At 40.2% G+C, this 110,128-nt stretch overlaps 3 protein-coding genes across 4 annotated transcripts; 2 read left to right on the top strand and 1 right to left on the bottom strand.

Moving 5' to 3' along the window:
* Positions 1-13,213: 13,213 nt before the first annotated feature.
* On the bottom strand, positions 13,214-29,504 carry MLC1 (modulator of VRAC current 1). Of its 2 annotated transcripts, none has more exons than XM_065741524.1 (11): positions 29,303-29,504; positions 27,530-27,619; positions 25,590-25,643; positions 25,388-25,489; positions 20,861-20,962; positions 19,873-19,944; positions 19,291-19,407; positions 18,344-18,400; positions 17,199-17,321; positions 16,944-17,111; positions 13,214-13,719 (listed from the first exon to the last, which is right to left on the bottom strand). In XM_065741524.1, the coding sequence occupies exons 1-11, from the start codon at positions 29,480-29,482 to the stop codon at positions 13,645-13,647; spliced, it is 1,140 nt and encodes a 379-aa protein (XP_065597596.1). In that variant the 5' UTR covers positions 29,483-29,504; the 3' UTR covers positions 13,214-13,644. The 2 variants fall into 2 exon arrangements, with proteins under 2 accessions (XP_065597596.1, XP_065597597.1); XM_065741525.1 differs by having other exon boundaries at positions 16,944-17,108.
* Positions 29,505-34,798: 5,294 nt separating this feature from the next.
* MOV10L1 (Mov10 like RNA helicase 1) lies at positions 34,799-67,303 on the top strand. Its single transcript, XM_065740926.1, has 25 exons — positions 34,799-34,886; positions 35,949-36,133; positions 40,362-40,518; positions 40,898-41,010; positions 41,815-42,005; positions 44,143-44,283; positions 44,730-44,971; positions 45,106-45,298; positions 48,025-48,219; positions 48,891-49,002; positions 49,841-50,018; positions 50,634-50,704; positions 51,063-51,154; positions 51,858-51,916; positions 56,255-56,433; positions 56,932-57,078; positions 57,437-57,558; positions 58,285-58,384; positions 58,816-58,980; positions 61,385-61,558; positions 62,339-62,488; positions 63,105-63,212; positions 66,076-66,213; positions 66,663-66,754; positions 67,234-67,303. The coding sequence occupies exons 1-25, from the start codon at positions 34,799-34,801 to the stop codon at positions 67,241-67,243; spliced, it is 3,402 nt and encodes a 1,133-aa protein (XP_065596998.1). The 3' UTR covers positions 67,244-67,303.
* Positions 67,304-85,420: 18,117 nt separating this feature from the next.
* On the top strand, positions 85,421-105,106 carry PANX2 (pannexin 2). The gene is made up of 3 exons (XM_065741523.1): positions 85,421-85,654; positions 100,088-101,539; positions 103,290-105,106. The coding sequence occupies exons 1-3, from the start codon at positions 85,429-85,431 to the stop codon at positions 103,646-103,648; spliced, it is 2,037 nt and encodes a 678-aa protein (XP_065597595.1). The 5' UTR covers positions 85,421-85,428; the 3' UTR covers positions 103,649-105,106.
* The last annotated feature ends 5,022 nt before the right edge of the window (positions 105,107-110,128 follow it).

Genomic DNA, 110,128 nt, shown 5'->3' with positions numbered 1-110,128 from the left:
CTTTCTGATACGAATACATTAACACACTTCCCTGCTGAGCACTTTCAGTGGTATGCACTGACCAGAACAGACTCATGCTTGACCAACTTGACAAGTTCATACGATGAGATGCCCAGCCCAGTGGATGAAGAGAGAGCAGAGGATGCTGACTGCCTGGAGTTTGGTTAGATCTATACTGCCCCCTTTGCCTGTGGCACCAACTGGTAAGCAGTACCTTTATCTCAACCCAAAAGCTTTCTTGTCAGAGAGTGAGTGAGCAGTTGGGTCCTCAGCCAAGGTTACCTATAGGTTGTAGGCAGAACCTATATGTATTTTTTTTCTGAAAGAGTGGTCAGGCACTGGAATGGCCTGCCTAGGGAGGTGGTTGAGGCACCATCCTTAGCACTGTTCAAGAAGCGTTTAGATGAGGTGCTAAGGGATTTGATTTAGTAGTTGGGTAGGGATAGTGATAGGAGGATGGTTGGACTAGATGATCTTGTAGGTCCTTTCCAACCTTATGAACCTATGAACCTATGAACCTATGTACCAGACAGGCACCATCTAAATTGGTGTGTTGACACCAACACTTGTCTACATAATTAAGCTTTTTATATTCCAAGCTATCACCAACTGGTGTGCTTTCTTCCCTTTCTGAGGAAATCTGGAACTGTATCAATTCTTTCCCACTCTGATCTGCATACAGATACTGCCTCTGGTATAAGCTATGTAAGATGAGCTGAGCAGTACTTGCTGAAGGGTGTGCACTGTTCTTCCTCTGCATGAACCCAGCAGTACTCATCTGACACCAGAACAATCACTGCAACTAACCCTGCAAAAAAAAAAGGACAAAAAAATGCATACAAATATGCATTAGCTACAAAGTACAGACTGATAGGCTGGTCAGCTTCTGTGACAGTCAGCAGTACCCCATTTTTGTAGTAATTATGGTGCTAAATATTTAAGGGTTTTGTTTATAATATTGCAAGTTAGTTGGTGATGACAGAACATCTTCAGCATCAATTTATTTAAGTCTTCATCACTCTACTTATGTAAACAAACAAAAAAATAAATAAAGACAAAAGAAAACTAAATGCAAATCCAACATTTTTTCAAAAACCAAAGTGCTCTGGGTGACTGCAGATGTATGGAGAGAAGACACTGCTCTCAGTTATAATTTTGACTGATTTCCAGAATTGGAGCAGGCATTCAGAAACAGATATGCATGTTTTTGCATAAGGAGCTGCAGCATTTGCACATTTCCTCTCACTTGAATGTGTTTTCAGAGACAAAGCATGCCATCTTCTGCTTATTATCCTGTGTGCTTTCAGAGAGGACAAAGAAGCCATGAAAACTAATTTCAGTTGAATCCTATAGCTTGAAAATACTTGATAGAGAGATGCAGAATTTCCTTTCCTCAGAAAGAATCTGAAGCTGAGTTAGACACCAGTCTTTCTTTGTAGTACATGAGGAATGTGTAGAGGTTGAGAAGAGTGCCTATAACTGCACGCATCTTGGCTAGAACTGCCTGGTGCTTGGCTATGGGCAAATGCTAAGAGAGTGAGCTTAAACCATATGCCACCTTAAGAGTTGATAACTGCAAAGATACACTTTGCTCCCATGGTTCTTCTCTTAAAAGGTAATGACATCTGTTCACACACTTAAATATTGAAAGAAAAAATAAAGCCAATCATTTTGCATTAATAAAGACTGGGTTAATCAAAATCACACACAGATAATAATGAAGACTGGAAACATGCACAGTCCATGGTGGCTTCCACTTGAAGATGGTTCAGCCATTCACTTATGAACTGACAGTTCAGGGACTAGAGACAGAAGTTTGAAAAACCTTCCAAGCTGAGAATCATGCCGGCTCCAAAGGTTCATCCTCTCAGATGAGTGCTCTCATCCCCAGACTTATACATAAAATGTGGACATTAGCACTTCATGTAAAGCAGCCACACATGCTTTTTAAACAGGACCTGATCAAAACAGTTCATTAAACATGTTCCTGTAACAAGGTTTTTCAGCTGAACACTGCCTACTTCTTCCTAGACTCTCGAGAAAGACTGACTTTCATTTGCATATATCTAAACCTTTGCAACATAGGCTGAATTACAGATGCTAAAATTATTTTTTATCTGGAGAAGTACAATATCTCAAGAGGGATATTTCCAGCAGGGGCATAAGCCTCTTATTTTAATCTAGCCCTGGTGAACAGGTACTTTCCTCATTTAACTTCTTTCCCCATGTGCCTCAGCTACATGCCTTAAACCCCTAAAATAACATATTTGCATATTTGCTATGCAAATAGTGCACATTTTGCATGTCATTCCAAAAGCCTCAAGAAGCACATTAATCCACTATGAGATTTTAGGTAGCAACAGTACGTCTCATTGCCTCCTGGCAAACCGTCTGAAAAAGACATTTTTATGCTATACTTGACATTATACTTTGAAGAAGATCTGTCCTGTAAATCCAAAGGAAACAATGGCAGCAACTCAAATTTAATGTGTGTATTCCAACAATTTAAACATATAAACACATTCAACATTTAAAAACAATCAGAACTTTTTTATATCTTTTTTTTCTTATAAAATTTTGCAATGTAAAGACCTATTCATTGTCCTAATCTAATTTTTAGCCATGGCTGGGATTTAAAGCAGTTAATTGCAGCAGCAGAAATGTAATGAACAATAGAATAGTAATGATAAAGTAATTCATTTATTTTCACTGAGTATGGCAGGACAGTCAGCTACTCTATCTTCAATACATAATAAAAAGGAAAAATTTTGCCAGAGGGCCTCTTTGTCCATTTCTGTGCAACTCTTGCACACATAAATGTGGCAAATGCTGCACAGGAATGTTGACACCATCTGCTCAAGGTGGTGTCACTCTCAAGACAAGCAATCTCTATTAGTATTCCAAGAATCTGTTTGACTTTCATCTCACTACAACATTCAGAACCTCAAAAAATTAAAAAAAAAAATTTAAAAAGTGGTATTCATGGCATCTCTCAACGCTTTGTCTAAGCACATATATAATTACAATAGAAAACATTCTGCAGCTTAAGGACTTTGCAACTGTAAAATATATCTGACAGCTGTATTGACACAGAAAAGGGAACTGGATTTTGGCTGGAGAATAGTTCCTTTGCTTAGATTGGGATGCTTTCTTTTGTAGAAAATAAATTGAGTTAAAAAAAAAAAAAAAAGACATCCAGTGGTGTTCATAATATCCATGCAGAGAAAGTCACATGGAGATTTGCATATACAAAGCAGAATCAACATCACATTTGAGAGAAAAGTCACATCCTTAGAATACACTCATACTCTCATCCTTCATCCTGGACAATGACACCAGCACGTGACAAAAGTTTACCATTCTTCACACACTGGATATCTTGAAGCATCAACTAGACTATGTCAAGTGAATGTAAAGACCTTTTGTAAATAGTGAGAAATCCATTCCACTCAATTCACTTCATTCACATTGAAGTATATTTAGATGAATTATACTCTGTGTACATTCCTAAGTCTGCTGGTGTAAGACAATATTCACAGTTGTCAAGTCTTTCCTGACCACCCACTGAAAGACAGGATTGCCTAGCGCTAACACAAGTGCTGACACAAATTTGCCCTTTACCCTGACAATTCTACAGTGAAGAGCTCAATATCATAGAATCATAGAATATCCTGAATTGGAATGGACTCATAAGGATCATCGAGCCCAATTCCTGGGTGCATGCAGGATCAATCAAAAATTATATCATATGTCTGAGAGTGTTGCCCAGGCCTTTCTTGAATTCCAGCAGTGTGATGCCATGACCACTGCCCCGGGTAGCCTATTGTAGTGTCCAAACATCTTCTAACGAATGACCTTCTTCAGATATTCAACCTGACTCTCCCCTGATCATGTGAAGATGTGCCTGATTATGTCAGGACTCAGGAGAAAGTATACTTTCTCCTGATAAATACCTCCTTAGATATACATGCTTTGTTCTGCCCTTCACTGGATCAGTATTTCTCTCTCCCGAGTGAATTTATGTTTTATTTCTGCAGTTCCCCACATACCCCCTCTATCAGCAACCTGCCACCAAAACCTGTTTCCTAGCAGATTTGAAAAATTCTTGAATGGCACAGTTTTATACTGGTTATATCCAAAATATATTTCACAGAACCCAGGCATGTGTAGTTGACTCATGTTGTGGGTCATAAACCAATACTGTGTACCATTGATTAAATACATAAACACTGAATTTCTGTACTTATTCAGCTCTGAAATATCCAGCCATCATCCCTGATCTAACTGTAATGGAGCTCATAGAAATGGTTTCTGCCAATTTGCCAATGGAGGCAAGCTTCATTTCTTAAGTTTTTTCCTAAATAATTCTTTATTAAATAGAAGTCTTTTTATATCCTTTATTAAATAGAAGTCTTTTCTTTTTTTAATCTTTTAAGAAAATAAAAGCCACAGAAAAGGAAAGAGCAGAATTAGGCCAACACATTGAACAAATTCAGGGACAGAGTCTCCACCACTTTTCTGGTCAGCCTGTTTCAGTGCCTGACCACTCCTTTCAGAAGCTTTTCCTAATATCCACCTTGAACATCCCCAGCACAACTTAAGGCCAATCTCTCTTGTCATATTGCTAGTTACTCAAGACAAGAGGTTGACCCCAACCTTGCCACAACCTCCCTTCAGGTAGTTGTAGAAAGCATTAAGGTCTCCCAGAGCCTCCAAACTAAACAATCCCAACTGCTTCCAATAAGACTTGTGCTCCAGACCCCTCACCAGCTTTGTTGCCCTTCTCTGGACATGCTCTAGGGCCTCAGTGTCTTTCTTGTAGTGAGTGGCCCAAAACTGAACACAGCAGTAGAGTTGCTGCTTCAACAGAACTGATTACAGGGGCATGATTATGTCCCTAGCCTGCTGACTACACTATTTCTGATACAAGCCAGCATGCCATTGGCCTTCTTAGCCACCTAGGCTCAATGGTGGCTTATGTTTAGATGGCTGTCAACTAATGCCCTCAGAATCTTTTCCTCCACATAGCTTTCCAGCCACTGTAATCTAGTAGGGTATGGTAACCCCAAGCATGAGGCTGCTGTGACTAAGTGCAGAACTAGGCACCTGATCTTGTTGAAACTCATACAACTGGTTTCAGTCCAACCATTTTACTTACATCAGTGGAAAAAAAAATAGAGCATTCATCCTTTAAAAATGTATTCATTGCAAGATATGCCTTTTAAAAACAAGATATGCTCCTTTTAAAAGCAATTTTCTTAAAAAACAATAATTAATAGCTTTATCTGTATATACATCTCTCTTTTTCCTTTTTTTCTTCAGTGTCCCGTGGTATTCCACTGCTGGCATTTAACACACTTGGAGAAGAATACAGAAGCTTCTGTATTTCAGAAATCTTCTAAAATAAATTACATAATTATAAGTTGTGTTTCACTAAATCTAATCAGTACCTCAATAACTCTAAAGGAATTCCACTGCCTATTTGCCCTCTGGAAATGAAACACTGGCGAATTGATCCTTTTACTAACCCTCGGCCTAGCATGGAAAAAAACCACTTTGTTCAGGCAATGGGTTGGCACTGGCCTCCTTACTCTGAGGGCAGATCTAAAATCAAAACCCTGCCAAGTTATTTTGCTCATATCATGAAACATTCAGTCATATGAAACAAATTTTAAGTGAGAGAATGATATTCACACGCCACTTAAAAATACTTAAACATCCACTTAAAAATTTCTGTAAGTGTGGGCTTGCATGCTTGGAAGTAAATCTGTCTGTACTTTCTGAACTGTTGCATAATCTTTGTTTTTGTACTTAACAACAATCCTCTTACTGAAAAGGAAGAAATCAGACTCTGGGGAAGTCCAGAGAAACAACCTATTATTCTGATTAGAAGTGTTTTTTGTTTTTGCATTTTTAAAAAAGTAACTTTTCTTTTTCTTTTTTTTTTTTAGAGGCCATATTTAACTCCTAAAATGATCATACATGCTGTGGATATCCAGTCAGCTGACTGATGGTGTATGTAACTTCAGAGAACCTCAGGCTGAGATATGTGCTCTGTAAATGGTAGATCCAGAGCCGTGCATTCCTTTTCAAATACTCTGACCTTTTAATTGTTCTGCGTATTTGTTATTCACAGTGAAGAATCACTGATCTTCCTTTGAATGTATCAGTAAGATAAGACTACTTTAAAATAGTTCTTCAATTACCAAACTAAAACATCTTTTTTTTTTTTTCCTGCAACAACAGTTATTTGCTGCGCTTGGAATATCTGCAAGCAATATCCACTGGCAGAGAACCTCATATTCTAAGCATGGAAAAAGGAAGGCCTTGACTTCAGAGGATGCAGTTATTGTCAGCTTTAATATACACTAGCAGCATAGCTTCCCGAAAAGTAATAACAAAAGTATGCAAGCACTTTTCAAATACAACATACGTTATAATTATGACCCGTTTGCCAATCCATCTCACAGGCATTGCGAAAGTTATAACAGCCATGGAAGCTGTGCAACTTTCTAAAGGAAGCTCACTTTTAAAAGCTATAAAATTTCATTCTCTTCTCGTGTAATAGAAAGGAATTCATCTTTAAGGGCAAAATTTATAGTTATGCAAACTATGCTCAAATGTTAGAGTTAGTTAAGTAGCTGAAGACTAATGAATCTACATCTTCCTGAAGAACCGTGGGGGTAAGAAAGGAAAATGTCTCTTCACTCTTGACCATAAGAGAGGACACTGTATCTTGCATTTATGACCAGATGTTTCATCACTGGGTGAAAACTGCCTCATTCATAGTTATAATAAGAAGGTTGCTGAAATCACACAGTTGCAGATAGTAATCTGACAAGGGTTCGGTTTTTTTGTAAATTTTATCAGCAGTGAGATAAGAAGTCAAAGTCTTAAAAATCCTACAAGAAATAACATAGTTCGCCTTACTATGCAAGGCTCTAGTAAGTAAACAGATATTTACATCAATATGGATCCTGTGCAGATCAAGTGTAAGTGGTTTAGAAGTAATCTGCAATGTTGTATAAGGAACTATTTATATAACAACAGTCAAAGAAGAAGGATGAGAGGAAGAGAGCAGTTTGAGAAAGTGGAACAGCAGGGGTTAGTTTTTGTTTTACTTTAATTAAATCCTTTCTTGGCTTAGGACACAGGTTTTTGAGAGAGCATGCTAACCTTCAGCCAACTTGTATTTGTGAAGTCCCTGAACTGATTCTCCCTCGCAATATCTGACAGTAAGATGGCAAGAAATTTCTCCAGAGCTGGGACCTGCTTCAGCACTGCAAGTGTCTCAAAGCAACAACATTTAATGAAATATTGGTGGGAACGTTCAACATCTACCGCCATACCACCAAAATCTGCCTCTGATGCTGTGGATCAAACTAATACAATAGGAGGCACAGATTTTAGAGCAGATCTTGTACTTATTTACTCACACCTTTTTATGCTAGCCACCAGGCAAATACCTGTTCTGTGTCACATATCTGACTCTCAGAGTTTGGCTCACTGTGACTGTACAACTGAAAAAGTAAGCAGAAACAGTTCCACCCTAAGATGCCACTGTAGCTGCTGTGCTGCTGTAGCACTGTAGATGCTGTAGCATCCCAATCCCTCAGTTGGGCTGAGGGTTGTGGGACCACACTGTAAACTACAAAAGAACACCAATGCAATTTTAAAACTTCAGAACATAGGGTGATATTGTGTGATTTGAGGTATTTAGGCAGTCAGATTGAAGCATCAGAAGTGTCTTTCTGGAACCAACACCACTGAAGCAGGCAGTATGGTGTAGGTTTATGTTTTTATGCTATAATTTTTCATTTCAATCTTAAACTTCAGGGTTTATATAACATGGATAAAATTCTGATTTTATGTAACTTTTTATATAAATCAGATGTTGGATAGAACACAAAATAAATACAGAGACTTAAAGATGAACCATATTGAATTAAACAAAGCCCTTTTCCATAGACTTCAATGGAACCGGGTAAAAGAGCATCAGAAGAACGTGAATAATTTAAACCAGGATTACTGGCAAAGAGTACATCTCCCCAGAACTGAGCCCCAGTGAATCAAGGTCTCTGTCTAGCAAAACAAATACCAAAGCTGTTGATACTAATCCTGGTTAATGGTTAAATGGTGAGCCTGAGGACACCCAAGATCAGTAATAACCCCTGCACTATCATTTAGAGGTGCAGTGGTCAAGCCAGGCTACACTCTTCTACAGAGATAATGGAGGACAGAGACAGGGAGTATGCCATCAGCATCCCCCCTCTGCTGAGACTCTGAAAGCAGCCGGTGCTGGGCAACTTTTTTTGCTGCTCAACCCCTGCAGGAGTCCTTGGCCTCTTGCAACTACTGGAAAGCAAAGCTCCTCATTCAGCAACACATTTCCAAGTTTGCTCACTATGCCCAAAGTCTGACAGCATAAAGCGCAACACAGCAAAACGAGCAAATCATCTTCTGTATGCACTATTTGAACACATTTATAAATTCTTAGTTCTGGGTGGTTCCTGATACCAGAATCCCTAAAAACACTGAATTTCTGGATCTAGATATCCAGTTCACAAGAAGTAGAACAGAAAAGTGCAGAGCCACTTTACACCTAAAATACCCATTAAAGAAATGGCTGCTTGCAAACATGTATATAATAAAGAGTTCTCAGATTAGGAGTTGTATCAGATTTTAAAATGAGTGAGCTTGGGGGAAAATCATTCACATTTTAAAAAAGAAAGTCTCCATTTTACAAGTTTTTTCTTCCTTTAACAGTTTAGCTTCACAGGACAGTAAGGAAAAATTATAACTTGTTCTCTGAAGAGGTGCAATTTTTGAAAGAACTAACACTGACCTGTAAATAATTCATTAAAAAAAGTTCAAAAATATATTCTGAGGAAATCTCCACTATGCATTACACCAGGATATTTTTTTACTGAGAGACCTCTCCTGTCTTGAAAAGGATGTATGAAAAACATTTTTTTATCATATTTGGTGTTCATAATTTGATATTAACAAAATATGGATTCTAAATTAATTGACCAATACAAATTGTTTACATCTTCATCACTTAAAGCTAGTATGGCTTTCCTTCTGCACAAATCTGATTCATCAGCTCTGGCATTATTACTTCACCCCTTGGATGTTTTCCCAGGGGCAGAAGAAGTCTATTGTAAAGTACCTCGTATCAGCATTACACAGATAACACAAGCTTAGGGAAAAAAATTATAATCCAAATTTTATTTTCTGAAAATAATTACCTAAGATGCAATCATTCATAAAATGAATGACAGTTGCATTTTCTTCAAGCTCTCAGCTTCTCCCTGAGGAACTTCCCACTCAGTAAAATCAAATGTTAGTAGTTCTGACTCTTGAAAAAACAGGAAAATATTATAAAACCAAACCAGCTGCCAAGGAAGCCTGACTAATCCAGTTTCTGAAACTAATTTACATTTTATTATTTTGATGTGATGGATACACTTCAGAAGCACAAAACACAGATCAGAAACCACGCCATTTCTTATTTGATGAGTACATTTAACTCTACTGATAGTGATCTCCCACCACAAATTGTACAGTCAGTTATAAGTTGCAGTTCCTCATATGAATCATGTACAAGTCTGACTTTTGGATTGGTGGAAGTGAGATGCTGCATGTGACTATGCAAACCATACGTAAGGAATGTGATGGGGAGAGAGAAAAGAGGCACTAAGACAAAACAAATATTCTGGTGATCTACCTCCACTGAAGTCATATCCAAAGTTTTAAAGAGGGCCACTGAGTTCTTCACTGTCCTAAGATGACTGACTACAACAGCAGAAAAGTATTCACTTTTTTTTGTTTGTTTGTTTTCCTTTAATTGATAAATTTCTGCAAGTTTAGTCAGATACCAGTCGCTGCTAGCGTGAGGGAGGAGGCCAGAGGAAACAGCCCATTTCAGTGCTGAGTTAAATCAGCTCAGGCATCTCATATAATTCTCCCTTTTCAGCTGCTGGAGATAAATGGTAGGAAAGATGTAAAAAGCTTCAATCAACTCAAAAATATCTATATTCCTATAAAAGCATGAACATTCTTACAAGGCAAGTTAAAATGATAAACACACACAGAGAGTCAGTTGTGCATTTTCACTCCTGGTGCGCTGCTACAAGTTTGCCTGCAGGAGCAAAGAGGATTAAAAAATGCTCAAACTGAAGATCAACATTCATCTGCTTTCCTAGCTGAGTGCTTCAGACATATTTAGTTATTTTAGTTAGTACCATTTCTTTTTTCCTTTTAAACCAGGACCCTAACTCCTGGTAAGCTAAGCAGCTGTACATAACGATCATTCCATTTATTTCCAGTTCCAGAAAGACTTCCCCAGCAGGACCCTTGCAACATGGCACAGTGTTGTGTCACCAAGAGGGGGCTATGACTTTTGTCCCTCAGACTTAAACCTGGGCAGAAACCTACAGTTGGATTTAAGTGTGCCAAAGCAGCAGCGTTGGTCTGCAGCTAGGAGTTGTTTGGGGCAAATACTAAGCCTCCCAAACACCCTGGCTATCTTCCTCCAATCCTCACTTCATCAGTCTTAAAAACTGCAGGTAGCTTTTAACTGTGGCGTGTTGCTTCACATCTGGAATATGCCCAGAAGACACTGCACCTCATTTCCACAGGAAGAACCAACCCTTTAGTTAAACCAGTGCCTTCTCCTTATTTTGAAGTCATCTCCTGAGCAGCTACTTCCTTCCTGCCAAGACTGAATCGATGTTCTTTAGGGATTTATACACAGAAAACTCAAACTTGCTTTGCAGAAGCTTCCCAAGGCAGACCCATGGCGGCTCAACTCATAGTCCTCACCTTACCTGCAGCTGGCAGGGCTGTGGGGTCACCACAGCTGGCACCTCCTGCACCCACCTGCTGCCACTGGGACCTCCACAGGCTGCTCCGTGGGCAGGTGTATCCACAGCTTACCTGCTGAGCTGTGGAAGCAATCACCTACCAGCACACTCTAATGAACGCTACAAGCCATTAGATTCACTACGGCAAATTCCAACATGCAAATCACTTGGCTGGAAGTAGCATGGGCCAGCACAGGCTGCTGCTTTGAATTAAAAATGCATTTAACCACAGAGTGAGATTTACAGTGAAGCCTGAAAAAGCCTTTTTGTGTCAACTGCCAGCCCTACACTGGTTATGGTTTAAAATCTTGCCTCCTGCTTCCATGATTTTATTCCTTGCATGGGATAAGAAAAGTCAACCTCCAGAGCAGGATCCAAAGTTTCCTTAGTTTTCCTCTTTATTTTAGATGAATGCTATTTTCCTTACCTCTCATTAGAATACTTCAGCTTCCCAAAAGAAAGGTAAACAAACTCTGTTACACTCTGGCATTAGGCTCCCCCGGTCACTCCTGAGAGTGCACCAAAAATAAGTAGTGGTTTAAAGGATTCTTACCATTCAGAAGGGCATCTCAAATCATTTGACTCAAGATTAAAGAAGCTCAGTGCCTCATCAGGAGGGCCTTCTGAGGAAAGGTGATGCTTAAGCATGTGTCACTAATTTCTTCTCCATCAGCACTCAATAACAGAAGATTTAATTAGATCTTACCTTCTGCATAAGCAAAGCCAACCACCATTTGATTAAAAAGATACCTCTTTTAGACACAGAGCATGGCCAGCAGATCAAAGGAGGTAATCCTCTCCCTCTACTCTGCCCTGGTGAGGCCTCACCTGAAGTAGTGTGTTCAGTTTTGGGCTCCTCTGTGCAAAAAAGAGGGATCTCCTTGAAAGAGTCCAGCAGAGGGCGACAAAAATGATAAACAATGTGCAACACCTCTGGTATGAGGAAAGGCTGAGAGACCTGGGTCTCTTCAGCCTTGAAAAAAGAAGGCTCAGGGGAACTGATCCACATCTAAGATGCAGGAGGCAAAGGGATGAGGTAGGACTTTTCTCAGCAGTATGTGGCGATAGGACGAGGGGAAGTGGCCACAAACTGAAGCACTGGAAGTTCTGCAACCTGGGCAAGGGAGCTGCTTTGGCAGGGGGTTGGACTCTATGTTCTCTGGTGGTCCCTTCCAACCCCTACAATTTTGTGATTCTGTTTAACAAAGGCAAGCATATCACCACATACAAACAAGTAAATGGTTGAGATATGAGATACATTCAAACTATTCTGCATACATTCTATACTTTCGCTTTATGGTGATTCATAAAGAACTTTCACATTTCTGTCTTCATCCAGTCTACAATATCTGAGATTTAAAAAGCTGTTCGAATGGTTATTTGTAGGTAGAATCATCACTACTTCTTTGTGACTTTCAATGAAATACTGTACAATCAAATAAATCATTTTAGTATTTACAATAATGGTAAGATTGTAGCAGTATTATTCATTTGCCTTGTTGAGAAAATGTTCCCTAAGTACCAGCAAACAGCAGATGCATCCTCTGGTTGATGATGTACTAGCATGAGCCAAAACAACCCTTTATTTTTTTTAGGTGAATTGAGAGGTTGCCATATGTGCATTATTAAGAAGCACTGCTCTAAACTTGAAAGAGTATTCTCTATTAAAATGCTTTAATTGTCATCAGCTGTCCTAAAATCAAACAAAAAACCCATACTAACACACCTGAAGGGCCCCATCCCTCATCCAGACATACCTTTTTCTCAATTCCCCTCTTCAAAAGCGGATAAGTTTCCACCATGTTCCAAAGTAAGTGATTTGAGTGCACATTCAAAGAGAAAGAATGAACTTTTGAAGTCTTTCTTTCAAAAAGAAACAGGAAAAAATATACAAAAAACACCACTATTTAGCAGCTAACCCAACATAAATTCAAATATCTGTCAACCTGGAAATTTATATTGTTCTAAATCGATTCAATCTTAATTCACATAGGAGAAAAAGGTAATCTGAACAGAGGATATTCATGCTGAAGAGCAACTACATCCTTCAAGTTTTAAAGATAGTTGGAAACTAAATAAATGAAAAATAACATGCCAAACATTTTAATGTAGGAAAAGAATCATATTAGTGCTATCTCAAGTTATTTGGCTGTTTCTGTTTGTTTTTTTCTTTGGCTTTAATTTTGGACACTCAGCAAAACTCCCTTCCTCCCTTAACAGAAGGAAGATGAAGCTTAATTTGAGAAATTATTCTATTTTCACCCCTACAGTAAGAATGTCAATTCTGATCCTTGAGCTTTCAGATAACAAAGACTTTTATTTATATAAAAGCAACGAAATGAAAAAGAACTTTACAACTCCTACAAAAGTGAAGTATAAGCAGAAATAACAATTACAATTTGTATTCATAACTTTACAAAACCATTTATCAGTTACACTGACTGCATAACTGCAGTTATTACAGTCTCTTGCAAACACATGAAGCCTACTGCATATTGTCATATTTTATTTCACTATCAGCATGTGAGTCATTACTTTTTTTTTCCCCAATGGTATCTTTGAAAGAAAGACTAAGATGCAGATACCAACCAAAAAGACATTTGTTAAAAATGTTATCAGCATATTTCAAAATGATACAAAAAGCAATATTTATTGTGTTATTCATTGGCTTCTACTGCTGTATCTATGTTGCTGTTTATAAACTGAAAATTTTTTAAGCCTTTATTCAAACAGTAGATTTACTGTATTGGATCGTACTGTAGTGGCTGAATCCAAACTACTGAGCCATCTGCACCACAACTGCTTTCCAGGCTTTGTCTTTGTCAAAATCCTTTAAGGTATTATTGGAAACCTAAAAGTAAACAAATTTCAAACAAATGGAAACACAAAACAACACTTTGGTTAAAAACAATTTTAAGCAAGTAAACATCTGAGACAATCTGGGAGAACATAAACATGATTAGTTACAGTTTGAATACTGTATATGTTGTAAATTGTACAGCTTTGTATACTGTATAGTACATATTTACAACAGACAATTGTAATAATGTAAACTGTAGTACTTAAAACATGTGGGCCAATGAAATTTGGTCAAATTCCCACTTAAAACACAACTTCAGGCATCTTGTCAATTTTTTTGTCAAAAAATTACTTGAAAGCTCTACCACCCAGATCTCTGAATCCAAATTAGTAGCTAGCAGTAGCCCTCACAATGAAACTGAAGCAAGATTCCTCTATATGCATGCAAGTAAATTAAGATCTTGCCCAAGAATACAGACTCCTTAAAAGCCAGAGACCAACACCTTCACCTATAACACTACTCGTGTTTAAACACTACAAGGTAAACAGTAAGATATTGCTTTCCTGGAAAAATTTTTAGCATCTAACTGATACCCGGATAACCCCCAGAAGAGAACTGTTTAGCCATACCATCACTTATGCTCAAAAAAATGTGACTTTTAGCCATGGAAATACTGCTGTGCTCTATTTTTTATAGAGAACATAACTCTCAGGTCACAGAACCAAATGATCAGTGACTTACACTGAAGGCCTTCAGCAACCTGAAGGGAACTTAAATCCACAGCTTCCATTTTCTTTTACCAGTTGTGTAACAGCTGTACTACTGCTGTGTACTGTGCACTTCCTGCACATTCTATCCAGTGCTGTTTCATTGTGGATGCTCCTTCTAGAGCAGGGACTGAATCCAGCACTCAACCTTTCCAGTGCTGGGCCATACAGTAACCATCCAGTTAGCAGGCTTAACTCTCCCCTGTTCTTCAATATAGCACTTCGCTCTGTTGAGAAGAAATGAGGAAAGCCTACAGGCTAAATGTGCTGTACTATGCTAGGAGATGCATGTAGTTGATCTGTGCATATCAACATGATCCACCAGCCCCTGGAAGAGCACTCAAGATACATTAAACGTGTTAACAACAATAGTGGCATTACCGTGCTCTAAGGAAGTACTTAGTATATGTCTAACTGAAAGAACTGAACACTTACTTGCAGGAAGGAAACAGAGGATACCAATTTTTAATCTTTGTTACCAACCTTAGTAGAATAGTTATAATGTGGAAAGTCCTGGGATTCTAGATACTCTCCTCTGTTCACTAGTTCAAACTGACCAGCACAGGTAGCCACTCACGCAGCTTGCCAAAGTGTTCATTCTATGCTCAATGAACCTAACATTTCCAGTTTAGGCAACTTAGAACTAACTCAGCTTAGCAAATTCACTCCCCTGGAATGGTCTGGGTTAAAAAGGACCTTAAAGATCATCTAGTTTCAACCCCACTGCCATGGGCAGTGTCATCAACTACTAGAGCAGGCTGCCCAGAGCCACATCCAGCCTTACCTGGAATGCCTCCAGGATAGGGCATCCACAACCTCCCTGGGCAACCTGTTCCAGTGCATCACCACCCTCAGTGAAAAAGTTCTTCCTAACATCTATCCTAAAGCTCCTGTGTTAGTTTAAAAACATTCCCCCTTGTCCTATAAATATCAACCCACGTAAACAGGCGTTCCCTCTCACTTCAAGTACTAGAAGGCCGCAGTGAGGTCTCCCTGGAGCCTTCTCCTCTCCAACCTCAACAAGCCCAGTTCCCTCAACCTTTCCTCATAGGAGAGGTGCTCCATCCCTCTGATCATTTTAGTGGCCCTCCTCTGGACCCATTCCAAGAGCTCTCCATCTTTCTTGTGCTGGGGGCCCCAGGCCTGGATGCAGTACTCCAGATGGGGCCTCATGAGAGCTGAGTAGAGGGGGGACAATCCCTTCCCTGTCCCTGCTGACCACCCCTTTTTAAATGCTGCACAGGATATAGTTGGCCCTCCTGCCTGCAAGTGCATGCTGCTGGCTCATGTCCAGCTTCTCATCCACCAAGACCCCCAAGTCCTTCTGCACAGGGCTACTCTCCAGGAGTTCTTCCCCTAGTCTGTATAAATATCTGGGATTGCTCCCGCCCAAGCTGAACACCTTGCACTTGGCTTTGTTGAACCTCATTAGGTTCACATGAGCCCATTTCTCCAGCCTGTCCAAGTCTCTCTGGATGGCTTCCCCTCCTTCCAATATACCGACTGCACCAGAGTGTACTCGATCTGGGGGACACCACTTGTGACCAGCCTCCACCCAGACACAGAACCATTGATCGCAACCCTTCGGCTGTGACCAGCCAACCAGCTCTTAATCCATCGAACAGTCCATCCTTCAAATCCATACCTCTCCGATTTAGAGAGAAGGATGTGATGAGGGAACATGTCAAAGGCCTTTTAGAAGTTCAGGTAGATGACATAGATCACCCTTCCCCTGTCCACCAATGCCATCACTCCACCATAGAAGGCCACCAGATTGGTCAGGCAAGATCTGCCCTTGGTGAAACCATGCTGGCTGTCTCAGACCACCTCTTTGTCTCATACATGCCTTAACATGGTAACCAGGAGGATCTGCTCCATGATCTTCCCAGGCACAGAGGTAAGGCTCACCAGCCTGTAGTTTCCCCATGTCATCCTTTCACCCTTTCTTAAAAATGGGAGCCATGTTTCCCTTTTTCCAGTCACTGGGGATTTCGCCTGACAGCCGTGATTTTTAATACGATGGAGAACAGCTCAGCAACACCATCAGTCATCTCTCTAAAAACCACTAGATGCATATCATCCAACCCCACAGACTTGCATACATTCAGTTTCATGAGGAGGTCCCATCTGTTACAGTGGGACAGAATCCACTCCTCTCACCCCGACCTAAAGGATCAGGGTCCTGGCAGACACAGTGAGCCTGGCCACAGTGAGCAGTTATTGAGCACCTCAGCTTTTTCCATGCCTGCATCCTCATTAATAAGAGGGAGAACACTCTCCTTTGTTTGTCTCTTCCTGCCTATGTACCTAGAGAACCCCTTCTTATTTTTCACAGCCATTGGAAAGACAACTATACTGACACTCATCCTATAGTTCAAAACTTATGCCTGCATATAAAACATTAATTTCATTAATTTCTCATTATCAGAACATGGTCATGCAAGGTCTATCGTATTTTCTATGAATCCATGGTAATTTTTTAAAAATTCATAGGTTACAAATACATACCTCTGTAGTTCTGTACTCCTGTTTTTTAACCTGTGACTCTGTCCAGGAGGAATCCTGCAGTTTCATTTTTGTCTTGTAATTTACACACTGTATTACAGTTCCAATAGTAAGGCATGCCTGAATTAGCAGCATCAACATCAGGAGCAACAGTAGTACATCATAAGACTGCTAAAAATAGAGACACAGATACCTTCATTCTTTTGTTGCTACTTTAATAGGTAGGTGTTAATTTTCCAGTTCCATAAAAATACATACTTTAACAGCAGGTGGATAATTTTTAAAGATGTCGACAACTTGCATGATACTGAAGGATAAGTATCCAGAAGCAGTGAACAACAATGGAGATGTGACACTGCTAATGGCAATGAGGACCTCAACCTAAATAAAAGAAGATTATAAACATTAAATGGGGATAAAAACAAGTAAAAATGTTGGTTTGTGAACTGTATCTCCTTGAAGCAAGCATAATAGAAGTGTATAAAAGTGTAAGACACATACAAGATAAAACTTAACAGCCACTTAACTCCCTATGGAGATACAGAAGCAAGCTTTGACTAAACTAAGTTTTCTAGCCAAAACACTCCTGTTTTCTAATTCATTCTCCTTTTAAGAAGCATGATGGATGTTTTGTATAATTTTAAAAGTGCTCTTCAGATGCAGATAGAGGAAACAACACTGAATTTAGAAAGCGAGTGAAGCAGTATCATTTCTTTTTCAGTTTGTATGAAATAAGAATTAACAGCAGATATTGTAGACTTAATCTACAACAACAGCCATTCAAATCAAGTTGAGTGCTTCGCAGCAAATTTATTACAATAAAATAGCAGCTTAGTTTTCATTCAAATATTGTCCTAAAGAATCAAATTCTGACTTCTGTTGTGGTCATGCATTATTACTGACTTAAGTATGGTTGAATGACTATAACTTAGAGCAGATGTTTTAAGGATACTAAACTACACATCTGGGACACTCTGGGAATAAATGTGTTTTATAGAACATTCTTCATTTTTCTTGCTACTCATATAGATCAGGAATTTGTTTATAACATGTTCCAGACCCTGTACGGACTGCACCCCTAATTTTCTTCCTTCAGGGAACACAGCACATAATGGAAGGGAAATGGAATGGAAAGGATCTAAGTTCAGGATCAAGAAAACACTTCTTCATGTACCAGAGGCATTTCTTTTTCATAAAGCAATATCCATTTCTAAGAAACTAGTAAAAACAAAACAAAATGAAGAAAAACAGTTCTTCGAATTCTATGGACTGGACTTCTTTTCAGAAACATCAACTTACACTCTTACTACACACTGCATTTGTTACATCTGTACCTGTAACAAGAGGAGAAATATGAATACTATTACACTAATGGCATAATTCAAGGATTTTTACACACTTACCAGACATTTACTTGGGTATTCAGCAGCCACGTGACTTGCAATAGCACTAGGAAAGCACTACATAAAGTAAAACACAAGAAAGTGTAACAAAACAAGGATTTACCTACTTTAAAAGCACCCAATTTACAACTGTGTAACAGCAATTCCCACTAGTCATAGATCATACCCTAAATTTAATACATAAAACCATGTATATTTTTATGACTGTACTGTGAATCAATTAAACAAAGATAAAACTAATCTGCATTTGAATGAGTATTGTGCATTAAACCTACACATACTGAAATATTTGCCATAAAACTTGATGCATCTGCCTGAAAACCTAATGACCACCACCAAACTCTGTGAGTTCTGCATGCTGAACTAGTTGTTTGCTGTCTTTTTCCATTTCCTCCAAGGGATTTTCCAGACATAGGGGCCATATATAAATCTAGTGTTCACTACCATCTTTCTGAACTTGTTTAGCTTGTGGCAAGTACAGCAACACAACCACTGTTCCTAGGTGCAGGCTGTTATTAGTGACAAGCAGTACCAAGCAGTCTCAGGCTTTTAATCCAGTTAACTATGATGAACTAGAAGTGATATCCTAAGGAATCTATCACACTGAAATTAAACTCAACTTTTTATTTTGCAGCCTGAAATACTATAAAATCTAGGAATTGTTTCACAAAACAGTTATAATTTAAAACCCTTGTCTTATTACTCATTTCCATGTTGCTGGGGACTGAAAACATATCATCATATGTTTTAAGGATCAAAAGCTTGTAAACTGAAATAAAACAATCATATTACATAATAGATTAGATGTACTGAGTATTTATTTATTTGGGATGCAACAATTCCCAAGTAAGATTAGGGTCAAAAAAATGTTCCAGTACAGTGAAAAAGAGAAAGAAAAATCAAATACACTGTTTTAAAACAGAGCACATTCACTCTGAACTACTTACAGCAACTAAGATCCAGAAGAATGTTACTGAAAGATATGGACCTGAGACAAGAACATCCATATTTAAAGCAATTATGCCACCAAATACTGATGAAATTCCAATAATCACCTCAATTACCTAAAACAAAGTAGAGCACAGAAGTTATTAATAGTGAATTTAAACTACAAATTTCCTATTTGCCTATGGAAAAGAATCCACTGGAAATAAAAAAAGCACTTATGCTATTAGATATGCAAACAGTTCTGCAGATGTAAAATATGGCAAAACTCCAGCTGGCTTAAATGAAAACAAGATAGCTTCATTATGCATATTTATACTCTCATTTATTAGTCCCACTCCACTAAATAGCAGTTCAGTTCACAGTATTTATCCTTATGTCATTAAGTAATCTTTTTCCCACTGTACATGGCAGTTATTTATCTTACAACATTCTAAAAGGAAGCATTTTAGGATGCATCTCATATTTCTGATTCTATTTTCTTCAGTGCTTACCTACACTAATCTGTTTCCGACTTTAAAGGAATTCAGCACTTAGAATGATGAACGAATAAATTGATTTAGTGACAGAAAAAAAGTACTTACTGAGTATGACTTCAGAATTCGAGTAGGAAAGCTGACATTACTCAAAACAACGGTACTATCATATGTGGGATTCTAGGGGAAAATAAAAATCATGACTAAAAAAATACACAAAGTAATAAATTTCTTCTTACATCCTATAGAACTTGTTAAGATCCTGTTACAGGTGGCACATAATGGCTGGTTGGCCCATCAGAACCAAAAGTGACACTTGGCAACACTTGACAGTGTCAGACTGCATCAATCACATTGAAAATAAACGAGGCAGTCCCAGATGAGCTGTTATACTACCACTGCTCAACAGTGAAATACAGCCGTCTCTTTTCTGCTTTCTTCCTTAGCTTTTCAAAGTCTGAAAGATTTTTGAAAATCTGAAGTAAATCCTTCAGACTTTGCTGACAAGGATTAACAGAAAATGAAGAAAGACAGTTTACAGTATGGCTTTGTCTAGCAAAAAATGCTTTCACCAGAACATGAAATGGCTTCATTAATAGGTAAAGGAAGGTAACACAGAAACAAGGGTGTAATTTGGGAAAGCACTTAAAAACCTGAAGCCAATATTCATTGTCCAGATATAACAAATGAGCTAAATGCTGAATGCTTTTTCCACCTCGCACATCAAAAGGTATCATATGCATACATTCAGTATTTTATGCTTCATTGAATGTTGTTCTACAAAACATAAACCAACTACTTGCCATGTCTGTTCATAAAATATTCACACAGCCCTGTGCTGCATAACTTTGCAGTTCATGTAAAAGAGGATCCACTGTACTCTTAAAAACAGAGCATATTAACGTCTAGTACATTATATTTATTTTTTAAACCTAGTTATATCTTCAAAACTCATTTTATCAGGAAATCTGGTAAGATACAATGGATTAATGTGCAATTTGTCAATACACTTAATACAGGAAAAATCTAATACTTTTTTCCAAGTTACTTAGAAAAACATCAAAAAACAATTAACTCATTCTTTCAGGGTACCTACTTTCTTTCTCATACAGCAGTCTTCAGTAGATCGAGCTGAAATGATCACAGTGGTTGCCATGAAGATTTCCAGCAGAATAAGCAGAATCAAGTTGAAATTTATCTGTCAGGAAAATTCCAAATATAAGTTGTATCTTTGACATTAAAAGTAACAGAGGGGGCAGAATCCAGCCATCTACACTCTGACATTTAGATGTATCTACTGATTAGGCACTTTTAAAACCTTTTTGTTTCTGATTAATTTCCAGAACACTTAATTGTCTATATAACAATGAGAATACCTAATCCGAGAAAGTTATTTATTTCAATTATGAAAGCAATCTGCTTGAAGAATAGTGTATCACTGTCTTCCAAAAAAAAGCAGTAAATGACAAGGGGGATGTACTGGGTACTGTTGCATTTTGCAGGACCTCCCGTATGAAACCAGAACACTGCAGCAAATAGTAAAAGACTCACAGGAACAGAAAGACAAACGCCTGGGGGGTGAGGGAAATCCACAGGGAGAGAAAGAAGGCCACAGGCTTCCAAACCCTACACTGCAATGCAAATTGTCTGATACAATGCCTACTGCTGAATGAAAACACATTCCAAAGAACTAGGACAAGAATCCTAGCTCTGTGATCTGCCTAGTACTAGTCTTTGTGACTTTGCTACTCTTGCAGGTCTAATAGACTACATTACCATGTAAAAATACATATGCTGCAACTCCTTCTGCCACTGAAGATTTTCAGGACAAGAATACATGAATGGAATATTACATATTTCTCTCTTATCTACCTCTTTTCATGAGACAATACCAACAGTATGTGGGTTTAATAGTCTTATAGAGGCATGCAATCTAGGCAGAGATCTCCCTTTGTAAGTCTTTAGAAGCACTGTGTTTTTCTAGTGGCAGCCCAAAACATATCTGGTGGCTAGGTGAGGCCATTGGGCAAAACACCAAAAGTTTAAGGAGAAGGAACTCCATTAAAAAAAATCTATACAACTATAACAAGTCCCAGTTCAATGAACATCAGTGCTTCTTCATGGTAGACCTATTTCTGGGACAATCAAATCTAAGTTTTCCTCCAACATTTGTATTTCAGAATATAAATATATATGTATATAAATATATATAAACAATATATATTCATATATAAATAATATATGAAAAAGATCATGGCAGATTTTAAGGGCTTTTTTGGGTATTGAATCCAGCCTGTAAACTACAATGTTTTGACACACAGCACTGATACTGACAAGGCCACACTGAACAGAGCAGTGTCAAATAGATATTCAAGTTTGTGTTCAGAAGCACCATAATTACAGGGACATACTAGCTTATTTAGTGCTAGCTATAAGAAGGAAACAACGGAAGTTAAAGAAAAGTAATAAATAGATCAGTTTTTTTCCAAATACCTTCCTGTATTTCTTCTGATGTGATATGCGTAGAATATCAGATAGGGCATTCCTCTTGCAAAAATTAATTCAGTGCTACTAGAACAAAGTAAAAATAACTACAGTTCTGGAGTTTGGGTGTTTTTCTTTAAATAAAAATACTGCTACAGTTGGAAGTAAACACATTTTAAAACTATTCCTAACAATGAGAATTCAACACTAGATTTCCAAGCACACAAGAAAATTCTCACTGTAACTACCAGTGGTTTAAGTCCAGATATAGAGAATCATGTAAACTGTGCCCTTAATCCTCTTCTATGGGTAGAAAATAGTGGATCATCACAACTTTAATCCCATTCACTCTGAACACACACCAGGCACTAAAAATGTAGTTTGTTAAAACCATATAAACAGAGAATTCAAAAATAAATCATTTAAAATTCAACACAGCTCTTTAAATTCATACATAGAATCACAGAATCTTAGAGAAGTTGCAAGCTGTCTCCACTGGTCTGACAGACTATGACAGAGAACCTAGAGGAGTCTGATGCCTTCCTGGATCAGCAACTAGAATGAAACAAAGTGAGCCAGTGTACACTGAGACACACACTTCTGACTGGGCAACCAAATCAAGCATCTACACTCCACTAACTCCATGCACCCACATCATCCAGGCTTCCAATACTGCTGGTGGTGATGTAGTCTATACAGACATCAGAGGAAGTCCCAGACAGTCACTAGGGCTGGGGCTCAACTCTACAGGCTGGTAGGATCAGTTGAAGTACAAACACACAGAACATGCACGAACGACAGTGGAGCAATATGAGTCCCTTGGACTCATTATCCTTCTGTGCAGACATAGAACTCCATTGTCTTGATGGGGTTGTTAAACTGTCTACAGACTAGTGGAAAAGAATGTAAAGGAACTCAACTAGTATCAAGTCATGCTTCTGTACCCTCTCAAAATACTCAGACTATCTTCCAATATTTGAACTCTCGATCAGGAAAGGAAGGTAAAAGGGATAAAAAGCAGTGTAGGGTAAATAATCCCCAAGGATGGTACTCAAAAATAGTATGGAAGATGGTATATTTCAGTAGGCCTTTATATATGGCACACAGATAACTAGCACTTTAGGATGATAGAGGCTTGCTGTGGACTCCACACAGGAGGGATCTCCAAGAAGAGACCCTTCCCTCCTGGTGGTCAGTCCTTAAATGGGGTTTGGGAGAAGTGGAGCCAGGCTCCACTCCTTCCAATCACACAGGTATATCACCTTCACCTGTGCCCCTGTGGCTGACTCGGTGCTCACCTCAGGTGACCAATCAGTGGTTCAGGCTGTGATTCAGCAGTTCCCATACAGGTAGTAACCCTGTGTTCTGTACTTGGAGAGAGGTGGGGGAATGCATGAGGTAACAGTTACACTAGCAATAACCTAGCAAAGGGTATAAAAAATTGACTGATGTAAACTGTCCTTAGATAGCACAGAACCCAGGGTAGGCATGATGTCCTCACATCAATCTAGGCACAAACTGCCTAGTATCTAAAGCCTCTTCCAGTTCAAGTGACCTGGCTGTGCAGAGTGTAAAATCCCCACAGCTCCTACTGAGCTCAGTATTTCATCTCTGAAAATCAGGCATAGAAATTTGAACCTGGAATTAGTTATATCATTAGAAAAGCGGGCTTTTTTTTTTTTTTCATAAATTGGCCCAATCCATACACTAAATTTTCTAATAAGCAAATACAATTAATTTACAAGTTCAACATCAGTGAAATCTGGAGCTAAACAGACATTACTGAGATAGCATAGCTAGCTCTTAAGCAAATAGCAACTGTACTGTTTTTCTGTTAAAGTCCTTTGTTACAACAATTCAGATCTCCTGTATTATTAAAGCAAACTATTATTACTGCTGAGCCATTAGCACCACAACAGCTGACATGACGGTGGAAGAAGAACAATAAATAGCACATGCTGGTAGTCATTAACCTTCATATAAAATGTATGATGTAGTTTGCATTGAGCTGTTCTGTGGCAGTCTGAGCATTTATCAACAGCAACAATAGTACTTATTACTGCAATATTACTCCATAGAATTATTCACGTACATCATATTCTTATATAGAGGTCTCAGAACATTTTACTATAACCAAAAAAACTCTCTAATTTTACTTTGTCTTAGACTACCAAAGACAATGTAAAGGCTGTGACTCAAAACTAGACAGCTGTTCCCTGCATGAAATAAGTGTATTTCAAATAAGTCCAACAGCTTGCTGCCTTTTCTCTGTTGATGATAGATGGGAGAAACTTTCATCAAAACTTTCTTTACTGGTGAACTGTACACTGTAGAAGATCCAAGAAAGAATTATACTTAATCTGGAGATGTAATAAAAGTACAACTGTTTGAGATACCCTCCCATTTCAGTTTAATTTAACCATGAAAATTAGCTAATCTATAGTCGAGGTACTAAACTGCTTTCAACTCTTCTGATCCTGCTCTTTCAGAAAAATGTAATTTAAAAAACATTTTTTAAGAAGTTACTACAATCAACAGAAAAATAAACAGCCAGTTGATAAAACTGGATCATCTTTCAACATGTAATTCATACTCTTGAACTTAAAATACAACAGGAAAGTCATTTTCATAGTTATCTCCAATAAGTTTGCTGTATCTTTTATTCGTATGAGGTTTTATCTCTGATTTCAATTTTTCAGGTCTTGTCTCACTCCAAAAAGTAGAGCTATTGGCAGATCACAGAATTACAGAATTGTAGGGGTTGGAAGTGACCTCCAGAGATCATTGAGTCCAACCCCCCTTCCACAACAGGCCCCTTAGACCAGGTTGCACAGGTAGGCGTCCAGTCAGGTCTTGAATGTCTCCAGTGAAGGAGACTCCACAAAGATGCTAAAGGACCTGGAGCCCCTCTCTTAGGAGGAAAGGCTGAGAGATCTCTCTTATGAGCGTAGTATTTTTATTAATAATCTGAAAGCAAATTAAAAACCTATATATCAATGCTTTAGGGTATTTTTTGTCACCTTTTTGCAGAGCTGAAAGCACAGTTGATCTCTCTAGGCTGAGAACAATGTTGTTACTTTTTTTTTTTTTTAAGCGATGATAAATATAGCACTAATTAACAATTATTTTATTAACTTACATTTATAGCTGATGGATTCAGGACAAGTTTGCATCCAAACCAAATTAAACATGTAGTTGTAACCGCAAATGTAGAGACAAACAGAATCTGAAAATTGGGTATCTGTAAAACAAGTTTCAGAATGGGTTTCTCTTTCATCTTACAACAGGGGAAAGAAAAAAAAATATAATTGATATAATTGCCAAAAAACATTTACACTTACCACATTAATTTTATTCCTTGCTATAGCAAAGCTCACAACTGCTGAAGGAATACACTGGGAAAATTAAGAGAGAAAACCAGTGGGATATTCTGCACAAAGAATATTAAATATATTTTTCTATATGTGTTTTTAATTGGGTCAGATTTAATATTACACATTACAGTTAATCACTGGACAAACAGAAAATAAAAACTTTGAGGAAAGATCATCTTCCTTCATAGGACTCATTAGTTACAACTGGTACTTGAGGATTACCAGGAGTTTTCATATCCCTCACCTTTGACTAGCTACCTAGCACAGTGTGATGAATAAGGAAATTCCATGCCTCTGTTAGACAAATTAACTCTAGAAGACATCAGAGCTTTAAGAAGGAAAAGCACAGCTACTCCTGCACTGGACCATATTCTTTTAAAAATACGTTGTTTAAATTAGGATTTCAACTAGAATTTGACCAATCTCAACCACACCCTTCTGAAGATCTTGGTAAAAATCAGTCTGCTGAGACATTACAATGTAATTGTTCAATATATTCATAATTAAATAAGAATATACTAAACTAAAATTATGGATAAGATTTTCACATTAATGATGAGTCATGTAACAAATGTTGCATTTCTTCACTAATTATTTTTTCACAAGTCTGAGCACTGACGGCTCAACAATGGAACTGCTATAATTAGATTAGTATGGAAGTTCAAAATTCATGGCAGCACTTCCTCAACACCCAAGTGACCTATCTTTAACATCATGAATACATACATTTATAACCTATATACCCTAGAACCTCTAGAACACAATCTGACTACATTTAGATGACTGAATTCTACTTCTAGTCAAGATAGTCAATACATTCTAGAGTAATTCTGCTCCTCCTAAGCTACACACTTAGAAGTCAGCAGAACATACAGCTCTGTAGACTCTTCCAACTACATTGCCTCCATTACCTGCAGGAGGAGCTGAAACAAGTTGCCCACATACAGACACTCAAACATACACGTCTTCAGAAACAGCAAACCGTTCAAACCCAACACGAAAGTGATTTGTCACCTAACCTTCTTTATCCATAAGATGTTTGAAAAGTCTCAATAAGAAATTTTATTGTCAAAGAGACAATATTTGAGACAGAAAAAGATAAATCTCAGTAGCTACATTAATGTTGCAGAGCATAATAGCTTAGGCAAAGACATTAGCTTCAAAAACTGCTTCAACATTATTCTAATTGCTCTAGCAGAAACATAAGCCACAGCTCATCCACAGAACAACTCCTGGTACTTGTTTAAAGCATTAGCCTTGCATCTAACTTAAAATCAATCCACATGTCAAGTTACCAAAATAGTAATGACAGAACAGAATCCTGTCACAAACAAAACAAGTACATCAGACTCATCTTATATGGAAAAATCCAGAGTGTGTTAATAATATATAATCACATAAGACAAATATGAGTGCCTAAATGCACAGTACAAATTAGTGGATTTTGAGAAACGTCAGATATGGTTGATTCAGAGTGTATTAATAAAACAATAATAAAACAGAGAACTTTCTCAGTCTGCCTGAGTACTTGGATATTATGGCAAAATACAATGAAAAATGTAATACTTTGAAATACATTCCAGCAGTATTTAGGCAAGAAGTTCTGCAAATATGCAACAGTGCAAACTTCCTTCAAGTAAGGCACAGAAAAAACATTCATGCAGATAATTAAGGGCTGCCCATGGTAAGCTAGTTAACAAAAACGGCTCCACAACACTATCTGTGAAAATGGCTATTCCCTTAATCATGAGCTGAGAAGTAATTTAATGAACTGTTAAATAAAATCTAATTTTCCATGAAGTAAATTAATATTAAAAAGACGGATAAAAAAAGAAAAAGAAAATAAATACACAAAATTTACTGGTTTTGCTGTCCAACAGCCACAGCAAATAATTAAGAATGCTTACTGAACCTGCTGCACAACGTAAATAATCCATTTCAGATGGAAAAATATTTCCCAGATACAGTGAAAACCCAGAAGTAATAAGGAGGCAAGTCTGTAAAGCAACAAATAACAAAGATTAATACAATAAAACAACTGTAAAGACAGAAATCAGTAATTCCTTTCAAATTGAGCTATTGATTGGCAATAATGAAGTCTTTGTGTGAATAATTTTGGAGCAAAATATCTAAGCATGCTTAGTTCTGAGGAATATGTTTCACTGGTTACCAAGACTTAATACCAAACAAGCAAGTCTGAATCAGGTACTGTGTCCTGACTTGGCAAACACCTAAGGAAATTACGAAAAGGCAATGGCAGAGGGTTCAACATTAAAAAAAAATGTTTCAGCAAACTTAAGTAAGCCTCTACTTCGCATTCTCTGCTTGGCTCTACCAAAATTCACAGTTCAAATGGACAGACAGGCAACTACCAAAAAAAAAAATAGGAAATATCTATAAAAGTTCTCCCACCTACACTCATTTCTCCAGAAAAACTCTCTTCCCATTTTGGTTCAGGGGCACAACCATAAATGCTCAACTCTTGCTGCTCCCTTCCTAATCACTCCATTCATTCCACAATCAGGGCTAAACTTTCAGCATCAAACTATTAGTGTCTTCTACTAACAATTTTTCTTTCTGCTCTGAGTAGACACTCCTTCAAATAGGTTGGGAAAGATGAGGGACAGAATAGCTGTTCTTTCTTATTTGGGCATTTTTTTCAAGCTGCAGATTTCTTGTGTCTTTAAAAAGTCTTCATCAAAAAACTCAATTGTTCCTGCACAAAACAGCCTTGCTAGACGCTCTGATGTCACTCTATAGTTTGCAACCACTCCAGCTCTGTTCACCATGGAACTTCTGTTGCTTAGCATACAGACGCTCAGAAAATGTAATGGAAAGAAAGCCAGCTCTTATTTTGTTCTTTTTGTGTAACCATACATCTGAAAGCCACCTTACACCAATTGTCAGAACAAAAAAGGTGTTATTTCCATGAAAGTAAGGCACTACTTTTATTCGCTGTGCAAAAATAGTCAATTACCCTAGTAAAACTGAAATATTTTAGTTCTTAGAAAAATTACTCTTCAAAACATACCAACTCGTAAGAAAAAAAAAAAAACTTAATTGAAATTGCTATAATGAGCTTTAATTAACTTGGCTCGGAGCATGGAGTAACATGATGCTTGTGCAAGATCACTGTCCAATGATTCTACTAGTAAAAGAAAAACTCGTATCAGTATGATGTTCATGAAACATAAGTATGAAAATTGTGTCAAATAACTCCATAACTTTATAAAGTAGAATTTGGCAGTTAAACATACCAAATATTTTTAATGCCAAAATGCTATCATGGCAAGTACTTTCAGTAGTTTAAACAAAAAATTTAAAGTAGGCATATGATTTGGATACATTACATACTTCACAGAGGCATTGCTAATACATACATGTTTATAACTACCACACTTAATCCATTCAATGTCAAATAAACAAAAATCAACCTTCATGAAGCATATTTAGTTACCGCAAAACAATCCAAAGAATATTATTAAACAATTGCATATTATTAAATAATTAAATATAATTAAATATTATATTCTAAGTTTGCTAAGTATGTTCCTTTCAGAGCAAATATTTATATTCAGTCCTATCAGTGGTGTAATTATGACTCCCCAAATGATCTGAAACAGGACAGATTAGAGAAACTTCCCCTAGAATTTTTCATTTTCTTTTTATAAAGTACTTACACCCATCAGCAAAGAAAAGATCCACGTCCTGTAAATAAAGCAAGGGTGCAGCCTCTTTGACAGCTGAAGGTCACTGGATTTGATATCCGGTATATAATTTCCATTCTCTTGCTTTCCCCGCTCCAAAGTTGGCATCCTATCATAGCTAAATTCTTCTCTGTAACCTTCTTCCCTGGTCATAACACTTTGTACAGACAACTAAATAATAATGACAATAGGAAGGACAAAGAAAGATCAAAAATGTAACTTAGTTTCTTCATATATTCAGTTCAGTGCTCAATTTTTTTTCTATTTAAGAAGAATAAACAAGTAGTAATTAGTAAAGAGCTATATTTATATTTTGAAGTATGCAAGCTTGCCAGGAACTAATTTCATTCAGGAACTAAATTACACTGTATAGCCATGGTTCATATAATACATCACAATAATACAGTGTAAATACCAAGAAAATGAAAGTTTGTGCATCTACACACTAACTCGAGAGAATTTTATTGTGACATCTAAAAAAACCATACAACTAAATAATTCCCCTTTAAAAAAAAAAAAAAAAAAAAAAAAACAACATGTGGGATAGAGACACATTTTAAAACATGTTTAGATGTTAAATTGTATTTCTTTTTAAAACATACCAGACATCTAAAATGACAGACTTTACCACAACAGCAATGAGCTCATAAAATCTCAGTAATTCAGCTACAGCAATTCTTTCTAACTTATCCAGTACCAACCATGTTGCCTGTTTGCTTAGCTCTGTTCTGTTCATCCCACTGCTTGCCAATCTGTTCAAATACCACGGATACTTTATATTAAAGTTACTGCACATTTTTCAACAGTTAAAAAACTTCACGCTTACCTTTGACTGAAAAGTTATCAGTCAGTTTAAAATAGTTTGGTGAACACAGATGCCTGTACACTTTGTGATCTTCTCACCGCTCACTGAGTCATACCGTCTTTGAAAAGTTCTCTCTTACACTTTGGCTTTCAACAACATCTATTCAGATATGGAACAAAAGCACAGCAAAAACTTGAGTTAAGCCAGGGAACAGGAAAATGCTTCCTGAATTTTAATTAACAGAATACACTAGAAAATGACTGCACTACACACATTTAGGAGCTGCTCCCAAATCACACCAATAAATTAAAAAAGTTTCAAGCATCTTTTTTTGTACTACTTTTTACTTGGCATATTAAATTAAAGCTTCCTTGTGGTTTAAAAGTTTTAGTTATTATCATAACCTGTGATAATAATACTCAACAATCCAGTTCTTGTTTCAAAAGAGCAAAAGTTACTTATAACACAGTATTCTCCTAGAATAACACAATTAAAAATTTAAGTATAACAGAAAGTCGGGAAGTTACGAGTTAAAAACTTAGACAGAACCTTATCTTCACTGTACAACTCACTCTCTTTTTCTACTAACCTTAGTTTTCTGAATGTTCAGATAAAACCTGCATACTGGAATCACACTGACATTCATACTTACACCATGATGACTACACAATGTATTTAAAATCTAATGGCAGCAGTGACATGGAACAGCCAGTGAACACTGGATCCAGACCTCCTGCTTATTAGGCAATTAAAAAAAAAGAAAAAGAAAGAATGCTTTTATCTTGAAGATGCTGGCACCTTGACAACTACAGCAATGACAGGGTCTTTTGTGTACACTTTAACGAAGTAATGAAGACACAATTAGATTTCCAGGCTTTAGTACAAGAGCATCACCTTCTAAAGCATGCTAAAAAAAACTTCAGAGCAGCCCTACTTTTCATTTGGGGATAACTGTGATTTTGTTCTTCTCAAAATGAAAGCTCATACTAAAAAAATATTAAAAGGTACAGTTTTAATAGACTGAAACTTGGAAATTTATCATGCATGATACACAGCTGTATACTGTGTTAGAAAAGGGGGTGAGAAACCCTGTAGCCTAGCAAAACTGTTTTGAGTAATTAAGCCTTTCTCTCTGCTCAAAGAGGACACACTATGCAAGCATTTCCACTCTTTGCATCCTTTCAATGCCGATGTTTTAATGCAAAATGGATAATGCTGACTTCACATCCTTTTCAAAGAATGCTAGGTACTAGTAGCAAGAGTTTACTCTAACAAATCATTACAGATATGAAATAGGATTATGGGTTTTTTTTCTCCTTTTGACCATTTAAGTCAATACAGGGATATATATATATATATATATGTATTAATTAAAAAAACTGGTGAACTATTCAGATATTTATTTAATATCTTTGAGAAAAAAAACCTGAATTTAAACATTCCTGTGTCACTGAACAGTGACTCAACAACACTAGAAATATTTGCTGATAATTCCACATATTCCAGTCTGAGTGGAACCTGAAGGCCACCTCACTCAAGTAGGGCACTACAGCATTTTTTCCAGTTATACATTCCTCCTTCACTTTTTCCTGTGCATTCCCTTGTATTTGTTGTTTTACTTACTGCACAGAGGTTCAGTATGTGATTTATGACACCTTCTAAATTTTTCATCTGTGTCAACAAAAACCACTAGAACTTCTTATTTCAGCTTCTGCTCAAAGTATTTTGGGGACCTTTATTTTAGTTCCCTTAATTTTGTTTTTCAGATTCTGTATGAAGTCCTGGACCATTCTTGTGTATACAGAAAAACACAAGGCACAATCTGGTAGTCAGAGCCCAAGTGACCTTACAACCCTAGGTGCTGTAGAAATGTGTTATATGAAAAGATTCCTACTAATTTTAAAAGGTGTAAAGACTGCAAAAAATCTAACAACTCCAGCAGGATATTACAGACTTATGAAAAGGATTTACAAATTAAGTATTTTTACTTCAGGTTATTTCAAATGATATAAAGAGACAACAACTGAATCAAATCGTAAAAAGCTGTGAAGAACAACTTAGTTTAACAGCTACTAATGACAACTGAAAGGGTTCAGACTCCTGAAGCAGTTGTAGCAGGTGCTAGGTCATTTGCCAATATGACTATCTCTATTACTTTGGTATTTTCAGCTCTTAAAATCAGCTCTTCGAAGTACTTTGTTTTTCTGGAACCAATTCCTCAAAGTCTTTGGTTTCCTAGCTTATGTCGTGGGGCATGTACAGAACTAAGTACAGGCCCAGTTGCTTCAAGACTACTCTCCCATTACAACACATATTTATTTGTATTTACTGTCTCTCACATTAATCATCACCTGAGGAGTTCAAGCCAATCTGATCAGTATATACACTATCCACTTCATGCTACTGAAATATTAAGTATTTCTAAATTTATGGATGTAATGAACAAAGCATAGCACATTCACATTTTAAAGGTCATCCAAATTAAATACTTGCCTTTTCCACCTTGCAGTAAGATTGCTGAGCAGCACAAAAAAACTGTGAAGATTTTCATAAATAATGTCAGGAACAGGATCTTCAGACAGGAATTTATCTCCTTCTAAATAAATCAGTGACTACAGGCACTCATACTCACCCGTCCCTCCTCCCAGTAAGCCTCACAACCCTCCAGTTACTGCAGAGCAAGACTTGGGAGCCTGTGCACAATTACTGCCAGCCAGAATTTCTTCTGGCCTAGAAACTGTACAGAACTCTATAAATAAAGTGTCGCACAGTCTGCAGTGCATTCCTAGCCCTCCCCTGCCCAAATAGAGCTGAGCGAACTGAACAAGTACAAAAGGTTGCCGAAGACAACGGCTACTGTAGCCTCAGAATCTGCTCACAGACCTCACTGCCTTTCCACGACAATCAGCCATACTGCAGTTTCCCATAGAGGCACAGGCTGCCCTGCCAAACCTCCTGATATCTCCTGCCCTTGCCTCATTCTGCTGCTCCCAACGATGCTACCAGGACACTGAGCTCACCGACTCAGAAACACACTTGTGAAATGCTCTCTGTTAAATAAAATTTAAAGGAGCTTACACCAAATACTGAAAGCACATTGCAAGAGGAGAGCTAGTAAATGCAATGTCTACTCACAGACCAGAAGGCCAACCATATCCTGCGCTGCATCAATAAGAGTGTGGCCAGGAGGCTGAGGGAGGTGATCCTGCCCCTCTACTCTGATCTGTGAGGCCTCACCTGGAGTACTGCATCTGCATGTGGAGTCCTTGACACAAGAGAGACATAGAGCTGTTAGAGCTTGTCCAGAGGGACACAGAAATGATTCAAGCGATGGAGCACCTTCTTGTACGAGGACAGGCTGAGAGAGCTGGGGCTGTGGAGGAGGCTGTGAGGAGACCTGAGAGCAGCCTTTTGAATCATGAGAACAGCTTCTCTATAGTAAAGACAACTGCAAATCATCTAGATGGTTGTTGCAGCATCTCAGTGTCTCTGTTTATGGTTGTAAAGATAAGCAGAAATTTGGGCAAGTAGTCTTTTTCGGGGTATGGCTTGAGGAAGATGACCACCGCGAAGGATGATAACACTTGTACGTGGCAACAAAGGTGCTACTCCCTGCTGATTTATCTGTCGGGCCAGATATGTTACACAGAGAACAAAACTTAGAAATGGGGGTGGGCATAAATCAAACTAATACAAGAACAAGGAGGCAGCTAAACTTGTCGATAAGAAAGCAGGACAGACATCCTGTTATCCCAACAATTTAACCAAACAGATGTCTCTGTTAAACAAAACACCCACAGGAATGGTGAGGAGTTCTCCCCCTTCAAGGTTTGAAAATTTACAGCAAATTTGACCTTTAGGTTTAATCCCCTCATAGATTCATAGATACATTAGGTTGGAAAGGACCTACAAGATCATCTAGTCCAACCATCCTCCTATCACCATCCCTACCCACTAAACTACTAAATCAAATCCCTTAGCACCTCATCTAAACGCTTCTTGAGCAGTGCTAGGGATGGTGCCTCAACCACCTCCCTAGGCAGGCCATTCCAGTGCCTGACCACTCTTTCAGAGAAAAGATTTTTTGATAACCAGAGTTTGGAATGTGATGAATATGCATGTGCTGTACCTTTAAATATGTGTTCATTTATCTCTTTGGTGTGCATGTTTGGCGGAGAGATCCCCCATGCACCCAGCGCTGTAATAAAGGGAATACCTGCTTGACATATTGCAATGGTGTGTCAAGTTACTTTGTCAGATTTCTTGGCATCACTTTCAGCATCTAAACAGGGGTTGTAAGAAGGAGACAAAATTACTTGGTTTTGCCATTCACCAAATTGATAACATTCTAGAGTTCTGCCTGTTGCTTTGAAACACGCTTGTACTGGCATTACAGCACCTCAACAACACACTTCACAGAATCACAGAGCCATCACACAATCCCCTGCACGCACGTACTCTCCCACGTACTCTGCTTTACTGACATCGGCGGACTCCACACCACGCTTAGAGCAACGAGAGCGCAGAAAACAGCCAAGACCCCAAAGCCGCGCCTCGCCACGCGTCACGTGACGCGGAGCCAGTGCCGTGATTGGTCGGCGCCGCGACAGGGCGGCTGCAGCGCGGTGGGAGCGGGCCCTGGGCTGGAGGTGGCTCGCAGCGCGATGCTCGGCCTTGTGTCCAGGGTGCTGTCCTACTTCTGGAGAGCTGCGGATGTCGGGGAGGAGGGAGGTGCGAGGTGGACGGACTCAGGTAGAAGTTCCAGTCCCATTGTGCTGCTGTGTGTGGAGCTCGCGCTAGGCCGTGGTCTCTAGAGGCTGTGGTGCCAGGCTCCAGAAATGTGTTGTTTTTTTCCCCCGTGCACTTCACCACTGTGTTTGGATTGTAAGATAGTGGTACGTGATTGAGGTTGGACCGAGTGTGCAGGGGGGCTTAACATGGCAGAGCACTCCAGATGTATTCAGTAATGGTTCTGTGTATTTGGTCAGCTCTGAGATAAGTGCCAACTGGTAAATGCAAAGGGATCTTAAAAATGGCACTTTACTGGAGTTAGTAAGAAGTGCATTTTTTGTATGTGTGAATGCAGAAAGCAAATTAAGAGTCCTGGTTGTTAGCATAGCTAATAATAAATTAGTAATAAACTAGCACACTTCAGTCCAGCTTTTTAAGCCTGAAAGTGTAGTGCAGTGCTGTTGTGTAGAAGTTTCTGTAATTAGTAGGTATATACTACTTCTAATTAAAGAGATTTGAAACTATGGATTTCCAGAGGAACAGTACATCTCAGTTTTTAGGCATATTAACTGTAATATAAACATCTGTGAATAATTGATTTATGTAACATTGTCTTTATTTAACTTCTCCTGCAGTATAGAAATCTCAGATGTGTTGGATCCTCCATGCATACAGAGTTAAGACCTGTCTCTTTTAGTATGGAAAATATTGAAAATAGTTGTTGGTTTAGAGCCTTTGAGAAAAGTTGTTTAGCTTGCAGTTTCCTTTTTTTGTTGTTGCTGCTGTTTTAATCACAAGTTTTTCATAATGCATTTCTTTCATACAGCTTCAAGACAAACATTATTTTCTACTTAACTAGCTTTTTTCATTAATTGAAACCATAACTCGCTGTAAGTCTTCAAGCTTGAAAAATATCAGCAGTTGCAAACTAAACGTTTTCATATTTAAGTTGGACAAGGGAAGGATTTTTTTTTTTAATTAAAGTGATGTCACTCTTCGTAGCATGCATTCATTCATTACTTGCTGAGTGGTTCTGTGAATGAGTGATCTGCTTTTACCCCAAATCTTTTCCTGTGGATGCAGGTGACAAAGAGCTAAGGACTGTTCGAGGAGTGGTGACAAGATTTTGCAGTGATTATGGAATGATAAATGACCTGATAGTCTTCACAGAGCATGCTGTTGTAAACAATATGCCACTGGCAATAGGACAGGAAGTTATTGCTACTGTTGAAGAAGACAAAATATCAAATGGCTTGAAGGCTATCAGGGTAAGAGATGAATGTGAACAGCAACTCTCTGTAAATTGTTTGAGACTTCAGAAGTCCCTTCATATGTAGTCTGCTGAGCAGTATGAAACTGCCAGCCCTTCATCTACTGGGAGTTTGTGGTTTTGGTCTTGTTTTATCTTATTTTATTTAGTTCTCATTCTCTGTCTGTAAGTCTACATGTAGTAAATACAAAACTATTGGTTGAAGTAACTGGTCAGTATTTAATTATATTCATGTCAAATTTCCATATTAACTTTTTCTAAACTTTGGGGCTATTTTTGTTACTTTAGCCTTATACACATGGATAGGGGAATAAAAACAGTGTAAACTTACTTTTTCTGGGGACAAGTGAATAGGAATACAAACGTTAGAGTTTCCTTAGTAAAGAAAAAAGAGTGACATTTCCATAAAGTGCTATGTCTTTTTCTTGACTCTTGATACGTAAACTCACTTAAGACTTGATTATCCATTCCTTCCAACTTTACTTTAGTTCTTTAATCAAATAGGCTTGACTCTGAGGTGCCTGTAGAAATCCAGTTCTCTTACACAGAGAAGCTGTGTCAAGTGGCCTTTCGTACATTAATGTGACTGGTGCTTGAAAGGCTGACAGGAGGAGCATTTTGTACCTGGATGGTACAGAGCCCATCTTCTTAGCTTGTATCTCCTCGGCTTAGCTGCACTGCACTATAAGTACAGCAGCAACGTCTTGGAAATTGTTATAGTTAAGGAACTTAAGAGCTTGTGTGTTATAAAGAATATAATCATCAGAGGGACTTCAGGCATTGTGTTTCAGTTAGGAGGAAGTGGTAATTTATTCACAAAAGTTATGAAATATGAATTTAATGAACAGTTACCAGATAGAAAACCTGTCCCAGACTGCCTTGCAATTGATTGCTTGAACAGTTCTGCGTGACATAGTTCCATGTAGTCTGCAAAGTTACTTTTACTTTATCTATTCTCTTTTTTGTTTCACCCTGAATTTAAAGATCTTCAAGATTTAAAGCTGACTTCATCAGTCACTGTAGATGGTAGTGTCATGGAAAGATCTGCATCTGCTTAACCTTGTGAATAGGAAACCAGTGCAAAAATGCTGGATGTTGGCTGGAAGCCTTTTTGTAATCATTATCAATAGTAAGCATAATTCGTCATCTGAATATATCAGTCCAAGAGGTAAACACCTGGTTAAACAGAGAAGCCAAATTTTCTGGCTGCTTTAATGAATTGCAAATGAATTCCTTTACAGAGACTTCATGGAAATAACCTAGAGGTTATTTTATTTATTAAAGTAAATGCCAGCCTTCAATAATTTTATTTTTAGTGACTGAATGGATGGTGGCTGTCCTGTCTGGTAAAATTGAGTATTCTATCTCTTCTAATTGAGTTACGTTTTACTCTGTATAATCTTGGGTTGTTAAATGCATTTGTATATACTTGTTAAGTCTATAGGCTGTCAGAGGAATTACAGACATACTTTTATAAACTTGAAGCTCTGTAGCTGTTTTGTTAATGACTAATGAGTTCAAACTATTTCTGAGATGCTAGAGTTGATAAGAATGAGCTTGGGTTGTGGTGTTGATTTTTTTTTTTTTTTTTTTTTTTGTAATCTGAATTTAAATCTTTTTAAAACTTGATTTCAGGAGGACTTCAAAGGTTGCATACTTCAATTTTTTCTGTTTTTTTTTTCCCCTCCTTTTACCCAGGATATACTTCAATAATTGTTCATGTTTCTAAAGTAAATAAAATCTTTTAAATTCAAGATTAGATCTGCATTGGATGAGACCAATTACTAAAATGATCTTCAGTTACATGCAGAATTTCAGGGCTTTTTGGAGTTTCATTGTTTAAATGAGATTAAGGAAAGAAAAGCAGTAGGGAGAGAGTTAGACTATAGTGTCTAAAATGAAACATGAAAGGTAATCTACTGAACAAAAAGTCTTGTTTCTAAAATATAAGTAGCTCTTGTGCAATCAAAAAGAAAAATTGCATCATGTAGGATAACCTCATGTCTCCTAATTTTATTCTTAGTAGAATCCAATAAGCAAGGAGACAAAGCCCATTTTCAAAGGGTGCAGTAGTCAGTGAGTTCTTGTGGATGAAGGAAAATGGTTTAACCCTTCTTTTCAGATTAGAGAAAAAAATGCATCTTGGATTACTTTCTAACATGAGTAATCGTGATTATAATGAGCTTTCTCCATTAGAAGTCATGGGTTTTCACTTTTGGTTTCAGGATTCTGTGTTAATCACTGATGTATAATATCTAATTGCAGTAGAACAACGCTGTTGTCCCTTACCCGAAGATATGTGCTAAGTACTTGAATAAAAGCAAACTGAATTTGTTCTGTGCTCTTGAATTAAATGTGGATTACTTTCACTTTCTGCATAGCAGCACAAAGTTGAGGTGCATTGAGAGCATTGCTTGAAGTAGTCAACAGTAGTTCAATCACAGCTTCTGAGCTCTTGATTTCTTAATCCCTTAGGTAGGAGAAAACAAATAACTTCTGACAAATGTAATCACGCAGACACAAAACTGCATGCAGTATTGCATATAGAGTCTTAGAAATAATGAATAAATGGGGGTAATTGCTTCCTTTGATGTACTGTCTTTTTATATCATAGTTTATTTTGTAAGCTTTGGGGAATGAACTGATTCAGACTTGCAGTCACTCTGGACTGGAACAGCTTTGTGACTGCTTCTCACTTGTGCAAACAGTATGGTGTTGTTTACAGTAAACAGTGTAACAGCTGCTGTATGTGAGATATGCTCAGTCACACTGTTAGCTCAACAGTTACCATACACGATAGCACCAGAGGTATGTGCAAGGTGTCCTTCTGGCCAAGGATAAGTCTTCCTGCAGACTCACTATGTAAATAACACATAGATAGTATATATTCTCTTCCACAGAATTCTTTTCCAATTCATTTGCCAAGCAAGGCTCCATTGTAAGAAGAGACAACTCAAATGCTAGTTCATAAGTTCATAAGTTCAGGGAGCTTTTGTTCTATTTTCCATTCACTTACTTTTATTGTTGTTTTAGTTGCTTGCATTATTCTAGTTTTCTGCTCAGCTTCTTTATTTTGGTTGTGAATTTGTAAACACTTACTTTCTGAATTAAGTTTTATGGGACACTGCCTTAAAAAGAGTAGAGCATTACTGACTGGGTTAATGCTCTGGCTTGTATGCTTGCACTATATGTGTATCATTCATAGGAAAAGTTATCTCCAGGCATTTCATTCAGTTTGTTCAATCACTGCAGACATGCCTCACATCGTTTTTTTATGCTTTCCTCCATCCTGATGCTCATTAGCCTCATAAAAGAATTTGAGATCTTTTCCCTTCTTTCTCTACGTACCATCTGTAGTCAGCTGTTCTAGCTAAACATTAGTAAGTGCTTCTATCCAGTGATATTGACATTGTTAATGGTTCCACCAGTCCTTGCAGAGAGCAAGGAAACTCTGAAAAATGAATGTTTGAACTGTAGACAGGGACTCCTGAAGCTCTGATGGTGCTGGCACTTTGGAACCAAGGAGGAGTGCTCGCTGTTCTAAGAATTGCTGGTGTGCTTCTGGAGTCACACCAGAGATGCTGTTATCCTTGTGCCAGAATAGCTGGGGGGAGAAAAGGGGCTGTATACATTGATAGGTTGTAGTCTGAGTTCTGTGAGGGCCTATTCAAGGAAATGGACTTAGCGTGAGGTGGTAGTAGGGAGAACACTTAAAATACAGGTGTTTGGATTTTTCTAATTTCAGTGATTAAAAAATGAGAGACAGTGAAATGCATACTGTATTCATAAGCAACATTTTGAAGATACATGTATTTCTTGCTTTCTGAAATAGTGATGTTCTAGTTCAGCTTGCATAAAATGGAGTTTCAGGTCTGAAGGTATAGTTTTTGTTGTCAATATTAAGAAAACTCTTTTTGTAGACTTATGCGAATCATCAGAAAGCTTTTGCAAATCACTTTGTTAATAATAGCCTTGGTAACTACTGAAGCAGGGTACAGCAGGCTTCTTAAAGGGGAAGTTACTTGCTGTTTACTACTTTTTTAATATACAAAAATGAACTACTACTTTGAGTGCAGAATTGTCTGATGAGGAGCATAACTTCCAGGAGCAGTTGGAATTCTGAGATTTCTAATAAGAGCTGTTTGACTGCTCACTTTATAAAATAAACATGTTTGTAAGTGTCAGCTCTGAATGTTCTGTTTTGTTTCTTTTTATGTTAAAAATAGGTAGATGCAGTCCAGAATACATGGGGAGTCTATGGTACTGCTTGTAACACGTCTGAACTACACACAAAAATGTTAGTTGGTAGTATCACCTCCCTCTGTAAGAATGGTGGCAGTATTAATCATAATACTCATTTTGCAATGGAAGATGTCTGTGAAGGTAAGTAGGAGCTTTCATGTTGTTCTTTTCTAATTTTTTGCCTATCTGGTAAGCAAGCAATTCACATCCTTGAGAAGTTCTGAGTGCATGTGTATGTACTGAAACATATAAAAGGGATTTCTGTGAAGGAAGATACATGTTCATTTTCATAGAGTATAGTTTACAAGCAGTCCTGGTGTACACAAGTGTATTTCCCATTGGCATCACTTAAGTAATTTGTCAGAACCTACTGGAGACAGGAAGAAAGCTGAACAACAGTGAATCTGTGTAACATGTTGTTCTGGCTGATCACATTATTTGACCTAACCTAGTTCTGTATGAGAATAATGCAGATGTAACAGATAGCAATTTAACTTGAGAAATGTTGTCTTTCACGTAGGTTTTAAACCTTGTGTGGGTGACTGTGTGCAAGCAAAGTATTTTATTAACCCAGAAACGTGGAGCAGTAAAGCAGTTGCTGTAAAGCCTTTGAGATACAAGCGAGTGGACAAGGTAAATATACTGTAAATTTATTTTGACAAGAGGAATCCTCTGTGAAGCGGTGGGTTTTGTGGGTGCTTCTGGAGTTGCTAGTATGGATAGATTTTAACACATTAAATGAAAGACATCAGCTCCACAGGTGATTATAATGATTATAGGTTATTTATAATGATGCTTTTTGAAAATGTGTACATGTTCTAGTTAGTACAGGGTGATTCATTCACTGGCTATCAATTCTGAATTTGGGTGCATACTGTTGGTCTAGTTATGTTGATGCATGGATTTTCAAACTCTTAATGAATTCCACAGTCATTGCTTCTTTTGGGGTTTAAATTGTCAGACTGTCTTTAAAATAGCAGTGATCTCTTATTTACTTTCCTGAAAATGTTTATACCTTCTAGGGAAACGTATATTGATTTTTATGGATTATTGTATCTTAGTTGAATTTCTGTATAGGATAATACTTGCTTGTCGAGTATGGGAAAAGGAATTTCCTTCTCTTTTGACTGCTAATATTGAGGTATAAATTAGGTAAGTTGCTAAGTTGCAAGACAGGTGGTGTAGTTCAGTCGTATATACACACAGCACTCTCATGTGGGACCTAATACTTAACTCAGTGCTTCTGCTTCCTATACTTTCAGAGGTAAAGACAAATAATGATTCTAGGTTGGAGCTGTAAATTTGCCTTCCATGCATTCTGGTACTCTGATTATTCTGTTCTCGTAAAACTATAATGACTAGTGCAGAGAAAACTAAGCACTGGTTCCTCTTAGCTTAAGCAGGTAATTGAAGTGACACTGTAACAAACTGTTGCAGGTTCGCATTTCCAGCATCTGCGGAAGAAGCGGTACAGTAGATGAGAGCATATTTTTCACTTTGAATTCACTGAGAATTCCTGATGGCTATTCACCATGTGTAAATGATCTAGTGAATGTGGTTGTGGTGGAGAGCAGTCAGTCATTTTATGTTTGGAGAGCTCTCTGCTTGGCTCCAGTCGACTGGAATGGGTAACGTTTATTCTTTTGTTCTCCTTCCACTTGCTAACAGCTAGGGATAAATACAACTAGGGATAAATTGCAGATTAAATTTTCTTGTGTCTATTTGGATGATGAGAGTGATATGTTTTAGCCCTGGCTTTTTCTCCTTCCCTTCCAGAATGGGGTGACGTCTGTACCTACTGAAGAAGTAAAATCACTTAAACTCAGAGATACAGCTAGGCAAGGGTTGGATTTTACTCAGATCAGTGAACGTCAAGCTCATGCTTTTATTTCATCTTCTCTAATCTGTGTTGCTCTTCTAGTGAAGACTGTTGTGTTTGAAACTTTAGTCAGACTGGTGTGAAATAAATATAGTTGAGTATGGGAAGATGCAAAATTTTATCAAGTAGTCTGCTACACAAATGCAGTGTCTAGTTAGCAGCAGTTCTGCACGAGAGATCTGGAACTCTGCTCGCAATTTCAAGCTAGCATTCTCAGTGCAAAGAAGGCTGATTCTGCATGCAGGAGATAAGCAGTGAACTGATTGGATAGTCCAGAGGAGAGCACAGTAGACCTTTGTACACCTGAAAAACATCACCTATGGGAGAATTTACTTTCTTCCGTCTCTGGGGAAGGTAGTAGAATCTTTTGAGTTTGAAAGGACCTTTGAAGACCACCTAGTTCAACTCCCCTGCAATGAACAGGGACATTTGCAGCTAGATAGGCTGCTCAGAGTCCCGTCTAGTCTGACCTTTAATGTTTCCAGGGACAGGACATCTCTCTGGGCAAGCTGTTCCAGTTCTTCACTACCCTTATTGTAAAAATAACTAAAAATTCCTTACATGCAGTCTAAATCTCCCTTCTTTTGGTTTTGAAACAGTTTCCCCCTGTCCTGTCACAACAGACCCTGCTAAAGAATCTGTTCCCTTCTTTCATAGAAACCCCTTCCCCCCATATTACTGAAAGGCTGCTATTGGGTCTCCTTGGAGTCTTCTCTAGGCTGAACAGCTGCAGCTCTCTCAACCTGTCATCATAGGTTTCATCCCTTGGACCATTTTTGTTGTTCTTTAGACGTGCTGCAACAGGTACATGTCTCTCCTGTGCTGAGGTCTCCACATCTGGATGCAGTACTCCAGTTGAGGTCTATGCCAGTGTGGAGTACAAGGGCAGTATTACCTCTGTGATACTGACCTCACCTGTGCTGGTCACACTTTGTTTGATGCAGTCCAGGGTATGTTGGGCTTTCTGGGCTGTGAGGATGCATTGCTGGCTCATGTCCAGCTTTCTGTCCACCAGTTCCCTCCAGTCTTCTTTAGCAGGGCTGTGCTTCATCCTTGCATTCCCCAGCTTGCAATGATAGTGGGGCTTGCCATGACACAGGTACAGGAGTGGGCTTTGAGAGTCAGCTCTGATGTAGCTAATAGAAAGCAGCTGTGTTAGGTAACTAAGGACTACCTAAATAACAGTATACAAATACTAGAGACATTATAAAACTTTTATGAAATGCCATTTTAATTAACTGAATAGTTGTTAGAGTTGTACAGTAGAAACAATTTTTAAGAAGTCTTACAGGTAGCCAAGGCTGATCATTGGGAGCTACAGGAAGTATGTGACTTTGGCCCTGTAGTACTTTTTTCAACAGTAGTGTAACTGTAGTGTTTAAGGTTGCTTTTTGGTTTCCAGCTTTTTTTAACTTCTTTTCCTTTAGTGTTCTTCTTTCAGATTGTTGCAGTAGGCAGAAGGTGTACCCTAAGCACTTACATGTCCGAAAATCTTTAAACAATCCGTTCATTTTCTCTTTCAAGCTCCAGTGCTGGGTAGAACTCTTGTTAAGGACCTGGTCTCTGATTCAACTCCTGAACTCCTGAAGCTTCTTAATCTTTTTAATCTTATATTCAAATTTTTATCCTGGTTTATTGTGGTGTTGATGAAAGGCTTATTATTCTTATTTTTTTTTTTGCTTAAACTAATAAAGGTAACCTACGGGCTCAGGAAATGTAAGTAGATGAGAAAGTCAGCTCTCTCACCTGCTTCTGTATAAACATTGTCACTGTTCTTCGGTATGGTAGTTCTTAATCCAATATATTTCCTGAGTGTACTGAGTTAACAAGTAGACTTCAAAAGTATTTTTTCAAGGTTACTATTATAAAATGCAGTCTTCTTACAGGCAGTCTCAGTCAAATGGACATGATACAGATGAACCTTACGAAGACTTAATGAGAGACAAAGGAGGGCTGGAAGTATCAAAAATAACTGACTTTGGAACCATGAAACAGGGAGAATCTAGGAGCATGATCGTTTGGATAGAGTAAGCCCTTCTGCTTGTTCTGATCTTTTTTCAATTCCACTACTCTGTAGTCTGTAAACCTGCCTTTCACACAGAAGCCTCTCATGGTTAAGTGTAATGGTTTGTAGTCTTCAAATAATACATGAATACAGGGAATTTGGAGAAGTTTTCTTTGTTAGGATAGTCTTTTTAAAGAGCCTGCAATTTTCACAGAGTGTGCTGAGACTTTCCAATCATAAGTCTCTTGTAATGTCTAATTTGTTGGGTATGGATACTCAAATGGAGTCAAACTGAACATTCTAGTCCTCATGAATCAGAAGAAGCAGAGCAATTTATTTCTGATAGTAGTTATGAAATAATGGTGAGTTAACCCCACAAACGATTATGATCTGGTGTACGATCAGGCTTTCTGTTATCAGTGCTAACAGTGAGTTTAATTATGTAACTAATCTCATGACTACTTCTAGGAACAAAGGGAGTGTACCACAGTCCTTAATCAGCTGCAGAATAGCCGGATGGGTGAAAAACAAGCAATTCAGTTTTCAGACTCCTCAAAAATATCAGAACAGTCCGGAAGCATATCTGTCATCTTTTCCAGTAAATCAAGACAACATTGCAAAAGCTGCAATGAATTACAATAATGACAGTGGACCAACAACATCTGAGTCATTGAATAATGCGTCTATTATGAAGAATGGAGTCATTTCAGGTACAGTGACATGGTATCTTTTTTAAATGTGAGTGCAAACTCCACAGATGACCCATACATTTGTTTGAAAAGGCTTGTCTATGCTAGCCATAACAATTCTGACAACATAATAAATTATAATCTCTTTTCTATAGAAGGAATAAATCCCCAGGAAATAAATGTACCAGAGACAGAAGAAAACTTTTCCCCTGTTAAAGATGAAAATCTGTATTGTGAAGAAGAGCAAAGAGAAGATGTGCAGCAACTACTACATTGCACTTATGTAACTGGAGAAATTGTCATACCACCAGGTGAAAAGGCGTTCATAGTGATCATATGCACAGCTGTGTAAGTATTTCTTTGTACTGATTGATATATGGTGAAAAGGCGTTCATAGTGATCATATGCACAGCTGTGTAAGTATTTCTTTGTACTGATTGATATAATGGAAACAAATCATAGTAGTAGTTGCCAATCTTAACGATTCTGAGATGATCCAGTCCAACCATCAGCTTATTGCCACCATGGCCACTAAACCATGTTGCTCAGTACACATCTACTCATTTCTTGAACTTCCAGGGGCGATGACTCTGCCACCTCCCTGGGCAACCTGTTCCAATGCCTAATTTCTCTTTCTGAGAAGAAATTCCTCCTAATATTCAACCCAAACCTCCTCTAGTACAACTTAAGGCCATTACCTCTCATTGCTAATTGACTGAGAGAAGAGGCCAACCTTCACCTTGCCACAGCCTCTTTTTAGGTAGCTATAGAGAGTGATAAGGACTCCCCTGAGCCTCCTGTTCTCCAGATTAAAGAATCCCAGTTCCCTCAGCTGCTCCTTGTGCTCCAGACCCTTCATCAGCTTCATTGCCTTTCTTTGGGCCTCACAGTCTTTCTTGTAGTAAGGGGTCCAAAACTGAACACAACTCAAGGTGCTGCCTCATCAGTTACAAGTACTGAGGAAAGTTCACCTTCCTGCTGTTGCTGACTACACTGTTTCTGATACAAGCCAGGGTGCCATTGGCCTTCTTGGCCACTTAGGTGCACTGCTGGCTCATGTTGAGCTGTATGTCAGGTAACACCCCAAATGCTCCCAAATCCTTTTCCTCCACGTTGTTTGTTAGCAACTCTGCTCCTAGCCTGGAGTGCCGAATGGGGCTGTTGTAACTAAGGTGTAGGACCCAGAACTTGGTCTTGTTGAAGGTTATAGAGTTGGTCTTAGCCTGCTGGTCTGGCCTTATTGCTCTGTAGGGCCTTCATAACCCCAGGCAGATCAACACTTTCACCCAGCTTGGTGTCATGTGCATGTTTACTGAAGGTGCACTCAATCCCGTCATCTAGGTTGTTAATAAAGATATTATACAGGGCTGGTCCTAATGCTGTTGCCATAGGAAACACCACTGTTGACCCTTTACCAGCTGAATTTAACTCCATTCGGCACCATTCTCTGGGCTCAGCAATCCAGACAGTTTTTTACCAAGCAGAGATTACAGCTGTACAAGTCATGGGCTGCCAGCTTTTCCAGGAGAATACTGTAAGACACAGTAAGGCCTTTTACTCTAAAGTCTTGGTAGATTATATCCACAGTCTTTCACTCATCCACTAGGAGAATCTCCTGGTCATAGAAAGATATCAGGTTAGTCAGGCAGGACCTGCCTTGCCTAAATGCGTGCTGGCTAGTCCTGATCCCCCTGGTTATCCCACAAAACGGTAAAAACTGACTTAATACTTCTGTTATACTCAGCACAGAGTGGTTTTGTTTTGGATTTTTTTTTTATGTAAAGTAAGATAGTATATATTAGCAAAGGATTTAGACATCTGTACTGGAGATTGAAAGAAGTTAGCATTCCAACACTTGGTTCTGATTTTTGTCAAATGAAAAGTTAATGATGAAATACAGATGGAATAGATATTTCACAGAGAAGGATAGTAAAGTTAAGGTAACATTTACAACTGGTTATGTTCTCATCTGGAAATCAGTTGTTCCACAAACACTTGAGCTAACATAGTTTTGTAGGGGATTTATACATTTTGTCTGATGTGTTGCCTACGGTTTAAGTACTCTGAAATCATATTCACATAGTTTTATATCCCGATCTCCTACTTTCCTATTTATTGATAATAAATGCAAGTTATCTGTGCTGGAGGAAAGGCCTGTCTTCCTTTAAGTTGTAATTCACAGGGGCTTGTAGACATCTTTGTCTCACTCCTTGAATTTATAATGCATTAATTTGCAGACTATTTATATTACCATTTTAAATGATGTGGAGCACTGTGTCTGCACCAGAGCAAAAACAGGCCCTGGCTTTAACCTGCATGGGTAGTGTTAGTTGGCATGAAAAAGTGGTGCTCCTGACAAAGCAGAGGTAATCTGGAATCCTAGGATGTTCCTGTTTCAGTCACACAGTAACCGTATTGAACTGTGTCATTAGTGCTAGTGAGAGAATCTGGCTGTGGATGGTGCTAGGAAGGTTCATTGAGGTGTGCAGGTGTTGTGTCCCAAAAGCTTTGGTTTTAAGTTGCTAAGAACTGGATCTGAAGAAACCATTCTCTCTGTTTTTGTTTTTTTTCGGTCAGTTATTGCCCAGCTCCACTTACACATGCAGTTTTCCAGAAGATAAAGGAACCTTCCTGCTTCTTCCATTTGATGTGTTTCCAGTTAAGACTCAGTTCTGAGTCACTTAAAGCAAAACAAAGCTGCTGCTGTATGCACAGAAGGGGTACTCTGTAGGTTCCATTAAGGGAAATGTTTGTCTCATCTTGTTCAGTACATCAGTACTCCTGTCAACTTCTTATTCTGTATCTAGTTAAGGGGAGGGAGTTTGCTCTTTAGCCGAGCTTTTGATGAAGTGGAGGTTTTAAAGTTCTTTATTTTTTCATTATACAAGGTGGGACTTGGACTGAGTTTAGGGAAGGAAGTGTAGTGGGGAATTACCCCAGGTGAGCAGCTCTCATACTGCTACTGAATTGGCATGAGAACTACATTTTCGTTGGAGAAAAAAAATAGTACTTATGAGTATGGAAAACAAAATGTGAACGTGATGATTTTAAGAACAACTTTTTATTATTTGAAGAAATCCTGGATACTGTAAAGAGCTCTTGTTGCTTGGATTTTCTGATTTTACTATTGGACGCTACATTGAAGCCACTGTAACAAATGAGGCAGAATTACTAATAGCACCTGTGGAACCATTTTCTGCAAGAAAGATTGACATTACTTCAGTACCTGATCAGAAGAAGACAGTAGTGATTGCCTCTAGATCCAGAAGGTATTGTGAATTGGAGAGGGGAAAAAATAACTCTTGTCTAATACTGTTGTATATCACATTGCTAAAGGTGAAACTGAGCATTTGTGTATTCTTTTATAAGTGTTGTAAGCGTGTTAATTTCAGACTTCACTGACAAGGGTTTTTCTAGTAGTGATCTGCTTCATCTCTTTGTAATCTGTTCATGCAGCAACGCTCTGCTATGTATGTACAAATATAATGTGCAGCTAAGATTACTATGCATCTGTGTCCTACAAGTAGCAGTTATGTTATTGCAGATTTTTCCATCTTTTTTCTTAATCGTGTTTTGAGTTGACTTATTCCTTGAACAACTTGGCATCTGTATCAGATAAATTTGTAGATGTTCATCTTCAATTTAGAACTTTTTATTTTGCAAATGCATTTCAAAGTATTAATTTACACTATTTGCTTAATTATAAAAATATGACAAAAGGGAAGAGGATAAAAGCTGGTGCATAATGTTTTTGTATGATCAGTAGCTAGAACACTAACCTTTCATGTCACTATAGCAAACTTCTGATTGACACTTTGAAACAATCACTGGATTTATTGCATGTATGTGTTTTTAATAGCCTCAGTGATGTGGCATATTAATTAGCTGCCCTTCACATTTTAAAAAAGAGTTAATGATACGCCATATCTGTGTGTTTTAGAAATAGCAGAAAGCTTCCAAGCTTTCTCCCACATTATACCATACCAAATGAGTTAAGAAGATGCGTGGAGCAGAAGTTAGACATCCTGAGTTTTCAGCCTCTTCTAGCAGAGGTATGCAAGTGTAGGTTTGTATAAGAAAATATATTTTAAGTTTGTCTTTTCAAGCTGGCCTTAATTTAGCAAAAATTTTAGCCCTTGCTGTAACTGAAGCTGATGTGATACTGTTACCAAGTAGGCTAACACTGCTGTCTGTAACCTCTAACTTGCATGGATTTTGGTGGATCATGGAATCCAAGCTTTGCAAAAATGAGAAATGGTAAACATGCAAGACTGAAGAAGTTGAAGTATGCTGGGGAGGGATATTACTAAAGGAGGGAAAAGATCAGCAGTGCTGGTTTGACTTACATTTAAGTGAGAACATATTCTGAGTGAAAGCATTCTTTGCTGTAGATCATTCTTTGGATTTGTGTTGCTGAAGAAACATCTTCAGAAAGATGTGTTAAGTTCTGAGACTGAAAGTTCAGGTTCCTTCAGCTTGCCATAAACCATGCAATAATCAGACAGTGCAGACTGATGTTACACTATGTGCAATGTACATAGATTTTTAATTTTTTTTATGCTTTCTGGGATTGGTGAGTAATAGAATTCTGCTTCTAAACTGCCCCTGAATTCAGGTGTTGAAACTGCCATTTTAATTAGGCAAGATGTAATTAGCCCTTTAGTTGGCTGGCTGCTGTATCTTAGCTTCCAGGACTATACAAATTCTGTGTTGTCTGTTATGGGAAGTTAAAGGCTTATTTTATTTAGGTGCTGTATGTATGCACCTTATTTGGCAACCTGATTGCTATGCAGTCTAATTTTAGAGATGTTTAGTATAATAAAGATTGATGGGATTAATGTGCTTCAGTGTGGAGATTACAACTGTAATGTATACTGTTTTTCTTTTCAGCATCTAAACCTAGAAAATTATAGAACAAAGTTTTCTACTCTGTTGTGGCTTGAAGAGATCCATCAGGAAATGGAAATAAAAAATTATGATATGTGTGGGGTTACTTTGAAAAGGTGTGGAGACGTGTTAGTGTTGGAAGTGCCAGGAGTGGAAGAAGGCAGACCTAATCTGTCTCCAGGTAGTGATTAATGTGAGATAAAGTTGAATGCCATGTGGGTATTTTCACTGCAATATGAACTCCTTTGCATTGTCATTTACTTAAGGAAATCTTTCACAAGTTGGAATACAAAATCATTAGTCTGGGCTACTAGACAGGTCAACTGCACTGCTTGTGTCTCACAGTCATGCCGTGGCTGCTCTCTGAAGTAGAGTTACCTGCGTCTGCTGTTACAAGTGGTCTGTTATTTTCAGGCTTCTCATGTACAAAAATGGATGAATTTTTCCACAAAAATAAACACTGCAATGTAATAAGCTCTAAAAAGCAATAGGTGTGTGAGAATAAAAATAACAATATAAAATACTATGATGTGCAAGATGCTGTTCAGAGGAGATGCTGAAAGTCTGATGGCATCAATACCGGATGCCTTTTTAAAATGTAATATACTATTTTATACAGCATTTCAGAACTTGTGCCTGATGAGATATTCATGGATGCAGCAAATTTGCTGGAGGATCTGTTATCGTGTTGATCTCTTATCTTAACCATGCAAAAGAGAAAGTTAAACTCTTACTGCAGCACTTCATTTCTATTTCTTATAACAGTATGTTGTCTTTTAACTTTATTTATGATTAGGTGATAAGGTGATACTGAAAAGCCAGGTCTACTCTGGGCATATAATAGAGTACATTGCTTATGTTACTGAGGTAAGTAAAGTGTGTCTTCTGTTGAAAATAGTATAATTTGCAAGATTCAAAGGGGAAGAAGCTGGCAATTACTGAGATTACAGACTAGCTTAACCCATTGTGAGGAAGCTAGATTTTTTTTTTATCGACTAAGTAATGTATTTTTATTATTAATTTAGTTTTCTGAGGACTTTCTTTTCTCTAGATTATAATCTTGCCCTGAAAGCACACGTAACGTAATGTGGAACTATAATATATTGTTAGTAAATCTGGGTGGCTGACATATTTTGTCTTCCAGTAATTTCAGATATGCTTCTGTGTGTAGATGGCTAAACTCTTCATCAGTAAACTGAGTCTTTGTATTTATTTTTTGCAACAGGTCTGTAATGAAGATGTTAGTCTTAAATGTAATGCTGATTTTGAACGGATTTACAACTCAGAACCCATGGATGTGGAATTTGTTCACTGCAGGTATTTTTATAGGCTTCCAGAAAGCTGCATTTCATGATTCCTGTAGTAAAGTAACTTTAAAACATGTGAGACTGTTGCTTGGTGGTTTTGGTAAACACAGGAGGGGCATGATTAAGACCTTAGGAGACAACTCTTTCACTTCTTTTCCGCCATCCTCCTTGGTAGAAGATTACCATGGTTAGTCACTATGTACAAAACATTCTTGTTTTCTGTCCCTGATCTTATGTGTAAGTGATTATTCCACCACCTGGCGCTGAAGCAGTTATTGGAGTTGCATGGAGTTCTTTTTTGTTGTATGAACTGTGTTTCTTTGTGAGGTTTTTTTTCTGAAGAAAAAATGGTACCATTATGACTGCTGCTTATAAATTGCTGCTGTTAACCACTCATGCTTTATTTGTGGCATATTTGGGTATAGGTGCTTAATCTTCCATCTAAGATCAGTTCTGCAGAAAACCTGCTTGAAAGACTATCTGACTCTGGAACACAAGGTGTATCAACGCTCACAGCAAAGCTGTTGACTGACATGTCTAACATGTCTACAGTGTATTTTCCAATAAATACACTGCAGTATTTCTGTGTGTAATTATTTTTATAAGCACTACTGCATAGGAATTGTACTGGTTACCTTAATGCTTCTGTAGGTTATGAAAATCTGGAGTTTTACTCTAATCCACAAAGTGTTGATCTGCTGTTCTGATAACAGGATTCCAAGCAGGCGGTGCCAGCTGGCAGTTGAGCAAGCTATGTGTCTGGGTGAAAAAGGTACACTTCAGTTGACTTAAGCTTGGGGAGTCTTCTGTTTTGTATTGCTTTTATATCAAGGCATGCTGAAATGGCTGCGTTATAGTCTGCTTTTACAGGTATTTTCTGTTTGTTTAATTGAAAAACAGCTCTCCTCTAGAGGGGATCTTGTTGGCCATCAAAAGGAACATGAATGGAAACTTGAACTTTTGTAAATAGTTTGAACAAATAAGAACTGTATAAGTCATACAGTTGTAACAGTGGTATATGAAATGGCAGTGTTTTGTTACCTCAGAACTTAAAAAGCACGGATACCCTGTTCTGTGGTTGAGCAGAACAATCCATGTGATCTCTGCACAAGCCTTCCCACTTCTGTGTTAGGAGTATGAACCAGTTTTAAAAACACAGAGCAGGATGATATATCAGCAACATGTGTTTGTGGCTTTCTAATTATTCTTTCTCTTTTAAACTTCAAGTGTTATTTCCGGAAAGGCTTCTCTTACAGTCACCACAAGCTGTTGAGACCCAGAATATCACTGAGTATTGTGGTGGTGATGATAGCCTTGAGCAGTGTTCCCAGCAAGAAAGTGAGGTAACTGTAAATGTTTGTTAGAACACTGAGCAGCATCCAAATTTGTAACAGATAAGTACTTCATGGCTGTTGTTAGCAAATATTTGTATAATAGAGCATCAAATAATTGAAGTCACATTCTGCTACTTTCCTATGACAGAAGTTTGTTTGCTACCCGGAAAGAGGGAATTTTATGACAAGTGATGCTATTAAGCTAACCCTCCCAACTAGAATGGAAAGTGCTAGTAACAACCTATATTATAACTATTTGAACCTTTAGATTTCCCTTAAAAAGTGTCTTTGAAAACTAGTTTAATATATGTGAAGTCCTCTCACTGTATCAGGAAACATCAATCATCCTGGTCTGCCCAAATTTACCTGGACTTCTTTACTGCTAGTTAAATTATAGGAGGAAATCATAAAAGTCTTAAACAACCTTCAGAATATTTAGTCCTCTTTCCTATTTAAGATTGTCACCAACACTGAATCAAGTCAGCTTTGGGGTTGTGTTCGTTTGGTTTTGTCCAGAGGTTCCACAACATCTGTATAATGGTTTTCAATGTTTTTCAGCATTTCCACTGAATGATTTTTCACGCCCATTCAGTATGAATTTTATATCTGCAACTTGTGGATGTGTCCCCTTGTTACATTATAAGCTACTACAAATAAGTGAGAAGTGTTGATCTCTTTTTTTCTTAGCTCTGATTTAAGCCATTATAGGTGTTAAGGTGCCTGTTCACCTCTTCCTCATCAAACTGAAGAAGCTGAGTTATTTTGACTTCTCCAGTTCATGGTAACTTGCTGTTTGTATACATCAAGCATTCACAGTAACTCAGTTACTGAACAGGGCCTGGGGATTACTGCTCAGTTAGTGTTTTCACAGCCTGTCCTGGTTCATACAGTTATTCAGTCCCAGGTGCAGAGCTTTCAGTTTAGATTTTCATGAGGTTCTTTTGATCCCAATGCAAAATTCCATTAAATAAAGATAAGTCTTAAAGCATTTCAGCTAAGGTTGTTGATGTTGTTCGCTAGTTTACTGAGGGTGTATTTGTTCTCGTCATAGTTGTTGAAGATATTTGCCCCAGCTACAACCCTGGGGTACTTTCTTTGTGACCTGTTTGCAGATGAGTATAGAACTATTGTTTAATGCTCTCTGAGCCCAGTAATCCAGCCAATTTTCTGCTCACCTAACCATCTGTTAATCTAGTTAATGATCTTGTTGCTCCAAAATAGGAATGCCACTGTAAATAGACCACTTCAGAAGCCTTACTGAAGCAAAAGAATATTACAGTGACTGCTTTTCTTCTCTCCTTATAATGGTCCCTTTATTATAGAATGAAGTCAGGTTGGCTGGTTCTTCTTATGCCAACTACCAATAAGTTCTCTTGTCATCTATTTCTGAACCTGCACAATGCTTATCTCTCTCCACCACAGCCATTTGCAGAATCTCTTCTTGTTACTCTGTTCTCACTGCATTTGGACATCAGTTTAAATGCACTTTAACCTTCCAGATTTTATCGAGCTGTCCAGGCAGTGTTTTTGTACTTTGCTTGTCCTTGCTTATGCTTCCAGCTTGCATTCTATGCATTCATCAGTAAACTACAAGCTTAGATAGCAGACTTTCTGCTGAAATTCTTGATAATCTAGTGGAGCAGAATGGTTTATGACATCACAGTGTGCAGCTTTTAGTTCTCTTGGGCACCTCATGTCACCTTTTTAGCCTTCTTCTGGATCCTGAGCCAGTTACCTTGCAATATTATCAATAAAAGTTGGTGTAGAAGCTGTTGACCGCTCTCTCTAGTAATTCTAGAAACTTCCTGAGTGAATTGCAATAGGTATGTGAATCATGGAAATCTCCTGAGAGCAGCGCATCTTGTGATCAGGAGACCAATGTCAGTTGTTTGTGGGAAGTCTTACCTGTGTTTATCAGTGTCCTCCTTCTGATGGCAGGGTGTTACAGACGCCACCAGACAATACTGCTGCTGTCCTGTCCTGCTGTGATAACAGCTCAGTCAGGTCTCTGGTTTTGCCATAATTTCCAGCCAAGATGCTCCATCACATGGGCGCAGAGTAGAAGGAGCCACAGCATAATTAGCTGTTGCAATATAGCTGCTTCTACTGGGCCAATTCTGGTTGACTAGAGGGGTGATAGAGAACATAACAAGGATCCTTCATCTTACCCCAGAGCAACACGATCCCCTAAAGTTCTGATCTTTCAGGTTGTCAGTGGTACCTATCTGGACAAGCAGCAAAGTGGCTAATCAGAAGGACTATGGAAGCCTTGCAATGTTTTCCTGGCTTCATGGCTCTAGGGAAGCAGCAATAATTCCAGGATAATGTGGCTAGGAAGCAAGTACCTCTGTCCTGTACAACAAGTAATCAACACTAACGCTTGTCATTACCATTAGAATCAGTATCGTTAAGAGAATTGCAGCATCTGATCCAAAATAATGCCAATGCCACTACAAGCAGTTTTCTCTTTTGCAGCAATCTGAGAGGTATCATCTAGCAGAAATTACGGATGGAAATAAGTTACACGACCGTGGCTTCAAAATCCTCATCTGAGGATGCAAAGCATTTGTGAAGTAGATGTTTAATGTTACAATAAGTGCAGACGTTGAGAAACCTTAAATTTAAGATGGGAACTCCCTGCGTCATTTCATACTCTTATTTCACTGATGAAGATGATTTAGTAAAATAATGCCACTTAATGGGGAGAAAAAGAAACAAATCAATTTCAAGTATTAGTGAAGATGGTTGCTTATTTCTGTGAAGTTATAAATGCATTTACCTTCATCTGATATTTCCAGGTCAAAAAACTGCAGAACGAACAGAAAAAATGCATGGCATCAGGGCTTGTAAACATAGCAGATGCAGTGACTGTTTCTGTGGAGACAAGCCAGTTTGGTATATTCTTACTACTTTCTTCAATAATCAAGTATAGCCAGTTCAAGATTGCAATCACTTGAGACAAATGCGGGTGGAGTGTGGAGTCTTTTGGATGTCCTCACGCTCTTTTGAGGAGAAACTATACAGCAGTACTGGCAGGAAATCTCGTTAATGAGAGTCCTGTGAATTACTTAAACGTCTTCAGTTAACCAGACATGCAGTGATACAGTTTGTACTCAGTGAGCTAAGTATTCCTAGTCACCAGCTGGCCATGTTCAGAATTTTCCAGTTTGTTGCCAGAATGTCTGCTTTGCAGAAAGTGCTGTTTTTAAAAGGTTTCAGAAAGGGCCTATGGTTACTGAGCTTATCTGGGAAGTGTGACTTCAGCAGTTAAGTGCACTGATATTGAAAGAGAGTGAATTTTATCTCTTTTTAGCAATAACATACCTGAATTGTGAAGTAGATTACCTAGATGTCAGTTCTGTTCAGGAGAGTTAGTAAGATTCTGTTGTGGAAAGCTGCAGCTAAACTGAATGGGCTGGGGGAGGGAAGTGCCAACGGTCGCATGGCTACCACTGATCATCTGGTACTGTCTCTAAAAGTTCACTGAAATTTTGCTGTTAAAGGGAGGAAAAAAAGAAAAAGCTTAACGTTAAAATTACTGAATAAAGTTTTACAGTTTTGGGTTTTTTTAAGTAGATAATGGTAATACTTTTCTTGTCTTTTTTTTTTTTTTTAGAAGATCCAGTATAGCTCTGAATTACTGATGGTTTCTTTTCTGTCTTGTTCTAGGAAAATGATAGAAAATAAGTTGAGGCATAATATGAATTGGAGTTCTTTTAATCTGTGTATGCTTTAAAATATTTTGGAATTTTAATATGTACTTATCTTGATGATAGCTGGAGAAACTGAGACAATTAAATGGAGAGCTGGTGAATTTTTCAATCCTATGCTTAACAAGCAACAGAAATTGGCAGTGAAAAGGATACTGAGTGGTGAATGTCGTCCAACACCTTATATTCTCTTTGGACCACCAGGAACAGGAAAAACAATAACAGTAGTTGAAGCTATTTTGCAGGTAATAGTGGATGATAAATGGATAATCTCTAATCTTTTCAGTTTTAGGGTGCTTAAAGTGATTGTGAGTGGCATCACTTTTTTTTTTCCTAAACAAAAGTTGGAAATATCTTTCTTAAGCTTTTTCACTGAGCTATTCAGAATGATGAAATTAATGAGTTTGAAAAAAAACAACTCTTCAGTGGTTTATTTTTATATCTTAAAGCTTTAGTGAATATTATTTAACTTGTGTTTCTAGTATTGCATAATAGATTCTTGAAGCACAGTATACATCCGTGTAATAACCATGCAGTAATTCTGCTCTTAGGGTACTCAGCTTGAGAACACTTAAGTCATGGATGTCAAGACTGGTGTTCTTGAACTGCAAAAGTATTAATGCTTATAATGTGTATTGAAAATGCATCTGGATTCTATATTCAGTGAAATAAAATGAACATGTTTAAGCTATTGCTGCTTCTCCAAATAATGTTTTTTCTGATGTCCATCTTTTTGAATGTAGATACATTTTACTTTACCAGATAGTCGAATCTTGGTGTGTGCACCATCAAATGCTGCAACAGATCTGATTTGCTTGCGGCTGCACCAAAGCAATCTATTAAAACCAGGAGCTATGGTCCGAGTCAATGCTACCTGCAGATCTGAAGAGGTAAATATTACAGATAACTGCCATTTAATATTTCCCTTTTAATATTTTAATCTTAAAATACTAATTTATTAATGTAGCTGTCAGTATGACTTGGCTAGGAAAGTAATAACTAATCTAGCTTTTCCAGAAGATGAACTGAAAAATGTTTGTGTATGAAACTAACTTACAGTCTTGATGGATGAGGAAAATGCAAATGTCTTCTTTAGGCACATTCAACAAAGAATTCATTTCGGTGCATGGGTCTAAATCTAAACATTTTGTTCCACTTCTGAAATAGTTTTGGGGGAGTTTTTTTTAACTATTCGAATAAAAACATCTGGAGTGGTATTTTGTTTAGCATACTGTTTTGTTTCTGCAGCAAATCGATGACATAGTGAAACCTTACTGTAAAGATGGTGATGATATCTGGAAAGCAGTGTGGTTCAGGATAATAATTACCACTTGCTGTAGTGCAGGAATGTTTTATCAAGCAGGAATAAGGTACAGTACTACATACAGGAGTATTGTTGAGATATCTGGTTTCCTGGCAAGCCTCTTGTTCTTAGTATTGTTTCAGCTGAGAATTTCATAACAGTAAGTTTAAGAAAGCATCTTGACACAGTTGTGTTTCCACTTCTACCCGTAGGAGTCTTAGCAGTGACATTGCTCTTTGCAGTCATGCTGTCTTGAAAGCATTTAGCAGTTCACACTAAAAATCATTTAGTTTTCTTATAAAATCTTTATTTGTTGTAAACAGTCACCGTGTGAAATGCTGTTAAGATTCCTCTGATTTTGCTTTTAGCTTTCTGAAAGGACACTTGTGTCTAACTGATTTAAGAGTTGTTTTATAGAAGTAGAAGCTAGCAATAGTCTTTGCTAAACCAAGTGTGGTATTCAAATGAAATAGCTGAAGCTGTTTGAGAACGAGGAAAGTTTTTCCATATGTCTTAACCTTGCTATAAATAAAGCTGTAATTGAGGTAAGCAGTGGTTGTGTATATGAGAGTATATAAAAGAACTCACAGATGAGGAATTAGAAGAAAAAACACAGTAGCTGCCTTCTGCTTTTTGTTATATTTCAGCCTTTGCTGTATATGTGGAGGTGCCTGGCATGCTTGCCAGGGATCTTTACAGAATTGCTCAGATCAGCCACAGGGTGGCAGAATTAACTTATCTGGGGGGGGGGAGTGGAAGTGCCCGCTTCTGAGTTCATGTTATTTAATTCTAGGTTTGGACACTTCACACATGTGATTTTGGATGAGGCTGGGCAAGCAAGTGAACCAGAAAGCCTGATTCCTATTGGATTAATTTCAGAAGCTAATGGGCAGGTATTTGTCTTAGCATCATCTTTTGAAAGGAAAAGAGATTATCATCAATGGGAATGATGCAGAACTCAAGCTGCTATTCCTGGTAATAAGTATGAAATTGTGATACGTGTCATAAACCTCAGAAATTTAGTAAAGTCAGTTTTAGATTATGAGCACATTTTTCACTTCCCACAATTGAACACGATTGTTTTGCCTGAAACTAGCCTTCATTAGAAGGACAGGGTTCAGAATGAAAAATATATAAAAATAAAAATATTTATTTTATGATAGCAGTTTACTTCTGTTCTGGGTCTGACCCTTTCCAAACAGATGAGGTGTTTGGGAAGGTAGCAGGGAACTTGATTTACATTCATCTTGGAATTCTGAAGTGTGCGTGTTATTGAAAGTATATTTAATAACAGTTTTAATAGATGTTTTTTCTAAATACACAGATAGTTCTTGTCGGAGATCCAAAGCAGTTAGGGCCTGTAATAAAATCTAGAATTGCAATGGCATTTGGATTAAATATATCCCTGCTGGAAAGAATGATATCAAGAGATATGTATCTGAGAGATGAGGATGCTTTTAGCGCTGATGGATCATATAATCCTTTGTTGGTGAGTAAAACTGAATTATTTTTTCAGATAAGGAATGATAAACTATAGTTGCTGATGTTTTCTTAACCTTTTGTCTTTTAATCCCCCATGCTTAGGTTTAGGTCTAGTTTGAACATTAATTTACTAGTAAGTCTTGATTATTTTGAGTACGTATTCCCAATAGCAAGGTTGCTGTAACATCTTAAAAACCGTTCTTTGCTTAAAGCCAGAAAATTTCTTCAGTGTTGGTCAAATACAATACATATAGCAAAATTCTCAATAACAGTTTCATTGTCCAAACTTAAAATAACTTTGTAGAAACATAAAAACATAGAGATACTAGGTTAGAAAGGACCTACAAGGTCATCTAGCCCAACCATACTACTATCACCATCCCTACCCACTAACATACTGCTATTACCATTCCTACCCACTAAGTTACTAATCATATCCCTTAGCAGCTCATCTAGACATTTCTTGAACAGCTATAGGGATGGTAACTCCATCACTTCCCTAGGCAAATACATGTAACTTAATTCTCCACAAATGAGCATGTGCAACTTCAGTGAGGAGGAAAAAAAAGTTCCTGTGAAGGTTAGCCACCTGGATTTTTCTCACCAGAAAACAATTTTTACAGGGTATTTCTCAGAATACCCTTTAATCTCCCTGAATCTCCCCTGTACCTCCTCCAGATAAACAGTCTCAGTTAGCCCAGCTGCTACTCGTAAGATTTGTGTTCCAGTCCCCTCACAAACTTCATTGCCTTTCTCTGTTCATGCTCCTGGGTCTGAATGTCTTTCTTCTAGTGAGAGGTCCAAAACTGAATGCAGTGCTAAAGATAATGCCTCACCAGAGCTGAGTACAGGGAGGTGATCACCTCCCTGTTCCTGCTGATGATACTATTTCTGATATGAGCCAGGATGCCATTGACATTGGTGACCTGGGCAGACTAGCTCATGTTTAGGTGAGCATCAGCCAATGCTCCCAGGCCCTTTTCCTCAACACAGTCTTATCAGCCATTCTTCTCCTATCCTGTAGCATTGCATGGGGTTGTTGTGACCAAAATATAGAATCCAGCACTTGGTATTGTTGAAGCTCATACAGTTGGCTTCATCCTTCTGGTCTATCTTATCCAGATCCCTCTGTAGGGCCTTCCTGCCCCTAAACAGATCAGAACTTCCTCCCAGCTTGGTGTTGTCTGCAAACTTATTGGTGGTGCACTCAATCCCCTCATCCAGATCATCTGTAAAGATACTGAACAGGAAGAGCCCAGTACCAACCCCTAGGGAGTACCTCATGACCAGACACCAGCTGGATGTGACTCCATTCACCACTACTTTCTGGGCCCAGCCCTCCAGACAGTTCTCTATCCTGTGTAGCCCTGTCATGCCCTGTGGTCCTGCATAGCTCTGTAGGTTGAAAGGAATAGAGTGAAAACACTGAGGCAAGAGCACTGTTCTGGGTAATCAGTTCTTGGATGAAAGCAGTTCTGCACATGCACATTGAAAATGTCTTCTTTTAGTTAGGTACAGAAAACAAACAAACTGAAAACAGTGTGGCTAGAGGAAGAAATCTGATGGCAAACTTAAGTTGCTCATGGGAGAGTGGGTGGCAGGTGATGCTTAATTCTATGCTTCAGGTTGTGTTCAGCTTCCTAAGAACGTTTTTCTGAAACTCCTAAAATCTGTTATAGCAAGCTTCTGTGCTTGTGTTGTTTTTTTTAACACCATGCTTAAGGCTTGCCATAGCAAGTCAGCAGAAAATGAGGGCTTGAAGTATCTCAGGTCTTCAGGTACTGTGTCAGTCTTCTTACAAGATACAGGGTTTTTTTGAACTAGTTACTAATGACTGGAATAACTTCTTTAAGGGCATTCTTTCATTTGAAGTCAGGCAGTTCTGATTTCCAAGGCCAGCTTCTGTCAGCTGTTACGATAACAAGCTTTTCTGATGCTCCCTCTCTGCCCTTCAAGTCTTTCCCCCAAAAAACAAGTTATATCCTGGAAACCCCATGGAAACAACCTGAATTGAATAATAAAGGAGATAAAACGTGCCTGTAGATCAAACTAGAGAATGCTTCCTTCATCTTCCATGTATATTATATTCCTTTTGACTGTGGTTTTGTTTTGTTTTTTTTCTCCCTCTCCCTTTAGAAGGGGAAGAGATGGTCCATTCCCTTCCCATTTAGAGGTGGAAAAGATTTATTGGGGTTTTTTTTAGTGTCTACTTATAGTTCACAGTTGCATTTTTTGCCTTTTGGTAGCTTTGGGAAAACTAAACATTGCAAATGGTAAATGGTCTTGGGAGATGCACACTTGGAAGTCTGATGAGTAATTGGACTCGATCATCTTTATGAATCCCTTCCAACATATTCTGTGATTCTAACTGCCTATTTCAGTTACAGATTTTTATTTTTTTGTCTCTGCAGATCACAAAACTCATTAAGAACTACAGGTCACATTCTGCATTGCTTACCTTACCATCTAAATTGTTTTATCATAAAGAGCTAGAAGTTTGTGCAGATCCTTCAGTAGTAACTTCTTTGTTACACTGGGAGAAATTGCCCAGGAAAGGGTTTCCATTAATTTTTCATGGAGTAAGGGTATGTAAAATGTTCGTGTCGTTTAAGTAAATATAAAGAGGCTTCAAATGAGTTTGCTCGTGTTGTAGACAAAAGTTTCATTCATTAGAATGAATTTCAGAAAGAATATGGAAAAAGAATAAGCTTTTTGCAAGAAGTGTTGCTTCTTGACCATCTGGTTTTCAAAACAACTACTGAAGACAAATAGCTTGCTAAAATCTTAAGCAATTGCAGATTGCAGGGTATTGTGGAGACATTTTAATAAAAATTTAAATTGGCAAATTTAGCAGTTTGCAGTTGCAGGCAGCTCCCTTAGATTTAGATTAATTCTGGTAAGAGGTCTGCTCCATTAGAATTGAATACAAGCCTCTAAAACTAAAAGCTTATTAAAGATTAAAAAGTCAAGGGAAAAACTTGTACTTCAGGAAGAAGTTTTTGTGGGTCTTCCAAGAAGTTAGTAAAGTAATAAGTGGTGCATCCACTGTTTGGAGATGCTTGTGGCTGTACTCTTCTGCCTTGCACAGAAGCAGGAGAACAGCTTGCAAACACCTGTTATTCTGAGCTGAGATTTATGTTCTTCGTCATACATATATAAAGTGCCATCATCATATAATACATGTGGTGGTTGCTTACTGAAATGGATTTATAGCAAAGAAGGGCATTTGTATATGATGTTATGTCACTGTTGTTCTTTAGATTTGTTTGTTTTGCATTTAAGATGCATAGGACTATGATCAGATAAATATGTAGGTAGCTTTTGCACACGTTCTTCATCTGCTCGTTTTGCTTCTGCTAATACAGGGCAAAGAAACTCGTGAAGGTCACAGTCCTTCGTGGTTTAATCCAACTGAAGCAGTTCAAGTAATGCAGTACTGTTGCCACCTGGCTAAAAGTGAAAGTACTGCAGTGACAGTGGCTGATGTTGGAGTGATTGCACCATATCGTAAGCAGGTATAACTAGTATTTAAAACTTCGAAGTTGCTGTTCTTAAAGGTATAGTTTTGTGTTGCTGCTCTGGTTTGATAAAGTGGGAAAGGTATATCTCAGAGCTTCACTGTATTTTGTTACGTAGTGTATTATAATTCACTAATGATGTTTCCATTAAAACTAGAATTCAGAGTGAAAAACCTCAGGTTGTTTTGCTCTGTATGGTGTAAGTAGTAAGGAAAGGTAGAATCTCTGCTCAGCCCTCTTGAGGGGCTGGGTGAGGCTGCTTGCCCTACTACACCTGTGGTAAGTTTTCAGCTGGCACACATTCCACAAAGGAAGAAGAGCTTACATGGATAAACTCCTAAGATCTAAGCTATTTGTGTCGTTAAAATCTATCAAAAGTACCTGTTAATTTATTTTAACATGTAGGTATCAAATATTCCCCCTGTTGAGTCATGTAAGAAGTGTCGTATACAGCAGTAAAGCTACTGTTGAAACCTTAGTAGTGATGACTAACCTTGGTGTAGGTATTTCCTATAACCTATCTGTGTTAAATTACTTCACGTGTCTCATGTCTTTGTTTTTGAAGTAATCCGCTCTAAAATGCAAAAATAAATTCCTTCAAAATTTTTTTTAGGTGGAAAAAATCAAATTTCTTCTGAGAAGCATTAATTTATCAGATATTAAAGTTGGCACAGTAGAAGAGTTTCAAGGACAAGAGTACATGGTTATCATCTTATCAACAGTATGTATGCTTGTTGTGGTGTTGTCTAGAATATTTGTGTGTTCTTAATTCTTTGTAGCTCCTTTGTGACATGGAACTTCGGGGAACAAAGATGAGAAAACCATGGGAACTGTAATTTTGTCACTACTCTGTCACAGTACTTGGGAAAAGTGCTTAACTGAAATACATGCAAACAAGATGGCATCTGTGCTTTTGAGGTAGACTTCAGACCTTTCCAGATGATTCAAAATGAGTTCAGAGTTCCATAAAGATAATATACCTTCACTTAGGTGTGCTGAGAGATGATGGAAACTGTATGCATTACAAATATTAGAGAGAGCTGTGTAAATCACAGTAATCCCGAGTCACTGTTGTTTGCCTTTTGTTTGTTGATGTAGGTTCTTACGTTCCTACTTGCACGTTCTTTTCATTTTCTGTTAGAGAATTGCCACGTAACTGCGTACAGCTGATGATTACCCAAACACCAATGCTGACTGTAGGAATCCAGTACCCTTTATTTACTGTTAAGAGAACACTTAACAGTCTTCCACAATTATTTTCATGATGCACTGTTGAAGTGTTCTGCTGGTTAAGTATTGAGATGTTGGTAAATGTGATTTCTAGCTGCTGCCTATTTGAATCTGAAGCTGTGAAATATCTTACCCTGCTGGCCACCCCACTTTTGATGCAGCCCAGGATACTGTTGGCCTTCCAGGCTGCAGATGCACTTTGCTGGTTCGTATCAAGCTACTTGTCCATCAGGACCCCCAAGTCCTACTCTGCCAGGCTGCTCTTAAGGAGCTCTCCAACTCTGTATGCATATCTGGGATTGCTCTGACCTGAGTGCAACACCTTGAATCTCATTTAAGTTCACCTGGGTCCACTTCTCAAGCTTGATAGAAGTGGATGTTGAGGAAATAGAAGACGGAAGCTTGGGAAGATATTTTGAACTGTATTCAGTCCAACCACTGCATTTGGTGAGGAGGCAAGAGAAGAAGAAGGCATTGCCAAGAATATTGGGAGTTTCTGTTGTTGTTTGGAAGACGTAGCCCTTGCCTTTCACCACTGCTTCACTAACTTTGCTGAAGCTGTCAGTCATAAATTTTTAATTTTTTTTTTTTTACCTCAGTGCATGTTAGCTGCAAGTGGTAGATAAAAGTGTAGCTGTAGATTTCCACACTCTAGTCAACAGCCTGAAAGCTGTCACAGCTGAATGAGAGGCCTCCAGAATGAGAGGGTAAGCTCCACTCATCAGTGTTTATTGCCCTTTGTTTTGATTAGATGCAGATATACGCTGGTTCCCTCTCTAAGTGCTGGATACTACTCCAGTGTGTATGCGCATATCCCTGGTATCTGGATTCAAGTGAAAACCCATTAGGGGAAAGTATACTTCAACTTCTTGCCCTTGTCTCCTCAGGCATGTGAAATTGTTGGGCAGGGCTCTTGAAAGCAGAGTTCTACTTTGTGCTTATAAGGAGAATTCACTGTGGAGTCAAGAAGCATAAACAGCTGCTCAGTCAGCCCATTGCTACTGACACATCCTGCAGATGGCTTCTTGATTGTGTGATGCTGATCCTTCACGTTCTGAGATAACATTTATCAGATACTCCCTGAAGATGTATTGCACATAGACACTGAGTTCCTGGTCAAGAGATGAAAAATAAAAAAACAATCCTGTGCTGAATCAATGGGAAAAACTTCAGATGAAGTTTTCCAACTCTTTTGAGAAAGATATGGGCCCCTATTCATCTTTACTTCTACTGTATGGAATTGAGTTCAGGATGTTAAATAAATCAATAAGAATATGTGCTTGCTTTCTTTCTAAATGGCGCACTAAGTCTCAAAGTAAATAGAAGAGATGTCTGGAATATGGAGTTCTTGCAGTGTTTGTGACCTGGGATCCTTCAGAGCTGTTCAGGAATACACATTACACGCTAAGCTCCTGTAAGTGTGGGTAATGGCATAGAGGGCAAACTGGTCAGAGGTGGAAAGAAAGACCAGAAATGTGGCTGAAGATAACACCAGTACTAGACTACTTTTAACAGACACACATGATTTCTGAGAGAAAGGAGGACAAAACAGCTGTGAAAACAGTCAAAGCCCAGGAGGCAGGATGACTTGGGTATGGTGAGGACAGAAGAAATGGGTTTGGGTGAGGTGGTGTTTTGTGGCTTGAAGGAACCTTTTGGGGATTTGCTTGCTTGTTTTTTCCTAATGGTAGTGGTACCGTGCTTAACTTGGTTATTCCTCATTGTATCATAGCTTTTGAATCCAGCATTGTAACTATATAGTTGTAGGTATATGATATGTTCCTGTTCCACTTTGTGATAGAAAATTGTTTTATCAAAGATGAATTCAAATACTTGTGAGATAAACATGAAAATTTAATGAAAAACTTAATTTGCTGTAACAGTGTTTCAGTGTCATTTTCTTCTAAGGCAAAATGTACTAATAGGACGCTGTGGAATATCACTGATATGAAGGACACTAAGAAAAAGAAAATTAAAAACAGCAACTCCAGCATTTCTTCTACTGAAAATATTACATCTTGAAAAACACTGATTTTATGTTGCTACCTTATGTTTCAGCTTACAGTGGATATTCCTGATGCTCAGAACTAATACACCGTTCTTTTTAAATTTGTTGCTGTTATATTAGTGGACTGTTGGAGAATAGGCCTTCTCTGGGAAAACCAGTGGTGGGAAGTAAGTCAGGTAGCTGAAATGTGGATTTTGAAGCCAACTTGTGTGTTGCTCACATTGAGCTGTGGTTTGCTGTAGTGAGCAAATTAAAGCTTTTTTGGTAGATGGAAAGTACACTGTGACAAAGTAAGTTGGTTTCTCATGATTCCTGTTTTGAGTCTGTATCCCAAATTAATTTTTAGGTGCGATCTTATGAAGACGCGTTTGCTGAAGAGGAATATCATTTGGGCTTTCTCTCTAACCCAAAGCGATTTAATGTAGCAATCACTAGAGCAAAAGCTTTGCTGATTGTCTTAGGAAATCCTCATGTTCTTGTGAAAGTAAGTTGTCTTTGTTTTCTGTTTATATCTTTGAATAATGTGTAGTATTTGTTGTGGTAAATGCCTAATTTGGAGGAGATTATCTGATGCATTTATTTTCATTTTTAAATGGAGAGGTAGAAGTGATTACTCCCAGTTAATGTCACCACCTGCCAAAGAGGGCTCCTTTTTGAGCTCATGCATGGTTCTTTCCAACCTCAATAGAAAGGGCACTATTCATGAAATGAACTGAACAGGAGGTGTCGTCTCCTCACAAGTACATGCAATACGTGTAACTTAATACAGCTAAAGGTATCTTCCTGCTATGTTACTCCATGCTTGCACTGTCTGTGCAGTTCCATTTATGGAAAAGGTCCTGTTAAATCTTCTGTGTCTGTGTGCCATGTTAATTTGTTGGCAAGTTCATTACACAGAGTAACACGTTTATATTAAATGTTCTTTTCTTGTAGGATCCCTGTTTTTGTGCTCTGTTAGAGTACAGTTTAACGAATAACGTTTATGTAGGTTGTGACCTTCCTTCTGAGCTCAAATGCCTGCAACAGTGAGTATCTAGTCGTTGCTTTAACCATGCTAAATACAGGCAACTTACGACGTTTTTCAAGCTTATGTTATTTGAAAGATAATAAATAGAAAAACGTGCTACAAAATTAAGATTTGATTTTGCAAATCTTAAAAGTCATAAATACTGTAAATATAACATGTAACCGTAATTCCTCCATCCTGTAAGAAGAGTCTTATCCTGTATTTAATGCTTAATGCTGTTTTGAACTTTGATATTTTGCATACCTTTAAACACTGCAGCATGTATTTGGGGAATATAAGGATTTGAGTTGGGGGCATGCTGAAGGAAGAAGGAGCTGTACTATACTGAAAGAATTTTCGTGATCGATTTTAACACATCCCTTCTAGGATCGTATAATGTGTTGATATATTCATGTTCTAGATGAAATTCACTATCAAAATGCTTGTTATTAAAAGGTAATAAAAGTCTATTTTTATCTTATTCTTTTTAATAGACAGGTGTGACTAATTTTTCAGTGTTCAAGACGCATTCAGTCCTCTTCTGTTTCTGAAGCTAAGAATGCTTAAGAGGAATCCAGCACCTTTTGGCCTCAGGGAAAGGCACGCATTCTGAAATTCTTTGAAGTTTATCCAGGAGACACTTTTCAGTGCTTCCTTTTAAGAGGTGAAAAAGTTGAAGTTTACCATTACAAAACAGTGCTGGTAACCAGTTTGCTTTTTTTTTTGTTTGTTTAGAAAATGTATAATTTTGCTTCTGCATAGCACAGATGTGTGCAAGTCCTACAAGCTTCAGAAGATATTGCTGAACTTGTATATTAATTTCTCTTTTTTTTTACATTTAAATTTTTCTGACTTCTGTAATGCCTCCTGAAACTCTTCTGTCCCAAGGATGTTTTTGTCTAGTAATATTGTTAGAGTGTGACAGTTACAACCCACACTAGATTGAACTGGAATGGTGCGTGAATATCTCCACTGGTCTGATGCTGAGTGTCTTAAGCCAACCAAACTTAAAGCCCTACTTCTTTGTTTGAAGCCTTTGTATATTTGTCTGAGACACACAGGGTTCTGTTTTTCAGCTGCAGTCCAACTGTCTGCTGCAGTACCTGTCAGAATGGCTCAAATGGTGGTTTTAAAAGGTGGGGGGAGCCAGTGAAAACTGTTACGCATTTCTGTTAAGCTCTGTACAATAGTGCTGTAGTTAACTTAGGCAGAATTAAAAACAGTGAGTGGGTTGGCTTAGCAGTATTCCTGCTAGCATCTTCATTGTGTGCTTTGCTGTTTATCTGAACTTGAATGTGTTGTCCTCTCCGAGTTGACTAATCTTGCTGTAGAGTGTTTCAGAAATAAGTTGGGCGATCAGCTATTGTCTTTCAGAAACTGCTGGTACAACCCAGTGGCTTTCTGCATCAGGGAAATATTTTAGGTAACCGAAAGAGAAACAAATAGAGGGGGAAGAAACAAGATCTGTTTTACAGTCAGTTTGTATTACTTCTGATGGGCTCTGTACTTCTTTCTGCATCACGTAATGTGTAGACAAGGCAGCTTACAGATTGGTGAAACATCAGAGCCTGTGCAGTGACACACACCATAGAGAACCTAGACTATACTTACTGTGTTTGTCCAGTCTGAATCACAGCTTTATTTGAGCAGCACTGCAGCCTCATCAGCCTCATCTCTTTGGTGTGATGTTACGCCAGCTTAATTGCTTTCACTTCTGAACAAGTCGTAATGGATATCTCGTTGCAGTTTGATACTGAAAATGTCAGTATCTATAATGTCATTCCAGTATTCTGCTTAAAACTTGGGAAGTTGTCCAATAAAGAATCTATTCCCCAGTGAAGGATTTCTTGTGTGCCTTGGTTTCAGGATTATGATGGACCAGAACTCACAGCAACTACGTAATAGTTTTTCTCAAATGTTCTGATGTTCTCTTTGAAGAACAGTGAAGTGGTAACAGAGATTAATAGCACTTCTTTGCTAGATGTAACTCAAAAACTCATTTGTGTTTCCATGGCCCTATGTATAATAAAGTAGATACTAAAGAATTGCTACATTAATTTTCAGATCAGAGTAGTTTGCATGTCATCTTAATGTCCACAAAGGCAACTACATGATTGGGTTTCAAGGCTGTGCCCTTATTACTGAGCAAAAATCAAATGATAAATGCCTGTTACTGCCCATGGTTACTGCTACTGAAAGCCATGATCCAGTTACTCAGTTCAGATGAGAAAATCTTTTCCCTCCAAATTAAAAAAAAATAAAAAAATTGTGTCTGTTTCTGATTTTTATTAAGTCGTTGCCTTAGTAGGAAATTACAGAGGCCACAAGAGTGGTTCCACCATGTCTTGAGGAGCAAGCCAGAGATGCATCAAGTTATAGAGCACAGGACTACAGATTTACATCTCCAGTCCCTACCCTGAATGAATTGTGTTAGACACTGCTCATCTGTGAAAAGCAAGTATAGTCTGTAAATAATTCCTGAGCTGTCTAACGTAAGCAATTAAGAGTTGAAATAAAGACATTGGAAAATGCTAGAGGTTTTTGTAACAGAATCAAAGCAGGTAGCACTCAGTTGTATCCACAACAGTAGTTTCTTGTTTTCTCAGTGCATTTCAGAAAGCAAAGGTGTGAGAAGTATGTTCTGTGTTGCAGCTGTTGCAGTTTTACCAGTTGTCCAGCAGCTGAATTCTGTGTTGTGGCAGTGAGGTCTCTCAGTAGTGTATTTGCTTTTGAAACTATAATCTGTAAGTGACTGCACTTAGAACACAAGCACAAGTATGCTATTCCAAGAGTATTCTGGAATATGAAGCCTTTATCAGAGGCACGATCCCTCCTGTTGCTCTTTCTGCTGTTTTGAAGCTCTAAATTAATGAAGTTGCTGCCATTCCTCTATTCACAGTGGTACATTGTAGATCAGGTCAGGCTAAATGGCTGGTGTAGGTAGGAGTCACTGGGTGAATACTCCATTATTTCTTCTAGCTCTGTATTTTGTCATAACAGATGTTTAACTGTGCTTTATCTAATAGAGGTTACATCCCTAGCAACTACATAGCAACATACTGAAGATCAAACTGTTGACCTCTGACATCAGCCAAATTATGTAAATCATGGCAGCTCAAGCAGTCCAAGATACACACGTGTGGCTGGATGCTACCCCGTGCCATGCTGAACAGGCTTCACAGGCACATTGGGTGTACTTTAACAAATAATGAGGGGTTGGAGCCCTCTTTGTTTTCTCTACTCCTCATCCTCCTGAAATAAATAAAAAATCAAGCTGTTGCAGTCTGTATTCTCCACCTCATGTGACTGCTTTTGTTTCCAGAGCCCGTGTTCTGGTAAGGACATTAGATCAACAGGGCAAGAAATAGAATTTATGGTACACAGGAAGCTGTACCTGCTGTTTACTGTCTTCTGGAAACTTGAATTTACAATGTCAGGGAAGCTTAATGCATTTTTCTCCTTTAAATAACTTAGGTGTAAGAGAATGTTGGGCTGCATATTTTGGAGCTCACATGTCAGAAAAATTGGTATTCTAAATCTTAATAAGGAACAGACTCTCTTAAAGTGTTACTGTTTTTTCTGCAACTAACAAAAAGAACTCACAGAATGAGAAACAATTTGTCTCAGTTTTACCAGGCTTACTAACATTTATATACTCTGATTATTTAAACAGTTGGCTTTATTCTAATAGCAACGGTAAGGGAGGATGCAAGATGGGAGGAGGGTGTTCTAGGACAGCAAATAATGGGAGTGTGGAATAATCCTTTTAAACTGCTTCCATCTCCTTACAGCGTTTAGGTGCTGTTATGTTTCAGTACTTCTTAAATGGTATTTCAGTACTGCTCTGTGACGCACAAGGAAACGCTCCTCTGAAGAGCAGTGAGGAAGCGATGTGCTGTAGAAGGCAAACTGCAGACCACGGAGTGAAGAGCTGTCCCTGTGTGGAGGATGAAGTGCTGCCAGAACGCTCTGTTTGGAAGGGCTTGGGGTGTGACCGAAAGGCACAAACAGATCGGATGGGTCTTCTGAGGAACTGGAGACCGCTTTGTTCCTAGTTAATGGAAAGTAGTGCAAGAGGTGAAGGACAGCATCTGGGGAAATGAAAACACTGGAATCGGTGGTTCTTGCTCTTGCTGAAGAAGTACAGGTCACTGATGCAGAAGCAGATGCAGAGTTACCCCTCTGCAGTACAGAGCTGTGGCAGTGAGGCTGGGGAACACACAGCAGGAGGCACACGGGCAGCTCGTGGTCATCTGCTGGAAGTACAGTTTGGGAGGTCATGGGGGTCGTGGTGGTTTCCCTTCTGCTAAAAGCTGCGCCCTGGGGCGATGAGAACAGGACAGTGGGGACTGAAGGAGAGTGACAATTTCCCTTTTGGCTTCCCTTAAATTAATGAGCGCACAGTACAGATGGGATAAGTGAGGCGGAAGAAGAAATCCAGCGGAGCCATTTCCTGCGGGGTGATTACAATGCAGGCATTCTTTGTATTGGACAGTCTCCAGAAGGCATTTAAACCTCTATTGTACTTCCTGTTGTGGAGAGCGCCCTTGCCCTTGTGCTGGCTTGCTGTTTTCATGCTTGATGTTCGCCAGATGCCGAGGTTTTAAGTCCCAAGGCAGAAATATGATGGAATTGCTGAAAGGTTAGTAAGCAGAGACCAGGTGACTCTCTTAGGCTCTTCACTGATTCTACTTAAGCCACCACTGATTTTTAACAGCAACCTGATGACTGGATTCTTCATTCAGGTTGTTTCATCCATTATACCACTATCAAGCTTTTTTTAAGCGTGTTGTACTAGGTCCCTCTAACGAGGTAATGAGACTTCTCATGTACATTGCAGATGAATATTTTTGTCTTGTTTGCATGGAAGATGGCAACCACAATATCCCTTCGAGGTTCAGAACATTCTCGAGTTATCCTAAAAAGGATCGTGGCCATTGTGGTAGTGCCCTGTGCATCAGCCTCACCTGTGTGTGGAGCCAGTGCTACCTCCACAGGAAAACCTAGCAGGAGAAACATCTAAGGAGCAGAATGTTTTAAAAATTGAGGTACTGTAGAAATAGGCATGGGAAGAAACAGATTATGAAAGAGCAGAATTAATTTTTGCAGAACTTGTTAATAGCATAAATAAAAATAAGCTCATTACGGGCAGATCGTTGCTGCTAACTGCAAATGGCTCTGCAATCCCTGTCCGAATAAAGCTGCAGATCTGCCCAGGATCAAGTCAGCAAGTGTTGGTCTGGAATCAGAACTCAACCTCAGTTGTCCTACTTGTAGAGATACTCCGAAACAAAATGAATTCACACCTTTCTCAGCATGAAAAAGAAGCTTCAAATGTTCAAGATTGTTTTCCATTCTATTTTTCACTTTTGCTCCCTAGTGCTCGTGTCACTGTATGGCCGTGCAAGAGCCACAGTGTGCTGAGGAGGAGCTCACACACAGCCTGCAGGAGCGGCCCTGCTTGCTGCATCACTGACAGTGCAGCACTGAGCAGCCTGGTGACAGTGCTCTGAAGTGCACTCTGAAGTGGCATCGAACACGTTCCTCATCTAAATGAGTCCTCAGGAGTTTTAATAATAAATTATTCAAAGAACTAGCTGAAATTCAACATGGTAGGTGCAGTTTTCAAGTGCTTTAGAAGTACTTTCTCTCCTCTCTTTACTCCCCTGTGCATCAAGCTCATCATCATTTCCCACAAAGGAAAATCATGCTTATGATTCAAAGCATCTACTTCAGTTTCTCCTTGGGCTCCTCCTGCAAAGGGGATTTGCTATTTCTGTGTTTTCACAATCTTGAGTTTTTACCAGTCCTTCGGGGCAGCATGGCTGCTTAGTTGGCCTGTAATGCTGGGAACCACAGAACTGGTTAAGAACACAATAAGTTCAAGTTTACCCCAAATGTGAACTCTTAGGGTTAAAAGTCATCAGATGTCGATACCTGTGCACCATTTGCATTGGAAGTCATGTTCTAAGTGGATGCTTTCAATGCTATGAAATCATGTTTTGGAAGCCTGTTTTATGTAGTGCAGGCTCGGGCTCCGTAGAAGGGCACTGTCCGCCCTCCACAGACAGCAGCAGGAATCCCGCTGGAGGGTTTGGATCAGGAAGTGATGCAGTTTAACACCCAAGTACAATTTTCAGGAAGTGGATTTTATCCATGTCAGTATAAATGGGTGTGCTGTGAGGCTGGAAGCCTTGAAGTGATGATGCTTTGTCAGGTACTCGTGGGTCTCTCTCCTTGTGATCAGAACATTACCAATTTAATGCAAATGTTTATCAGCCGTGTTTATCACGTACATTGCAGCAGAGGTGCATGTTTTAATAATGCATCAGCACCTGAGCAGACCCTTCATGAGAGACAGAATGAGACAGGTACCCAGCAATCCTTCCACCTCACTGACAGCGTCTGCATCAGCAGTGCCAGGGAGACGTGCACCTCCCTCAGCCAAGCCAGAAATTACTGCATGCCCTCTGCAGTGCATCACAGCAATCACATCCCCTGCTACAGAAACTGCACAGCCCCTTTAACTCCCAGCTGCCACCAGTGTCCTGCTGTGCGTGTGAGACTTGGGTAGAGTTACTTCTGCTTTCTATTAGGGGATGAAGATGGAGGTTTGCATAGGCATCTTGTTTTCTTCTTCAGCATACATGTCAGCTTTTCAGATTTCAGCAGGGTAACTGGTAAAGATTTTTATCACTGTGGTATTCCTTTAATAATTTTTTTCCAGTTTCATTCATGTTCCTAATTGAAAGCTAGTGTTTCTCATAAATGTAGAAAAGAAATTATATTATGATCTGATATTGCAAGCTATTTTCCCTTTCCATGGCTTTGGGAGGATGATGAAAAGCTGCAGCCTACAGCCATTGAGCTGAGTGGGCAGCATCCAGCTCCCTGCAGAGATTACCTGCCTTGCCTGACTTGACTTTTTCCTCACTTTTTTTTTTAACTTAACTATTTTTTTCTAATGTGAAAATGTCATTATATCCTAATTGAATTAAGTTCCAGCCAAAGCTTTATTGGATAACCTAAACCTATAAGCCTTTTCCATCAGATGTCTGTGCAGCTTATGAATCTGCATGAGGTTATTCACATGCTGTAATTTTCTGTATCAGAGTAGCATGAGTACATATTTAATATGTTAGATGTCTTTAAAAGACAATTACACTCAGTTTTTCAGAGTTTATCATCCATTTTTTCCGATTTAGTTTAGTCAGAGGTAGGTAGCTCAGTACAGTCAAGTTAATATGGCCAGCTAGTGCTAAGTGATGGACAAATGCAGGCACATGAAATGGCTTGGCCTTACTAATATCTTCACTTCACTATGGCTGTGTATGACCATCAAATTAAGAAAATGTGTCAGAGTTTACAGGACCAGGGACACAACCAGCAGCATGTGCCAAAACCAGAAGAACAGCACATGAAATAAAAATGTTTTGCCCAAAGCTACAGAAGTACATTCACAAGATTACAGGAAAACCAATAAGCTTTGTTGACAGATGAGGATCTGGCTCTTTGGGAGATACTCTGCATGTAATCTTACCCCCTACTAGCTCTATGGGGTGACATAACTTAGAAAGCAAAATGTTCACAGCCGGGAAGGGAAGGACATGATTTGCAGCAGCCATACAGAACTGTGTGTTGTACACGTGGGAGTATTTGCTGTCTGGGTTTGGGCATCCTTCCTGTTTGTAACAAGACCTGAAACTCTTATCGGTGTAACGAGGTTACAGAACAGGTTTAGCTTGGAAGGGACTTCTGGAGATTCACCTCCACTTCCTCCTGCTTGGAACAGATCCCGCAGGGTCAGCTTGGGCCATGTGCAGTCAGGTTTTGGCTAGCTTCAAGGAAGGACAGGACACAGCTTCCTGAATTACCATCACCCTTGATTTATTTCACACACCTAATCAGAATTCCTTCAAACTCATGTCCTTTGCCTCTTCTCTGTACCCTCCCACTAGGAAGATAAGAGAAGAATGTGTCTTCAGTAATCTTTTCAAGACAAAGTCAAAAACAAATGCAAAATTAATCTAAACTGTTTGACACAGCTACGGCTGGGCTGGGAGGACTTCACAGTTTCATCACTACTACCAAGCATTGGGCAGTTTGGTTATAGCAGTAGTTCAGCCTCAGCTGCTGGAAATCCTGAAGAAAAGGCTGTTTGACACGTGCACATCAGACCTGCAAGCAGGTCACTGTGAGGTTGTGAGTGCAAACACTGCAGCAGTTCACACAGCAGTCCTACTGCAGGATGCAATGCAGCTGCTTTCAGATTCTGACAGTGGGTCAAATCGTTTTTTCACTGCACTACAAAAAGAGGCACCTGTATTTATCACTGTTGTTGAGAGTTGTTTCTCACAGATATTTGTTTTGCTTTTGAGCAGCATTAGAAGAATGTTTCTCATCACTTCAGCCACTGCTAGTTCTCCAAGCTGAAATTAAACCAAAATATTTGAGCTTATGCTAGGCTCAAAACCCAAAGGATGACTGTGAGTTCATCAATAACGATAACATATTTTCAGTGTTAAGTCATTTTTATTATATTTATTGCCATATTACTATTAAAAATGGCCTTATCATTAGTTAAGCAAAGCATTGGTTTTGTGAATAGTTTTCTTCCAATCTTCTTTTTGGCATCCACGAGAAAATATGCCCATGTCTGGAAAGAAAAGTCTCATGCCCACTGGCAGACATCAGACAGCTGAAGCCACTGAAGATTTCAAGAAAGGCCGTAAGGAAGACCCGGGGAACTACAGGCCTGTCAGCCTGACCTCAGTATCAGGGAAAGTTATGGAACAGATGATATTGAGGGAGATCACACGACACGTGCATGGCAATAAAGGGATCAGACCCAGCCAGCACGGGTTCACCAGGGGCAGGTCGTGCTTGTCCAACCTCATCTCCTTCTATGACTGGGTGACCAGACAGGTAGATGAGGGAAAGGCTGTTGATGTAGTCTACCTGGACTTCAGCAAGGCCTTTGACACGGTCTCCCACAGTATTCTCCTAAGGAAACTGGCAGCCCGTGGTGTGGACAGGTTCACTCTTCTCTGGGTGGAGAACTGGCTGGAGGGCCGTGCCCAGAGGGTAGTGGTTAATGGAGTTAAGTCCAGCTGGCGTCCTGTAACGAGTGGTGTCCCCCAAGGGTCAGTTTTGGGGCCCATCTTGTTTAATATCTTTATTGATGACCTAGACGAGGGAATTGAGTGTACCCTCAGTAAGTTTGCAGATGACACAAAGCTGGGAGGATGTGTCAAACTGCCTGAGGGTAGGGAGGCCCTTCAGAGGGATTTGGATAGGCTGAACAGCTGGGCTGAGCAAAATGGGATGAGGTTCAATAAGACCAAGTGCCGGGTCCTGCACTTTGGCCACAATAACCCCATGCAATGCTATAGGCTTGGGGCAGAATGGCTTGAAGAATGTAGAGAGGAAAAGGACCTGGGGGTGTTGGTTGATGCTCGGCTCAACATGAGCCGGCAGTGTGCACAGGTGGCTAAGAAGGCCAACAGCATCCTGGCCTGTATTAGAAATAGTGTAGCCAGCAGGAGCAGGGAGGTGATCATCCCCCTGTACTCAGCTCTGGTGCGGCCGCACCTCGAGTACTGTGTTCAGTTTTGGGCCCCTCGCTACAAGAAGGACATTGAGGCCCTGGAGCGTGTTCAGAGAAGGGCAACAAAACTGGTGAGGGGCCTGGAGCACAAGTCTTATGAGGAGCGGCTGAGGGAGCTGGGATTGTTTAGTCTGGAGAAGAGGAGGCTCAGAGGAGACCTTATAGCACTCTACCACTTCCTGAAGGGGGGTTGTGGTGAGGAGGGGGTAGGCCTCTTCTCCCTGATAAGTAATGACAGGACGAGAGGGAATGGCCACAAGTTGCGCCAGGGAAGATTTAGATTAGACCTCAGGAAGCATTTCTTTTCTGAAAGAGTGGTCAGGCACTGGAATGGCCTGCCTAGGGAGGTGGTTGAGGCACCATCCCTAGCGCTGTTCAAGAAGCGTTTAGATGAGGTGCTTAAGGACTTAATTTAGTAGTTGGGTAGAGATAGTGATAGGAGGATGGTTGGACTAGATGATCTTATAGGTCCTTTCCAACCTTATGAACTTATGAACTTATGAACTTATGAACTTATTATATTCTAGTTCTGCATCATTTTTTTCTGTGATATTTTCTTCTAACAACGAAAGTGCCATCAGCTGAAGTCTTCAGGACATGGAGTCCTTCCAGCATCCAGTTCCATTCATGCTGGAACATATCTGAAGATAAGTGGATGCTCAAAGTAACTCATACCCAGCAACATTCACCAAAAGATGTGACAAAGGCTGTCTGACCCCTGTAGATATACAAGAAGTAACCGACCTTACAAAGCAGGCATGTAATTAGAAAGTCTCCACACATTTGTCCATGTGGATGCCAAACTTGAGGCAGGTAAACCCCCTCACTCCCACTCATGATGTTAGCCTAACAGGTTCCAAGCAGGGGTGATCAGTGGCCACGCAGTGCCTCAGTTCTTGTGATAGCTGGTAGGGGTAAATCTGTCCTCTCCATGAGAATGCAGAGCTTTTCCCAGGAGTACTCTTCTCTGTGGTGCATTGTGAGACTTGATTTTTCTTAGCAGGCTCAAGGGCAGAAGTCGTGTTAGCTTGCCAAGGCATATGGCTTTGCTTCGCCTGCATACTGGTTGCTGGCAGCTGTGGTTTGGGACCCTAGATCAGAGAGACCGTTCCCAATTATGTGAATGCACTGAGTATAGAGGCTGAACACAGCACATATCATAAATCTGGCAAAGAAAATGAATGCTCTGACTGTTTTCTCATCCATCAGCACTTAAGGAGCAGCTGAACAAGACACAGACTGCATGGTACGTGAGATTATACAGTCCTGCTGGCATGAGATGACCAGTGATGGCTCCACGATGTCTGAAGGATGTCACGGCTGTAAAGGAAGTCCTCCAGTCTTCCAGAGCCTGCGGTACGTGGCTGAAGAAATTCATTCCGCGACTGAAAGAGGCCCTCAGCAATTTCACTTTGCAATTCCAGTTTGTTTAGAAGATTCAGAGTAGGGCTGGCCTGTGCATGTGGAACACAAACGTAAAATAGCAACAGCCTGAAAAATCACCTGGATGTCAAGCTTGCAAAAGCATGTAGATACATCCGTGACTTGCTGTGTCGTGGTCTGCAACTGGAAAACCAGAGACAGGTATTTTTGTTTAAAGCAGAGCCTACACACTGATGGATCCTTTAACCAAACAGTGCTCCTTCAAAAGTACTATAGAATTAGGGTTCAAGCAGGCAAGGGAAATTAGGGATACCATATGTGCTCAAACACATGCCACGCCTAACAATTTTGATGAGTTATGACTCTCTGCAGATGCATGTACTGCTCTGTGGATTGTGAACTGTTGTTAGACACGTTACCCCAGTAGGTTACAGATTTTGAAGAGCTTTGGACTTTGGGGGTTGTTTTTCTTTAGGGTTGGGTGGGGTTTTTTTTAACACTAATGGGATGACGATACTGTTAATCTTTCTAGATTATTCTGTGCCTTATAAATTGTAAGCATTTAAGTAGCTGAGGGCTTCTGTTTTCCTTTTAGAATAAAATATCAGTTAAAATCTAAATCTGTGGGATTGCTGGCTTGGAGACACGGGGATCTGTGTCACCGAACTTTGTAGTTTATTCACTGTTTTCAATTAATAAACATATGTTGTCACAGCTGCATACATGTAGATGGACAATATCAAATGTCCTGATATTAACTTTAATTGAAATCGAGTGACCTGTATTAATTTTACTAACATATCCAAGAGGGTTAAAATAGTCACATAGATAGAGTGGCTGACTGACAGTACATTAATGGCCTGCATCAAAAAGACTGCAACCTGCATGAGCACAAAGATGGATGAATAACGCAGGAATTCCACTTCTTTCCTTACCTGTCCTGATTTCCTTTCTCACGTCCTTACCTGGGTATGTGATGTAGGGATGACCAGAGATTACCACATCGTTTAGTAGTGTTATTCTGTGAACCTGTGCAGAATTCTCTGCAGTGTTCCTTCTGCATTTCTCCACCTCCCTGAACACAGCCTCTGCCTTCTGCCTCTGCGGCAGTGTCTTCCACAGCCCTTTCTGCTCCCTCGCCAGGGGAGCAGCAGTATGTTCAGGTTGCTGGCAGCACAGCTTATCCTGCAGATCTCAGAGCTGCTTGCAAACCCCATCCAGCTAGAATTCCTTAATAAGCATGCAAGAAAAGGAATCTCTGCTGTACTGTTCCTGTATGCTGAGATGTAGGGTTAAAACTTTCCTTATTCTTCATATACAACTTGTTTGAAGGGATGGAAATAGCAAGGTAATAATCGAGCGTAACTGAATGCTTTGAGCAACTGTAAGTTCACAACATCAGTGTTTTCCTTTGCTTTTCTTTAACGCAGTTTCAGTACCCTATAGCAGAGGACATGGTATGTCACAGAGGCTAGAACACTTCCCTGGGAAGCGAGAAATCTATGTTTTAGGCCCTTTTCAGCCTAAAGAATTTCAATATGTACTTCTCAATAAAATGCCTAATCATGCTCCAAAAGCAGCTACAACACTGCTGTTCTCCATCAGTCCTGCTGAAGCACAGCCAATGTGCAGCAGAGTGCAAGATTAATGGGACCAGGGAGAGGCAATCAACCAGGGAACTGTGTGTAGCACATTGAGATGAGCCCTGGAGATTTTTGCTCCTTCCTCCAAATGATATTCATGCATTTTAGTTTGCGATGCTTGAACACGCAGGGCTAGCAGCAGGAATCAGCTCTTACACCTTCAATCAAGTTTAATTAAAAAAACACCGAAAACCCATCTCATCTGTACTTCCTTGTTCATTTGCATTATGAGTTTACTTCAACTTTAAATGCTCGTGGCTGCACTGAACTGGAATTATAACAGCCTTCCATGTGATAGATAATACCGCTGCCTGGCAGGATGAAGCGTTTGCTTTGCAAGCTTCAGACTGCAGTTTGAAAGAATGTTGCTGATTGCAGTCTGTATTGAGCAAAGCAGGTAAGCCTGTGCTTTGCTTTCTGTTGTCAGACTGTCACATTCTGAAGGAGGAGAATAAAGCAAGAAGGAAGCAAGCAGAAGGGCAACATCAACTGAATAAGCAATACACTTATGTCTCTAGTCTCCTCTGAAGTAATACGAACTGCCAGAATTAAATTCAAGTAGATTTTTAACATGCTTTTTTTTCCTTGGTCTTAGTCTGTCTATTTCAGTGGGCTTTGTCTGAATGTATCATCAGTCTCACGTGGGTAATTTCACCACCAGGTCCCAGGCACTATCATGCCCAGCCTTTCTAGTACTCTATACGTTACCTGCAGTAAGCAACCCGCATGCAGCTGTAGTCACTGCTACAGAAGCATCCCATCCCCCTTGTAAGAGGCAAGAAAACCTCTAGGTTTTCCAGCATCTTCAACTGCAGTATTGAGCCACCACAAAACTTCCACATTTAGACTCAGTGCGGCCTTTTGGCTGGCACCACTGTAAACTCTCTTGATTCCACAACTATAACACCATAACAGAAGCATTAAGGCAATGCCAAGTCTTTGAACACAGACCTGAAGAGTCCCAAGGACAACCTCCAGCATCCTGGGGCCAGCTGCTCCTCATACATCTTTCCCTCTAAACTCTTCACTATCTTCATAGCCCTCCTCTGGATGCTCTCAGATAGTTCTATGTCCCTATTATCATTATTATTATTATTAATCTGATTACTACATCAACACCCAAATGTATTTCTAACTGTGCTATTTAAACAATTTTTTCTTTAGCCTTGACTTCCCTGAATCTCTTTTTAAGCCAAGCAGTTCCTCATTTCACGCAGAGACAGCCTGCACATCACAGCAAACCCAGTTTGTGCTCACACAGTATCTCTGCCCTTGAATAGTTAGTTGCAGTCAGCTCTCTCGCTGCCATGGAAGGCTTCAGCTAATGTTGAATCCCAGGGTTTGAGCAGGGCCTCTTGTTCACAGCATGATCTTGCTCATGCCAGGGCTTCCACCCCAGGAGATCCCTGAACAGGATAAGCAGACAGTGAACACGTAGCTATGAGAATGTCTCTGCACTTCAAAGCCTCGTCACAAGCCTTTCTTAGCACAAGGGGACATAAAACACAAGGACAGACAAAGAAGGCAGAAACTGGTGACTGCTGATGGGCCAGCAGGCAGAACAAGGCAGGCAACAGGCAGAAAGAACCCAGGCCATAGAACGGCCTCCTGCACCAATCTCCTCCTCTGCACAGCATGGAGAAGCTGAAGTAGCACAGCAGGAGGGGTTGAGAGCAGCCAGCCTCACTCTGCTGTCACCTGCCAGGCCTGCAGGGTCAGCATGAGCTCCTGTCACCTGCACCATCCTCATCTGCTTGAATGTGTGACCAGTGCTCAACAGACAGGAAAGGAACCTAAATTCAGCAGTGCTTCTCCAGTCATTTTAATGTCTAGTTGTATAAGCTCTTCAGACCTGAATGAAAATGAACTAAATTTGCTTTTGATGGTGCACTTCTGCTTGAGAAGTACAATACAGCACAGAGAGCGCAAACTTTTAAGGTCCAGTTCCCCGGGGAACCAGGAGTTTGAGAGGATAAGACATATATGAGCTTAGAAGTTCAGATCCATTAGCAGAGGGATGTGCATCGCTGCAAAAAGTACTTCACCGGTGTCAGCAAAGGCATTACATCTTACTGTTAAGTCAGTTCTTCTTGACAGGGAGCACACAGCCTCCTCTTACTGCCAAAGCCTCATCTCAGTGCCAGCAGCCACAGCCAGGCTGTGCTGCCGGTTGCCACTTATCATCTGTCCTCTCACTTTACTGCTAGAAATCTCACCTCTGTGCTAAGACCCACTGCCACAAGCCACTGCCAACTGCCAGTCCCCACTGGCTACTCCACGCCGCCTTTTCTCGCTGGGTGCATCTGTGCTGCAGCCACAGCATGACCTACCTCCAGCCCTGCTGCTCCTTCCCCATGCTACCAGCGAAGACTCACCCCTTCCCATGAAGATACCCTGCGGGAATGCGTGAAGGAACTCTGGCAGTGTGAGGGACCTTAAAACAGTCAGATAAAAAGGCAGCAGTTCCCAAGTGACTAGGAACTGTCGAGGGCAGCATGCAGCCGCCCTTGAGGAAACGGCTGAGCTGGGCCAAGCTGAATTGTGGTAGACGACGAGTGGGATTTATGTGTAAACTCCAGACATCTACAGTGTGGAAGTGATTCATCTCATCTTGAAGAGGACATCTGCATTTGGCCACATTAACTGCACTGTTACATCAGTTATTTCTCTTCCTTCGTGATTCAGAACAGTACCGTGCAACATCTAGCTCAGATGCCTTCAAGTTTGAATGGATAAATCCCACGCTGCATCTAGAGGTAGCGTGACCTCTTCTGAGAGGGTAAGTATTTCTGGAGGCTACAGGTCTCCCTGTCAGAATTTGCCATCAGTCTCTCACCATTACTCATTCTCTTTTAAACTTCTGAACTTTCGGAACTTAACAAAAAAATCAAGATTATAAAAGGTCACACACTTTACCTTCAAGAAGCAATACATTCTGAATGGTAATACCAGGTGATTTATTCAAACCGTGTCTACAAAATAATAACCCTTTTTTGATCTTTTGTTAGAATTAATTAGAATTCATCCACAAGACTTTCCACTTTGATCTGTAAATCAAATTCTGACCCTGCCAGCAGCCTGTGAAATATTTATTAGCACGGGATTATTATCACAGCCTGATCATTGTCTAGATTATCCAGCAGCATACACACCAGCATGTTATTGCTGAGAAACTTGGCCACGGTGTCTGTGAAAAACACAATAGTAATTTTTCTGCATCTCAGCCTCTGTCCTACTGTGGGTTTGTTTACCATCATGTTTTGGTTTGACAGTACTGTTCCATCTTGACTACCTCTTTAGCTTGCTATAGAGACATGATCTTGCCAAGCAAGATTACAGAATCGATATGATTAAATCAAATAACGTTATTGTCATGAAGAAATCTTCAGAAGAGAAATGTAAATTATTCATGGAGACCATGTTTATTTTAGAAATGGAATGACTGATTTATGGTTATTTTTCTGCAGGAGCAGGACCCTTTGTATATTAAAAGTGGAACTAGCTATGATTTTGGGGAAAGATATGACATGTCTGCAAAAGCACGTGTGTCATGGAAAAGATGGATGGGAATTGAGCCAAATGTTTTTCCATAACTAGGAGCCATCAAATTAAACAATGCTTCAAACGAACAAAAGAAGTTGTTTTTAATAGAGTAGGTTGCAAGGCTGTGCAATTCCATAATAAAAGATGCTGTGGATGCCGGAATTTTCAAGGGGAGAAAAGAAGAAATACTCTGAGAATGGGCTCTGAAAGTTATTACATCATCACAAGATCAAGAAAATTCCCTGAGCATAGCTGGAAGCTGAGATGTGCTAAGAAAAAAACATCAGCATTTTCACAATGCCCTGTTAAGCCACTCTAGGAGATGGAATATGGGACTAGATGGACCCAGTATGGTTCGTCCTATTCTACAGATGTTTACACTGAGCTTCCTCAAAGGTGCTACTTGAGGCTGGCACTACTTCCTCAGGCAAAAACATGAGGAAGTACCCAGAGTCAGTATCTTGACAGCAGACAAGGAGAAAGGACTTAGGCAGGGGAAGAAATAAGGAGAAACTATAATAGAGATCGGAAAACAAAAAGTAAGCAGCTTGTTTTAACTAATTGGACAGACAAAAGAGAGGATTTGGAAAGGAGATTACAAAGCAAGGATTAGGAAAGCAGTCTTTCAGCAACACTGTCTACAAGCAGGACGAGATTGTCAACAGCAGAGAAAAGTATGATGAAACAATCACAGTGCTGAAAGCCTGAGCAAAATTCTGTTGTTCTGCCTTACTGGCTCAGGCTGTCAGACCACCTTGCTCAGTGTGGTCGCAATGACAACACAGTAATACGTGCAAAAGGAGCACAAGTTTTAAGTTCTTTGTTGTTAGAACTTAAACCCTGTACTTCAGAGGCTTATAAAATGCATGCATGGCCCAAATACAGCCACAACAAGAGAATCTAACACATCCAGGTAGGATGCTTTGTTCCGGAGTTCACCGTAGCAAGCTCCTTACTGCCCTGTTTCCCACCCTGCCCTGCCCACACTGCTGCTAGGGACAGTGCTGGTGACCAAGAACTATCTGCTGAACAAGCACCTCCTGTACCTGGACAAGAGGGGAGAAGGGTAGTACGTTTTCTCTGCCTTCTGCCCACAAGGCAGAGAATGAGTGTTGTTCCTCAGGACTGCCTCTGCGGTCACTGAGCAAAGGGAGGGTGAGGAGCAGGAAAACTAAGCAAGCAGTGCTGACAGTTCTCCTCCCTTCTCACCCTCAGAGCTCTTTCTGTTGTCTGGGCTCCTTCATCAGGGCTGTCGCCATCAGGACATCTCTCTTGCCATGCTTATTTTATCCCTGCTTGGATGGGAGGGACCCCTACGTAGAAGCATTATTTTAAGTTCACATCCATTATTTAAACTTGAGTAATTAAACTCGAACAACAAACAGGATCACACTATTGTTCACAGCGAGTGGGGAAAAGAAAACTTAGAGGCACGGATGAAAATCTCTGCCTCACTCACGCTGCGCTGCGGATGACAACTGCAAATCTTTGAGGGGAAAAAACATCAGCAATATTTGTTGAAGCGTATCTCCGGTTTTCATCTAAGCACTGCTAAATAAAAGCTCCCGGAGCAAGCCAAGGAGCAGCCGTGACCCGGAGCTTTTGTCGAGATGCCATCGCTGCCGGCTGTGCTGCAGCACGCCGTGTCCCTCTGTGCTGCAGCGTGGCCCGGGTTCTGCCCTGGGCCACGAGATGTTCTTGGGTGCCCACCCGGCCCGTGGGCAGCGGGCAGCGCAGGCAGCGCTGTGAAGGCGCAGACCCGATTCCCATTAGGCAGAGCTGGAAGCTGTCCTCCTGATTTCTGTCTGCCCCTCAGGCTGCTCCATCAGCCGCGACTAAGCCCGCACGGGAGCACCTTATCCTGACATGCACCAGGCTGGGGACCTCCAGGGCTGCCCCTGCTTGGCTGTAGCTCCATCCTTCACCGCACGAGCATCCCAGCAACACCGTGCGGTCCCAGCCCCGGGCTGCCCTGCTCGGTGCGGCTGCCGAGGCAAAGCCCCTCCGCACCCCTCGCCCGCCGCGCATGCGCGGTGCCTCCTGCGGGGACGGGGACGCGGCGCTGCCCGGTGCCCCGCAACGTGTTGCTCGGCGGCTGCAGCCGTTCCCTTTAAAACCTCAAAGGACCTCCGCTCTCCCGCTCTCCGTTCCGTTCCGCTCCTCGCCGATAGGCGCTCCCATGCAGGCGCCGGCCGCCCGCTGCAGCACCGAGCGCCGGCCCCGCGCCCGGAGCGGCCGCGTCGCTGCTGGAGGTGCGGGGACCCTTTTCCGGCGGGAAGGTCCGGCGTGAGTTGATCCGCAGCTTCCGCCGCCGGTTCCGTTCGCCGGGAGCCGGGAGAGGCGCAGCCGCCAGGTAATGCCCGTTCGCCTCACGCGGCGGCGCGGACGCGGGTACGGGCACGGGGCGCCGCCGTTACCGCCGCCGTTGTCCCCGCAGGCCGGGAGCCGCCCGCAGCGCAGCACCGCAGCGCGCCGCCCGCCCCGGGGAGGCCCGGCGGTGCGAGGCCGCCGCCGCTTATGCAACACATCATCGATAACCACCCCGACATGGCCACCGCGCTGCTGGCGGGCGAGAAGCTGAAGGAGCTCATCCTGCCGGGCCAGCAGGATGACAAGGCGGGCGCGCTGGCAGCGCTGCTCCTGCAGCTGAAGCTGGAGCTGCCCTTTGACCGCGTGGTCACCATCGGCACCGTCCTCATCCCCATCCTGCTCGTCACCCTCGTCTTCACCAAGAACTTCGCCGGTAAGGGCGGAGGGGCGGGGCGGCCGCGCCCTGACGGCTGCGGGAGGTGGGGTGGGGGGGGGAAGGGCGGTTTGATTGCCCCCCGAGTGCAGTGCGCTGCCTGGAAGTTGGCTCAGGTGTTGATGGTGTTGATGAGCTGTGGGATGCACTGAGACACAACGTCGCTGTGTGCCTCTCAGGCCGCGAGCAATGCAGGTAGCAGTCGCTGCCCTTAGGATGAGTCGGCCTGAAGAGCAACGCTTGGCACTGTGTGGTTTGCTTGGTCCCCTGGAGCTCCGAAGTGGAGATCCATGTGAAATTAGCAGTGCTTTAATACACAGGCTGGCAGTCTGTAGCTCGTCTGGCTAGCAGGCGTTAGCCGTGTGCGGTCCATCCAAATGCATCTGAGCCCAGTCCTGTACGTGCAGGTTTGACCTCCAATGCACGCATCCTTAACACTTGCTTTCACTATAGCATTACTAGAAGAGGAACTGCTTGCGAAGAGTGTCTTGGATGGAGATTTCTCTAGATCGTAGCTTAAGCATTTTGATTTATTTCTTGAACATAGATTGAAGTTCTTCAGCCACAGTTGATGATACCCTCATGTTTTTGCATGGCATCAAGAGGCCGCTTCACGAGGCCATGTTTTCAGGGCTCCATGAGCTTGCTGAGCACCTGAGACCTTTCTTCTTGCAGTGACTGAGGGGCAGGGAACTGCTGCTTTTGCAGATCCTTGAAGTGCTGGGATCCCTTCCTCTGTATGGTTTGTAGGAAGGGAACTAATTAAAAGGCATTTACAGAAGACAGTGACCATGCCTGCTTATATTTGTGCCTTCACACTACTGGAGTTTTCCGTTCTGGATGCAAGTAGGCCTCAATTTGACCTTGGGAGCAAGAAAGGTCATGTGCTTTTCTGTATGTGCCCTTACTGTTGTGAGTTCACTGACAGAAATCTGTTGATGAATCACTGCTTGTGCAGACAGCAGTAATTCGCTCTGTTTGAGCAAATCCTCTGAGGCTGCAGATTGCAGAGGGAGCCACAAGTCTCAAGAACTCTGAGGTTTGTGCAGGGGATGTTCCTCTGCATGTCCACACTGCGATCTGAGCAAGTTTTTGGAAGAGAAGACATCTACTGGCTTCACTCACTGCTCACATGTGCCCGTGTTTCTGCAGTTGGGTTTGTTTTATGTCGTGGAAGACACCTCTGTGGCCTTGAATGTTTTGGTTGATTTTTGTTTCAGAAGTGCTAAAAGCAGTGTCATTTGTGCCGAGTCACAGACCCCGTGTGCTCTCTTGACCCTATAAAAGCATCTGCTCCTTAAGAGCAGTAACCTGTTGTCTCTTGCCCACACACAGATTGCAAGGCAAGGCAATGCAATGCAAGGCAATCCTTTATGTTACTGGGACAGCACTCTTACATCATCTGCTGTCCTTTGTTTGTTCATTTGGTCTACAGTCAGAAAAATAACATGAGGAAAAGGAAAAAAGTACAAACTATAAGGGGCTGATGAATCTAGGTTGCTTTTTTGAGTTGGAGTGAAAGAGCTCAGGATGAGTGGATTCAGTTCTGCTTCTTCTGAGTTCAGTAGCCAAACTCCTCCTAACTTCAGTGTGACCTGAATCAGTTGTTTCAACTCTGTTACCTTAATGGTATTTACTCGGTCTTTTCTAAGTTAAGCTCGTCTGGAGATGCTGAGTGTGGTCATAGCAATAGCCCTGCTGGCTGCATGCTTGTTCCTCATTCTGCTGTTAGTGCTGTGTTTCACACATGCACTGCCACTGATACTTAAAAAAAACAAAGAAACAAACTTTGTTTTCTTGCTTTGGATGTTGCAGTTTATATAATACATACTAGAAGTGCAAAAGTTACTGACAGAAGTGCTGTCTTAAGGTTCCTCTTTGGTTGCTAATATTATAGCAGCTTCCCAAATCGTTCTTGATGCCCTTCTGTGCCTAAGTTATGGCCTCAGAATGGGGAATAAAAAGTGAGCTAGCCTCAGCATGCAAGGCAGAGGAAGCGTGTTATGGCACACGTATTTATATATGATAATTAAAGTACAATCTTAAAAATCCTTATGTCTGTAGAATGAAATGTTGCATAATATAGTTTTCCTGTGAGTGAAGATAAGAGCATTAACTAGGTTGTTCTAATGGCATGGGTGAAGCAGTTCTTTAGGTTAACGTATTTGCTGTTCATCTAAGTGATTTATTTGTCCTCATATTTGAGAGTTCTGATCTTTACATCACTTTTTAGAAATTAAATCACAAATTCTATAATGCTTGCACAGGCTCTCCTGATAAAGCAACAAATACAGCCTTTCTTTGCATTGCCCAAACTTTCTTTCATCAGATGAAAGGAAGTCCCTCAGCTAAGCACTTACATCATCGTTTTTGAGTCTCCAAATCCTCCTTTGCTGTTTTTTTCCAGCAAGCTACTGTGATCCTGGAAAGGAAGCTCTGAGAAAAATAGTTACAATAAAAGCATTTGCAATATTTGTACTGGGCATAGTGTCATCATAAGGTCACTTGGGAATGGCAGTCAGCTACCTCACACAAAGACAGCCCAAACAACAGAGGAATAAGGACTGTCTCCTCACAGTGGTGTGACTCCCATTACACCATGTATATTTAATATATAATACCTATTGCAGCGCTTCTGCATAGTGCTTGTTCCTTAGAAGTCTGATTTCTCATACCTACTGATTCAAAAGCCTAAATTTTTTTATTCCCTGGCACCTCGAACAATTACTTGTTCCTGTGCACACTGGAAGTAAAGCACAGCTCATGACTTCTGAGTGTAGAGCTCGGATTTGTCATTCCTAATCAAATCCACACTGTCCCAGTGTAGGAATAGATAACCATGCTAGATGTCAGGCAGTATAGGAGCAAGCCATAAGTCAGTAAGCATAGGTTTGTGACTTTCTAAAATGCAGAGAATGTGTAGCATTAGGCTGCATCATGCAGTATCTGATGGGAATCAATTGTTCCATGGTTGGTTATTTATTTATTTATTGTCCTTTACTCTTGGTGCTTTCACCATGGAACTAATACACATGGAACTAACATATACGGTCCACAGCCACAAGCTGGAGGCTGTTGGGTATTCAAAACTGCTCTTCATTGACTTTTGCTATACTGTGTCCTCTGGCTGGCAGTGATGCTGGCAGTGAATGGCAGTCTTGTATAGTGAAACATCCTGAGGCATTTGCTTTAATTCTGAGACTCTCTTCTTCTGTACAGTAGAAGAAGAGATACTTAGCTCTCATTGTGAGCTGCTTATTTTGTGTTTAAATATTCTGGTTTGGTGTTGTACTGTGTTCAGTAGCAACACCGTCAGTAATGTCTGTGGGACGTTTGCTCTGTAAGGGACCAGTGAGAGGTGGACCTCAAAAGAGGATACATTGCTGTTACTGTCATGTGTCATCTTCACAGTATTGAAGTATTTTGGTTTCCAAGCTTTAGGATTCATGTTGTCAACTACAGCGAATGCTAAGTCATATCCCTCATGTATAGTGCCTTGTGCTTTCTAATCCCAGTGCATCATTCTGTTATTGCAGTCATGTTTGCTTTTCCTCAGTTGTTCAATACCAGTACTTTATTAAAACAAACCAAAACAGTCATCCTGTTGATTGTTATGCCATAGTCAGAAGCCAAGCTGTGGCATTGATTTTTATTTTTTTTTCTTGCTACGTTCATCAATCAGTGCCAGGCAAATGCTAACAAGTTGCTCATAAGTACTGGATTTCTGTGTCTCTTAGCAGTTACATAGCTCAGCCCTCTCACCACCCTTGTGCTAGAAAATTCTCATGAGGAAGTCGTGGAGGGAGGCAGAAGTTAAGTGAAGGGTCAGTTCAAGTTCTACATTTAATTTTCTGGTTTGTAATAATTCTGCAGAAGTGGCACCTGCTTAGCTGTGGCATACGGTGTGGGTGTCAGTTCAGTGTCATTATGCATGTCACCTGCTGTGTGTTTGAAATAGTGTACGTTGAGGATTTCTGTTTTAAAAGATGGAATTTTAATTTGTATTTCTGGTCAACTTTTCTAACTTGTATTTCTGTTTCAGGTTATGGGCAACATATTTACACACACTCACTTTCCTGACCCGAGTGTTAGCTGGCTTTTGAGCTCATTTTCCATTTCTACTCTTTAACTGCACTTAAAAAACATGTAAAATTAAAAAAAAAAAAAAAAAAGTGAAGAATACATTTTTCCACATTATTATTATTAGTGGTAAAAACACACAGCAAAATTGTTATGTATGTGAGATATGGCTGCATGAATTGATTCTGAGGCATTAGTACTAGCTGCAAGGAGAGTTAGGCAGCGTCTCAGTACCACTTGTTTCAGTGCTTTCTGATGATGTGTTTCTATAAGAACTGGAGTACTACAAGCAACCACAGGCTGACTGTGCTTCAGCTGCTGGCTGTTTGCACTGCTGCTGGAGCTCTTCCCAAAGGGTAAGGGCAGTTCTCACTCACACACAGGTGCACAGGAGGTATACGTGAGATATACAAGCTGGCTTTCTGTGTGTTTGGATCACATGAAGATTTGCAGTAATGCAGTGGAATGTTGGATATAAAAGGAAATGCATAGGTAATAATTCTACTGCAATTTCTAGAGGCCACAAACATTTTTATGTCGTGAATGCAGTCTCTGTTCATTGACACATCTGTGCCATCTTTTTTTTTGTACTGACTTTGACCTTTTCTGGACCATTGACCCTTTCATGTGGTGTTTGTCGTGTATGTGAAGAGATACAAGATGTGGATGAGGCTCAGCTTAGTGCATACTTTGAGATACCTTCATCAGTCTGAACAGGTAGATAGTCAAAATTATTTTTAAGAGCTAATTAATTAATTCATCTTACTCAAGAGGCAGCACTTTGAATAAATGAGTAATGCTGAGGTTGTTCTTCGGAGCTTTTTTCTTGCTAAGCTGGGTAGGACTACACATTGCATTACAAAAGCTGAATTATGTCACAGCAGACTGGAATCATTCTTTTAGAGGTTTCTTTTGTTTCACATGGTACAGGATTTATTCTAAGAAAACACTGAAAGGAGTGCAGATATTTCCATCATAAAGGATTTAGTACATTACACCCTTGCATTTGAATTTGGCAATACTCTAGTACTTCTTGTGATAGCAAGGTTTGGGATTAGTTTGCTTTTCTGGCACTGTACCCATCATGCAGATTCGAAGAAGTCACCAGAGCAGCAGTGCAGATAGTTTCCTGAGATCTGTGGAGGTTTTTTGTTTTTTTTAGCAGCTTGGAGCTCTGTGACTATTTCTGGACTGTTTCAGCCATATGCTGAAGTAATTATTTTTGAGGTTGAGCTGCCTTGTCTTCTGTGGGATCCGCAGCCCACAGGAGGGCTGGAAACCTCTGCACTGGAAGTTGTAGAGTCTGTGGGAGCCTTTGGGGTCAGGTTCTCTTTGTTCTGTCATGATAGATCGACACAGTTGTGACACTTTATGAAACTCAGTTTTTCTATGCATAGATCATAGAATGGAATCGTGGAATGGCTTATGTTGAAGGACTCCTTAAAGGTCCATCTCCCCTACCATGGAGGGATCATTATTTTCCAAAAGCAGTAGACCAGTAATCTCTGCCTCCAAATACTGTAGCATTAAAATAATGTAACCACCTAATGAGCTAACTACTTGCAGTATTTTTCGAGACGTTTTCCAGGTGCTGTATTTATGGCCATAGGTGTTTAAAATGAGCCATCTTTTTCATTTCAGATCATTAAAATGCAATAATGCAGTAGAACAAACCTGCTGTTTCTTTGTGTTTTGTACTTCACCTTTGATTTAAGAAGCCACCCCTGTCTCTCATCAGTTGCACAGGACATCCATAAATCATTACACTTTGGCATTTATGTGTTCTTGCAGTTTGCTCTGTTTCACATCATAGTCGTGACTCAGCATCTATGTAGTTGCTTTGGGGGTTTCATCTCTCTGGAGGGCATTTTTTGAATTGCCTGAAAATATTTTTTGATCTTTGGATAACATTAGGACATGTATTTTTACAAATTATTTCCACTGCTGCACAGATTTGTACATCACCAAATCCCACTTAACCTCCTCATATTAAGGGTCGTTGTAGAAGTAAGTTTCAGATCTCTGCCATAAGCCTTTTTGTATGGCTGAATTTCATTAACTGTGTTTTGATGGATGCATACTTCTGAAGTCAGATCTAATCTTTCTTCAGATCTTAACATCATACAAAGCAACACTGTAGTACAGAAACAGCTCTAGCTGCAAATACGAGGACTGTAATTTCCTTCCAAATATCTTTTTTTCTCACAGAGCTGTTGAATGTAGCAAGAAATGCTTATGGTGGTGGTGAACAGTACAGTGACCGTAGATAAGCTCTTCTGATGACACTAGCACCATACTGTGTGGCCATCATGCAGTGGATGGTAGCTCATCACTGAGGAAGTGTTTCTCAGTAGCAACAGCCTAAGATTTCCTTTAGGTGTTGCACCTTTGTGTAACAGTTGCTGATTCTGGAACACTGTAACCGACTTCAACATGTGAACCGTGTAGGAATCTTTTTTGTCTGAAAAGTGCTGGGCAGTACTGCAGGTTGTTAAGCCTCACATTGCTGGTAAGTGAACTTCAGCATACCAGCTAATTTTAGAAGAGCTTATCCCTCTAACATATGGAATGAAGTCCTGTAAATTTATATATCCACTGCAGGTGTGCATTGTCATTTGAGTGACTGGAGAACCGAAATATATACTGTTCAAGCAACAGTCTTGGAAGAAAAAAGGCCCCATATTGTAAACAGGGGGACACCCCTGTGGGAAACAGTTACCTGCCAGTCTTTGAAACTGCTTGTCTACATGTCACCCATTATGACTAACACTTCACAAAGTCACAGAACTGTAGAGATTGACAGGGACCTCTGGAGATCATCTAGTCCAGCTTTCGTACTAAAGCAGGTTCCCTAGAGCTGGTTGCACAGTAATATACTTTAATGTACTAATACTTGTAGGGTATGGATCAGTTAAACTTAGTAGCAGCAGTGGTTTCCTATCTCATTTCTTTAGGGACTTTCTTTTTAAGCTTTTTTTCTTAAACAGGACAAGTGGTTTCAGAGAGTGGTCAAAAAAGGCTGTACCTTACCTTGTTGATCATGGAGAAACTTGTACCTTAGGAAGACTTCCTGGGCATGGAACCTATCTTCTTTGGAAAGAATATTCCCTAACAAAGGTAAAGGTACTGTTTTTTGTTTTGATGAATTAATAATTAGTTAGCTTAGTTAAGGCTTAGTTCTAGGAGTGCTTTTTTTTCTTATCCGGTGAGTTAAATGGGACTGTGTGACCACAGTTGATACACAAATGTGATTTCAGGAATCTGTTCTCATGTTGTGCTAATACCTAACCTTTAAGTACCCTTTAAATAAAGTAGTTGGCATAAAGCTGTTAATAAGGGAGTTTTTCATTTGGCTGTGAGATAATTTGGATACTAGCCCTCATTTGTTAAAATCGCATCCAAAGCAGAGAGTTTGATATTCCTTATGGAAGCTTATGGTTGGCATGTAAAATCTGTTTACTGTTTAGATGATATAATACTTCCTTAGGCTACTTGTTCAGCATTAGTAACATGAATATTTTTTGTTCTCTTTTTCCAGAGAGAAGAGGATTCAGGACGTTCTTCCTCAACTTTTAAAATATACTGAAAACTACAAAATAAATTTCAGTTTCATAAATAAACAGTTTTCTACCTGCTTGCTTGTGCATTCCTTTTAGTACCCAAGATGAATGAGGCACGTATGTTTGGTCGCTTACACGTGATACAGTGTAGGGATGAACAGAGTGATAGGATACATATTAGCATCTATGGCTGAATCAGGGAGTATCTCATTTATGTTGGCCACTAGTCAAAGGAGCCTACTTGAACACTGAATTTCTCCTTACAGACAAGGGGGGAGGACTTTGCAAGGAGCTCCTTGGAGAACTTGACTGATGTGCCACCTTTTCTTTGTGTGCAGGTTGAGCATCTGCATAAGCAGTTCTCTTCAAGAGGATGAAAAGCTGACTGGTAGAAAGCACTAAGGCCCGGGGTGAATCTGCAGCTTATTTTATTCATTAAATAATAAACTTAACAATATGGATAACTGTAACTTAGCCCCAGGCATCTGGAGTTGGTAAGCCCTCCTTACTGGCATTCCCTCGGAGCCTGTCTGTCAGAGTCAGAGCATGGGAGTTCAGGTGCCCACCCAGAAGTTGAGCAGCTTGCCTTTTTGGCCTGGCTGCATGTTTGTGTCTAGGTTATCAAAGAACTATTTGGACAAGAGATGTACTTACCTTTGTCTTGGTGTAACGAGCGCAAGAATTTTGTCTCCTTCATTTTTCAGTTATATTTTCTGAAAAATGAGTTTCTAGGGTTTTTTTCTTCTTTTGTCTGCTGTTAGGAAATGATTCTCTTCGACCTGAGTTATTGAACTGTTGGTCTAGAGTGCTGAACTCATGTAGTTTAGATGGAGGACTAGTGAGGTGTGATTTCTTTTTCAGTCTGAATTCTAAAAGATGGAAGCCACAGGATGCATACATGGTTTATTATACTTCAGTTTGTTTTTGGTGAATATATTTTAGTGGGAATATGGTAGATGTAAAGGGTCATTTGCCTTTTTATATAGGGGCACATACTGTGTATTACTAATACTTGCCTTTATTACTTTTTAATGTTTACCAGAAGCATTGTAAATGCTTTGTCCATATTTATTTAAATATCTTTTGCCTGCTGCACGTAACAATGTTCCCGAAGCTTGAAATTGAATCCCCTGCAGTGTCAGCTCTTCAAAGAGATGCACATGCCTAATTTTATGCACCGTGAGTAATCTCATTGGCTTCAAAGGAACTGCCCAATGCATGGAGTTGGTTAAGTCCTTTAGGAGCAGAGTCTGGCTTTTTTACTGTGTTGAATACTAAGAGGTTGGTATTGTTATCTTTATTTGAAAAACAGCAGGAAATGTTTCTGTTAGATCCAGTTCACTCAGTTGTCCAAGAAGACATGCAAAAAGTGAGCCTCAAGAAATTGAGGAGAATAATAAGTAACTCCCAGCTCGATCATGTCTTCTTGACAGTGTTGTCTCCATGTACCAGCACCACCTCCCACCCCACATTTTTTGCGAAGTTGTTTTTGCTTCTTGCATATTGGTGAATGCACACAGACACACACACACACACACACGCACACACACACACAGCTTCCTTGGTGGATTGTGCTGTTGGTATCTTTTCCTTGGGCTGAGATGTAATGCTGTGGGCTGAACTCTGGCCACTTGTACTGCAGTTGTATCTTTTGTGTTTGTTCTTGGGCATGGACATTTCTCAAAAGTGAAAAATTGGGGGAGTGAAAAACCACCTGAGAAAAACCAAGCATTGCAGCAGGTTGCGTGGGATATTTGTGCAGTCTGCATCTTCGGAGGTTTTCAAACTGGACAGAGCCCTAATCAAGTTGCTCTGAACTCAGTGTTGTCCCTGCTTTTAGAACAAGATGGGACTCAGTAGGTTTCAAGTAGCTTTTCTGTGATACTGCGTTGAGTAGATCTTCAGGTGGAACTCAGCAATTACCAAATTTTTTTGTTGGCAACTCTGTTTTCAGATGTGAGATTAGTTTTTGCAGTGGGAAGTTGCTCAGGAGTTCCAGCCCCAGACCTCAGCACCTCAGCCCCTCGTTTGAGGAGCTGCAGGACTTAAGAGCGTTGCATCTCCAGGGTGAAATTGAGCAATTTATGCTTAATTTTTAACACATTTAGTACTTGCAGCCTGGCAAAGGGTATATAATTCGCAGGCTCTTGAGGGTGGCTACTGAGGGTATGCAGAGGTTGGGGAATCGTTTGAAGGAGGTAACAGCGGAGGTGGTAGCTTGCACCACTTGTGGAAAGTTCTCGAGCATTTCTCAGAGTATGTATTAACAGGCAGCAGACTCAGCAGCACCTGGTTTCTATGCTTTACCTTCACTCCTGCCTCCCATGAAGTCCATTTAGTTTCTTTCTACAGAGTTTTTTGAGCACAGTCCCTGTGTTCATCCCTTTCTGTACCTTGGTTATCTTCTCCCAGCCATGTTCTTTAACTTCCCTGGAGTATGCCCTTTGTACCACAGTACTGTCTGCAAGTCATTTTTCCCTGTTTAAGTAACACTTAAACTCAATAGGATTATGTGCTACAGAATGAAACATGAAAAACTTAGCTTTCAATGGTTTTTAATTTTTCAGGTGATATAAGAGTTATATTCCACAGCTAAGTCATTCCTCTTTGGCTATTTCATCTCGTTTGTATGTCCAAAAATATTTGCTGAGATGTCTCATATTTTATTAATGAGATTAGTGTTATGGAGTTCTAGAAACTACTTACATGAAGAGCAAGCAGGATCTAACATACGTATCTACAAATATTGAAAGCATCAGATGTAGTGCTCCTATGGTCATCTAATATTAAAAAAGGGAAGCTAAGCTTCCTAGTGTGCATAATCTGCTCAGTGTAGGATAATATATTATATACTTCATAATCTATTGATATCAATACATTTTTTTTCTGATGTGGTAATTATTTTTGCACGTTAGCCCAGAGTTATTTAATCTCTTAGCAGACTGTTTAAAAGGTACAGTTTGTGGGAATGACGGTGACTGTAGAAGACAGAATTTACTCTCAGCTATTCCAGGTGATTTTGTTCTGAAGCAAACTTGAACTTCCTATGCTGGCATGCAGTTAACACATTTTTGTAGGTGGACCTAAGGTCAGACTATGAACTTCCTGAGATTTTATTCTGAAAATCTTACATTGGGCCGTGACGTTTAATGTAGAAGTGCTGAGTTTAGTATTCCAGCTCCCCATCGTGATTACAGGTTAGTTGAGCACTACCTTATTTTTTCCACTGTTGCTGCCAATGCACACATGGTAGGAATTGCTGTCTCCAGGCTTCACAAGAATGTAGCTGTCAAGGTATGTGTAGGGATAGATTACACTTCAGACAGTACTCAGAAGAGGACCAGCTCACTCAGCCACAGTAGTGCTCCCTAAGTTTTCCAGAATTTTTTCATACCTTATTCTGCTGTAATTTCCTACACAGTTATATAATTATTCCATATTAAACTGGTGGGTGTGAGGGAAAAGATACATTTCATGGTAGCTGGATTTCTTCTATGAAAAAAATAATTCCTGAGCTGCTTGAGGGTGAAATACAAGCATCAGTAGAAACTTTCTGTATTTCTGAATATAAACATAAAAGAAATATATTTTTTGCATTGTGTGATCCAATGTCAGAGCTATGGTGATGACATCTTACAGCTTTTTTAATGGTGCTTATCCATCAGATCATTGCGTCAGAAAGAACCGGCTAATGTTTCTTCTTGAAACTGAGCATGTATTAAGTAGGGCTTGCAGCTAAGTGAGCAGCCTGTGTGAGAACAACTCCTCACTCCTCCATCCTCAGCAGATAGGCATTTTAAGATCCAGCTGTATGTTGCTGCCATCTTTCCTAAGAAACAAGATTCATTACTGACATCGTGCTTTTCTTTCTCATTTATTCCTGATTGACACAGATTGCAGTAGAGGAGAAACGGTCCATGCCCTAGTATGATGGGATCAAACACCTTCATGGTGTTTAATGCTATGTTAAATGCAAGGTAAAATGCTGCTATTACCTAAGGAGCATTCTCAAAAGCTAACTTAAACGGAGTGATGATCTTGCTTGGCAGCCTCTTGTCAATGAAGAGAGACAGGTTTCCTCCAGGCAACAGGTAAATTAGTCTTTTGCTTTGAGTCATTGTCTGGAAGGGTCTTTCCCTCCTCTCCACTGTCTAGATGAATGAGCTTCCCCCAGTGATGCTGTGCTTTGTGAGTCATGTCCTGTGCTGTGAAGGTTAAGCTAAACTCCCCTGTGCAATAGCTACCAGAATCAGTGACATTTGCTGACTGTGGGTATGACTCAAACATATTAGAAAACAGTATTTGAATAAAATTCCATTGGAACCTTTCCTCCACGTCAGTCAATTATCAAGTCCCACTGGCTGGGGATAGAGTTTTATCTGAAGGGTCTTGGGATTCACCTGGCACAAAATCAAAGTCGTGTCATTTTAATAAGCATGCAACAACACATGAGACCAGCATCAATAAACAGCAACATTAATTCAGTATGGGGCACTGTGCTCAGCTACCTCAATAAAGTAGGGATCTCTCACATCTTATCAGGCAGTGGGAGCAGCTAAACAATATTTTATAGGAAAGCAAACAAATTTCTTTGAAATGTCATCTGCTTTCATAACTGTGCTGGGCAGTCCCGTTTTTGAAGTAGCCTCCAATGACGCCATGGAGTCCAAATTAAAGTTGTGCAGCTGTAAAGTTGTACACTGAAGCAGTGTCAGTGGACAGAGTGCAGATAGCCTCCAAGTGGTCTGTCCAGCGTGAATGAACACGTTAAGACATTTTTGTTTTCTTTTTATTTGCTTGTTTGTTTGTTTATTAAGTGACTATTGTTGTATATATAACATTTCTGCAGAAATCAGCTTAGCCTTTCAGGCCTCAGCGAGGTGAACTTTTTACCACTTATTTGGTAGGAGCAGCTGATATGTGATTCTAAAAGTAATCCTTATGGATGAATTGAATGGATGCTTCTTGTCTTCCCATGTATTCATGCTGCTAAAATCCAGGAGAAATTCTACTAAGCCCGGGGACACCCCATTCAAAATACCTCTGTGTACAAGAAATACTCAAAGCTACTTGTCTGTTTTCCCTATGGGAATATTTCCACATAGGAATCTCCTGTACCTCCTGGGAAATCAATACAGTAACTCTTTGACAGTTAAGAGTTGGCTTGTATGTGTGTGCATCCCATCGTGGGTTTGGAGGGCATGTAATTGTTGAAGATGAGAGTTAATGAATATTTTTCTTGTAACTGATGACTGTAAATGCACAAAGATAGTCTAAGTGGGAATTTTGGTAACGTTACAGTGCTTTAAGATCTCCTCTGAGAAAGGTTGAAGCTAGATCATAATAAAATAGTTTTGAAAAGTGACTTTAAAGAATTTACCAAGCTTATTCAATTTGCATCCTGTCTTGGGTAACACTATTCTAGCAAGCCTGTTCATATTGGTTATATTTTTAGAAGAGAATCCTCACTGAATTACTTTTAGAAAATGTGCAATCTTTGGAGTATAGATCTCTGTAGATCAGAGAATACATTTATATGTCAGCATTTTACCAAACCACCAGGAAATGGTTTTTATTTCCTTGAATGTGAGAAATAGTTGGTCAACTAAGGATCCTTCTGTTAAGCCAGAAGGATTAGGGCTTTTTTGCCTGTCTATTAATTTTTAGTATTTTCCTTAGTGTTATCAAATTACCTAATATTTTATTATTTCTCTTCTTAATTTGTATTATTAAAAGAACAGTGCTACCACTCTCTTCAAGTGAGCTGTTCTCCATCTGAATTGTAGACTGCATTCAGAACTGGAGCAAGCTTGGTGTTCTTGAGCAATTCTCAGTTCAAGAGAACGTGCTTTCTTGCTATGGATCTTAATTTAAGAGTTTTTTTAAAGGTATACAAGAACATTGTAAATTATATTCCATTTGTTCTACTTACCAAAGCATTGAAATTCAATCTTCATACTTGAAGAGGGTGTTTTGAAAATGATCATTGTTCTTGGGGGCAGTTAATGCTGTTCTCTCTTTAACAAGTTGTTCTGTATTACTTTCATATCCACTGTTAGAAAAATGTAACTACATGAGAACAAAATGAGTCTACTGAGGCAAAGCCCAGTATCCTGTCTATGAGGGTAGCAAAACCCAAATGCTTAGGAAGGAGTATGAAAGTAGACAAGCATATGGTATTTCTTGCATAAACCCTCCCATTGTCCAGCAGCCTGTGGCTTGAAGATGATGCAAGAGAAAAATGGTATAATTACCTGTGTATCTAATAATTCTTGCTATACTTTTTTTTCCATATCCAGTGAATATTTTTTACCATATCCAGTGAGTAGACATTGTTAACAAGAATTAAAAAGATTGTCTTCAACCATATCTAACTTTTTTCTATTGATAAGCATATTTACCTGAGATAAACTTGAAATTTCACCAAAATGAACCTTTCAGTATTTGCACACATGCCAACATAGCGTGCTGAGCTACTATATGGTGGATACTAGGTCTGTATTTCCAGAGTTCAGGCCATGGTTTAGCTTAGGGTATTGTTCTGAGAGAGGTAACTAAACAAAAGTATCTATTCCTTGCTGGCATGTCTAGTGTAGGTTCGTTATAAAGGTAAATAGTTTTGCCTGTGGGCTTGTGAAGATGCACGCAGGCTGATCTGTCTTACGCGCATTGTGGGATGGACAGTCATGTAAAAATACAGTAAAGTAAAATTGATATCATTTGAAATGTTTATTTTCCAGAGCTCCTTGTGTAGGTTAAATGCACAGCAGTGACTTTTCTCTCTGTTATACAGAGGAGCCAATATACTGTTACACACCACACAACTTCACCCGCGATCAAGCCTTGTATGCCAGAGGATATTGTTGGACAGAATTAAAAGATGCCTTGCCAGGAGTTGATGCCAGCCACTGGCCCTCCTTGTTTGAGCATAAGTTCCTACCTTATGCACTGCTGGCTTTTGCTGGGATAATGTACATTCCAGCTCTGGGCTGGGAATTTCTGGCCTCCACCCGACTGACTTCAGAGCTTAATTTTTTGCTTCAGGAGATTGATAATTGCTACCACCGTGCAGCTGAAGGACGGGCACCAAAAATAGAGAAACAGATCCAGTCCAAAGGCCCGGGGATCACAGAGAGAGAGAAAAGAGAAATCATTGAGAACGCAGAGAAGGAAAAAAGCCCTGAACAGAACTTGTTTGAGAAATACCTGGAAAGAAGGGGACGAAGTAACTTCTTAGCTAAGCTTTATCTCGCGAGACATTTGTTCATCATCTTTTTAAGCATCATACCAATTACATACTTATCCACCTACTATGCTACGCAGAAGCAAAATGAATTTACGTGCGCTCTAGGGGAGCCTCCAGACAAGACAAGCAGCTCCAAATTGCACATCAGAGTGAACTGTAAGCTGCCATCTGTCCAGCTCCAGCGGATTATTGCGGGCGTCGATATCTTTCTCCTCTGCTTTATGAACTTGATCATCCTTATCAACTTAATTCACCTCTTCATATTTCGCAAGTCCAACTTCATATTTGATAAACTGAACAAAGTTGGAATAAAGACCAAGAAACAGTGGCAGAAGTCCCAGTTTTGTGACATCAATATTTTGGCCATGTTTTGTAATGAGAATCGGGACCACATAAAATCACTGAACCGTCTGGATTTTATTACAAACGAGAGTGATCTCATGTATGACAACGTGGTGCGCCAGCTGCTGGCAGCACTGGCCCAGTCTAATCATGATGCCACCCCAACCATGCGTGATTCAGGGATCCAGACTATAGACCCAAGCGTCGACCCAGCAGACATCGATGGCAATGAGCAGCTCATCATTAAGAGACCAAGGAAGAAGATGAAATGGATCCCGACTACCAACCCGCTTCCTCAGCCTTTCAAGGAGCAGTTAGCCATTATGAAGGTCGAAAACCATAAGCCTGAAAAGCCTAAGCCCGTGCGGAGAAAAACGGCGACGGATAGCCTTATTGCTCCGTTGTTGGAATCTGCTGCAAAAACCTCACAGCAATCATCAGCTCATAAAACTGAATCAAACGCCGTCCCGAGCACAGGCAGTGAAAAGAAGCACACGCGGCACTTTTCCTTGGATGTACATCCGTATATACTTAGCAGTAAAAAAACCAAGCCAGAGATTCCAGCCATCCCCTCGATGCCTACATCAAAAAGCCAAGAGGGTGGATTTCTAAACCAGGAAGAGAATGTCATCGTACATGTTACCTCCTCTCTCAAAGGTACAGTATGCCATAATGACAGTGCCACCTTCACAGACAATGGTTTTTGTAGTGGTTTTCAGAAATGCAGAGCTCATTTGAACCTTTTGACCTGCTTTGCTAGATTTTGGGATAAGTAATAGTATTGGGACATAGTAGGCTTCAGAAACTGCAGTTCTCTCTCTTTACTAGAATACTGCTATGTGGAGAATAAGCATTATTTCAGGTAGAGCCATACGAAACAGCCTGCATGTTATTGCTGCGGGTAGCTTTTCACATTTAAGCAGATTTTTGCAGCTATTAAAGTTGTTGTGCCTTGATGAGAAAATGAGGAGAGTTCAGCCTCTGAATTCCTGGTCTACCAGCATCTGGCATATTTCAAATCGGCCTTATTCTCAAGTTATATGGAAAAAATCTCTTTTAACTACCAATTCTTAAGGATTGGCATTTGCCACCTGTGAAGGCACAACTCACATCATATTGTTCTTCACCCCAAAGCCATCTTAAATTGCCCTTTGTCTCATGTGCACCAGAGGATGAATGGTCTGAAATGTGGGTGCTGGTCTGGAATTTAGAAATTCAACCATTCACTTCCCCTGTGGCCTCACAAGAGACACTCCTCCTGTGCCTCAGCTCCCTGTGTGTGTCTTGCAAATGCAACTCCTTTTCTGCCTTGAAGGACTTTTCCAAGTATATCAACAATTGCTGTATGCTATAGTGATGGGGAAAGCCGTGTAGGCACTAATAAAAGCCACTGACAGGCAGATATGTATCTTCTTGTTGATTTTGTAAGCTACTGACATAAGAAAGAAACACTATGCGGGAAGAATTGTACGTACTTAAAGCAATGGCTCTCATCTCATTACAAGCTAAGACCTCCCTCTGGGCCTCGACAGACTGACAGCCACCGTCACCCCACTGCCCAGCAAAGAAGTGATTTGAGGTATAAAAGTTTCTGTCACTTCCAGATCGTTATGCTCCTTAGAGACCTCCAACTCCCTGATGTGCATGTGAGCTATTCTACAGCTTTCCTTATCCGGTCACCTGCTCTGATTTCAACTCCTCAAAACTACTGGGGTTTGCTGGTCTCAGTTGTACCTTCATCTAAATTAGTGCTTGAATATTTTTAGAGCGAAAAATAATTACTGTAGTTTTGGGGCTCTGTTACTCTCCATTGCAATTAAGAGTATTCAGCTTTGCTTTTGAGTTAGACCAACATTGCAGTCCATCAGGTAAGGCAGACTTCTAAGTTCTGGAAAGAGACATCAGTCAAGGACAAATTGCTGAGTTCTTCCTAAAGACAAGTGGCTTACAATATGTAACCACTATTTTTTCCCATTGAAAATAGCAGCGCATTTTGAATTCCATCTTGTGGATTTCAACATTCATAACATTTGTCAAAACATTAAATCATAACATGCAAAAAACATCTGCCAAACAGTAGAGGAGAGTAAAAGATACTTTTCAGTTATTTTAAGTTCGTTTTCCGAATATACCATTCACGTTAGGAAGCATGAGCATGCATAGAAAGTGAGATCTACGGCACCCGTTTGTTGTTTGCCCCGTTTCCCTGAGCTTACAGCCCTGTTGTTATCAAACAGCCCTGTTGGATTTCTCAGAGGATCCCAAGAAAATTCATTTTGGAGTCCTCTCCTGCTCCCATTGAAAGCAACGGCAGGACCGCCTTCATTGGCTGAGCGCGCTGCTCTGTGATGCGCTGGGGGGGTCAAAGACCGCCCGTCTTCTAACTGGCTCTTTTGATTTCTTCTAGACACCCCTCATCCTGCAAAAGAGATGCTGTACTCATCTGAGACATGCAGAACTGTGCCTGCTGCCGGGGCTTTTGTCACGTGCAACCACAACCATATAGCCACGACCACCGCGACAGGTCTGACTTTGAACCCAGCCAAAGCAGAGCCGGCCCCTGCGCTGAACTGCAACCCCACGCACCCTCTGCTGCACATCAACACGCTGTATGAGGATCACGAGGAGGAAGTTTCGAACATCATCGACAATGGGATTCACTCTCCGACTGACGCGGGGGAAATTCTCTCCATCCCCACCCCTAAGCAGATCCGGCTGGCAACGTTTGACGAACCGATGGCAATCGTGAGCTCGGTGGAGTACTGAAGCCCCGCGGCTGCTCTCTGGTGGCCAGATCCGAGGCGGCTGCAGTGAGAAGCGTCATCCCTTCAACACTGCCCTTCACTGCATGAGCATGGAGAGCTTTCGTACGAACTGTAGCTCTTGCTAATAACACCAAACCGTTTTTCAGGATCACATCATGAGCACTGTCATTCACAACATAGAATAAGTCAAACCTGGTGGGAGTAGACCTTGAACACCGAGACAGCCACTAGCTCTAGCTCTGAACTATAGCTTCCTGATTGAATTGGGTTTAGCACAACTTAGGGACATGAGGAGTCTGATGGCATGCCACAGGAATTTTAGGGAGTACTGAAACCGTTTGCATTCAGAATCACTGATGAAAGTTAAAAAGCCCCGGAGGTGAGGTGTGCTTTTTAATGGCAGCAGTTAAATAAGAGTTTTTTTTCTAAGCGGAGAGGGTTTGGGTTCTTTTTTTTCAATTCAGGATTACAAAAAGGTTACACGCAAGCAAATTTTTGTTTGTTTCTTTAGCTCACTGACGTTGGGCTCCACGGAGGCTTAGCTGAAAGGGCCTTACTACCACCAGCAGCATTTAAGTGCAAAAGGAGTGGATATATTCAACCTCTTGCATTTATAAATGGAAATACCTGAGGTATGCCTCGCCCTTTAATGAGCTTTTATGTTTGATGGAAGATGCTGAAATGAAGAGTTTATTTTTTTAAATATATTTTACCATGGGAAAAGAGTTACTTTAATAACTTTTCAAACCAGGTGTTTGTTGCTTTTAACAAAACGCGTAGAAGAGAGTCGTCGTAGCTGCTTATTTTTTCATAGTGTATTTATGAACCAGGTTAGAAACTTCTATGGGTGCTTCACTGATGAAAAATCTTACAGAGGTTGTTACAAAACATCTTACAAAACATGAAACCAGCAAAATCGTATTCAAATAGCAGGGTTAAAGAAGCAAGCCTATGAATGTAGGCGTCCAAGCTTGGCTAGCTCTTGATTCAGCAAACACTTAAGGCTATGGATGTCACTGAAACGACCCATACGTTCTTTCTAAAGCTAAGCACATACTGAAGTAGCTTTGCTGGATCTGGACTCTAGTGCAAGCAGGCAACGATCCTGCTGTATGTGCTATCACTCTGATTCAATATTTGCCTTCCTTGGCTCAAAGCACATCTTCATCCCCATCTTCCTATAACTTTGATAGGTGTGATTTAATAGGAAATTCTAGAATAACTAAAACGTCTATTAAAAATGTATCATGCAATAACCATTCTCAGCAAAATGATAGTGAAACAAAAAGTGACTGTGTTCAAATAATATTACTACCAGAATTACGGACTGTGTGTGTTTGCATCAAATTATGTGTAACGAACGGTAGAGGAAATACGCAGCACAAATGCAGGATTGAAATCTTGAATTTATTTTTAATTTATTACCTCAGACATGGATATATGATACCAGTATTTAATGCAAATAGCGCTGAAAATAAATACATATTATTCTGACTAGCTTAATGTGTGCTATGTGGTAGTGTAGGTGCACACAGCAAGTGGGATTTGGGTAGAAGCAGTGGGTGGGACATGTAAAACCACTATTCCCCTGTACGGCACTTCAGTCCTGCCAAGAGTTTTTGGCCCAAACTGCCAAATATCAAGAAGCAAAGCATGGGGTGTGTAGCACAGCCAGAGGAGGGAGCACTGTTCTTAGAGGACCTGCTGTGCTGGGGTTAATGGCTGCTGTCCCACAGAAACCCTTTTCTTCAGAGTGCGTTAGACGACCTGACAGTGGGGATAAGTACATCAGCGGCATCTGTTGGGCCATATTTAGGCTGTGCAAACCTAGCAGGAGAACAGCCAGCTCTATGTCACAGTTAGAGAGGTGCTCTTGTTGAGATTTCCTTAGTGCAGGAATGCTTTTTAGTACTGGTGTTACTAACATTTCTCTGTAGCGGGTAAATGTGCATTTACACAAACACATCCAGGCCCCTGTATACCAGCTACAGAGCTATAAGTGCTAAATACACATCTAAAGATGTATCACATACAGAAAATATTCAGCCTCTGCTTTGCAAGGAGTTTATACAAGCAAGTCTTCATTTCCAGTAACCACATGTTAGACCCAACTCATCAATGTGTTTCATCTCCGTTGGGATTTTCTGCTGCTGGGCACGGTGGTGGCAGGGCTCTGCTCCCTGCTGGATTTGGGGTGCTGGGTAGTTCATATTTTGGCGTTGACGGCAAATCAGTCCCTGGTTTTGAGAGCGCAGTGCTTGCTGTGATGCCAAGGCACCAAAAGTTTAGACCAGAGCTTCTCCCTGTGCTGAGGACAAGGTCAGTATAGCATTCAGATATTCTATGCATCCCAAAGCCAGTGCTGAACCCTGAGACAAGCCAGGTAGAGTTCCTGCAGTGCCACCAGGTTACCTGAGAGCGGAAAGTGCAGGCTCAGGAAGCCAGTGGCTCAGTGAACACTGCAGGCAGCCTTAAGCATGCCTGGCCAAAGTCTGCGCATGGGAAAATGTTCCCTTTCAAATCACAGTAATAAAATAGAGGGATAAAGAACACCCAATTGTTAACCTTTTGGTAAGAAGGGTCATGAAGTTCTAGAAAACACGTATCATCTTTGTCCCAGCTTATGCACAAAGCCATCGAGGCACAGCAAAGCGAGACAATTTGTCCCAAAGCTGCACAGGCTGTGTCTAACAGAGCTGAGGTAGGCACAGGCACTGCCTTGTTTCCAGCACAGTGAGGGGCATCTTTGCGTGGTGCTGTAAAGCTTTTGGAATTCAAGCAAAAAACACCTTTTTTTTTCCCCCAGAGAAGCTGTCAAATATTGATCACGGAATGCTCTTCTTTAAAGAAACAATGGGTTTTCTCAGTAAAACTGTTTTGCTAAAGCACAAGCCCCAGAGCACAGTGGGAGTTTTAAGCAGGGTGATTATTTTTCAGACACCTTCCAATATTTTCTGGCTTTTAATGAGGAACACTCCGCTGTGCCTGTAAACAGACTATAACTAATGGGAAAACATTCTATGTGCATTGCTTACAAGCAACAAATTTTCAGCTTTTGCTGTTCTCTGAGCAGTTTTAAAGCATTGCTTAGCTATTTTGCAACACGATGCAAACAGAAAAATTTACGAATGGCTCCACCACAACACCAATGAGAACCTCAGGGTTCTGCAGGTCACATTCAGGGAAATGCTACCCAGCTGATCCTGCTGTCCTTGGTGGCTGCTGGTGTTCTGACTTAATGCTTTGCTGACTTGCTGTTTATTCACAGGATGAATTAGCCCAGAGCCAAAGCCAGCTTCATCTGAAAGAAGTTCTGGGGCTCCTGCTGGGCTTAAGAGCAAAGAAGTTTATTGACTCTATTGGTTAACTGGAAATCATTTTGCTTTATAATCTTAGGGCTCATGGCATTCACCAGTCTGTCTTTCCAAAAACACGTCCAGGCAGTGCACAATAAATCCCTGGGAGAGGAATGCATGCTTTGTAAGCAAAATCTTATGTCTTGCATGAGATAAGAGAAAGACTCCTCCCCCCCCCCCCGCTCTACTGCAGATGCCTGCCTATAAAGAAAGTTTATGTGCTTAAAAGAATCTACTGTTTTTGCCCTCGGAGCTTTTGCAGTGTGTCAGCAAAGCCATGAGAGTCACTGCAGTTGTTGCTCTGGGACAAGAAGGGGGCCCCATGGGGCGCAGCGAGGGGGGAGATGGGGACATTTTGTTGTTGATGGATGGAAAGAGCTCCTGAGAGCAACTCGAGAACTTCCTTTGTGAAGTGATGGATGTGCTTGTCCACAAAAGCTTGGGTAGAGGATGTGCCAGAGTGAGAACCAGGAAACCTCTGTACTCTGTGTCCTATACATACAGTCCCGCAGATTTCCCATTGACAGGTTTGGAAAGGCCTACACAACGTAAAGGGTTGCCCAGAACCATAGGAAAAATGAACCTGAGAGTGAAAGAGATAAATTGTCCAAAAGAGGAAGATATGATGAAACACATATCCCAGCAGAGCAAAGGGACTCTTCAGAGGACAACGCAAGAAGAGTCAAAAGAGTCTGGGAGAAATTCAAACTTGCATGAGAGTGACTGCAAAGCCATGAAAGGGGATACTGTAATGCCTGAGAAGGCCTCAAGTGACTTTGCAAGGAAAGCAGCTGGAGGAGCCTCTGGGGTACAAAGTGCTTTGTGCAAAGTACAAAGAATGCCCCTCTGCTCCAGCAGCAGCTATGATCAGTGTCCATGGGGAAAGGAAGGCAGCAAGGGACGGCTGAAGGGAGACCAGGCCTCACCCATGAGCCACTGTGCCCCTTGGCTGAGCAGGTAAGCAGTGGCAGGACGGAATGGCTTGGGAAAAACATGGTGGGAAATACCACAAGAGCAACAAACGGTGTCAACAAGGAAAGTGCAAAGTCCTGCACCCGGGAGGAATGAGCCCAGGCTACAGGACATGCCTGGGACCACCTAGAAAGCAACTCTGCAGAAAAGGGCCAGGGGGTCTTGGGGGACACAGAGCTGAATGCAAGCCAGCAGTGTGTCCTTGCCACGAAGAAGGCCAATGGCTCCATGGGCTGCATTAGGCAAAGTATTGCCTGCAGGTTGAGGGAGGTGATCCTTGCCATCAGCAGTAGCGAGGCCTCACGTGGAGTACTGTCATCATTTCTGGTCTTCTCAGTACAAGACAGACGTGGACATACTGGGGAGAGTCCAACATAGGGCCATGAAGATGACAGAGACTGGAGAAGCTCTCCTGTGAGGAGGGGCTGGGGGAGCTGGGCCTGTTCAGCCTGGAGAAGGCTCAGGGGTTTCTCATCAATGTCCATAAACAGTGAAAGGAGAGTGCAAAGAGGATGGAGCCAAACTCATTTCAGTGGTACCCAGTACCAGGACAAAGGGCAAAGGGTACAAAGTGGAACACAGGAGGAGGTTCCATTTAAACACCAGGAAGCACTGATGTGCTGTGTGGGTGACAGAATGCTGGCACAGGCTGCCCAGAGCCTGTGGAGCGTCCTCCATGGAGATCTTCAAATCACTGACTGTGGGTCTGGGCTCCGTGCTCTGGGTGTCCCTGCTGGAGCAGGGGTTGGACAAACAGACCCAGAGGGGCCCTGCAAACCTCAACCCCCTTGTCATTCCATGACCATGAGGAGCAGCCAGGACAAAGAAGCTGGGCTGGAAAGTGCCACTCCCTCCCATGCAGCGCCTGCTGCTTCTGTGGTGTACAGCAAACATCCCTCAGACAAAGTCCTCACAGGGTGGTATTTGTTCACACTGAAACAACAACATACATAACCTTTCAGATAGGCAGGCAGGTGATGGCAGTAACAGGGACTGTATTCAAGATACCTGAGGTATCTTCCATCATGCAGATACCTCAGGTCCCCTGGCAGCCCAGCTGCCATCCTGAGAGCCACTCTCAGATGATATGAAATCAGGTGACTCTGCTGTGGAAAGGGAGTGCCCACCTAGGAAAAACCAACTCTAAAGTGTACATGCTAATATGTATTTTTCTTTATATGTTCCTGAATCTTTGCAAATGTTTAAGTCCTATTCCTGCTGATTTGTCAGAATGTCCTATACCAGCAGTCAAAATGATCTCTCTGCAGAGCTGTCTTTATTTATGAATTGCTGGCTTGTCCTGCCACTGCCTAATTTGCTCTAAATCATCAGTTTCTTCTCAAGTGCTGGGGTGGCCTGGTCTGCTGCCATAAGCCCTTTTGTTTAAGCTAAGTCTCATGTTAAATTAACCACAGGATAGGAACCAAATGCAGGTCCAAGAGCAAAGCCTTGGAAAGAGATTCTTGTCCATAAAGCAAAGAGCAGTTTTCTTTTCCTCGTTTTCTCTTTGACTATGTAAATTAAGGTTTATGTTACACAGTCTCTGGGAAATACTAGAGGAAATGTGGGCTGTCAAATGAAATGTCCGCAGGAGGAACACTCCTCTCTTTTCCAACAGACCAAGTATCTCCTGTGGAGGTTCTGGCCCCAGGCTTTACAGTTATAACTAAAACTTAATGTTTTATATAGTACTGACTTTCTCAGCAAATACCTATTAAACTAGAAACATTATTTTCACTGCAAATGCAAATTTGATTTTTGATTTTTTAGCCTAAACATTAAAACTGAAACAAAATCCATGGAAGACTGTCTAATTTCTGTCTAAATTGTGTAACAAATTAAGATGTGTAATTCACTGCTTTTTAAATGTTTCTTGCTGGGGCTAACAATAGATTAGGAGATTCTTGATGACAGGTTACACGTGCAACAGTAAGGCAGGAGACTTCTGATGGAAATCATAAAGTGGCTTGGGTTGGAAGGGACCTCAAAAATCAGCCAGTCCCAACCCCTGCCATGGGCAGGCTGCCCCCAGCAGCTCAGCTGCCCAGGGCCCATCCAACCTGGCCTTGAGCACCTCCAGGGATGGGGCACCACAGCTTCTCTGGGCAGCTGTGACAGTGCCTCGCCATTCTCACAGTCAAAAATTTCCCCAG

Source organism: Cyrtonyx montezumae, unplaced genomic scaffold (genome assembly GCF_038088225.1).
Source record: "Cyrtonyx montezumae isolate F1298 unplaced genomic scaffold, pur_monq_1.0 scaffold_3, whole genome shotgun sequence".
NCBI classification, from domain to species: Eukaryota; Metazoa; Chordata; class Aves; order Galliformes; family Odontophoridae; genus Cyrtonyx; species Cyrtonyx montezumae.
The sequence above is the reverse complement of the archived record's forward strand: the minus strand, read 5'-3'. Positions and strand labels throughout refer to the sequence as shown.

Bases quoted from the DNA above. Each gene is read 5' to 3' on its own strand.
- MOV10L1 (XM_065740926.1), top strand. From the start codon at position 34,799: ATGCTCGGCCTTGTGTCCAGGGTGCTGTCCTACTTCTGGAGAGCTGCG. The intron at 34,887-35,948 runs GTAGAAGTTCCA...CTGTGGATGCAG, and splicing joins TGCGAGGTGGACGGACTCAG to GTGACAAAGAGCTAAGGACT. The intron at 48,220-48,890 runs GTATTGTGAATT...TGTGTGTTTTAG, and splicing joins ATTGCCTCTAGATCCAGAAG to AAATAGCAGAAAGCTTCCAA.
- MLC1 (XM_065741524.1), bottom strand. From the start codon at position 29,482: ATGACCAGGGAAGAAGGTTACAGAGAAGAATTTAGCTATGATAGGATG. The intron at 25,490-25,589 runs GTAAGTGTAAAT...CTTGTTTTACAG, and splicing joins CAAGGAATAAAATTAATGTG to ATACCCAATTTTCAGATTCT. The intron at 20,963-25,387 runs GTAAGTTAATAA...TTTTCCTGACAG, and splicing joins TGAATCCATCAGCTATAAAT to ATAAATTTCAACTTGATTCT.
- PANX2 (XM_065741523.1), top strand. From the start codon at position 85,429: ATGCAACACATCATCGATAACCACCCCGACATGGCCACCGCGCTGCTG. The intron at 85,655-100,087 runs GTAAGGGCGGAG...TCTGTTATACAG, and splicing joins CTTCACCAAGAACTTCGCCG to AGGAGCCAATATACTGTTAC. The intron at 101,540-103,289 runs GTACAGTATGCC...GATTTCTTCTAG, and splicing joins TGTTACCTCCTCTCTCAAAG to ACACCCCTCATCCTGCAAAA.